Here is a 144,179-nt window from a genome sequence, read left to right as displayed (position 1 = left end):
CGTATTCCGCTTGACGCTGTTGATCGACGTTGACTTGCTCGCCCTGAGGTTGGAGAGGATTCGCAAGCAATAAGCAACAACCCTTCGCAACTTGCCGTACGAGGAATAACGTGCGAAAAGTATGTTGCTAAAGTCACACGTCGTAGAGGTGATGACTATTTTGGACACCGCTAACCGCTCCTCGATGTCCGTCTCGTTCTCTTTTGCGAGTACTGGTTCCACCGGCCACTCTTCCTGTCCGTAGGACAACCAACGTGGCCCCTGCCACCATCGCTCGCACTGCCGTAACTCTTCGGGCCTCAACCCGCGCGATATATCATCCGCCGGGTTATCGCTACCAGGAACATGACGCCAGCATGAAATTCGGGTCTCCTCTTGTATTTGCGCCACCCTGTTGGCGACGAACGGCTTCCATCGACGAGGTGATGATTTGAGCCAATGCATGACGGTCATGGAATCTGTCCAACAGATAACCGTCGACGATGAAACGTTGAGTGCTCGAATCACCTTCTGGAACAGGTGTACTGCTAGCCGTGCTGCACACAGTTCTAATCTGGCGATGGAATGTGTGTTTGAGAGGGACACCACCTTGGACTTAGCCGCTAGCAATCTAACCGTAGAGCCCCGTGTCGAATCCGAGCGTACGTAACAACATGCTCCATAGGCTCCTTGAGATGCATCCGCGAAGAGATGCAGCTGCAGCCTTTCCGGATTGCTATGTGCCACCAATCGAGGTACTCGCAGTTCGCGTAACACATAGAGCGTTGAGTGGAACCTCCTCCACTCTTCCTGAATCTCCGCTGGTAGCGGACGATTCCAGTCCAGCGTCTTCCCCTCGTGCTTCAATCCCCATAGGCGTTGCAGGAACATCTTGGCGAGTATCACCGTTGGTCCCAACAGACCAAGAGGATCGAAGATTCTGGCCGTGTATGATAACACCAGGCATCGTGTCAGCTCTTCTGCAGGGGTTGGCAAATCCACCCGAAACCGAAACATATCGTTGGATGGTTCCCAAACCAAGCCCAGTGTTGAGACTGCTTGGTCTTCTTGCCAGTCTAGAACTGATTTGATGGCCAAATCGGCGCTTGGAACACCATCAAGCGCAGCCGGTATGTTCGACGCCCATTTCTTTAGTGAGAAGCCCGCTGATTCCAACATCGATGATATCTGTTTACGTGTCTCGATGGCTTCTGAAACACTTGCTGCACCAGTCAGCAAGTCATCCACATAAAAATCATGCAGAACCGGGTCTACGGCTTTGGGGTACTCCTGTTTGTTGTCATGCGCGATTTGTTGCAACGTACGAGTGGCCAAGAACGGAGCTGATGCGGTACCGTAGGTCACCGTTTGTAGCTCATACGTTGCTATTGGTTCGGTTGAACGTTCCCGATATCGAATGCGTAGCAGTTTTCGATCTTTATCATAATGCAGGATCTGCCTGTACATCTTCTCCACGTCTGCCACTAATGCGACAGAATGCTTCCTGAATCGCAAGATGATTGTGAGCAGATCATCTTGTACCGTTGGGCCAATGAGTAAAGTGTCGTTCAAGGAGTAGCCCGATGTTGTTTTGCAGGATGCATCGAAAACAACACGAACCTTGGTTGAAGAACTCGACTCCTTAATCACGGCATGATGAGGGATGTAGCAGTGCGGCTCACTATCGTCGACAGGTTCGGTGAGTTTCACCATGTGTCCCAACTGCTCGTATTCTACCATGAACCTTTTATACTCCTTTTCCATTACAGGATTGGCCTTTAGCCGCCGTTCAACTCCCAACAAACGCCGATCTGCTATATCCCTTGACAAACCCAGGACTTTCTCCGGTTTGGCGTTTCGCGGCAACGACACGACATAGCGACCTTGAGCATTTCGCGTAGTCGTGGAAGCATAATACTTCTCACACAGGTCTTCTTCCAAAGACAACGCAGGGCCTTCTAAAATGCTCTCAGCCTCCCAGAACCGTTGTAGCGAAGCTGCAATGTCACCTTCATTGGTTGCCAGGTGACACAACCGCAAATTGGGCCCAGAACAACGGGAAGTATTCCCAGAGATCGCCCATCCAAACGGTGTCTCCAACAACCATGGTTTTCCTTCGCCCAGTGACCGCTTCCTTCCAGTGTGTAGTTCCCAAAATGTATCTCCGCCAATAACCACATCTACCTTTCCGGGGACGTGGAAAGTAGGATCAGCCAACTTTATATTCGGGAGGAACCACGACTCTACGTTTATCGGTGTGGTTGGAAGATCTGCCGACGGAGTCTTTAGTACAAGGAATTCCATTGTTGTAGAGAAGTCAGCCCCTTTCGATTGAACGGCCGCTGTAATGGAACCCTTGACGTGCTGCATCTGTTGCCCTATACCAGATATGGCAACGTCTACCTTTGACAATGGTGTTAGCAATCGCTGCGCCATGGTTTCGGAAACGAAATTGCACATCGATCCCGAATCGAGAAGTGCCCGCGCATCATACGTGTTGCCGTGATCATCCACGAGCTGGAGAAGGACCGTTTCCAGAAGAACCATTTCCTCATCGGATTGCGCAGCCATGGTCACCGCTGAATTCACATGTAGTAGTGAATGGTGTCGTGCCTTGCACGTAGTGCACCGGTACGACGAGCGGCAATCCCTCACTTGGTGATGACGATTCAGGCAATTCCAACACAGCCGTTCTCGTGTTGCGATTTCCCGCCGTTGGGGTACGTCCTTATTTGCGAATTCCGGACAAACCCGCAAATGGTGAGCCTCCGTGCAACCAAAAATGCACGGTGGTTGTGGTGGCTGTGGCGCTGACATATGCGGTATTGCTCTTCCTGCCGTCGCTGTGTTACCCACCAACCTTGGTCTATGTTCGAATATTTTTTTGCTACCGGCCACCATTCTCGTATTTAGTTCAGTATGGGAAAACTCACGCGTTGACTTAAGGATTCGGACACGACTATGAAGGAAATCTACTAACTCCTTGTACTTATCTTTCGTGTGCTGTGCTGAATGGTTTTCCCAAGCCAAGATGGTCGCCGTGTCCAGTTTCATCAGCAAGAGGTTGGCGAGCGGCGTATCCCAGTACTCAACGGGCTCGTCGAGTTTCTTCAGCCCGTTCACGTGCCGCGTGAATTCATCCACGAGCTGCGCCAATTCATCCACCCTTTCACGGCTCACTGTCGGTAGGTGATGAATCTTCCGGTAGTACTCGCGAACAAGCGTACGCGGGTTGTCGTATCGCTTCAGCAAGGCAGTCCACGTCACGTCGTAATTATCTGCTGTTAAGGTGGTATGCTCGAAGAGCAATCCAGCATCACCCTTTAACGACGACAGCAGATATTGCAGCTTCATGATGTTAGGAATGTCCGCGGAAGAATCAATCATAGCTACAAATCGGTCCCGGAAAGTAAGCCACTTGGTAGAATCACCATCAAACGTAGGTAATTCGATTTTCGGCAGACGCACATTCACAGCACTCGATCGTCCCGTAGTATTCATCGTTGAATTCGCGATCAACACCGAATCACTCACACCCGGGTTCGAGGGTTGCCTTCGTAGAAGGAAACCCTTCACGCGTCGGTAACGCGTGTCCATTTCGCAACGTTCCGCCACATACGTTTCCGCCCCATCCTCATCTAGCTCCGAAACTTTCGCGCTTGCCTGGAGAAAATCTTCGTAATACCTTTCCAGCTGGTCTAGACACACTGATACTTCACTCACTCTATCATCGGTATATTCACTGGTGAACTGTTCCACGGTTTTAATTAGCTCGGCAGCTTGGCGTTTTTTCAGTAGAAACGTTTTTAATTGTTTCGCCATTTTCTCTTTGAATTTTTGGCGCGTAGGATAATCTCACTGTAACTTGGATGCAACTTGTACGCAAAACCAAATTTCGAATGGCGCAAATTTGAAAACGCAATGGGTGTCGTTGCAGTTATGGGTGCCAAATTTGAAATGGCGTGGGTGGCGTCGGTTTTCTTACGCGTTCCGATCGAACTGCACACTCGCTTTTCTGTTCCTTGTTCGTGACACGATGTAATCTTCACGAACACTTCACAAACGTCTCCTTTGCCCGTGATAGCGGGGCAACCAAAGGTTATGATAAACACAACGGGTTTAAACGGAGAAATATCACACTTTGAATCACCACTGTACATAAACGGTACGTAGTGCCGTTTATTCCCAAATCTGTGAACACGTAGTGTCCTGCTGCAAGTTTCACTGCACGTAATGCTTCCTTTCACCGATCCGGTTCGAAGGACCAAATGTATAAATTACACCGGTCGTGAAGGGAGGAAACTTGTGATATTTGGGAATTTCTAAAACTGGAGCGGATAATTGAATATGTGTTATGCGTTTGGAAGTTGCTTTTGTAATGTTTATTCAACCGTCAGATTTGTACATAATTCAATTACTCTAGTTCACTTTTCTTACATTGGCGTCTGGTTTATACTCTCTGCTCGTAGTGTTGTCAAGTGTTGTTTATTTTTCATGCAATAACAATTCAAAATATTTTCATGCAAATTAATTAATTATACTAATTATCCAAATTCAACACTTGTTGTAACATTACGTGTGTTCTACTTGACTCCTTTATTGCGACTGACCTTACAAGTATACTTGATTACAACCTATAAAGTATCACAGTAGGCATGAAATCACATGCCAGGACAAACTCTTTCCCATTGCTATAGCAATGGATGATGGATCCACGATAGTTAAGATCCACGACGTATCAGTGTACGCTACTAACACTGACATTGCCGAGTATATGGGCAATTTTGGCGATGTCGTTTCCAAAACGGATGGTGTATGGAACAACGCCTTTCCATGTGCTGGTCTGACAAATGGTTTTCGGTATGTGCGTATGGTGATTCAAAAACAAATACCTTCATACATACACAAAAATGGAGAGACGACACTATCAATGCAAAGAGTGCAGCAACCAATCTGCCGTAAATGCGACAACTCTGTCCAGCACGGCATGACCTGCGTTCAGAACAGAATGCTAACGCTACAAAAAGTAAGTGTCAGTGAGCGGATGAAATCATACGCAAATATCACTACTTTAGGAAGCAGGAAGAGTAAGGTGGAATGAACAAATGCCCACACAGAGACGAGGAGATACCACAGCATCAGCAACGAACCATCACGAGGCAATACAACAACCAAGCTCTTCCAAACTGAGCAGCATCTCGAAACAAGAGGAGTACAATACGAAGACACCATCGATACATTCTAATGGAACAACGCAACGAAACGCAGAAGTTTCGACTTCACCCACACGACGGAGAAATACGGCACAGACAAGCGGAAGACCATCTCAGTCACTTTCAGCCCAGCGACAGGCTGAGAAGAAACTGACTGATTTTGTTACAATTACAACGAAGAAAGGAAGAACGCTCTATACATACCCTCAGGTGTCAGACAAAGAGCACTATAAAGGCAGGAGAGAGAGCTGGTTACGTACAGCATCACCAAGATCATCTCATCGGAGATTTGCTCATAAAGGGAGAACGCTACTAAAATAACGGTAAACGACTGATAACGTGCAACCACATTAAGGACGATTGTGTGAGTATAGTGACAAAAAAAAGGGAGAAAGAAGGTTAGTGTGACAAATATAAGAGAGAAAGCTTGTAACAACCTGAATTGTGTAACTTAAGTGAATTCTACGTTGCTAAGTAAACCCACGACGCAGTTGTGATTGCAAATCATAAATGTCATTCCACGCAAATTGTTTGAGTGTGCGCATTGCAACACTCAATATTAACAATATAATCAACAAAACAAAGTGAGACTTACTACAAAATACTATACGGCTTCTTGATATTGACATCATTTGTCTACAAAAAATTAAAAACCAAGATTTCTAACTTAATGGCTTTGACCCCTACACAAATGTAGACTACCGACAGAGAAGCACCACCATCGACATTTAAAAAGGAATTAAACACTCGCATGTTGAAAAAAGTTTAGGTGGAAGATGTCATGATTAATGACGAAGTCAAATTAGTTAATCTATATGCCCCTTTTGGGACACAAAACAGGCAACATCGTGTCAACTGCTATAAGTATACACTAGCATACTATCTGAGGCATAGTCCAGAATACTTGATAATAGCAAAAGATTTCAACTGTGCTATTAATCCTAACAAAGCTACAGGTTCCTCTAGTATAAGCTTCTGTCTAAGACAATCGATAAAACACTTAAATTTTGAAGATATTACATAATCACATAGACTACACACACATAACTAGTAACACTGCCTCTCGTATAGACTAGTGATGGGAAAAGTACGGAAAAATAATTAACGGACCGGTACGGCAAAAGATGAATAAGTAGAATCTCCACTCATCCGTAGATCCGTGTTGTTGATAATACAGTGCAAGACGTCATACTTAAATTGTAAATAAGTAAATAGAAAAAAGCAAGTAATTTACTTCTTTATTGCATGCATTTTGCCAGGAACAAGTAACGATCCTCGTTTCGTTACGAGGACATGTATTCGTTGCTCTCTCTGTTACCCTTGTGCGAGGCATATGTGTCAAATACGTCTTCTCTATTGTTCTCACTCGTTTTGCCAGGCACAAGTAACGATCCGCGTTTCGTTACCAAGACATGTAATCGTTGCTCTCTCTGTTATTCGTGTGCGAGCCATATGTGTGTAATATGGCTTCTCCGTTGCTCTCATGCGTTTTGCCAGGTACAAGTTACGGTCAACGTTTTCGTTACCGGGACAAGTAACTGGTAGTCGCCAGTGAAATTTTGTTTTCAAAACATCAAGTTGACTTTATTAAAAGAAAACAAGAAAATGAAAAAATTAAGATTTGTTCAAAAATTCTAACAAATTTCCAAACTCTCTCCAGGAATAGGCATCAATTTGTACTGTTGTATCCAGATTTTTTTCGATTTTGGACCGGGTCAGGTGCGTTACATTATTGTATTTGTTCCGAACCACCAGGTCAAATGGTACTTTCCTTTCACTAGTCTAAACTAAAATGTAAAACCCTTTAATTCATGAAAACAAACGAAATGAAATACAAATCTGAGAAGGAGTACATAAAATAATCAATGTTGAAGCCAGGCTACACGATGCGAAATTTCATAAAGATTTCACTTAAAAGGGGGGGATTGGCGAAATTTTTACGTCAAAAACATTTCGGTTCATATAGCCGCGTTTAGGGCAACAAAGCGCACACCTACCCAAGGGGAAATTTTCGAGGATAAATATCCCCCTCTCTTTCTATTTATACACCTCATCCGTTCGCACTCATGGATGATTTGTCACACACTCGAGTTTGGTTCTTGATGACCTAAATGTTTACATTTTGCTCTCCTTTTAATATTATATCCATCTCGCTTACGCCTATAGATTCACCTTGTTTGGGTGAATATGTGTATGAGCATGTGTGCACTCGTACAGGGTTGGTCTCGTTACTATACGATACAAACGGTATATATTATACCGTCATTATTGTTTTTACAGTTCGTTTGAGTATTTTCATTCAATCCCAAAGTGTTTTTAGTTCTTCGATCTCTTTCACATGGTTTTCGATATGATTTTATTGTCAAGACGGTAGATTTTGTCAAAAAAATGTATATAACAAATTGAAACACTTTGTACAAAATATGCCGTTCGCATCGCAAAGTGAATAGGCGAGCCCTGTATCTTTGATCGCTGATTATTGGTCTGGCTGCTCATGGAGAAGGGGTAAGAGTTCATGCGTGATTTGATTAGAAGAGAGGGAGAGGTTGACAAAGCCGATCGTCTTCGTTCTATCTTCTCCGCCAATAAATGTTGCTGAAAATTTTATTAGGTTTCAAGTCGTGCGATTTGTTTTGAGCAATTTGTGCAGGCAATGATTTCGTCAATAAGAAAGGATGCTGCGGATCTTTCGATCGTCATAGGGATCGGCTCAGGATATGCCTTCAAATACCGTTACTACATTAACCTTCACGACGACCATGTTCCGGACAAAAATGGGGACGACACTGGAGCATTTCTTTGCCTGGCTCAGCAGCGCAATATGTACGTGATGCATTTCGCTCGTTCATGTTTTTATTAGTAAGTAAAAACTGTAATTCTATAAACTATATAATTCCCTCTTCTGTATTAACATGTAAAGTAACCATTTTATATTTACATCTTGTATTTCTAGCACCTAACACTATCGCACTGAGCGGCCAGGATGGGCCTCCGGCTCGAAGGGAACAATCGAGACCAACAAGAGATCGACTACACTGTGTGAACCATCCTGTCCAGTGCAACCAGGCAACACAACATTTCTCTTCAGCAACAGCACCATCATAATCCGTGCTAGAAGCAATTCCAACTTGTTGTCGGGAGACTAAAAGATGCAAAATTGATCTTAAATAAAAGCAAACCAATTTGTGTAGAATGATGATTGATCAAACTTACTGTTAATGGAAGGCACTTTATACACAGCAGGACGGTAGGAAGAACTGAACGGAAAAAGAACACCCAATGCTGATTGCTGGCAAGCCGCCGGTAACGTAATGACCAATTTGGAACCCGTGATCGAGCAGAGTCAGTGTTCAAGGCCAAGCACGATCCCGGAATACGATATGCATTCTCCGATATCCATCGCCAGGTTCTCCTACGAGGTACAGCGTGGGCTCACCCGCTAACTGTAAATGCACAATCCGTTGATATCCTCCTCACCGCATAGTTGTCGTGAACCTTTTCCCGCTCCGTCTTCCGTGCCAACACCTCCCAACGTTCACCATGGCGCTGCAGAACTAAAAGGCAAAAACTATAAGCCATATATCTGGGATAAAAGCATTTAATTATATTAACCTGATTACATGCACTCATCGAATTTGTAGAGCAAACAGATTTTTGAATCTGAAAAATAAGAAAATTTCAACCAATACAAGCTATTCCAGCGTCTAGTACGACTGTAGCACTGCTTCTTTTTTTCTTCTTAACTACACCATGATCTGCTACGCGCAAGCGTACCACGCTCCAATTTATATTACGTGTACTTCATTCCTGCTCTGAGCAAGTCAGGTGGATCCTCCAACCTTGCAGCGAAAGTACTGTTGTTACACACAAACATTCCACCACACAACGCGAAGAGTCTACGGACATGTAGAGAAGCAAAGCAAAATCAAGAGAGAAAAGAGCAAACACAAGAATAGAGGAACTCCCGTATTAGAGGAATACGTTCCTTTCGAATTTGATTGTAGATCAATTGTACACCAACAAATGTACAACAATAATTTTGTTAGGTATAGTAAACCGTAATCTATTTAACAAAAGTTACAACTATCCTACCAAAAAATCTAACTAAATTTACAAACAAACTAATACTAACTAAACTAATTACGCTAATGTAAACTTACTAACTAACTAACTAACTAACTAAAAAACCTAAACTTACACTATAATATGCTAAAGAAAAAAACTACTCCCGGTTAGCACGTTTGGCCAAAACTAAATCTTCTGCATCAAGCATGGATCGCTGAATCCTCGACGTTACAAAATCTTGTTCTTCGGGTCAAAAACGGTGGGGAACTTCAGCGACCCAGCGGCCAAACGTGTTCTCCCGGGAGTGTGCATTCTCCCTTGTGGCCTCCATCAGCTGCTTGAGAGCCTCGCTCAACTCACTGCCCCCGCCATGGTTTCTTCGACGACGACGCCGTTGTGGAGCATTGGTCGCGACGAGGGAACCTTGGGAAGGGAGCAACGAATCGGTGTGTAAATGAGAGGTAGGAGAAGAAAAGGGTGGGGTGTTAGGAAGAACGGCAGGACTGGGACGATGAGACGAGGGCTGTGTGCACCGAAGGTTTGAAGGGCCGGGACGAGGAGAAGAAGGCTGTATAGTTTGGAGGCCGGAAGGGCCGGCACGGGACGAAGAAGGTTGGGCAGAGGTTCTAGAACTGTAGGAATGGTCAATTATGGAAATCGGGTTTGGTGGTGTTGTAGATATCGGATGGGTAAAGGATTGGACGGTGGATGGCGCGGTCGAGACGAAAGAGTGCTGAGCGAGGCCCTCATCATGATCGTCAAGCTGAAATTATAAAAAAAGAAAACAGATTAATAATTTTTTTTTTTAATCATGAAGAACGGCCTGGCCGTATTTCTATATTTCATTTTAATGCACTTGAAATTAATTATTCTTTTCATTTTCAGTTACCATCCACTAAATAACAATGGCTGGAAGTATCAAAAAGGTTTGAGCAGCGTTGGAACTTTCCCCATGCCATTGCAGCGATAGACGGGAAACATATTAACACTCGCGCTCCTGCACACAGTGGATCCGATTACTAGAACTACAAAAACTTTTATAGTATTGTGCTTCTGGTAATGGTAGATGCAGATTACAATGTTATGTTTGCTGATGCGGGAGGCAAGGGTGGGACTTCGGATGGAGGAATATTTAGAAACTGTATATTGTTCCAAAAGCTTGAAAACAAGTTATTAAATATTCCAGATCCCAAGCCATTGCGATTACCATATAAAATTCCTGTACCATATTTTATATTAGGAGACAAGGCTTTTGCTTTTACAGATTACTGCATCCGTCACTTTGGCGGGCTCCACTCACCTGGGAGCTACCAGCGCATTTTCAATTATAGACATTCGCGTGCTCGAATGCCCGTTGAAAATGCGCTAGGAATACTTGCAAGTCGGTTTCAAGTATTGAAAGGACAAATACTTCTTTCTCCGGATGTGGCAAAACATATTGTTCTAACGACTATCTATTTACACAACTTTTTACGAAAAAATGCTTCAAGAACTACATACTCTTCACCATCCTCATTCGATAGAGTCATTGGCGAGAACGTGGTCCCTGGGGATTGGAGAGCCAATGATAATTTGGTAAATCTTCAATTTGTTTCGTCACGGACAGCTGATCGATTGATGAATGTTCGAACGCATATGGCTCTCGATTTAAAAAATAATTACCATCATTATGCTGCTTAGTGCACTTTGAATTTTGTACTTCGTCAGCACATGCGGTGCTGACCATACGGCGTCAAGTCTTAAGATAATGAGTCCTATTAAAATGTGTTGTTGTGATATTATCGTTCATTCTATTCACAATAAAAAAATGTAAATATTGCTTTTTGTAAATTTTAGTGGCATAGAAAAAATCTTAAATGTTTAAGTGTTTTAAAATAAAAAAACAACACTGCACTACACGGTAAGTTGAGAGACATTGCGTATACCGCTAAATGAACTCACACCTGCACGCCTGAACAGATACGGTCATTTAGTGTAACAGATCGACAGGTTTCCGTTGGCTCGATCTTAGTTGATGTCGGACACCTCTTCAGCAGACCGTTGTCCTGGCCAGAGAGGCCAAGTTGCATGTAATAAGTAAGCATAACGTGATAAGTAAAATATACCAAACAACGCTACTTACTATGACATACAGGTATTTAAAAAATGATGTCACAAGATAAACAACATTGCAGACAGCGGCAGCGTATGATAGAAACCGCATCAGTTGATCCTACATTGCTATCACTACTATCAATTAGCCTACTATGCAATACGGTCATACCGTTTTATAAAGAATTTCAAACTTACTAATCTACTGATTGCATTACATCCTACGTTGTCCATGTCTGTAATGTTGCTAGCCTTTGAAAATTACATGAAATGTAAATAAAGATTATACTAACCGTATCGGCATGGTCGTTGTCCTCCATGGCATTCGCCATGAACATCATCGCCTCGTAGGCGAACCACCTCGGACGGAAAACTTCATCGTATGTTAAAAGAAGTAGAAAGATTAATTTAAGTTACTTAACTAATTAATTTATAACAACTTACCTGTTCCAGCATGCATGCTCTGCCGCACTTTCGACCGATATGATCGAAAGCTACATAGCATGTTGGTCCATAGGCGCTTAGCTTCAACGATTGTGGTTCCAACCTCCGTTGCGACGCAAGACCAAGCGTCGTTCTGCAAGTTGCGATTTTTGTAATTTCGCGAACTTTTTGTGTATATTATCGGCTGCCGTTCCACGGCATTTGCCAAACGCAGGCAGAGCTCCGTATTCTACAATTAAAAAACAATAATAGCAGTCACTAATTGCAGTTCAACAGCGGCTCCATTGAAGAACTGTATATTATCCTCGCACAACATAGGACGCCAACATGCACCATGCACTGGCAGCTGCCAGTGCAGCTGCAGCGATGCAATTCCACCATCCTCCATTCGCCATGGGAACTTCTAGCGTCGCTACATTAGTGGCACCTCAGGAGACCGCTACAATTTGTTGCTTGGAAGAACCGGCTTCCGTTTTCATCAAGTGATAATGATTCGTACTCACCTTCTGCGCGTACGCACGTTGCGGCTTTGCATTGTCCATGTTCAAATTTATTCTAAAAACAAAAGACAAGAAAGTTATTTTCGAAGTAGCATGTAAAATTTAAGATTTTTTATACCATACCGTAGCTTTGCCGGCTTTGTCGCGGTTTGTTTTGTTTTGGTTTATTCCTTCTTCTTTTTTTTCAATATCAATTTTGATGATCTCGGCGAAGTGTCAAAAAGATTTCGCATGGAGCGAAGTGTCAAAAAGATTTCGCATGAAACGTTTTTGACGTATAGATTTCGCATAACCCCCCCTTTTTAGCGAAATCTTTTTGGCATCTCGCATCGTGTAGCCTGGCTTTTGGAAATTATTATCTTTAATGAAATTGCGGCATCTTGTTTTCTTAAAAACTTTTAAATTTAACCGACTCTTGGCATGTTTAAGTTTTAATTTAAAAAGCATTGCTTCTTCTCCTTCCGTAGCCACATTAAATGCTGTGTTGCCAATTTTCTTAAAAAGCTTTAGCACATTTACATGTACTTGAAATGGAATTTTCTGCTTTTCGTTCAATTGTAGCAATATTGTTTACAAATCATTTGATAAAATACATTGTAACAAGTGGTTTGAGATTATGATATTCTTATGCTTCCTCCTTTGCTGGATATCAATGGAAGGTAACAAGTATTCATCGAATTACTGTTCCGTTACCGTCCGAGAACGTCGTGCATGTTTTAGGCCCGATTGTTCACCCCTAGTGCGACTGAAAATTAGTACGAAGCCCCTGTAAGCCAAAATGAATGGTAGGGTTAGCGGAGAGGGGGTTTTAATCAAATAATAACAATATTTTATTCGACTTTCTTCAACCAATTTTGACCACACTGAAAGCACATTGTGAAGCTTTCGCAACGTGTAATGCGGATTGCATACCTTTAGGCGTATATCCTATAGTGCCTAACAAATTTTGTCAGGGGGGGGGGCCTTCTCGAGTCTTTTACCCAATGTTTATATGAAACTTGTTATGACCATACAAAAATTCCACTGTGCAATAAAAATGACAGGCCACAGTGCTGCACACAAAAGATTCTAGGGGGGGCCTTCTCGAGTCTTTTACCCTTCTTTTTCCTCCTTTCCTGAATATCTATGCCCGGTAAAAAGTATTCGTCGAATTAATGTTCCGTTACCGTTCGAGAACGCTGTCCAAGTTATAGGCCCGATTGTTCACCCCTAGTGCGACCGAAAACTAGTACGAAGCCCTTGTAAGCCAAAATGAATGGTCTGGTTAGGGGATGGGGGGTTTTTATCGAATAATAACAATATTTTATTCGACTTTCGTCAACCAATTTTGACAACACTAACGCACATTGAAAGCACACTGTGCTATAGTGCCACATCCTATAGTGCCTAACAAATTTTGTCAGGGGGGGCCTTCTCGAGTCTTTTACCCAATGTTTTTATGAAACTTGTTATGACCATACAACAATCCCACTATGCAATAAAAATGACAGGCCACAGTGCTGCACACAAAAGATTCTAGGCGGGGCCTTCTCGAGTCTTTTACCGATATTTGTTCGTCTTATACCGTTTGAACTTCCTCCTGCAGCTAGCTCTTCGTCATTCTGTTTTTGCAAAGGTGATCTGCTTGCTGTGGCATCGAGATCGAACGATACAAATACGAATTATATTTAACTCGTTTAGTAAAATGGTCAATCATTTTTAAAAGATTGACGGTATTTAAAGGCACTGGGCAAAACATAATTAAGAAGCACTCGGTGTTATTTTCTTTGTATGGGTCAAAAATTTGTTTTTTTGATTTGATTCCGCTGGACAGGGAACCAATATCAACAATATCAACACTCTCGGTGTTTTCATTATAATTGAAAATCGATCAAATATCTGTTCCAAACAAATAAAATGTACATTTGAAATAAAGAAATGAATTTACAACATGTAACAAACAAGCTTAGAAAGTCCTTGAACTCGCTGACTATGTAGTGTAAAGGGAGGGATTTTGTCTTTTCGTATGCTCCTTGCAGCCTGTGTTGTTTGCCTTCATCGGTTTTGGTACATAATAGGTATTAAAAATTCTACAAAGCACCTTTTTTACCTTTTTCTGTATCGTGGATATGGAAACGCAGTCCCAGGGTTTTTTTGGGATCTCTGTTAAACCTATACCGCTATAATGAGCTGACATTCTGGACAACTTCTAACGAAACCCTCTACTTCACGATCCAGACCGGGCCAGCACAGGCCTTGTCTTAAAAAATTCTTTTCGACATCCCTGAATGGCTACGATGCGATACATTCAACGCCCTAAGCGCATGATGGTGGGGAGCACTATTTTTTCCTGCTTCATCATCGCTCCTTCTTGAATATTCACCTGCATAAATATTTACTTGCACCAATACAGCTTCTAGGCCTCATGGTGACGCATCGGTATACAGGACAGTTTTGTAATTTTCCTCAAAATATCCTCTTTTAACGAGATCATTTTCAGCGCTAACTTAAGCTCGTCAAATGCATTTTGCTGTGCTTCCTCCCATTTGAATTTGTTTTAACCCGAAATCACATCTCTTAGCACTTAAGTTTCATGCGAAAACCCCTTCAAGAATGGGCTAATAAAAGTAACTATTCCTAAAAAACTCCGCACATCTGAAACGTTCTTTGGCCTCTTAAATTTCAAAATGTCAGATATCTTCTGCCCTGCGGGAAGTATTCCCTTGCCGTCAATTGTGAATCCTAAAAACTCTACCTTCTGCTGATAATACAATGATTGCTTTATATTGATTGTTAAATCGTTCAATTTCTAAACATCTTTCACCTCTTTCACAATGTTCCTTAATTCTTCTAATAACCGCGCGTAAACAAGAACATCATCCATGTATACGATACTGATCTTGCAGTTGCAAAACAATTTTTCCATAACACTTTGAAATAACTCAGGTGCACACGACAAGCCAAAAGGCAATCTTGTGAAACGCATCAATCCGTTTACGACTATAAAGGTATTATGCGGTATCTTTATTGATATCTTTTCAAGAGATGACATTGGATACGTTTCGCGAACAGTTGCGGATCTAACGGTGGACCGAGAAGGCGGCCGCGTAGGGCCCCGCCGTATAGGGGCCCCGAAAAATTGGCAATCATCCGATTTGCCTTAGGACCCGTATCGAGACTCGCCTTTGAAGCGACTGTTCAGTAAGTTTTAGTATCTAGTTTAGTTTTGTTGTTTAGTTGCAAGTAGTCTTTATAGCTTAATAGCAACGTATTTCATAAAAACATTAATTAAGCTTTTTATCATGCCTGCTCCGTGTGCTGTTTCATTGTGCCGTAATAAACGACAAAATGCAAACAATCAATTGGAAATTTCCTTTCATATTTTTCCAAAATATAAACTTATCAGTAAAGCATGGGCTCAATTTCGTAACGGAGAGGAAAATTGGGAACCTTCGAAAAATGATGTAATGTTCAACACACTTTCAAAGAAATGATTTTCAAAAGCCAAATATAACATTTGCTGGTAATAAAGTGTTTGGAAGAAAACTTCTTCCCAATGGTAAGCTGTTCTTGAATTGTATTTTAATGAATGTGTAACTGATACATTAAAATATTTTTGAATTTCAGCTATTCCAACAATATTTTTTGCCTTCTGAAATTGAGGTTCAATGGGAGGAAGATTTTGAAAATATTTTTGCCTTTATCTGCAACCCATTTATGCTATGCAACAATGCGTCCGTATATATACCGCAATCCAAAAACACAAACCTGAGCAATGAAACTTGCAAATTACGAGAGGCTAATAACAGATTAAAGGTTACTTTAAGTCATGTTTTGTCTGAAAATTGCAAATTAAAGCAAAAAATTCAGAAGGTGGAAAAGGAACTTAAATCCATTAAAAATCTTTCATACGACCAAGTGAATCTACATCTCATCAAATGAATCTACAAACAAAAATCTTTCATACGACCAAATGAAAAACATTGTAAATCTACACTTTCTTCCGATCAAATAGATTTGATTATGGAAGAGAAAAAAAGTCAGATGGACGAAAGAAGAAGTTAGCAGAGCTCTAACACTGAGATATTTTGGCAAAAAGCGTATAATTACATGGCACCATCAATTTCAACCCTTCAAAAATATTCAAGAACAGTTAACTTGCATGAAGGTATCTTGGAAGATGTTTGTACGCTCGTAGAACAGTAGGGATGATGAGTGCATCTTGAGCTTTGATGAAATGAAAGTACAACATGTTATGGAATACGATCCTTCGTTAGATGAAATTGTTGGGCCTCACAGCTACTTACAGGTAGTAATGGCTAGAGGCTTATTCAAAAACTGGAAACAGCCTATTTGTATTGGTTTTAATAAAAAAATGACCAAAGAAATAATGACAAATATAATTAAGAAACTACATGAAAAGGGTATAAACGTTGCGGGTATTGTTAGTGACAATTGCTCTAGCAATATCAGTTGTTGGAGGGTGTTGAGCTCGGTGTACAAGATTATATGAAACCATTCTTCGAGCATCCCGTAACAAAGAAAAACATTTATGTATTTCCAGACGCACCACATTTGCTAAAGTTGTTGAGAAATTGGCTTATTGATCATGGATTTCACCACAAAGACAAAGTTTTCTCAGCAAAGCCATTGCTAGAGCTAATAGAAGGCAGAATAGCAGCAGAAATGACTGCTTTATTCAAAGCTTTCCAAGGGACACTTGATTTTATTAAGTCAAGAACGGCAAAATGTATGACGAGCAGCAGAGCAACTGTCTCGTACTGCAGCTCTTTCACTGCGGCGATACTTGCCATACGAAAAAGAATTATCAAATATTATAGAAGTGGTAGATTTGTGGTTTAGCATCTCAAGCTCATACCGCCCTACTGCTAAACTGCACTATAAAATATCATTTATCGGGAATGAAGACCAAATTAAAGCACTAGACGAAATATACAGTTTTATTTCAAACATGTTAGTCGTAGGAAAAAAAATTCAAGTTTTTCAGAAAAGTATTTTGATGCAGATTACATCGCTGAAATTGCTGTTTGACGATAAGAAAGCAAAGCACAACATAATCTACATATCTACGCATAAAGTACAGCTATAAAAGTAATTTGTATTTATTTTATTTAACCTAATGACATCATTTTTTTTTATTTCAGCTCAATCAAGATTTACTGGAAAAAAATTTCTCACAACTAAGGCAAAAAGGAGGTACGTATGACCACCCATCCCGATTGCATACTATGTTTAGAATTCGTTTAATGATTCTCGGTAAATCACCCAATATTCTTCATACAGTAACTGCCACATCAGACAGCAAAAACCATATTGCCTCTGATGTATACATTACATCAACAGACTGTATTGTGAATGAAAATTCAAACTGTCTGGAGAAGTTAATTTCGGCTTCAATTTTTGAAGAAGCTGATATAGTTCCTGATGTAGCAGAAATTATCGTAGAAAACGATTGTCTCTCGCGTGATTTAAATGAACAGGAAAAAGGTGAATTAGAACACATACTCGGATACATTGCGCGTAAATTTAAAGATAAATATCCTCACCTACAGCTAGGAGATGATACTTGCAATGCCAAAGAAGACCATACGTGTTCACGGCCTCAATCTTTCGTTGATCATGTATCTGCAGGTGGATTATACCAATCATCTGATGGATTTCTTGCAGTAGGCTACAAAACGGAGCAAATTTTTCAAAATTTACACAGGGATGGAAAAATAATTCAAACCACACGAATTGTGGAAATCCTCGCAAATCATTTGCAGACTCATTTCCCTGAATTTTCTTAGGATATTATCAAAAATTTCGCTAAGCAAAGAATATTGGTGAGAATGAGGTATCTGAATATGAATCGTCTGGAAACGCAAAGATTGCATCCAAAAAGAAAAACCACAGACCATAGAAGGTATGCAAAAAAAACCAAACTGTTAGCTAATAATATTATGCAGTCTGCCTCCAGCTTCCGTAGCGATTGGACGTGTTTTGTTCCGAAGCGTCCTACAGATCATTTGCGTACGGCAGATAGTTGGCATTGTTCTCGTGTGCGATTGCGTAATCAACGTGATTACCCGTATCGCACTAATCGGTGTCTTCTCGGGCATTCGCTCGGAGTTTGTGTGATCGATCGAGTGGCGCTTAGCCTTGATCAACGTGTGTTTTTAGTGTTGAGTGTGTGTGTATCTGTCGATCGTTGCGATAAGCAAGCGTATAAACGCCGCATCGTCGCTTCGATCGTAAACAGTCTAGTGTGTGTGTATACCTGTGCGCGCGAACCTTGTTGTATCGTGTGTAGCGGTAAGTGTTGTCTTCCCCCACTCTCGCTGTTGTCTCCGGTCACTACATGGGGACTGATTTATCGGACTCGGAAAGGGAGATAGTGCCGCATGTAAAGCGCAAACCGGGTCGCCCTAAGGCCACTCCGGCCACAAAGAAAGTTGCCTTTGACGAAAGACCTTCGACCTCGAAGACCACGAGTAGTGCCTCTAATAAGAAAAAAATAGAAGGCCTCCGGATATCCATCGACCGGCCATACGTGCCAAGGGTGGCTACCTGCTCGAAGAGCAGCCGGATTGGACACGCCGATCCGTTCTGCACTCGTAAGACTTGCTGCAGAAAATGCAGAGGGGCGCATACTACCGAGGAGTGCAAAGCCCCATCCCAAAAATGCTCGCATTGACGGGAGGAGTGGCATAAGGTTGCATTGAGCCCTGTGTACCGGAAACTGCAAAGGGAGCAGACCAAAACGGTAGCCGAGCGGGCACGCGGCTCATACAGCGATGCTCTCAAGGGAGCAAACGCATCAAACCCCTTTGCAGTGCTGCATAACACAGCTGCAAATGGCGAGGCCAATCCGACTGCACTCGAACAGGTGCCATTGAGATCGGTAAAAGTAATGAGAGTGCCTTACAAAAAGGTACAAAGGAAGGTACCAAAGTAAAAAACCAAACCTTTGGCACCACAGCGCCACGCGAAAGTTTCTCCACCTGTCCCGAAACGCGACGCTGATCCCAAAACTCCCGCCCCACCAGGAAGCAGCTGTGTGCCCCACCACAGCAGCCCAAGAAAAAGCGATCACCTCGGGCCGAAGCTCCTTTGGAAAACCTAACTTTTCCGACTGAGCTCAAGGGCTTTCCGAGGATCCCTACACCGTCCCTTTCCGAGATCCTAGAATCCCTCCTCTTGACCCTTAACCTCCCGCAGCATCTGCACATGATCGCAACTTGGGCCCTTCCTTTCCTGAAGGGGATGATCAAACAGTGGCTGGCTCAATGGCCATGCTTAAGTATGATGGTCCGTCCGGATGATTAATGGCTCCTACGACTACTATCATACAGTGGAGCTGAAGGAGTTTACTTGGCAAGCTAAACTCCTTTAAAGCATTAGTGGGCGAACACAACTGTGATGTGTTTGCCCTCTGTGAAACTTGGCTATCGGATGCCATTAAACTAACCTTCCCGGGATATAACATAATCCGTGAAGATCGCGTTACTAGGGGTGGGGGGGGGGGGGTACTGATTGGTGTTCGAAAGGGTCACACTTTCACCAGAATACCTACCCCTAGACAAGAAATGATAGAAACTGTCGCAGTTAAGGCAAAACTGGGCGTTCTTCACGTGAAAATTGCATCTATTTATATCCCCCCGATAGCCAATAATGAAAAGGAAACACTTGAAAAGTTCAAAGAGGATCTTGGAAATCTAGCAGCGGTCTTGCCTGGACCGCTTTTGCCTGGACCGGGTGCGATAAGGATGAAATTCGCACTCCTATCATCCGAGATTTCTGCGACAGATTTGGTTTTTCCATTCTCATCTCAGGACAGGCAACTAGGATGCAGACACCTCAAAGTAGGGCGAGTGCACTGGACCTGTCTCTATGTCCATTAGCAATGGCCCTGGATTTAGTTGGAAGGTGATCCAGGACCCTATCGGCAGTGACCACTTGTCGATAGAAATTTCCTACATCAAGGGAGGATGCCCAGTAGATGGAATCCCCGTTAAATGTGACTTAACGAGGAACATCGACTGGACGAGATACGGCGAATTAATAGCCGCTTCGCTTTCTCTTGACTTGGCAGATTTGTCTCCTGTCAAGGAGTACGAAAAACTTGTTTCATTGATAAACAAGTGCGCCCTTGAAGCCCAAACAAGGCGCTCCCACCAAGCAAGGACATTTAAAAAACCTCCCACTCCTTGGTGGGACAAGGATTGCCAAGCGGCTTTTACCAAGAAGCGTGAGGCATTTAAAGCCTTCCGGGACACGGGCTCGAGGTCCTTATATGAAAAATATAAAGGACTAGAGAGAACGTGCAAAAACCTGTTGAAGGCGAAGAAAAAGGGTTATTGGCGTAGATACGTCAATAATCTAGACCCCGCCACTTCACTGAATTCGCTTTGGAGAATGGCTAGAAGGATGCGAAACAGCAACAACATCAATGAGAGCGAAAGCTTTTCTGGCGAGTGGCTGTATGAATTTGCCCACAAGCTTTGTCCCGATTTCGTTCCTGCGCAAAGCTTTACACAACATGCGCCTGGTAGTGACCCTAGGATGGATTCACCGTTCACAATGGTAGAGCTGTCACTTGCTCTCCTATCAAGCAAAAATTCCTCCCCAGGTCTGGATCAGATTGGTAGCAAATTGCTTCAAAATCTGCCCGACATAGGGAGAAAACGTCTGTTAAGCATCTTCAACAATATGTTGGAGGTCAACAGCGTCCCGCAAGAGTGGAGAGAAGTGAAAGTTGTCACTATCTTGAAGCCTAGCAAACCGCCATCAAGATACGACTCTTATCGGCCAATATCGTTACTGTCGTGTCTGAGGAAACTCCTTGAAAGGATGATTCTTTTCCGGTTAGAAGAATGGTTGGAATCAAACAACCTTCTCTCAAATACCCAGTTTGGTTTTCGTAAAGCCAGGGGTACTAATGACTGCTTAGCCCTTCTGGTAACAGAAATAGAGCTTGCTCGTGCGCGCAAGCAGAACATGGGATCTATTTTCCTGGATATACAGGGGGCATTTGACTCAGTATCACCATACAAGCTGAGTCAAAAACTAGAAAATGTGGGGCTGGGTCCAAAGTTGAATAACTTTCTGTTCAACCTTTTGTCGGAGAAAGCTATGTATTTCAACAATGGTCATGTTCAGCTAAAGCGGACCAGTTTCCATGGACTAGCACAAGGGTCCTGCTTGAGCCCCCTGCTATATAACTTCTATGTCAGTGAAATAGATTCTTGTCTAGCTCCGAACTGCAGCATTAGACAATTGGCTGACGACGGCGTCATATCTTTTGCAAGCAGGGACGCCGCCGAAATACAACTGGTTTTACAAACCACTTTGGACAATCTTGCCGAGTGGTCTGAAAACCTTGGTATCAAGTTTTCTGCAACGAAAACTGAGATGGTAGTCTTTTCTCCTTTCAGCGACACGACAAAAAACAGGGAGAAAAGACTATTTGACCCGAAAATTTATGTCTTTTTGTACGGTGAAAATATATCAACTACCGACAATTTTCGATACCTTGGAGTTTGGTTCAACTCAAGGCTAAACTGGAGTACACACATCACCCATCTGGTGCAAAAATGCAGTAAAAGAATCAGCTTTCTAAGGACAGTCACAGGATTCTGGTGGGGCGCACATCCATCAGACGTCCTGCGACTGTATAAGACAACGGTATTATCCGTGTTGGAATATAGCAGCATATGTTTCCATTGGGCATCCAACACGCATATCCTCAAACTAGAGAGGCTACAGTATCTGTTCGAATTACGAAAATGTTTATAGGGTAGAAATGAATTATGATGAATTTGTAAATGAACTCTAATTAATGCATAAGAATAAAGGACAATTGAATTCACACTCGCAAAGAAACCAGACGTGTTACATCTATCGCTCTACAATCACGATATCACATCCAGTAAATTCTCTACAGTATCGTTGTCTTAGATTCCCACTAGGGAGCATGAAACACACAACATGTCCCTAGAAGTGATGACCGGAGTGATGCCGCTAAAACTTCGTTTTGAAATGCTGTCGCTTCGCCGTCTAGTCCGTTCTTCAGTATCAAATCCCTTGATCGAAGAAAATTTTAAAGCACTTCTAGAGACAGGTTCTAAGAGCAAGATCTTGAAAATCTACGAAGATTTTGTTGCCCTACAAGTGCATCCTAGCGCTCCACAGGCATTAAACCATGCTGCCCTTCCTGAGACCTACAGTTCCCTTTTAACAACAGATTCCTCGTTGCACGAGGAAATTAAGACCATACCGAATGATCTTCGCCCGATGGTAGTTCCGGGCATTTTCAGGGATAATTTTGGCCATTTAGACCAAATATGCCAGTATTACACTGATGGATCATCCTCTAAGGAGGGCACGGGCTTCGGCGTTTTTAGTGAGTCCACCGAAGCATTTTTCAAATTGCGGGAGCCGTGTAGTGTCTACACCGCAGAACTAACCGCAATCTTGTACACACTATTGATGATAGCAGCGAGACCTTCGGATGAGTACTTCATCTTCACAGATAGCCTAAGCGCTATTGAAGCACTAAGAACACCCGAAGGCTGTTAAGAGTCAGGATTTCCTTACCATGAAAATCATAGAATTGCTTGGCTCAATGTTCGACAAGGCGTTCAGGATTTCGTTAATTTGGGTACCTTCTCATTGTGGAATTCCCGGCAACGAGAAGGCAGACTCACTGGCCAAAATAGATGCCCAACAAGGCGCCTTTTACGACCGTCTGATCTCGGCCCGAGAGTTTCTTCGCCTACCACAGCAACTTGGCTAAAGTCTGAATAGATGCCCCCCCACTCACGGCACTCACTTTTCGCTACTGAGTTACCTTGAATTTAAGTAAAAGTTAAGCAAAAATGTGAGAAATCGCTGTAATAATTATTTATAATAATTAAAAATAATAAATAAATGATGTATAAATACTTAGAGTAAAAAGTCCAAAAAATGTACCCTTTTGGGTAACTCAGTTGCAAAAAAGAGTGTCCGTGAGTGGGGGGGCATCTATTCAGACTTTAGCCAGCAACTTTTCCTGTCTCTCTGGCAGAGCATGTGGGAGGCGGACGAACTCAGGCGATTCCTTTTCTTGTTCTCTCCGCAAGTGTCCCTGCGGCCTTGGTTCGGTGGGCTCTCTGTAGACCGGGCATTCATACGCATGATGTCTTGACTTATGTCGAATCATTTCAAGTTGAATGCTCATCTGCAGCGTATAACTCTGGCTCAGACGAAGGTGTGTGGCTGCGGTGACGGATTTCACGATGTGGATCATCTTCTGTGGTTCTGCATGAAGTTTGAAACCGCAAGACCCTCCTTGCTGGGCGCAGTCGAGAGCATCGGCAGACGACCGGGTGCAGAAATAAGAGAAATTTTGGCGACTAGGGACCTCGCTTACATGAGGCTCATCTTCCGATTCGCCAGAGAAAACGGACTTATCCTTTGATCCCGCATCCTCATTATCCTTTCAATCCTAAAACATTCCTCTACATTCCTTTTTTGTTATTTGTTGTGTGGTATTTGTCTTAAGTGTTTTATGTTGTGCAACGGGTGATCCGTTGACGAAGCAACAGTATCCGGGGCCGAAGTCGACACTGTCGTAAGAAGAGAAGCAGACTTTTCAGTAACAGTGTTCCTCATTTCTCAGCCTTGATGGGGCGGGCCCGGCCTGGCTGGCGTTGGGTTCGGGAGTGGTCGGCGGGTCCAACCCCGTGATTAGCAGAGACCCTGCTGTTGTGGAATGGAACTCGTCGATAGCTTCTGAGTTCGATGCTGGCTAGGTCGAGCTTGGGCAGTTTGAGGAACACTGTTTACAGGCAAATGTCTGCTCGCTGTCAAAATTGTTGTTTATTTTTCTGTTTTGTTTCAGTCTACATCCACTACACGGAAGGATGGAGTTCCGTGTTAACACAACTTTTGCAGCAACACAGTCATAGACAGCAATAGACCCGGATCAACAATAGAACTGGACAAACACTCCGAAATATTCACACATCCACAACCGAGCACGTCCGGCATAAGGCGAAATATCAGGGAAGAAATGCCTTGGTAATTTTTTTGTGTTTTTTGGACATTTGAACTTCGTCAGCACATGCGGTGCTGACAATACGGCTTCAAGCAGTCATAATTAAAAATAAATAAATAAATAAATAAATAAATACTACGAGCTCTAAGAACGGGAAAACCCATCTAGGCAAAATTAAGATTTGGCGTAGATCAAGAGCAATTTAGTTTGCAAAAAGGTTGCTTGATGCGTGGTAGCCGAGTAAAAAATACCTCCTACGTTGAGAATGAAATTCCTTCGTGAACTTCACTCAACACATTTTGGCAAATCACGAATTAAATCTCTTGCTCGCAGCTACTGCTGGCGGGAAGGCATAGACAGGGATATTGAAAACCTGATAAATGATTGTATTTCCTTTCAGTCAGCAAAAGCAAATCCACCCAAGATTTCATTTTATTGTTGGGAACAACCAACAGAACCTTTCCAAAGAATTCATGTGCATTATTCTGGTCCATTCATGGGGTTTTACTACCTCATCTTAGCTGATGCGTATTCCAAATGGCCTTCAGTGTAAGTAGTGAAGAGCATGACAACTGAGATAACAATTCGTTTATGCAGAGTTTTTCAGTGCATATGGACTTCCTTCTGTATTGGTGAGTGACAATGGTCCTCAATTTACTTCAGTGGACTTTGCACAATTTGCACAATAAGCACAATATGCTAAATAATCTAAATGCTACTATAAACCAGCACAGCACCACCATCTGGTTATCTGCATCAAGTGGACAACGCGGAAGCTCGGGCTTGTTCTTCTGATCATGACCTTACAAGCGAGCGAACAACAAAATGTTGATCAATGAAAATTACCTCACGACTTATTATTATACGCATGTGTATACCGCTTATTACAGCACGAAACGAGCAGACACGTGTTTTTATTTATTTATTGATTGTTACGGTTTGACGCCGTTTTGTCAGACGCGTGTTTTTGTGAGCAAATATATTTTCAACTGTGATATCCGAACTGATATCTTTTCCTGCACTAAGGTTCTGCTCTCAACACTTATTAGCTGGGGAAGAAGGGAACATACGTGTGTTTCACTTTGGTCCACAGAAGCTGAGCTCGTGTCATTGTCCGTATGCTGCCAAGAGCTACTGAGGATAAAACAGCTGATGTTGTCTTAAGCGAGGATGATACAAATCGAACCGACGTGTGGGAAGATAACTAGTCGTGCATCAAAATAGCGGAATCAGACTGTATCGACCGTTCCAAACACATCGATTTACTAAAGGCAGCGCTACATAACTTACATACATAGTGATTGAGAAAATATGCAACACTCCTTGAATTTGTTCTCTGAATAGTGTACGTCTAATTTGTTACTAAAGGCAGCGCTACATAACTTACATACATAGTGATTGTGAAAATATGCAACACTCCTTGAATTTGTTCTCTACATGGTGTACGTCTTATTTGTTACTAAAGGCAGCGCTACATAACTTACATACATAGTGATAGAGAAAATATGCAACACTCCTTGAATTCGTTCTCTGAATGGTGTACGTCTAATTTGTTAACGTTATGTTTCGATAAATGCTGTTTTTATAAGTTTTAATCGCAAAAAGAACCCAATAATTGATAAGTGAAACGGAAAACTGAACGGAAAACTGAAATCCGAGACATTGCAACTATTCTTGACTTTAAAGGAACATTTACTAAGCACTACAAATCTGTGATAGACAAGTCCAAACAAATGTAACGATTTATAACAAGAAATTCGAAAGAGTTCAATAACCCTGTTGCAAACGTGTGTAACGCCAATGTGCGCTTGCTGTATTTGAGGCACGCCTGTATTTGAGCTTCATCGTATCGATAAAACGATAAGAAGTAAATGATCGGGTCGTATAAATAGAGACGAGCGCATCGCTCCAGCTCTCTTTTCCTAATACTGGCGAATAAAGGACTCGTTCGTCAATGTTATCGTAAGGCAACTAAAAACTCGTGTTTTTCACAATTATTATTCGCCAAGCAGCATTCGCAATATTCTTTAACGAACGTTGTTGCGAACGTGGCAAAATAAAAGAGAACTATAATAAATGGACATGCAAGATTTACAGAAGCAATCCTAAATCAACTAAATATCTTTCATTTAGGATAAATTCTCACAGGCAAATATTATCTTAGAAAAAAAACCTTACTTTCCACCGAGAAAAAGATGAAACTATGATAATTTCTAAGGGTATGCACAGCTGCATTCGTCATGAATGTAAGAATGACGAAAATAGGTCGTAAACAAATGGGTAGAAACCAGGAAACGACAAGGCGCGCAAAGAAACAACGTCTCATGTGCATGGTCATAAAACGATAGGTTCGGATCAAGTGCTTCACACGATCGACACGCCAATGCGAAAAACCAATTCTTCGTTGGGCTTCATAGCCTGGGATGAAGGCAACATTAGAATGCGTTTCATTATTGATAAACATGCTCCAAAAAAGGGATCAACGCAAGATAAAACAAAGCGCGATTGCACTATCCGTAGTGCAGTAAATGAAGGACCACCCGAAAGACAGGAAAATATACAAACGCACTTGAGCTACAGATTTAGCCTATCAAATATGCATAGGACGATGCGCATTTCCCAGGGCCATAAAAAAGGATCGTCCACGTGATCTTATGGTCCGGAAACATAAACAGATAAGCGAACGTCGCTTCAATGTTCGGGATACGCCCGACACAGTAGGTTTATGTTACTAGCCGTATGCGGTTCTATATGTTTCGAAGCTTTCCTTTTGATTCTAACAACCGAACTATAGGGATTGTTTAAAGTATATAAGCCATGATTTTTGGGCATAAAATCGACGTGTAATTCAGACCTGAAAGAAAAAGCTTGTACGTTTCATAAATAGGGGTTCTTTTACAGATCCGGGAAAGTTTCATCTTTGACTTTCCTAAGGATGTTGGTCCCGCACTCCTGTGGTGTTCCCCTTCTCCGTCGGAAGAATTAGGCGAAACTAGCCAGCTTCGGTCCACGGTTAAATACTTCTCCTGCTCTTCCAGGAAAAAAGGATAACCCGCTTGACCGCTAAAACTGGTCCTTCTCGTTGTCCAACACTGCGTTAGTTGATGCGCGAGTCCGACGTAAAAAACTTCTCCTGGTTATCCCGGAAAAGGTTAACATTCCGACTCTAGCAGCTCTAACAAAGTAAAAGGAATCTGCGTGGAGGTTTCCGAATCGACCATTCCTTCGCGTAGTCGGTTCAACAATGGTTCGTTATCGAACCAACAACGACGCTAAACCTACCGCTACGGAAAATTACAGGGTGCTCAAAAACCACCCCCGTCAACACCCTTCATGCAAAAGCGGATGAATGGCCGTTCCATATCAGATCCACATTCCTCTTACAAAAAACAATTATGAAAATCAATTGCCCACTATCTATTTAAAACAAGTGTCCAGATGAAATCGAACACATCACACAACATTCCGGCTCGATAAAACACCTATTTAGCAGACGCAACGATACTTAATAGATTTTAAATGTGAATACAACCACGCAAAAGCAGTCTGAAATAAAGTCCTTTACAATACTATGCCTATCATAAAAACTAGAGGAGATTTGAATATGGGGTGATCTGGTGGCCGACCCGACAGCGGCGTTGGTCTTCACCCGGCAGGACCGGGCTTCAAATCCAATCCGGACCGCCTCCCCGTACGCAGGGCTGACAACCTTGCTTCGGGTAAAATTAAGTCACAGAACGCCACCCGAGACCTTTCGAGGTTATAGTGCCACCGAACATGAAGAAGAAGAGATTAAGTTGATATTCTAGTAACTTGTAGAAAATAACAAAAAACAAATTTCGAAGAAGAGTTATAATCTCACACACTTTTATACAAGTTGTTTTGGTACATGCAAAATTGCTCCACATAACATTATTATACCAACAGTTAGGGAAAATATTTTTCTCTCTTGTAATGGCCTTAAAAGTCGTGCAAAAATACAGCATAAGTATTTTATGAATGTTGTGAAAATGTTCACGAAAGGGGGTGGTTGTGATATATTTTGAGGATTGAAGTGAGACTGTGTGCACTCGTATCGCTGGTCGGTTTGCAACTGTGTATTCGTTTGTCCATAATGATTTACATGTAATTCGAGTAGTTCGTGTAAGTGTATAACAGTCGAGTAGTCCTAATCTTAATCCTTAATTGTCTACTGTTTAATTCGTGAAATTTAAATGCATGCTCGAAAATTGTAATATTAAATCCTGTAGTTCAAATGCAGGCAAGATTATATAATTATTCTAATTCCCACATTCCCGGCCACCAAAGAAGGAACTTCTTTAAATTTCATGCAAATGTGAATTCAAAACTAATCGTGTACTCCTGACGCAATGCTTATCTCCTATCTGCCTGTTATCATGTGTGTGTGTGTATATGTGGGTGCGTGTGGGCGTGTGTTTGTTTATCTTGATCCGTGATTGACACTTGTGAATGTAAACAATGTAGCGTGGTTTACAAGTGCGCATTAATCAGTGCATGTGGTTTCCGTGGTTTCAAGATGACTTAGCGGGTCTGGATTTGGTAGAACAGCTAGACGATTAGCTGCGCGGACGATATGCTTCCCTGAAGCAGTGCGCAGTGTAACAACGCGAACTACCCCGTCCTTTCCTGGATGTACTGCAACGATGCGCCCCATGGGCCAAGAGGTAGGATGAACATTGTCTTCCTTAATAATCACCAATTGATTTTGTTGTAGGACGGCTGCTTTACCGGAACAATATTTGGCCCGGGCTTGTAACTGTTGCAGATACTCCGGATACCATCGGGCCCAAATCGATTGGAGATGTTTTTGTACCAATTGGTATTCCTTCAGGTGATTGCTCGGCGTATTGGTGTAATCGATGTCTGGTACCGCTTGCATATTGCCACCGACAAGGAAGTGGCCCGGTGTCAGTGGTTCTAAATCACACGGCTCATCGGATAAAGGTGTTATTGGCCGTGAATTTAAACATTGCTCTACCTGGGCAAGCAAGGTAAGCATGTTCTCCTGCGTGATGCTTGTAGTGCCGATGGTTCTAATGATGTGTTTTTTAGCTGCTTTCACCGCTGCCTCCCATAAACCTCCAAAATGCGGCGCTCTCGGTGGGATGAATTTCCACTTCATCTGATTCGTCGCGCACCAATCAAATATTGCAGCTCGATCGTGTTCGTCGCATTTAAGCATCTTGTAGATGCGATTCAGCTCGTGCGCGGCTCCCTTGAATGTGGTTGCATTGTCGGAGTGAAGTTCCCTGATTTGACCGCGGCGTGCAACCAAACGACGAAGTGCATTTATGAATGCTGTTGAGGTTAAATCGCCAACCAGTTCGATGTGTACCGCTCGTGTTGAAAAACATACAAAAATAGCGATGTATGCTTTGATCGGACTTCTGTTGCGGATGGTTGGTTTTAGGTAGATTGGCCCGCAGTAATCCACTCCGCATACCGAGAATGGCCTTGTTGGTGTGACGCGTGATGTTGGCAGATCGGCGATAGTTTGTTTGATGAGTGTTGGTTTTACCTTAAAACACGCGTGGCAAGTGTGGTACACGGATTTGCACAAATTGCGACCACCAATAATCCAAAATCTTTGGCGCAGAGTAGATAGCAGCAATTGTGGTGCAGCATGCAACTTTTGCAAGTGAATCGAAACAGCTAGTAGTGCGGCAAGTGGGTGCTTTGAAGATAAGATGACCGGGTGTTTTTCTGCTTCTGTTAGTTGTGCGTTAGTGAGCCGGCCACCGATGCGCAGGATCCCGTCGATGTCGATGAAGGGTGAGATCCACTTCAGTTTGGAGTTCTTTGGAATCTCTTTGCCCTTCTGTAGGGCTTGTATCTCCTCGAAGAAAGTGTCTCGTTGTGATAGGTAACACAGTTTGAGTTCTGCCGCCTTGAGTTCGTCCGTAGTGAGAGGTGGTATGTGTTTTGAATGTGCCGTATTTCCCTTGTGAAGCTTCGCGTTATGAATAAAGCGCAAGCCGTATGCAACAACCCTTTGCAGTGTGTGGTAAGCCGAAATTCGGGAAAACAACCTGTTCCGAAATTCGCAGATTGTAGATGTTGTTGCAACCCGTGGTGAAGTTAACCTCTCCTCCTCTGCGCTCTCAGCCTCGTTTGGTGGTGAAGTGTTTTGTGGCCAATCTTCAGCGTTGCGTGCTAACCAATGTGGCCCGTGCCACCAGCGTTCACATGCCAATAGTTTCTCTGGTGTTAAGCCACGCGAGATGTCGTCTGCTGGATTGTCGGTGCCTGGAACATGCTTCCAGCACTGTATGCCGGAAGTTTGCTGGATTTTAGCCACCCTGTTGGCTACGAACGGCTTCCAGCGATTTGGTACGGAGTTCAACCAGTGAAGTACAGTCATTGAGTCGGTCCAACAGATTGTAGTAGCAGAAACCTTCAGTGAATTAATCACCTTCTCGTGTAGGAGTGTGGCCAATCGCGCTGCACATAATTCCAACCTAGCTATAGAGTGTGAGTTAGATAATGCGACGACTTTCGACTTGGCTGTTAGCAGCTGTACGGTGACTCCTTCCAAGCCTTCAGCGCGGATGTAACAACAAGCGCCGTATGCTAGTTGTGATGCGTCAGCAAAGATGTGTATTTGCAGACTTGTGGCCGTGCGTTGAGCTATGTACCGTGGTATTCTCAGGTTGCGCAGTGAGGATAAGGTAGAGTGGAAGTTCAACCATTCTTGCTGTAGGTGCGATGGTAGCTCGCTGTCCCAATCCCACGATCTTCCGTTCTGCTTTAGAGCCCACAGTTGCTGCATGAACATTTTGGCGATGATGATCGTTGGACCCAGCAACCCGAGGGGATCGAATATTTTAGCTATGTATGACAAAACTAGCCTTTTTGTCATGCGGGATGGTGTAGGTGGTATATCGATCCGAAAACGTAGAGTGTCAGCAGCTGGTTCCCACATGATACCTAACGTGGAAACCTGCTTCGAATCCTTCCATTCATGCGTTAGTTGAACTGCTACATCTTCAGACGGCACGGTTTGCAATGCTTCGGTGCGGTTTGAAGCCCATTTCTTCAGTGTGAAACCAGCTGAATTTAACATGCCTGATATCTGCTTCTGCATTTCAATCGCTTCATAGATATCATCGGTACCCGTTAACAAATCATCAACGTAGAAGTCGTTTAGGACAGCGTTCACTGCCAGCGGGTACTCTTCCTTGTTGTCAATAGCAGCTTGTTTCAAGGTCCTTGTAGCTAGAAAAGGAGCTGATGCTGTGCCGTACGTAACCGTCTGTAGTTCAAAGGTTGAGATGGGTTCAGCAGGATCTTCTCTGTACCGGATGCGCAGATATCTACAATCATCGGGACTGTGTAAAATTTGCCGATACATCTTCTCTACGTCGGCAGACAATGCGATGGCACGAGAACGGAACCGAAGGATGATCGATAGGAGATCTTCTTGAACGACTGGTCCCACCATGAGTTTGTCGTTCAACGAGTAACCACTCGACGTTTTGCACGATGCATCGAACACGACGCGAACCTTCGTGGTTGTGCTCGACTCTTTAACAACGGCATGGTGTGGAAGGTAATAGTGATCTATCGAATCATCTGCAGGACTGGTAAGTCGTTTCATATGCCCCAACTGTTCGTATTCTCTCATGAATTTGGCATACTCCTTTTTCATTGTAGGATTACTGTTCAACCGCCGTTCCATACTACGCAATCTACGATCAGCTATTTGTTTCGACTCTCCTAAAACGACATTAGGATTGGGGTTAAAAGGCAAACGAACGACATACCTTCCACTTGTAGTGCGAACAGTTGTTGCAGCGAAATGCTTTTCGCAAGCATTCTCCTCGACCGATAGCACAGGATCCTCGGCTATGGTTTCGCTCTCCCAGAATCGATGCAGGATCTCCTCCAATGTGGCATCGTGTGCAGAAAGATGACACAGCCGCGGACCGGCTGATATATGATGAGAGATGCCGCTGACAACCCAACCGAAACGGGTTTCAATCAGCCACGGCTTGCCTCTGCCAATAGAGCGCTTGCGACCGGTGTGCAGCTCCCAGAACGTATCGCCTCCGATGACGATATCGACTTGCCCCGGATGATTAAAGGTGCTGTCCGCCAATGCCACATCCGGCATTTCCCATGAAGAGATGTCCGTTGGTGAAGTAGGAATGTTTGTACATGGCGTGTCCAGAACCAGGAACGCCATTTCCGTTGAGAAGGGTTGTGTCTTGGAGTGAACGGTGGCGACGATCGAACCCTTGACCAGCTGTACCGAATTGCCGATGCCCGAAACAGCGACGTTGACCCTTTTGCGACTGGTCAACAGCCTTCGAGCTAGGTCTTCCGCGATGAAATTCGATGTGGAACCCGAATCCAATAAAGCCCTTGCTTCGTGGATGTTGCCGTAGTCATCCTTGATTTGGATGTTTGCCGTTGCAAGGAACACATTGTCGTCATCCGTTTGAGCAGACATTGTAACCGTTGTGGGAGGAGTGTAGCGTGGAGTGTGATGCAATAAGCTGTGATGACGCTCCCGACATATGCGACACGAAAATTCCGATTTACACTCCCTCACCTGATGATTGCTGCTCAAACAATTCCAGCACAGTCGATTCGTTGCAACAATGTCTCGTCGTTGCTGAACTTCTTTACCTGTGAACACTGGGCAGTTGCGCAAAGTGTGACCTTCGGAACACTCCAGTGGACACTTTGGCGGTTGGATGAGGGCAGACGAAGGAACAGGAGCCGGGCGAGAAGTAGCTGCATACGCGATGAACCGTCGTTGCACTGGCTGCCGACTGTTGCCGGCCACCTTGGTACCACCAGCGCTTTGATCCATCACGAAAGTGTTGGTCGATTTCAAGATTTGGATCCGATCTTGAACAAACTCGATCACATCCTTGTATTTGTCCCGCGTGAAGTGTACCGAATGCTTTTCCCAAGCCAACAGCGTTTCCCGATCTAACTTCATAAGCAGCATATTCGACAGCGGTGTATCCCACGAATCTACCGGTTCCTTTAACTTCACTAATCCGTTCACGAAGCGCGTGAATTCATCCACCAAGTGGGAAAGCTTATCCACGCACACCGAATGCACTCCGGGGAGATAGTGCATTTTCCGATAATACTCACGGATTAGTAGACGCGAGTTGTCGTACCGTTTAAGCAGAGCAGCCCATGTGATTGCGTAATTGTCTTCCGTTAGAGGTGTGTGCTCGAAGGGTAGTGCAGCCTCTCCTTTTAGCGATGAAAGTAAGTACTGCAGTTTTGCGATGGACGGAAGCTCAGGCGAAGCGTCGATCATAGCAAGGAAGCGATCGCGGAACGACAGCCATTTCGTATGATCTCCATCGAACGTTGGAAGCTCGATTTTGGGTAAGCGTAGGTTTGGTGCGTGCGGTCGACCAAAAGCGAGTGTCGACGAAGCCAAACCTGTCGTATCGTTGACCGCTCCTTCTTCCTTGGGTTGATTTGCACGTAAAAATGATTTCAGCTTCCTGCAACGTTCCTCGAAGTGGATTCTCTCCATAATGCACGCTTCGATTGTTGCATCACTTTCGTCGAGTTCCTCCAGTTTAGAAATAGCGGCGAAGAACCCTGCCTGATGCGATTCCAAATTCTCTAACACCTCCGGAATCTGTTGGGCGTCGTTGGGTTGGAAATCCGTCTGGAACCGCTCCATGGATTTAATGCTTTCCACAGCAATCCTTTTCTTCAACTGCACTGCCTTGATTTTCTTATCCATTGCTTCTCGAAAATATCACACGAAATATCACACGACGGTAACGAACAACTCGTTGGCGCGAAATTCGAAATGGTGGAGTGTAACCGACCGTTGCCCTTGACGCGGGGCCGAATGCGATGGCGAATTTGTCACGTAATGACTTGCACAATTTCCGTATACCGAGTTCCACTCTTGGTTGCAGAATGAAACTTCCTCTCCGTATATCACGATCCGGTTCGAAGGACCAACAATGTGAAAATGTTCACGAAAGGGGGTGGTTGTGATATATTTTGAGGATTGAAGTGAGACTGTGTGCACTCGTATCGCTGGTCGGTTTGCAACTGTGTATTCGTTTGTCCATAATGATTTACATGTAATTCGAGTAGTTCGTGTAAGTGTATAACAGTCGAGTAGTCCTAATCTTAATCCTTAATTGTCTACTGTTTAATTCGTGAAATTTAAATGCATGCTCGAAAATTGTAATATTTTGAGGATTGAAGTGAGACTGTGTGCACTCGTATCGCTGGTCGGGAGCGTCATCACAGCTTATTGCATCACACTCCACGCTACACTCCTCCCACAACGGTTACAATGTCTGCTCAAACGGATGACGACAATGTGTTCCTTGCAACGGCAAACATCCAAATCAAGGATGACTACGGCAACATCCACGAAGCAAGGGCTTTATTGGATTCGGGTTCCACATCGAATTTCATCGCGGAAGACCTAGCTCGAAGGCTGTTGACCAGTCGCAAAAGGGTCAACGTCGCTGTTTCGGGCATCGGCAATTCGGTACAGCTGGTCAAGGGTTCGATCGTCGCCACCGTTCACTCCAAGACACAACCCTTCTCAACGGAAATGGCGTTCCTGGTTCTGGACACGCCATGTACAAACATTCCTACTTCACCAACGGACATCTCTTCATGGGAAATGCCGGATGTGGCATTGGCGGACAGCACCTTTAATCATCCGGGGCAAGTCGATATCGTCATCGGAGGCGATACGTTCTGGGAGCTGCACACCGGTCGCAAGCGCTCTATTGGCAGAGGCAAGCCGTGGCTGATTGAAACCCGTTTCGGTTGGGTTGTCAGCGGCATCTCTCATCATATATCAGCCGGTCCGCGGCTGTGTCATCTTTCTGCACACGATGCCACATTGGAGGAGATCCTGCATCGATTCTGGGAGAGCGAAACCATAGCCGAGGATCCTGTGCTATCGGTCGAGGAGAATGCTTGCGAAAAGCATTTCGCTGCAACAACTGTTCGCACTACAAGTGGAAGGTATGTCGTTCGTTTGCCTTTTAACCCCAATCCTAATGTCGTTTTAGGAGAGTCGAAACAAATAGCTGATCGTAGATTGCGTAGTATGGAACGGCGGTTGAACAGTAATCCTACAATGAAAAAGGAGTATGCCAAATTCATGAGAGAATACGAACAGTTGGGGCATATGAAACGACTTACCAGTCCTGCAGATGATTCGATAGATCACTATTACCTTCCACACCATGCCGTTGTTAAAGAGTCGAGCACAACCACGAAGGTTCGCGTCGTGTTCGATGCATCGTGCAAAACGTCGAGTGGTTACTCGTTGAACGACAAACTCATGGTGGGACCAGTCGTTCAAGAAGATCTCCTATCGATCATCCTTCGGTTCCGTTCTCGTGCCATCGCATTGTCTGCCGACGTAGAGAAGATGTATCGGCAAATTTTACACAGTCCCGATGATTGTAGATATCTGCGCATCCGGTACAGAGAAGATCCTGCTGAACCCATCTCAACCTTTGAACTACAGACGGTTACGTACGGCACAGCATCAGCTCCTTTTCTAGCTACAAGGACCTTGAAACAAGCTGCTATTGACAACAAGGAAGAGTACCCGCTGGCAGTGAACGCTGTCCTAAACGACTTCTACGTTGATGATTTGTTAACGGGTACCGATGATATCTATGAAGCGATTGAAATGCAGAAGCAGATATCAGGCATGTTAAATTCAGCTGGTTTCACACTGAAGAAATGGGCTTCAAACCGCACCGAAGCATTGCAAACCGTGCCGTCTGAAGATGTAGCAGTTCAACTAACGCATGAATGGAAGGATTCGAAGCAGGTTTCCACGTTAGGTATCATGTGGGAACCAGCTGCTGACACTCTACGTTTTCGGATCGATATACCACCTACACCATCCCGCATGACAAAAAGGCTAGTTTTGTCATACATAGCTAAAATATTCGATCCCCTCGGGTTGCTGGGTCCAACGATCATCATCGCCAAAATGTTCATGCAGCAACTGTGGGCTCTAAAGCAGAACGGAAGATCGTGGGATTGGGACAGCGAGCTACCATCGCACCTACAGCAAGAATGGTTGAACTTCCACTCTAACCTCTCCTCCTCTGCGCTCTCAGCCTCGTTTGGTGGTGAAGTGTTTTGTGGCCAATCTTCAGCGTTGCGTGCTAACCAATGTGGCCCGTGCCACCAGCGTTCACATGCCAATAGTTTCTCTGGTGTTAAGCCACGCGAGATGTCGTCTGCTGGATTGTCGGTGCCTGGAACATGCTTCCAGCACTGTATGCCGGAAGTTTGCTGGATTTTAGCCACCCTGTTGGCTACGAACGGCTTCCAGCGATTTGGTACGGAGTTCAACCAGTGAAGTACAGTCATTGAGTCGGTCCAACAGATTGTAGTAGCAGAAACCTTCAGTGAATTAATCACCTTCTCGTGTAGGAGTGTGGCCAATCGCGCTGCACATAATTCCAACCTAGCTATAGAGTGTGAGTTAGATAATGCGACGACTTTCGACTTGGCTGTTAGCAGCTGTACGGTGACTCCTTCCAAGCCTTCAGCGCGGATGTAACAACAAGCGCCGTATGCTAGTTGTGATGCGTCAGCAAAGATGTGTATTTGCAGACTTGTGGCCGTGCGTTGAGCTATGTACCGTGGTATTCTCAGGTTGCGCAGTGATTGGCATAACATTTAAATTTATTTTTGAATTAATTCAGTTTAATAAACGTTTAGTTTTTATTATTTTTAATCTTTTTGATATCGCATGTATTCATTCCAGTTTTTATGACTTACGGCATTTTTAATAACCTTTTAAATGAAGTATTTGTATTGAAAAAGAGACACCAATTGGCAATTATTTAAAGGCAAATAAATAATAAAAATATAAATGAAGGTTGGCAAATATCGAACTAACATTGCTTTTCATGGCTGCAGAAACTCGGAAACCTTATATAAAAATAAGACATTATATTTTTCAAAAAAGTGAAATGTAGGGGGAGGTTTATTGGAAAAATATAACAAAACTAATCCAAATGCCCAAGTCGGCTAGTCACTTGTCGTGAAAAACGACTACAGAAGCGTTTGTGCAATCTCTTGCCAACAAATCGCACAATCTGGTGTATGATACTAATTTTACAAATACTGCAAGTCTCACATACCCATCTGATGTTTATTTTTACTAACACTAAATATTTTTGCTGGGTTAATACCAGCAAAGTTTTTATAATAATAAAAATATTTCTATTAAAGTACGGCATCAGTCCGTAATACTTTATAAATAAAAAAAAAGAATATTGCTATTCACCGATTACACTAAGTCCTTCTGATAGCGTTGCAAGGGTGAAATGTTCAACAATTTACTTTACGTTTATGTAACTGTTTATCAAGAAGAGCTCTTAGCCGAATATGACAGTGCTATGAGTTTTGCTATATTTTTCCCAATTCTTTGTAATATTTTACCTTTCCCAACAACAGACTACTTTATTTTTACTGTAGGATAACGAGTTTCTGTACTCACATAAACCTAACCATATCCGATATTTTCCCATACTACGCTTTGCGTATCTATTGCTTGCACTGCTTGCAGGAATTGCTACTTCAATACAAATGCATTATTTGAAAACAAACCTTTAAAACTGCTTTAAGTTATAACAAATTGGAATGTAAGTTACGGCACGCGGCAGTTACCCGAAACCAGCAAGGGCACTTCACGACAAAACCACCCCGACCCGAACCGAGAACGAGCATCGATAAGAACCGCGCAATCAGCAGAATCAACGATCGACGAGTTTGGCGAAATCAACGACAACAGCGATCGTCACAAATCAGTTCTTCATACGCGTCCGACCAATATAGTCGTAACTAATAAAATCACCCCTTTTTTGAAAATTGTACTCGAGCGGGATTTTCGTAACTTGTATAATTGCGTTACCTAAAATATTAAAAACTCTAATATAAAAAAATAGTATCTCTGCCGCAAAATCTGCATAATGAGGGACCAAAAAATTTAAACAAAGTTATTCTAAATATATTTACATTTATAAAAAATATCTTAAGCTGATTGTGCTTTTGTACAATTTTTAAAGCGATTGCAATAGCAGAGAAACATATTTTCCGTAGGTGCTCGTATAGTTATGTAATATGGAGGAATTTTTCATATGCCAAAATAAATTGTATAAATTGTGTAAATTTTTGTTTCTTCAAAATATGTGCTTTTTTATTCTCTCAAACTTACTAGAACATCAATTTAAACTATATCTTTTATTTTATTTTATTAATTAATGATGACGGACCGATGCCGTATTGTTACTACCGCATGTGGTGAAAGTGAATTAAACTCGCAAAAAAACAAACAATTAAACAAAATTAACAAATTTAACTAGGCATTTCCTCATAGTTTTTGCCATATCCCGGGCATGCTCGGTTAACTATCTCTTTTAGTTTTTGTTTTATTCAAAAACAACACAGTCTTCTTGTGTCTGCCGAGCAAGGAACAAGTGAGTGCTTCTGCCTGTCCCGAGAGACACTCGGCACAATACCAGAGTGTATTGGTGTTAGTGAGATCAGCAATCCTGGAAAGTGCTGGACCCTACGGATCATACGGATAAAGTGAAAAGGCAACCTTATCCAATTGCGGCCTGGCGGACAGTTAGTCCGTGTGCAGGTCGATAACAATGAAGAAACGCTAAAGAGCTGCGTGTCCGAAAGCAAATCTCGACGAAGAATGCAACACCAATATCGTTCGCAAGCGTGTCGCATCACGCAATCTAGCCGCAACGCTGGGTTCCTTAAACAAAGGTGACATCGAGGTCACTCCTGCTGCTGATCCTGAAACTGATAAGAGCACCACCATGGACGGTGAACTCACTACTGCGGAGAGCACTTTCTCTCGCAATGAAAAAGTCCCACCGATAATGGTGCGTAACCTAAACGAAGATCAATACAGCTTTCTCTGTTTAGTTTAGTTTCTCTGCAGATAATTGCTGCATAATATTCTGCAAAACGCGGAAAGATCACGAAGCTGCTAAATCTTTTTTAGACAAGAATAACTCAAAAACGCATACAACTAAAGAGCGATTTCTTCCAGCTCCACTACCAGCTCAATCTCACTACATTGGATGCAGAACAACCAGCGCCTAACTATAACACCACAACAACAACAAACTCCATGCCAACACAGTTGCATGTGTCAGGGTAGCCCCAGTAGCATCGTTGCGCTACAGCAGCAGCAAAGTCACCAGCATCAATACTTGCAACTGCAAAATCCCAAACAACAGTCGAAGCACAAGCAACAGCTACCATTCCCAGCACAGCCGCACTAAATCACAATCTACGTCCCGACACCATCGTAGGCATCCCAAAACAGTTGACCGATACTGTAACCCATGGCAGTGTACCACAAAAGCCAAAGCCTCATCGACAACCTGCCCAAGACAAGCTCAACAAACTGCGTGCCGACCTCAGTGCAGAAGCTGAGGATGATGAGAAAGAGCTGTTTAAAGTGGTGGTTCAGCTCTGGCTGGAATATAGCGTGTTGAAAAACACTGCTCCAAAGACCAGATTCTCACAAGGATGGTCGATTTCATCTCTGGGGCCCTAAAATTATTTAATGTGGTACTTGGAATGCCCGTTCCATCGCCCACAAACGGTTGGAATTTATTGATTTCCTCAAAAACGAGGATATCTCATTGCTTGCCTTAACGGAAACACACTTAAAACCAACACAATCCTTCTATCTTCCGGAGCATGCTGTTGTACGTGTAGATCGGCAGAGCCTAGGAGGCGGTGTAGCGATAGCAGAGCATCGGTCTCTTAAATTCCGTGTACTTCCTCTCCCAGAGACCAAACTGGTTGAGTCTGTTGGAATAGAAGTCTCCACTACACAAGGAACGTTCCGCTTCTATTCAGCCTATTGTGCGAAGCAAGCTAGAGGAAGCGACGGTTCAATTCAGATCCTGAAAAATGATCTACAAAAGCTTACACGAAATACACATCAATACATCATCGCCGGTGATTTGAACGCCAGACACCGCCAATGGGGCAATACTATCGCCAACAGAAACGGAACAATTTTGTGTGATGACCTTCAGGCAGGATTTTACCAGTAGAATTCCCACCGCAGCCGAGATACTACAAAAATGGAAGTTTCTCTACCCTTAATTTGTTCCTGACCAACATGGTCCCACAGCGATCACAGTACTTTCTTCAGATCACCTGACTGTATTGATGAAAATCGATGGTTCGGGGACCGAGCCCAGGAAGGAACGCCTAAACTATCGTTCAGCGGATTGGACGAGATTTCAACGCATCACCGAAGCTACAATCAACGCCGAAATTCCGCTTAACACAATCAACGACATTGACGCAGCCATCACCATGCTCGAAGCCTGTCTAAACAACGCGTTAAGTTCGTGCGTTCCTCGCGTTGAAATAAGTAAAAAACTCATCCAGCTTGACCGTGAAACAAAAGGTCTAATCGCGCAAAAGAACATTACCAAAGGACAGGGATAGGGCCTTCTGTTCCGCTTTCCGTCAAGCGGCTAAACTTATCGAATATAGGCTTAGGTTACATAATAACCAACGATTCTCCGAGATGGTAAAGAATCTTCCCAAAAATTCCCAGTCCCAGCTTCTTCTGGCGTGTAGCTAAAATCCTGCGCACTAAGCCCAAACCCATTCCTCCTCTGAAAGGTAACCCCATTATTTGCTTTACACCACAAGAAAAAGAATCCTTATTAGCCAATGTTTTTGCTAGCTCGCATAACATCAGCGACACAATGACCAGTCCAGTCCGCATGAAAACATTGTGCAAAATAGTATCGGTGAAATCGATTCCCTCTCTGACCCTGCTTTAGTCATAAACAGGACCTCACGAAGTGAAATTCATAATCAAATACAGCGTTTCCTTCAAGGCACCGGGCCGGATGGCTTTTTGAACATCTGCCAAAAACATCTTGGATTCAATTCTTTGACCCTACTGACCAACATCTTCAAAAGGTGCCTTGAGTTAGGATATTTCCCAGCTCGCTGGAAACATTCAAAGGTTATTCCTATCAGGAAACCTGGGAAGGATCCCTGCATGGCTTGCAGTCATAGGCCTATCTCCTTACTGTGCGTTCGCACCAAAATCCTGGAGCGCATTATTCATGCAAGAATGGAAAACCATTGCTCTGAGAATAACACCCTAACTGAAGTTCAGTTTGGTTTCAGGAAAGCTCACTCTACGTCTCATCAACTGCAACGTATGATTAACATCATAAACCAGGGCAAAATCTGTGGCTGGTCCACTGCCTTAACACTTTTAGACATTACAAAAGCCTTTGATAACGTATGGCACCATGAGCCTCTGCACAAATTGAAAGTACAAGGTTTTCCAAAGTACATTTTAAAAATCATTCAAAGCTACCTTTGTGACCGTACATCAGCAGTTCATTTGGGCTCAATCCGATCAGAGCCCTACAGTAACAGTGCAGGTGTTCTTCAGGGGAGCGTCTTAGGACCTCTTCTATACAATTGCTACACTACTGATGTTCCATCCCTAAATCAACGTGCGCAACTTTCTCTTTACGCAGACGATACTGCAATATTGCATAGCTCTCCGGTCTATGCAAAGCTCCATTCTGGACTGCAAAAAAGCGTTGATAAATATTTAAAATATTTAAACGACTGGAAGATACTGGTGAACAGCAGTAAAACGCAGGCCATTGTTCTACCTTACCGAAAGCGTACTATGGCGACAATCCAACGGAGAGTAAATAAAACAGCAATCCACGACAATCCAGTCCCCTGGACCACTACTATGCGGTATCTCGGCAATACACTAGATAGCCACCTTATATTCAAAGCTCATATTGAAATCCTTTAATCTAAAACATGCGGTCTTCTAGTCAGTCTATATCCTATAGTCAAAAGACGGTCCACTCTTACAATAGAAAGCAAATTTATACTGTACATACAAGTTATACTACCTGCAATTCTAAATGGATCACACATCTGGGGGTCATGCTCCAGCAGGAGTATGCTTGCTGTACACCGAATACAAAACAATTTTTGAAAATAATTCTCAATCACCCGTCAAGGATTGACGGGGATCAGATCCAACAAAATCTGGATAACCTTAAACATAAATGTCTTTCATCCAATTGTAGGATGATTCAGACGTTGTTCCTTGATGATAAGACAAGAGATTTGAAAATGTACATATTGTAAATAATGCCTAGTTTAAAATAAGATAATTTAGGTTAGTTAGTTAGATACGTTAGGTACTGTAGAGAATAGAATACAAATACGCAGCCAAGACGGGTGACTTCAAAGTCCGTATGAAAGTAGAAAGCCCAATCCCTTCCACGGCCTACCTGGGAGGCGAACACAAAGTTTTGATAACTTATCAAACTCAAGCCCATTTGTGCCGATTTTGCAACTGCAAGATACATCCAGGCGTGTCATGTGCTCAAAATAGGTTAAGTTATGCGGATGCAACAAAGGCTGCAATAAGCACAGCCAACACAAGCAAATGTAATCCGAGCAAAACCTCCACACTCATGACTACGCCTAAACCCGCGGTTACAAATACATCGCCGACACCATGCACATCAAAATCTCTAGCTATACGCATAGAGAAGTTACAAACCGAAATTACGGATGAAACGAGCGTAGTGATGACTGACCTTTCGCCAATCTCTCCCGTACTTACACCAATAAACAGACCCAAACTAGTGCGTCCTTTCCCCGTTGAAACAGAAGATGAACAAAAAGAAACGATCAAGCGAGGAAGGGGGCGACCAGCGAAACCTAAACCCAGCCGTGACAATAGTAGTGAGAACCTGTAATAACAGTGACCAACAAGTTTGAACGACGTATTAAAAAAAAAAGGAATAAGAAAAGATAAAATTCAAAAAAAAAATTTTTTTAAAATGACGCTAATCAGTTTAAAAATTTTACCAAAACCACCAGTTTACCAGTGTGACCAAAAACAAAGAAGAAATATTACGGCTTATGTCTGCAATGGACATTACTGTCGGATGTTTTATGGAGACGTGGCTCAACGACACAAATACGCAAAAAGCCAAAATACACAATTATAATCTAATACACACAAACAGAAAAGACGGGTACGGTGGAACTGCAATTTACGTAAAAAAAGGTATCCCATATAAAGTGTTAGAAGAATATGAAGAAAACGAATATATTCAAATTACTGAAATTCAGCTACTCCAACTAAACTTAAATGTAGTTAGTGTGTATGCGGCCCCATCCACACCGATAAGTGTATACAAAAACGTCGTAACAAAAATACTAACAGCAAACGCACATCAAAACAAAACTGTAATAACAGCTGACATAAATTGTCACCACACTATATGGGGTAACACATACAATGATAGCAAGGGCAATTTTCTAGTGGATGTATTAGAGGAGACAAATCTGTGCTTGCTCCACGAGAGTGAGTTCACATATATTCCCACAGAGGCAAAAAAACAAAACACGGCAATTGATCTTACCATGGTATCGGAAGATATCATGGTTAAGAGCAACCGAGAGGTATTAGACCACCACATGGGAGCCACAAATCATAGAACCATCATAACAAATATACAGATAAAAGATCGAGCGAGGCAAAAAACATACGTAAACAAAAAACAACTGATGTGTGACATCAACCAGATTGTACCAGACAGGACCGAAAATCTAAACACGCTTATTAAAGTAATTCAAAAGAAAATACGGAAGCACAGTCATGTACAAAAGAAAAAACCAAAAATATGGTGGAACTCTGAAACTGAAAAGGCCTGGAAAGAAAAAAAAACCGCACGCGTAAAATATTTACCAGAAACAAAACTGTAGAAAACAAAATCAATTACAACAAAGCTAATGCAATGTTCAGGTATAAAAAAAGAATATTTAGAAGAGCACAATTGGAAGCGAAACTAGACAAACTTGACATGAACACCAATAGTAAAGAAATGTGGGAGCTTTTGGGTAACTTGGAAGGAAAAACCACATTTCCGTTAGAACAAAATAGAATTCATCAAAGTAAATCAGCGGCAAGAGAGTTCATGAGAGCAAATTTTAAGAAAAATCAAAAAGGTAACAAAAAAATATACAATGAAGAAACACCACCAACACTAATCAGCTTTGAAGAGTGGATTGATATATTGCGAAGAAAAAAGAACACAGCACCAGGCAATGACAAAATATCTTATGAAATACTAAAAGGCCTCAATACTGTTGCGACGAATAAGTTTATAGACGAAATCAATGAAATGTGGAAGGTAGGAAGGTTAAAAAAACGGTACAAGCATATAAAAATAATAGCGATCCCGAAACCACACAAAGATCTAAATGTAATCAACAATTACAGACCAATAGCCATGATACCAACAATAACAAAAATTGCAAACACGGCAGTATTACGCAAACTAGACAAACAAATCGCTCAAAATAACATAATCCCGGATGCTTCGTTCGGCTTTAGGAAAAAACGAACCACGAATCAATGCATTAGTCTCCTATTGAACCAAATTTCTCATAACAAAAGAAAAAAGAAATTTACGGCAGTCGTTTTTGTGGATCTAACAAATGCATACAACAACGTCAAGACGGACATACTGATAGAAATTTTAAAGGAAACCCATATCTCTACTGATATAACAAGATGGGTTGCAAGCTTCCTGAACAATCGAACATTAGAGATAGAAGCTGAAGGAGACATGATTCGGAAGTTGGTATCAGATGGGCTCCCGCAAGGAGATGTTCTATCTCCTACTCTGTTTAACATATACACACGATCATTTCACAACAACAAAAACAAGAATGACATAGAAATCATACAATACGCGGACGATTTTGCAATCATACAATCAGGCAATTCACCAGAAGAATTAGAACATAAACTACAAGAGGCACTGAACTCATTTGTTGAGACAGCAAAAAAATTACACATTACATTGCACATTAACACACAAAAAACCAAAATTTGGCTCACAGAATCTGAAACAAAAGACATACAGATTGGAATAGAGGAAAAAATTATTGAAAGGGTAGAGACATACAAATATTTAGGCATATGGATGGACAGTAGGCTAACATTCCGTAAAGAAATAGAAGTACAAAAAGACAAAGCCCGCACCAAATTTAATGTAATGAAACACATTTGCAACTTCAAAAATAATCTTAACCCAAAGAAAACGATCGCGGTACATAGAACAATAGTAAAAAGAACACTCGAGTATGGAGCATCCATTCTAGGAAATGGTAAAAAACAACATTTGAACACAATGAACCCAATAGTCGCACAATCTATCAGAAAGGTATCAGGTTGCACAAAAACTACCCCGATCAACACACTTTACGCCATAAATGCAGAAATACCCCTAGGCTACAGAACTAAATACCTAGCTACGAAAGAGCTCTTTAAAACAATCCTATATTCACCCATACATAAAAAACAATTTGAGAGGAATCGCACCAGAAAAAAACGGAAGAAAAACTACCTAGAAATATTATACACGGTGTTGCGTACGCAGATGGATGTCGCACGACATGGCTCTCCGGGTTGCTCGCGTCGCGCGACAACATGCGGAGGTGTGCGTGTCAGGTGCGTAAGAGAGGTCAACGCGGGTCACAGCGAACAGCTGACGTGTCCTGCGTCGCTCGGAGACAGTGTGTCGATAGCGAGCAACGGGTTAACAGCCAAAGTCGGGCAAGCGGGTTTTAACGTGTAATAAATGTTCGTTTAAGTTTTAAAGTGTATTTCATGTTGTGTCGTATCAGTGTTCAAGCCGTTTATCCGAAACGCACCCAAGGACGTAACAACTGGCGACGAGGAAACGGAACGTCCAAACCCAGCAACACGCATCAATTCGAGCCACCATCGCATTTCATCGAAGCGAAGCGACGCCGCGTCCCAAGCAGAATCCGCCATTGAGAACGCCAAACCGAAATGGAACCGAACCATATGGATTTCACCGTAGAAGAAGATCCCAGGCGTCTTTCTAATCCAAGGCAAGCACCGCCAAGTGTAGCAAATAATTACAACGGTGCTCCTATTTTTCAGCCAGTTAATGCCGCCCCCGACTCGAACGACAACGCTGCGCTATTACATATGATGCAGCTGATGCAGCAACAGATGGCCCAGCAACAGGAGCTAGTGATGCAGCTCATGAGGCGAAATGCACCACCGAGCCACAATGCCGAAGCACCGGCGGAATCAACTCAAAACTTCATAGCAAGGTCAGTAACAGAATATGTGTACGAACCAGATGAGCACAAAACGTTCGCCGCTTGGTATGCTAGATACGAGGAGCTTTTTGTTAAAGATGCAGCGCACGTTGACGACGCAGCGAAAGTCAGAATGCTTTTGCGGAAGTTGGGCACAGCAGAGCATGAGCGGTATTCGAATTTTGTGCTCCCGCAGCATCCTCGCGATTTTTCTTTCAAAGACACAGTGAGTAAACTAAAGACGCTTTTTGGCCCAAAAGAGACGGTTCTGAGCAAGCGATACAAATGTTTAAGGATTGAAAAAGCTCGTACGGAAGATATAATGGCTTACGCGTGTCGAGTGAATCGTGCTTGTGAAGATTTTGAGCTGAAGGCGTTGTCGGAGAACCAGCTAAAAGCATTAGTTTTCGTGTGTGGTCTTAAAAGTGAGCGTGACATTGAATTTCGTACCAGGCTGCTAAACAGAATCGAGAAAAACAGCGAAATCACATTGGAACAGTTGGCGTCGGAATGCCAGATGATTATTAACGTGCACGCCGACAGCACAATGATAGCAGATGAGAACAAAAGAGTAGCAGCGTTAACAAAATGGCCGTCAAAACGAAATATGCCGCCGAAAGAGCATGGCGCACCACGCTTTCAAAATGGCTCAGGTCCATCTGGTGATAAGCCCAAAAACCCATGCTGGCTTTGCGGTACGCAGCATTGGGTACGCGAGTGTGTATATAAAACTCACAAATGCAGGCAATGCGGCAGAATAGGACATAAGGATGGTTTTTGCCGTAACAGAGGGTACCAGCAAAAGAATAATTACAGAAGATCAGCCGTAAAAGTGGTTCGAGTGAATGCATGCGTTGTGACAAGTAGAAGGAAATACGTCACAGTTTCAGTGAACGGAAAGCCAGTGCGTTTACAGTTGGATACAGCATCAGACATCACCGTCATAGGCCAGCATACGTGGCAGCAGCTAGGAAAGCCACCGCTCAGGCATCCAACAGTGAAAGCGCTTACAGCATCAGGCTCACAGTTCCAACTGATAGGAGAATTTTCTGCACCTCTCGTGATCCGGAACGTGAAACGAATGGCGACTGTTCGTGTGGCAATGGTGGATGTGCAGCTGTTGGGGACAGATGTGATTGATCTTTTTGAGCTAGAGTCTGTTCCAATGAGCGTTTTCTGTAACAACGTAGTCACAACAGCAGCAAGAGCGTCGTCATCGGTTTTTGAAAGAATGTATCCGGAAGTTTTTGGCGAATCGGGGTTGTGTACGAAAGCACAGGTGCCGTTACGGTTAAAGGAAGGAGTTCGGCCCGTATTCCGCCCGAAGAGACCAGTAGCCTATGCGATGAGAGAGATAGTAGAAAAGGAACTGGATAGGCTGGAAGCAAATGGAGTAATTACGCCGGTTAACTATGCTGACTGGGCAGCGCCCGTTGTGATCGTAAGAAAAGCAAATGGAAAGATTCGAATATGCGGAGATTATTCTACTGGATTAAATCAGGCTTTGCAACCGCATGAATACCCACTACCCATCCCGGAAGATATTTTTACCAAGTTGGCACATAGCAAGATTTTTACAACGATTGACCTCACGGATGCTTTTACTCAGGTGCAGGTAGAAGAAAAGTTTAGGCCATTGCTTACCATAAACACTCATCGAGGCCTTTATCAGTACAATCGACTCCCGCCTGGAATTAAAATAGCACCTGCAGTATTCCAGCAACTGATTGATACCATGTTAGCGGGCATGAGCAAAGTATGTGGCTATATGGATGATTTAATCATCGGTGGTCTGACACAAGAAGAGCACGACGCAAATGTTAGAGAGGTTTTAAGTCGCATTAGAGAGTACGGATTCACGATACGAGCAGACAAATGCATTTTTGGCATGAAGCAGATCCGGTATCTTGGGCACATTATTGATGGAAACGGCATACGCCCAGACCCAAAGAAGATCGAGGCAATTGTTAACATGTCACCACCTGTAAACACGTCAGAAGTACGTTCATTTGTAGGAGCTATCAACTACTACAGCAAGTTTGTGCCGAGAATGAGAGATCTCAGATACCCATTGGATAGCCTCCTCAAGCACGGCGAGCAGTTTCGTTGGACGAAACAATGTGCAGAAAGTTTTCAAAAATTCAAGGAGATACTCTCATCAGACCTTTTGCTCACCCATTATGACCCGAAAGCAGACATCATCGTCTCAGCTGATGCATCATCAGTGGGTTTAGGAGCCACAATAAGCCACAAATTCCGCGACGGTACAGTAAAAGTGGTTCAGCACGCATCAAGAGCGCTCACCGAGACAGAGATGAACTACAGCCAGATAGACCGCGAAGGTCTTGCAATCATTTTCGCGGTAACAAAATTTCATAAAATGTTGTATGGCCGGCATTTTAAGTTGCAGACTGATCATCGACCACTCTTGCAGATTTTTGGATCGAAAAAGGGTATACCCATTTATACTGCAAACAGATTACAACGTTTTGCCCTTATTCTGCAACTTTATGATTTTGATATCGAATACATCCGCACCGATAATTTTGGAAATGCTGATCTACTGTCTAGGCTCATCAGAACGCGATCTCAGCCGGAAGAAGAATACGTCGTAGCGACCATTGAGTTGGAAAAGGATGTACGATCGGTCGCTGTAAATTCATTACGCTCGCTTCCGCTAAACTTCCAGGACGTCGTATCACACACCCAAGCAGACAGCGTATTGCGTAGTGTTTATCGCTACATTCAACGAGGGTGGCCGCAGCTTTCAGTTCTGGGACAGGAGTTGGCTCGTTACTACCACAGGAGAGAGTCGTTGTCAACGGTAGACGGAAGTATTTTGTTTGGAGAAAGACTAGTCATACCGAGAAGGCTGCGGGAGAGATGTTTGGAGCAGTTCCATCGCGGGCATCCAGGTGTGCAACGGATGAAGGCACTTGCCCGCAGTTACGTGTATTGGCCGTCCATGGATCAGGAGATAGCTGAATGCGTTGGTGCCTGTTCAGCATGCGCAGCAGCAGCCAAGTCGCCGCCACATGAGAACCCAGTGCCATGGGTCAAGTCAACTTTGCCGTGGGAGAGAGTACACATCGACTATGCGGGTCCTATCGACGGGGACTATTTCCTAATAGTAGTCGACGCTTGTACTAAATGGCCGGAGATCATAAGAACAACAAGTATCACGACGTCGACAACGGTTGCTATCCTGCGTGGTCTATTCGCTAGATTCGGAATGCCGACCACCTTGGTCACGGATAACGGAACTCAATTCACCAGCGAAGCATTCCAAGAGTTCTGCAAGGCGAACGGGGTGGATCACAAAAGGACAGCTGCTTTTCATCCTCAGTCAAATGGGCAGGCTGAGCGATTTGTCGACACATTTAAAAGAGCTCTGGTGAAAATAAAGCAGGGAGGAACCACATTGCAGGAAGCCATAGACATATTTCTCCTTACATACAGGACGACTCCAAACGCGCAGCTAGAAGACAGGAAAACACCGGCAGAAAAGATGTTCGGAAGAGTCCTGCGAACAAGCTTCGAACTGCTGCGCCCTCCGACGAAGATGCCTCAACAGTCTGCTGAACGCGCAAGAAGTTTTGAACCGAACGACATGGTGTACGCAAAGGTGTATAGGCGTAATACGTGGATCTGGGTTCCGGCAGTTGTTGTTAAAAGATGTGGGAGTGTAATGTATCTAGTCAAAAGCGATAACCAACGAGTTTTTAGAAGCCATGTTAATCAGTTGCGTCGAAGGGTTATCGCTCGTGATCGTGGGTTGGTGGACAGCGATCATCGCTTACCATTGGATGTCCTGCTGGATTCCTGGAGTTTATCGTCATCGTCATCACCATCTGTGTCATCGTCTTCGTCATCGTCATCACCATCTGTGTCATCGTCTTCGTCATCGTCATCATCGTCTACGTCATTGTCATCGTCTTCGTCATCACCGTCATCATTGTCATCGTCTTCGTTATCACCATCATCGTCTTCGACATCACCATCATCGTCTGCGTCATCGTCTTCGTCATCGCCATCATCATCATCGTCTTCGTCTTCGTCATCACCATCATCATCTGCGACTTGGATATCGGCTAACTCATCGTCATCACAAACAGTGCCGTTACAAACTGCGTCGAAGATTCCATTACAACAGCAAACGATATCCTCGCCGCCTCCTGCTGAATGTCAACGAAGCGGTGATCATCAGGAAGCAGAGCCGGTACCTCCACCTCGCCGCTCTTCGAGGATTAGAAGAGTTCCGCGATGGTTCAACGGGTATCAGCTATCTTGAAGGGGGCGATGTTGCGTACGCTGATGGATGTCGCACTACATGGCTCTCCGGGTTGCTCGCGTCGCGCGACAACATGCGGAGGTGTGCGTGTCAGGTGCGTAAGAGAGGTCAACGCGGGTCACAGCGAACAGCTGACGTGTCCTGCGTCGCTCGGAGACAGTGTGTCGATAGCGAGCAACGGGTTAACAGCCAAAGTCGGGCAAGCGGGTTTTAACGTGTAATAAATGTTCGTTTAAGTTTTAAAGTGTATTTCATGTTGTGTCGTATCAGTGTTCAAGCCGTTTATCCGAAACGCACCCAAGGACGTAACACACGGAAAACAAAGAGACCATAAAACAAATGGCTGATATAACCTTAAACAAAGTACAGGAGGAGATAAAAATACGCACTAAACTCGATCAGAGGCTGTCAAAAAAGAATCCTCACGACCAAAAAATCATGAAAGTAGAATATATAAACGAAATCGAGCAGGCCCAAAAAACAAACACAATAATCTTCACAGACGGTAGTAGATCGGTAGAAGGAGCAGGCATAGGAATTTTCATCACATCTCTCGACAAGACTCACACCTACAAATATCGTTTAGAAAATTTAACTTCAACAACATCTATCGAATTATCAGCAATAGAAAAAGCCCTTAAAATAGCTCACGACACAAAAATAAAAAATCCAATACTATATACAGACAGTCAGGCAGCATGCCAAATTATCACAAGAGCACAAAAAGACTCACACATAGAAAAACCACTGCACAACATATTAAAGTACTGTAAGCAAACTAAAGCAGAAATCAGATGGATCCCTGGACATGTGGGTATCCCAGGTAACGAAAAAGCCGATGAACTAGCCAAAGAAGGCATTAAATCAGAAACTCGCATAAAAAATAAGTTTAAGATTAGAAGATACCTTAATAGTAGCAAAAAACAAAATGCTAGAAGACACAAAAAAGTGGTACAAAGAACAATGCGAAGAAAAAGGTAAAAAATTCAAACAATATCAACAAGAATTTACAAGTAAACCGTGGCATCATTAAATCGACTTAACTGCAAACGAAATAAGGAGGGGCAATAGAATCTTAACAGGCCATGATTTAGCAAAATATTGGTTACATGTAATGAAACTATCTGATAACCCAAACTGCAATGTGTGTAATGTACCAGAAACAGCTACACATTTAATATTCGAATGTCAAAGATTCGACCCACCGCTAGGTTCAACTACTGAAGATTTTATGGCACACTGGAATGATAGGGATGGAACGATGATCAAACAAATAGCGAAGTACGTAAAGCAAAACAAGATCGAATTCTAGAGAAACAACAACAAAAAACAAAACGCAAACCCAAATTCCGAATTAATCGTAATATTAATACGTCGATATGACTCAGGGAAGTCAAAGACAAACAAGAGAGAGGCAAACCTCTGATTATGTAGAGATGGTTCTGCCACTAAACATAGGAGGATATGTATTCCTCTCTCATATAGCGAAGAAGAAGAAGAAGAAGAAGAATAGAACAAACTGTAGAGATTAGAAGTGTAGTTTAATAAAAAAAAATGTAGAGAATAGAATAATTAGGAGTAGATTAAAAATATATAAAGAAGGACCAACCTAAAAGGGCAAATAAGAGTAGGGATAAAATAAAGGCAAATAAAAAGCCTACTAGAAGTACGGACGTTCTTGTTTCAAGAGAGTTAGGAGAATCTCGGCGAAACAGGAGAGAACAGAGAAAGAACGCAGACAAGAGAAAACAGAGAAAGAACGCAGACAAGAGAGAAAAGAAAGCAAAAAGTTGGCAGTTTTTGGACAGACGTTGAAGAGAACGGTGCTTCGAACGTAAATGCGAGCAAAACAAACACAAATAAATATATATATTTAAAAAAGTGCTAAAATGTTTCAGATGAATAAAAGCGTAATTGCAGGCGGCAATCACGACAGGTACGTAAGATAGATTAAGTAGATTCAAATAATGTATGGGATGATTCCTATCATGAAGGCAGCTTAAGTGACCTTCCTCTACCAGCTGGTCTTCATAAAAATATGACTTATTTTCTTCAAATTAATTAAATTCAGTAGAAAAATACAGCGTAAACACTAAATAGAAGGATACCCGTCAGGATGTTCATAGCGACCTATTAATGTAAATATTATTGTAAAATAAGACCAATTCTGTTCTTATTTTATTCAAAAACAACAGGTGCTCGTATAGTACAGTAAATGACTGTATATCAGGGTCGAGAGAAACGACAAAAAACCAAACGTGCTTTCCAAAAACTAACAGTTAGTCTTTGTGGGCAGTGCTTGTCTTGAGGAAAATGTCGGGAAGTGACAAAACCTTCAAGATGGATTTTTCGGAAATACCACGAAAACCAACAAGAGCAGAAATTTAAAGGTCCTTACGGGTGCTTCCAAATTGCTTTTGACGACGGAAAAGCTTTAGATGGTCCAAATGTTGAACCTCTCTTCTAGTGGAACTGAACGATGGCAAGCACATTTTTAAATGTTGTTGAGATATCAATTCAACCCTGTGTACTATAATCCATTACTATAAATCTGTATGTATACACCCGTCCTGTAAATACCTTGAGCTAGAATAAAAGTTCAGTTGAGTTCTGCCAGCCACCGAAGCTAGACGCTGTTTCTGCACTCTGCTCAATAGGTTATGGGCCCAGACCCGAAGAAATCAGTACTGCGAATATAGAAAACCGGCTTCTATTGTGAAGTGTTTGCTTAACGGTAGTGCAGTGAAAACTGGTTTTGAAATGGAGGAAGAAAAAGTGATGTTGTTGCCGATGATGGACGGCACTAACTTTGCCTCCTGGAAATATCAAATGATGATTCTGCTTGAGGAAAGAGGACTTATGGACTGCCTTACAAAGGAAAGAAAAGAAGGAGAACAGCTTAGCAAGAGTGATAAGAAATGCAAGCTTTTGTTGATTTCTCGTATTGCGGACTCTCAATTAGAATATGTGCATGACAAACTAACTCCAAAGGAAATGTGGGACACACTTTTGAACATATACGAGAGAAAAAGCTTATCCTCGAAAAGAAAAAGCTCCTAGCTTTGAAACACGAAAGTGGTCCTCTACGAGAGCATTTTCTGGTATTTGATAGTTTAATGCGCGATTACCGGGCGACCGGAGGTAGAATGGATAATGACGATGTGATCTTTCATCTCCTTCTTACGTTGAACTCGTCTTATGCTACGCTCGTTACGGCGCTGGAAACAATGCCGGAGAGTAGTTTGACTATAGAATTCGTAAAAAGTCGACTTTTGGACGAAGAAGTGAAACAGCAAAACAATTCGGTGAACATTTCAAAATCGGAACCAGCTGCTTTTTCCAGTGCAAAAGGATGGCAGCGTAAACCTCAACAGCAAAGAGTGGTAAAATGTTACGCGTGTAAGAAGGACGGACATAAGGCGAATATGTGCCCAGAAAGGAACAAAATGAAAAAGAAGTTTCCTAAGAAGTCCAACGCTTATCTTGGTGATGATGACAATACGCGTGGAGCATGCTTTCTAAACAATGAAAGGTTTCCCTTGAATGCTGGTGGAACGTGGGTAGTTGACTCTGGTTCTTCGGAACACATATCGAATAATAAAAACGTGTTCAGTGTGTTGAGGGAATTGAACAAGCATGTTCAAATTTCCGTCGCCAAAGAGAACCAATTTATTGCCGCTTATTATGAAGGGGATATAGTGTTTGAAAGTGTGGGTAATGACAAAATTCCAGTTACACTTAAGAACGTTTTGTATGTACCGGAAGCTCCTACAAATTTGTTATCCATACGGAAGATAACAAATGCTGGATTTGAAGTGGTATTCGATAACGAGTGTGTTAAAATATTGAATAAACGTGGAAAACAGATAGTGAAAGGTGAATTGTGCGGGAAATTGTATTGGTTGAATTTCAACGATGCGAACACACATGAGGCGTATTATTCTTGCGGACAGATTCCACGAAACCTGGAACTATGGCATTATCGGTATGGCCATCTGAGTGCTAAAAATTTGGAAAAACTATTGAAAAGCAATATGGTTCGCGGTTTGGACGTGTCGGATAAAAGAAGCCTCGGGAATGATAATATTGTGTGTGAAGCCTGTAACAAAGGAAAGCCAACTCGAAAGTCTTTCAATTCGCGAGAAGAAAAACGATCAAGTCGTGTGGTCGAGTTAATACATTCTGACGTATGTGGTCCAATCAGCCCAGAGGACAATAGCGGTGCGAACTATTTTGTAACCTTTATCGATGATTGGAGCCGTTTCACGATGGTTTTTCTTATGGAAAGGAAAAGTTAAATGAATAAATATTTTCAAGAATACGAAGCCATGGTAAGTGCGAAGTTCGGTAAAAGAATATCAAGAATCCGATGCGACAACGGCGGAGAATATAGAGACAAAGATTTCTTGATTTTTTGTTCAGCGAAAGGAATCCAAGTCGAATGGACGGTACCGTACACACCGGAACAAAATGGCGTGAGTGAGCGTATGAATCGAACACTAGTAGAAAAGGCTCGTTCCATGTTGCATAATAGTGGTATCGGTAAAAAGTTTTGGGGACCCGCAGTACAGTCAGCAGCATATCTGACTAATCGCAGCCCTTCCAGTGCGAGTAACAATGAGAAGACGCCGTACGAAATATGGGAAGGAGCCAAACCTGACGTCCGTAACTTGCGTGTATTTGGCTCCACGGTACACGTGCATATTCCGAAGGAGTGTCGCAGAAAACTGGACGAAAAATCCTGGAAAGGAGTTTTCGTCGGTTACAGTCACTGTGGCTACCGTATATGGAACCCGATGCTTAGAAAAATAGTCGTGGCACGAGACGTCATTTTTGATGAACATCCGAGAACAACAGAATCAAAGGTGACATCAAACTCAGTAAATAAATTACCAGTTGATATTTTTCAGAACATTTCTGACAACGAAGAGGATGACCATGATGAACGTAATGACGAATCAGATGTAACATCTGAAACTGGTAATGCAGACGAGAGTTTTCGGTCGTGCAACGAAGAAGAAGCGAATGATTTATCGGGCGGACGAGTGGAAACTGAGACAACGGTGCGTCGATCTAATCGGGAACGGAAGCCACCTGGCTTGGCTTGGGGATGGCTTGAAAAATACGATGTAGATTATGTGGGTTATGCATTAAGCGCAATAACGTTCGTTGATGATTTTCCGCGATCCCTAAAAGAAGCTAAAAACAGGACGAATTGGGATAAATGGAAAGTAGCGATCCAAGACGAAATGAACTCGCTTGAAACGAACAACACGTGGTCGTTGGTAGAATTACTAAAAGGTAGAAAACCGATTTCATGTAAATGGGTTTTCAAAATCAAAAGAGAAAATGAGCTAGTTTGATATAAAGCACGTTTAGTGGCTCGAGGTTTTTCTCAGAGACAGGGTTTTGATTATTCGGATACCTATTCCCCAGTCGCAAAGCTAGATACAATCAGAACGGTATTTGCAATAGCAAATTATAACAAATGGCATATCCATCAAATGGATGTATGTACAGCGTTTCTGAATGGCGAAATAAACGAGGAAATTTACATGGAACAACCAGAAGGTTTTGATTTGGGAAGAGATCTTGTCTGTCGTTTAAACAAATCTTTATACGGACTAAAACAGGCTTCTAGAGCTTGGAATAGAAAATTCAATGAATTTGTTCAAAGTTTAAATTTCTTGCCTAGTGACAACGATCCTTGCCTGTATACAAGAGGAAATGATACAAAAAGAATATTCATAATCTTGTATGTTGATGATTTACTCATTGTTGGAGAAAATCTAGAATCAATCAAAGCCGTAAAGAATATTTTTTCTGAAAGATTCAAAATGACCGATAGCGGAGAAGTTAAAAATTTCCTAGGAATGGATATAAAGCGATGCAAGGAAAAGAGACTGCTATATATCAATCAGGAAAATTTTCTTAGAAATTTGCTATTGAGGTTCAATATGAGTGAATGCAAACCTGTAGCGACTCCGATCGATTGTCAGTTGAATTTAGAAAAGGGCATAGAAAACAAGCGAATCGATAAACCTTATCGGGAATTAATGGGTTGTCTTATGTATGTTGGATTGACGTCACGTCCCGATCTTTGCGCGGCTACAATTTACTTTAGTCAGTTCCAAAGCTGTCCAAATGAAGAACATTGGGTGCATCTGAAAAGAGTGTTACGATACATTAAGGGAACACTGAATTTGAAATTGACGTACGATGGAAACAATGAAAACGAAATTTTAAGAGCATTCGCTGATGCAGACTGGGCTAGTAATAAGATTGACAGGAAATCGCTATCAGGATACATATTCAAAGTATTTGGAGCAACTGTTAGTTGGCTAACAAGAAAGCAATCAACCATAGCATTATCTTCTACAGAAGCTGAATTGATTTCCCTCACGAATGCTGTATGTCACGGAACATGGTTAGAACGAGTGCTTGAGGATTTAGGATATGAAATTGGTGATCCAGTTCCTTACTATGAGGATAATCAATCTACAATACGCATAGCCGAAGATGAGCGTAATTTAGGACGGTTGAAGCATGTGAATGTAAAACATTTCTTTGTAAGAGATAAGATAAAAAGTGGAAGGATTATTTTAAAGTACATAGCATCAACCGAACAACAGGCTGACATAATGACGAAAGGATTACCTAAACACAGTTTCATAAAACAAAGGATGAACTTAGGATTATTAGAAATGTTGAATCGAGGGGGAGTGTTGTGATGTCAATTCAACCCTGTGTACTATAATCCATTGCTATAAATCTGTATGTATACACCCGTCCTGTAAATACCTTGAGCTAGAATAAAAGTTCAGTTGAGTTCTGCCAGCCACCGAAGCTAGACGCTGTTTCTGCACTCTGCTCAATAAATGTAACGGTAGCGAAACCGTAATCCCACGCACACACGTACGTCGCGTAAGAACACTAGGACAACACCGCAGCTAAGTGTCGTAACCATAACCGAAGTATCATGCGGAACAAACTCCGGACAGTCCGTTTGTGATTCCGAATCACATAAGTCACTCGAACTCGTTTACGCGCGCGGATAGTACGGTCGTGGTCCATAATAAGCGATCGCTAGGAGTGAATTCTCGTACCGTAAGACGCTAAGTGTCATTTGTGAGCGATTCTAAATCGCGAGAGCCTAGCGTCGGAACGGGAAGCGAACACATCACCATTGAAGATACGCGACGCAGACAATTTCCAGGTAGACCAGGCTGGAACAGGTAGATCTGCCTACTGCAGATCCCAGCAGTATGGGTAGAAATCCACGCCAAGCGCCGCAATCGTTCGCGGCACACACCACCGACCCGGGATCAAATGGGGTCAACCCCGGCCCCAGCAACCACGGTTAGCGCGACTCGCGAAGACGACGTAAGAACGGGACACTCTTCCACACTCGCGACACCGATTACGCTGACGAATGCCGCACCACTCAACTTCACATCCACCATACCAAATCTACCGATAACATCACACATTGAGAGACGCCAACCGACGCCATCGACTAGTGTCACTACGCCATCACAGCGAAATCCACAGCCATGGCTCGATGGTCGACAAACGTCGCTTGATCCGTTTCAGATGAGCTGGGAGGAAGTAGCAGTGATGGATTCCGATATCCTGCACCGAGAAAACGATCTCCAGATACAGATAGTAAAACTAAAGTCGGAGAGGCTTCAAGGAAGTGTTTTGCAGTTGAACGCGTAGCGAGTTTATAGCGATGCCTTCGATCGTGCCGAGAGTCAACGTGGGCACACAAGGACGACGTCAAACCCAGCAGATTTGCCTCAGCAATGTCTGATGGATTCAACACGCATCCTCAGCTCTCAGCCCACACATCGAACGCTTCCGACGTGGAAGCAGAGTCAAATATACTGCCTGCGTTAAGACGGAGGCAGATGTAGATCGCGAAAACAGTGGGGTGTAGACGGTTGCAGATCTATACACCATCAACTGTTACACGATAAGGGACGAAACCGAACCAGTACTACGGCCTCGCCTGCGCCAATACCCACTGACGACGCGTGTACACCAGCAAGGAAGGTTATTGTATACACCCATTCGTCCACTAGCGGAGGAGTCTTATTGCAATACGTACCTGTGGTTGTATTTGGCGACAATAAGGCCGTGGAGACGTACGCGTTTTTTTATATTGGTTCAACGGGAACGTCCATTGAAGAGAGTTTGATCGGGGAACTAGGTCTTAAAGCGACACCGCATCCGTTGTGCATCAGAGGGACCGGTGAGACTGAAAAGGATGAAAGTCGTTCAGTAAAGGTAGCATTACAAATAGCCAGCGTCGACAACACGATGAGGAAATTTACGCTTACAAAGGTACACACTCTGCAATGCCTCTCGTTACCTTCACAATCGTTCTCAGTAGATGCTACGTCTAGAAAGTATCTGGAAGGTCTAAAGTTGCGATCTTATTCCGACGTGATACCGCGAATTCTCATCGGCATTGATAATTGTCAGCTAATGCGTCCATTTGCGTTCGTGGAGGGAAAGAAACAGGAGCCAGCCGCCATCAAAACCCGCTTAGGTTGGATCGCCTTCGGACCGTATCCCCGTGGATCCTTGCGGCAAGACGCAAATACTTAGGGCAATTCCCACATATTCTCACATGAACCAGACAATCTACAAAAAAAGGTATTTCACAACCAATTCGCTAGGTGAGGCCAAAACGCCAGGAAACATACCCTCAAAAACGATGAACGAGAATTACCGGAAGAGGTTCGAATAATCGAAGCGAAAGGTGGCTTCGAAATCCGTAATCGGATGGATACGTTGCAACAGGGGACCCGAACGGACAAGCGTGCGATTTTGTCCACGGGCGCCTCGACTGGGGGTTTCTAGGAATGTCGTGGCGCGTTAGTGATCGCGGTGCAAAGTTCATCGGTGCGACCGATGTCGTCAACTCCCAGCCACTGACGAAGGCACCCATCAAAACCTGCCCTTACGCCGAACCATTTCTATGGAATTCCGAACGAAGATCATCCGATGGAAGCGTTCGACGGCAGAGACGTGATGCTGAAAATGAAATCGAAGGCTTTACAGGTGCTAACAGAAAACTTCCGGGTAAAGTGGGTTGCGGATTATATACTCACCTTAACGCGATGAGACAAGTGCAGCAGACTAGACAGGCGAAAACACAAACGGGGTGGGCTTATTAGTGCGGCTAACCACATAACATAGATGTTACACTTACTTACACCATTGGTTGAGGAGGAAAATTTTCATAGGGAAAACCAACCAAAGCACTAAGATAGCAGAACCGGGCAATCACGATGAAAACACGCGAAAACAGCCGGATGTATACACATTCACACAATGTATGCATACGCTGGGGGGAAGAATGTCAAATTAATTTGACCCAACCGGCTTCGTAGTACCGCGCGTTTCCAGTAGGCTGCGTCACTAGCGCCAAAATAAAAAATAAGGGAAAAAGGGGCCGAAGCGAGGATTAACAAAACATCCCGGGAACAACCACAAGCGGTAATTAAGAAAAAAAAAGCAGAGAAACGCATTTGGATTTGATTTGGAAAAGGCATTTGAAAGATTTAATCGTAAATACCTTTACAAAATCATGAACGCTATAGGATTTCGAGAATTATCATTGAACTTAAAACTTAAACATCGAACTTAAAAATACATACCCCCGCGCCACAAATTATGCTTAAACGACTGGAAAACAGAATGTCCATATAGTTTCGGAGCTTCATTGGTTTGATCACTAGATGGCGTCCTCTCGTTATCCCTGAGTCAAAGAGTCCATATAAAAATTCAAGTTTCTGAGCTTCAGAGGTTTCCTCTCTACATCGCGTCCTTTCGATATCCCAGAGACATAATTTCGATGCAAAAAAAAAAAAATGAAAGTTTCAGTGCTTCAGTGATGCGCTCAGTAGATGGCGCTTTTTCACTATCGAAAAGTTATATGATCGAGATTGTTTCTCCTATCCTCCGCACACAGGCATATTTGCAAGAAGCAAACCTCTTGGCGTGAATGCTTTTTTTTTTCGTTCATATTGAGGTATGCGAATGTGGGCATGCACGATCATGCACGCGCTCGCTCTTTGTTGTGCGTGCTTGCGTAATGGGTGACTGCGCGCGTCGATCCTTCGCACATGTGTGTGCGTGCGAGTGTGTGCGCGAGTTTGAGCCTTTGCGTGTTTCTGCATGTATGTTTTTTGGTGTGTCCTTGAAACATGTTTCCGATCGCACACGCATGAAAAAAAGAACTTTTTCGCAATTCCCATAACAACGGAGGTTTTGAGAAAGAGATCTACATTATGCATAAATCTCTTTTAACAACGGTAGGAAGAGATTTCTGAACACTATCACGTTTTGTTTCGCACTATTTGTTACGCCCGTATCATTCGACGTATCGCACGGCATCACAGATCTAGTTGTAACGCTTCGAGTTAGCGAACGGGTGTTTCTCGAACAAATCTACAACTTAATCCATAGAACATAAAAGTATCTCTCCCCTTCCACTCATTTCAAAGGTTCTTGAGCAAAGTCCAAAGTTAAGAGAAATAGAAAAGAGCAGAAAGCAAGGGGTATCGAAAGCGTAAAAAACGGTGAAAGCATTGTTGCGTAGCTTTTTCGCTTCTATGACGAGCTTGTAAGCTCTTATCTTTTTCACAAACCTGAAAGCTCAGTCTTATATCCCCTGCTAAATGTGGTCATTTTACTTCCCGTTTAGACTCAAGCTTTAGTCTAAATGACCCCGTTCAGAAGTCGTTCAAGCAATTTGTGGCGCTTGGGACGAACAAATTTCGGCAGGCGGGGGCCTTCTCAAGTCTATTTCCTTAACGGTTCGAAATTTATTACCGCTCATTCCTCTTAACCCTCCCTTCGGCCCCTTTTTTTTCCTTATTTAAATATTTTTGCGCTAGTGGCGCAGCCTACTGGAAACGCGCGGTACTACGAAGCCGGTTGGGTCAAATTAATTTGACATTCTTCCCCCCAGCGCATGAATACATTGTGTGAATGTGTATACATCCGGCTGTTTTCGCGTGTTTTCATCGTGATTGCCCGGTTCTGCTATCTTAGTGCTTTGGTTGGTTTTCCCTATGAAAATTTTCCTCCTCAACCAATGGTGTAAGTAAGTGTAACATCTATGTTATGTGGTTAGCCGCACTAATAAGCCCACCCCGTTTGTGTTTTCGCCTGTCTAGTCTGCTGCACTTGTCTCATCGCGTTAAGGTGAGTATATAATCCGCAACCCACTTTACCCGGAAGTTTTCTGTTAGCACCTGTAAAGCCTTCGATTTCATTGTCAGCATCACGTCTCTGCCGTCGAACGCTTCCATCGGATGATCTTCGTTCGGAATTCCATAGAAATGGTTCGGCGTAAGGGCAGGTTTTGATGGGTGCCTTCGTCAGTGGCTGGGAGTTGACGACATCGGTCGCACCGATGAACTTTGCACCGCGATCACTAACGCGCCACGACATTCCTAGAAACCCCCAGTCGAGGCGCCCGTGGACAAAATCGCACGCTTGTCCGTTCGGGTCCCCTGTTGCAACGTATCCATCCGATTACGGATTTCGAAGCCACCTTTCGCTTCGATGATTCGAACCTCTTCCGGTAATTCTCGTTCATCGTTTTTTGAGGGTATGTTTCCTGGCGTTTTGGCCTCACCTAGCGAATTGGTTGTGAAATACCTTTTTTTGTAGATTGTCTGGTTCATGTGAGAATATGTGGGAATTGCCCTAAGTATTTGCGTCTTGCCGCAAGGATCCACGGGGATACGGTCCGAAGGCGATCCAACCTAAGCGGGTTTTGATGGCGGCTGGCTCCTGTTTCTTTCCCTCCACGAACGCAAATGGACGCATTAGCTGACAATTATCGATGCCGATGAGAATTCGCGGTATCACGTCGGAATAAGATCGCAACTTTAGACCTTCCAGATACTTTCTAGACGTAGCATCTGCTGAGAACGATTGTGAAGGTAACGAGAGGCATTGCGGAGTGTGTATCTTTGTAAGCGTAAATTTCCTCATCGTGTTGTCGACGCTGGCTATTTGTAATGCTACCTTTACTGAACGACTTTCATCCTTTTCAGTCTCACCGGTCCCTCTGATGCACAACGGATGCGGTGTCGCTTTAAGACCCAGTTCCCCGATCAAACTCTCTTCAATGGACGTTCCCGTTGAACCAATATAAGAAACGCGTACGTCTCCACGGCCTTATTGTCGCCAAATACAACCACAGGTACGTATTGCAATAAGACTCCTCCGCTAGTGGACGAATGGGTGTATACAATAACCTTCCTTGCTGGTGTACACGCGTCGTCAGTGGGTATTGGCGCAGGCGAGGCCGGAGTACTGGTTCGGTTATCGTGTAACAGTTGATGGTGTATAGATCTGCAACCGTCTACACCCCACTGTTTTCGCGATCTACATCTGCCTCCGTCTTAACGCAGGCAGTATATTTGTCTCTGCTTCCACGTCGGAAGCGTTCGATGTGTGGGCTGAGAGCTGAGGATGCGTGTTGAATCCATCAGACATTGCTGAGGCAAATCTGCTGGGTTTGACGTCGTCCTTGTGTGCCCACGTTGACTCTCGGCACGATCGAAGGCATCGCTATAAACTCGCTACGCGTTCAACTGCAAAACACTTCCTTGAAGCCTCTCCGACTTTAGTTTTACTATCTGTATCTGGAGATCGTTTTCTCGGTGCAGGATATCGGAATCCATCATTGCTACTTCCTCCCAGCTCATCTGAAACGGATCAAGCGACGTTTGTCGACCATCGAGCCATGGCTGTGGATTTCGCTGTGATGGCGTAGTGACACTAGTCGATGGCGTCGGTTGGCGTCTGTCAATGTGTGATGTTATCGGTAGATTTGGTATGGTGGATGTGAAGTTGATTGGTGCGGCATTCGTCAGCGTAATCGGTGTCGCGAGTGTGGAAGAGTGTCCCGTTCTTACGTCGTCTTCGCGAGTCGCGCTAACCGTGGTTGCTGGGGCCGGGGTTGACCCCATTTGACCCCGGGTCGGTGGTGTGTGTCGCGAACGATTGCGGCGCTTGGCGTGGATTTCTACCCATACTGCTGGGATCTGCAGTAGGCAGATCTACCTGTTCCAGCCTGGTCCACCTGGAAATTGACTGCGTCGCGTATCTTCAATGGTGATGTGTTCGCTTCCCGTTCCGACGCTAGGCCTTCGCGATTTAGAATCGCTCACAAATGACACTTAGCATCTTACGGTACGAGAATTCACTCCTAGCGATCGCTTATTATGGACCACGACCGTACTATCCGCGCGCGTAAACGAATTCGAGTGACATATGTGATTCGGAATCACAAACGGACTGTCCGGAATTTGTTCCGCATGATACTTCGGTTATGGTTACGACACTTAGCTGCGGTGTTGTCCTAGTGTTCTTACGCGACGTACGTGTGTGCGTGGGATTACGTTTTCGCTACCGTTACATTTATTGAGCAGAGTGCAGAAACAGCGTCTAGCTTCGGTGGCTGGCAGAACTCAACTGAACTTTTATTCTAGCTCAAGGTATTTACAGGACGGGTGTATACATACAGATTTATAGCAATGGATTATAGTACACAGGGTTGAATTGATATCTCAACACTCCCCCTCAATTCAACATTTCTAATAATCCTAAGTTCATCCTTTGTTTTATGAAACTGTGTTTAGGTAATCCTTTCGTCATTATGTCAGCCTGTTGTTCGGTTGATGCTATGTACTTTAAAATAATCCTTCCACTTTTTATCTTATCTCTTACAAAGAAATGTTTTACATTCACATGCTTCAACCGTCCTAAATTACGCTCATCTTCGGCTATGCGTATTGTAGATTGATTATCCTCATAGTAAGGAACTGGATCACCAATTTTATATCCTAAATCCCCAAGCAATCGTTCTAACCATGTTCCGTGACATACAGCATTCGTGAGGGAAATCAATTCAGCTTCTGTAGAAGATAATGCTATGGTTGATTGCTTTCTTGTTAGCCAACTAACAGTTGCTCCAAATACTTTGAATATGTATCCTGATAGCGATTTCCTGTCAATCTTATTACTAGCCCAGTCTGCATCAGCGAATGCTCTTAAAATTTCGTTTTCATTGTTTCCATCGTACGTCAATTTCAAATTCAGTGTTCCTTTAATGTATAACACTCTTTTCAGATGCACCCAATGTTCTTCATTTGGACAGCTTTGGAACTGACTAAAGTAAATTGTAGCCGCGCAAAGATCGGGACGTGACGTCAATGCAACATACATAAGACAACCCATTAATTCCCGATAAGGTTTATCGATTCGCTTGTTTTCTATGCCCTTTTCTAAATTCAACTGACAATCGATCGGAGTCGCTACAGGTTTGCATTCACTCATATTGAACCTCAATAGCAAATTTCTAAGAAAATTTTCCTGATTGATATATAGCAGTCTCTTTTCCTTGCATCGCTTTATATCCATTCCTAGGAAATTTTTAACTTCTCCGCTATCGGTCATTTTGAATCTTTCAGAAAAAATATTCTTTACGGCTTTGATTGATTCTAGATTTTCTCCAACAATGAGTAAATCATCAACATACAAGATTATGAATATTCTTTTTGTATCATTTCCTCTTGTATACAGGCAAGGATCGTTGTCACTAGGCAAGAAATTTAAACTTTGAACAAATTCATTGAATTTTCTATTCCAAGCTCTAGAAGCCTGTTTTAGTCCGTATAAAGATTTGTTTAAACGACAGACAAGATCTCTTCCCAAATCAAAACCTTCTGGTTGTTCCATGTAAATTTCCTCGTTTATTTCGCCATTCAGAAACGCTGTACATACATCCATTTGATGGATATGCCATTTGTTATAATTTGCTATTGCAAATACCGTTCTGATTGTATCTAGCTTTGCGACTGGGGAATAGGTATCCGAATAATCAAAACCCTGTCTCTGAGAAAAACCTCGAGCCACTAAACGTGCTTTATATCGAACTAGCTCATTTTCTCTTTTGAATTTGAAAACCCATTTACATGAAATCGGTTTTCTACCTTTTGGTAATTCTACCAACGACCACGTGTTGTTCGTTTCAAGCGAGTTCATTTCGTCTTGGATCGCTACTTTCCATTTATCCCAATCAGTCCTGTTTTTAGCTTCTTTTAGAGATCGCGGAAAATCAGATCGACGCACCGTTGTCTCAGTTTCCACTCGTCCGCCCGATAAATCATTCGCTTCTTCTTCGTTGCACGACCGAAAACTCTCGTCTGCATTACCAGTTTCAGATGTTACACCTGATTCGTCATTACGTTCATCACGGTCATCCTCTTCGTTGTCAGAAATGTTCTGAAAAATTTCAACTGGTAATCTATTTACTGAGTTTGATGTCACCTTTGATTCTGTTGTTCTCGGATGTTCATCAAAAATGACGTCTCGTGCCACGACTATTTTTCTAAGCATCGGGTTCCATATACGGTAGCCACAGTGACTGTAGCCGACGAAAACTCCTTTCCAGGATTTTTCGTCCAGTTTTCTGCGACACTCCTTCGGAATATGCACGTGTACCGTGGAGCCAAATACACGCAAGTTACGGACGTCAGGTTTGGCTCCTTCCCATATTTCGTACGGCGTCTTCTCATTGTTACTCGCACTGGAAGGGCTGCGATTAGTCAGATATGCTACTGACTGTACTGCGGGTCCCCTAAACTTTTTACCGATACCACTATTATGCAACATGGAACGAGCCTTTTCTACTAGTGTTCGATTCATACGCTCACTCACGCCATTTTGTTCCGGTGTGTACGGTACCGTCCATTCGACTTGGATTCCTTTCGCTGAACAAAAAATCAAGAAATCTTTGTCTCTATATTCTCCGCCGTTGTCGCATCGGATTCTTGATATTCTTTTACCGAACTTCGCACTTACCATGGCTTCGTATTCTTGAAAATATTTATTCATTTAACTTTTCCTTTCCATAAGAAAAACCATCGTGAAACGGCTCCAATCATCGATAAAGGTTACAAAATAGTTCGCACCGCTATTGTCCTCTGGGCTGATTGGACCACATACGCCAGAATGTATTAACTCGACCACACGACTTGATCGTTTTTCTTCTCGCGAATTGAAAGACTTTCGAGTTTGCTTTCCTTTGTTACAGGCTTCACACACAATATTATCATTCCCGAGGCTTCTTTTATCCGACACTTCCAAACCGCGAACCATATTGCTTTTCAATAGTTTTTCCAAATTTTTAGCACTCAGATGGCCATACCGATAATGCCATAGTTCCAGGTTTCGTGGAATCTGTCCGCAAGAATAATACGCCTCATGTGTGTTCGCATCGTTGAAATTCAACCAATACAATTTCCCGCACAATTCACCTTTCACTATCTGTTTTCCACGTTTATTCAATATTTTAACACACTCGTTATCGAATACCACTTCAAATCCAGCATTTGTTATCTTCCGTATGGATAACAAATTTGTAGGAGCTTCCGGTACATACAAAACGTTCTTAAGTGTAACTGGAATTTTGTCATTACCCACACTTTCAAACACTATATCCCCTTCATAATAAGCGGTAATAAATTGGTTCTCTTTGGCGACGGAAATTTGAACATGCTTGTTCAATTCCCTCAACACACTGAACACGTTTTTATTATTCGATATGTGTTCCGAAGAACCAGAGTCAACTACCCACGTTCCACCAGCATTCAAGGGAAACCTTTCATTGTTTAGAAAGCATGCACCACGCGTATTGTCATCATCACCAAGATAAGCGTTGGACTTCTTAGGAAACTTCTTTTTCATTTTGTTCCTTTCTGGGCACATATTCGCCTTATGTCCGTCCTTCTTACACGCGTAACATTTTACCACTCTTTGCTGTTGAGGTTTACGCTGCCATCCTTTTGCACTGGAAAAAGCAGCTGGTTCCGATTTTGAAATGTTCACCGAATTGTTTTGCTGTTTCACTTCTTCGTCCAAAAGTCGACTTTTTACGAATTCTATAGTCAAACTACTCTCCGACATTGTTACCAGCGCCGTAACGAGCGTAGCATAAGACAAGTTCAACGTAAGAAGGAGATGAAAGATCACATCGTCATTATCCATTCTACCTCCGGTCGCCCGGTAATCGCGCATTAAACTATCAAATACCAGAAAATGCTCTCGTAGAGGACCACTTTCGTGTTTCAAAGCTAGGAGCTTTTTCTTTTCGAGGATAAGCTTTTTCTCTCGTATATGTTCAAAAGTGTGTCCCACATTTCCTTTGGAGTTAGTTTGTCACGCACATATTCTAATTGAGAGTCCGCAATACGAGAAATCAACAAAAGCTTGCATTTCTTATCACTCTTGCTAAGCTGTTCTCCTTCTTTTCTTTCCTTTGTAAGGCAGTCCATAAGTCCTCTTTCCTCAAGCAGAATCATCATTTGATATTTCCAGGAGGCAAAGTTAGTGCCGTCCATCATCGGCAACAACATCACTTTTTCTTCCTCCATTTCAAAACCAGTTTTCACTGCACTACCGTTAAGCAAACACTTCACAATAGAAGCCGGTTTTCTATATTCGCAGTACTGATTTCTTCGGGTCTGGGCCCATAACCTATTGAGCAGAGTGCAGAAACAGCGTCTAGCTTCGGTGGCTGGCAGAACTCAACTGAACTTTTATTCTAGCTCAAGGTATTTACAGGACGGGTGTATACATACAGATTTATAGTAATGGATTATAGTACACAGGGTTGAATTGATATCTCAACAACATTTAAAAATGTGCTTGCCATCGTTCAGTTCCACTAGAAGAGAGGTTCAACATTTGGACCATCTAAAGCTTTTCCGTCGTCAAAAGCAATTTGGAAGCACCCGTAAGGACCTTTAAATTTCTGCTCTTGTTGGTTTTCGTGGTATTTCCGAAAAATCCATCTTGAAGGTTTTGTCACTTCCCGACATTTTCCTCAAGACAAGCACTGCCCACAAAGACTAACTGTTAGTTTTTGGAAAGCACGTTTGGTTTTTTGTCGTTTCTCTCGACCCTGATATACAGTCATTTACTGTACTATACGAGCACCTGTTGTTTTTGAATAAAATAAGAACAGAATTGGTCTTATTTTACAATAATATTTACATTAATAGGTCGCTATGAACATCCTGACGGGTATCCTTCTATTTAGTGTTTACGCTGTATTTTTCTACTGAATTTAATTAATTTGAAGAAAATAAGTCATATTTTTATGAAGACCAGCTGGTAGAGGAAGGTCACTTAAGCTGCCTTCATGATAGGAATCATCCCATACATTATTTGAATCTACTTAATCTATCTTACGTACCTGTCGTGATTGCCGCCTGCAATTACGCTTTTATTCATCTGAAACATTTTAGCACTTTTTTAAATATATATATTTATTTGTGTTTGTTTTGCTCGCATTTACGTTCGAAGCACCGTTCTCTTCAACGTCTGTCCAAAAACTGCCAACTTTTTGCTTTCTTTTCTCTCTTGTCTGCGTTCTTTCTCTGTTTTCTCTTGTCTGCGTTCTTTCTCTGTTCTCTCCTGTTTCGCCGAGATTCTCCTAACTCTCTTGAAACAAGAACGTCCGTACTTCTAGTAGGCTTTTTATTTGCCTTTATTTTATCCCTACTCTTATTTGCCCTTTTAGGTTGGTAACGTCCTTCTTTATATATTTTTAATCTACTCCTAATTATTCTATTCTCTACATTTTTTTTTTTATTAAACTACACTTCTAATCTCTACAGTTTGTTCTATTCTTCTTCTTCTTCTTCTTCGCTATATGAGAGAGGAATACATATCCTCCTATGTTTAGTGGCAGAACCATCTCTACATAATCAGAGGTTTGCCTCTCTCTTGTTTGTCTTTGACTTCCCTGAGTCATATCGACGTATTAATATTACGATTAATTCGGAATTTGGGTTTGCGTTTTGTTTTTTGTTGTTGTTTCTCTAGAATTCGATCTTGTTTTGCTTTACGTACTTCGCTATTTGTTTGATCATCGTTCCATCCCTATCATTCCAGTGTGCCATAAAATCTTCAGTAGTTGAACCTAGCGGTGGGTCGAATCTTTGACATTCGAATATTAAATGTGTAGCTGTTTCTGGTACATTACACACATTGCAGTTTGGGTTATCAGATAGTTTCATTACATGTAACCAATATTTTGCTAAATCATGGCCTGTTAAGATTCTATTGCCCCTCCTTATTTCGTTTGCAGTTAAGTCGATTTAATGATGCCACGGTTTACTTGTAAATTCTTGTTGATATTGTTTGAATTTTTTACCTTTTTCTTCGCATTGTTCTTTGTACCACTTTTTTGTGTCTTCTAGCATTTTGTTTTTTGCTACTATTAAGGTATCTTCTAATCTTAAACTTATTTTTTATGCGAGTTTCTGATTTAATGCCTTCTTTGGCTAGTTCATCGGCTTTTTCGTTACCTGGGATACCCACATGTCCAGGGATCCATCTGATTTCTGCTTTAGTTTGCTTACAGTACTTTAATATGTTGTGCAGTGGTTTTTCTATGTGTGAGTCTTTTTGTGCTCTTGTGATAATTTGGCATGCTGCCTGACTGTCTGTATATAGTATTGGATTTTTTATTTTTGTGTCGTGAGCTATTTTAAGGGCTTTTTCTATTGCTGATAATTCGATAGATGTTGTTGAAGTTAAATTTTCTAAACGATATTTGTAGGTGTGAGTCTTGTCGAGAGATGTGATGAAAATTCCTATGCCTGCTCCTTCTACCGATCTACTACCGTCTGTGAAGATTATTGTGTTTGTTTTTTGGGCCTGCTCGATTTCGTTTATATATTCTACTTTCATGATTTTTTGATCGTGAGGATTCTTTTTTGACAGCCTCTGATCGAGTTTAGTGCGTATTTTTATCTCCTCCTGTACTTTGTTTAAGGTTATATCAGCCATTTGTTTTATGGTCTCTTTGTTTTCCGTGTATAATATTTCTAGGTAGTTTTTCTTCCGTTTTTTTCTGGTGCGATTCCTCTCAAATTGTTTTTTATGTATGGGTGAATATAGGATTGTTTTAAAGAGCTCTTTCGTAGCTAGGTATTTAGTTCTGTAGCCTAGGGGTATTTCTGCATTTATGGCGTAAAGTGTGTTGATCGGGGTAGTTTTTGTGCAACCTGATACCTTTCTGATAGATTGTGCGACTATTGGGTTCATTGTGTTCAAATGTTGTTTTTTACCATTTCCTAGAATGGATGCTCCATACTCGAGTGTTCTTTTTACTATTGTTCTATGTACCGCGATCGTTTTCTTTGGGTTAAGATTATTTTTGAAGTTGCAAATGTGTTTCATTACATTAAATTTGGTGCGGGCTTTGTCTTTTTGTACTTCTATTTCTTTACGGAATGTTAGCCTACTGTCCATCCATATGCCTAAATATTTGTATGTCTCTACCCTTTCAATAATTTTTTCCTCTATTCCAATCTGTATGTCTTTTGTTTCAGATTCTGTGAGCCAAATTTTGGTTTTTTGTGTGTTAATGTGCAATGTAATGTGTAATTTTTTTGCTGTCTCAACAAATGAGTTCAGTGCCTCTTGTAGTTTATGTTCTAATTCTTCTGGTGAATTGCCTGATTGTATGATTGCAAAATCGTCCGCGTATTGTATGATTTCTATGTCATTCTTGTTTTTGTTGTTGTGAAATGATCGTGTGTATATGTTAAACAGAGTAGGGGATAGAACATCTCCTTGCGGGAGCCCATCTGATACCAACTTCCGAATCATGTCTCCTTCAGCTTCTATCTCTAATGTTCGATTGTTCAGGAAGCTTGCAACCCATCTTGTTATATCAGTAGAGATATGGGTTTCCTTTAAAATTTCTATCAGTATGTCCGTCTTGACGTTGTTGTATGCATTTGTTAGATCCACAAAAACGACTGCCGTAAATTTCTTTTTTCTTTTGTTATGAGAAATTTGGTTCAATAGGAGACTAATGCATTGATTCGTGGTTCGTTTTTTTCCTAAAGCCGAACGAAGCATCCGGGATTATGTTATTTTGAGCGATTTGTTTGTCTAGTTTGCGTAATACTGCCGTGTTTGCAATTTTTGTTATTGTTGGTATCATGGCTATTGGTCTGTAATTGTTGATTACATTTAGATCTTTGTGTGGTTTCGGGATCGCTATTATTTTTATATGCTTGTACCGTTTTTTTAACCTTCCTACCTTCCACATTTCATTGATTTCGTCTATAAACTTATTCGTCGCAACAGTATTGAGGCCTTTTAGTATTTCATAAGATATTTTGTCATTGCCTGGTGCTGTGTTCTTTTTTCTTCGCAATATATCAATCCACTCTTCAAAGCTGATTAGTGTTGGTGGTGTTTCTTCATTGTATATTTTTTTGTTACCTTTTTGATTTTTCTTAAAATTTGCTCTCATGAACTCTCTTGCCGCTGATTTACTTTGATGAATTCTATTTTGTTCTAACGGAAATGTGGTTTTTCCTTCCAAGTTACCCAAAAGCTCCCACATTTCTTTACTATTGGTGTTCATGTCAAGTTTGTCTAGTTTCGCTTCAAATTGTGTTCTTCTAAATATTCTTTTTTTATACCTGAACATTGCATTAGCTTTGTTGTAATTGATTTTGTTTTCTACAGTTTTGTTTCTGGTAAATATTTTACGCGTGCGGTTTTTTTTTCTTTCCAGGCCTTTTCAGTTTCAGAGTTCCACCATATTTTTGGTTTTTTCTTTTGTACATGACTGTGCTTCCGTATTTTCTTTTGAATTACTTTAATAAGCGTGTTTAGATTTTCGGTCCTGTCTGGTACAATCTGGTTGATGTCACACATCAGTTGTTTTTTGTTTACGTATGTTTTTTGCCTCGCTCGATCTTTTATCTGTATATTTGTTATGATGGTTCTATGATTTGTGGCTCCCATGTGGTGGTCTAATACCTCTCGGTTGCTCTTAACCATGATATCTTCCGATACCATGGTAAGATCAATTGCCGTGTTTTGTTTTTTTGCCTCTGTGGGAATATATGTGAACTCACTCTCGTGGAGCAAGCACAGATTTGTCTCCTCTAATACATCCACTAGAAAATTGCCCTTGCTATCATTGTATGTGTTACCCCATATAGTGTGGTGACAATTTATGTCAGCTGTTATTACAGTTTTGTTTTGATGTGCGTTTGCTGTTAGTATTTTTGTTACGACGTTTTTGTATACACTTATCGGTGTGGATGGGGCCGCATACACACTAACTACATTTAAGTTTAGTTGGAGTAGCTGAATTTCAGTAATTTGAATATATTCGTTTTCTTCATATTCTTCTAACACTTTATATGGGATACCTTTTTTTACGTAAATTGCAGTTCCACCGTACCCGTCTTTTCTGTTTGTGTGTATTAGATTATAATTGTGTATTTTGGCTTTTTGCGTATTTGTGTCGTTGAGCCACGTCTCCATAAAACATCCGACAGTAATGTCCATTGCAGACATAAGCCGTAATGATTCTTCTTTGTTTTTGGTCACACTGGTAAACTGGTGGTTTTGGTAAAATTTTTAAACTGATTAGCGTCATTTAAAAAAATTTTTTTTTTTGAATTTTATCTTTTCTTATTCCTTTTTTTTTTTAATACGTCGTTCAAACTTGTTGGTCACTGTTATTACAGGTTCTCACTACTATTGTCACGGCTGGGTTTAGGTTTCGCTGGTCGCCCCCTTCCTCGCTTGATCGTTTCTTTTTGTTCATCTTCTGTTTCAACGGGGAAAGGACGCACTAGTTTGGGTCTGTTTATTGGTGTAAGTACGGGAGAGATTGGCGAAAGGTCAGTCATCACTACACTCGTTTCATCCGTAATTTCGGTTTGTAACTTCTCTATGCGTATAGCTAGAGATTTTGATGTGCATGGTGTCGGCGATGTATTTGTAACCGCGGGTTTAGGCGTAGTCATGAGTGTGGAGGTTTTGCTCGGATTACATTTGCTTGTGTTGGCTGTGCTTATTGCAGCCTTTGTTGCATCCGCATAACTTAACCTATTTTGAGCACATGACACGCCTGGATGTATCTTGCAGTTGCAAAATCGGCACAAATGGGCTTGAGTTTGATAAGTTATCAAAACTTTGTGTTCGCCTCCCAGGTAGGCCGTGGAAGGGATTGGGCTTTCTACTTTCATACGGACTTTGAAGTCACCCGTCTTGGCTGCGTATTTGTATTCTATTCTCTACAGTACCTAACGTATCTAACTAACTAACCTAAATTATCTTATTTTAAACTAGGCATTATTTACAATATGTACATTTTCAAATCTCTTGTCTTATCATCAAGGAACAACGTCTGAATCATCCTACAATTGGATGAAAGACATTTATGTTTAAGGTTATCCAGATTTTGTTGGATCTGATCCCCGTCAATCCTTGACGGGTGATTGAGAATTATTTTCAAAAATTGTTTTGTATTCGGTGTACAGCAAGCATACTCCTGCTGGAGCATGACCCCCAGATGTGTGATCCATTTAGAATTTCAGGTAGTATAACTTGTATGTACAGTATAAATTTGCTTTCTATTGTAAGAGTGGACCGTCTTTTGACTATAGGATATAGACTGACTAGAAGACCGCATGTTTTAGATTAAAGGATTTCAATATGAGCTTTGAATATAAGGTGGCTATCTAGTGTATTGCCGAGATACCGCATAGTAGTGGTCCAGGGGACTGGATTGTCGTGGATTGCTGTTTTATTTACTCTCCGTTGGATTGTCGCCATAGTACGCTTTCGGTAAGGTAGAACAATGGCCTGCGTTTTACTGCTGTTCACCAGTATCTTCCAGTCGTTTAAATATTTTAAATATTTATCAACGCTTTTTTGCAGTCCAGAATGGAGCTTTGCATAGACCGGAGAGCTATGCAATATTGCAGTATCGTCTGCGTAAAGAGAAAGTTGCGCACGTTGATTTAGGGATGGAACATCAGTAGTGTAGCAATTGTATAGAAGAGGTCCTAAGACGCTCCCCTGAAGAACACCTGCACTGTTACTGTAGGGCTCTGATCGGATTGAGCCCAAATGAACTGCTGATGTACGGTCACAAAGGTAGCTTTGAATGATTTTTAAAATGTACTTTGGAAAACCTTGTACTTTCAATTTGTGCAGAGGCTCATGGTGCCATACGTTATCAAAGGCTTTTGTAATGTCTAAAAGTGTTAAGGCAGTGGACCAGCCACAGATTTTGCCCTGGTTTATGATGTTAATCATACGTTGCAGTTGATGAGACGTAGAGTGAGCTTTCCTGAAACCAAACTGAACTTCAGTTAGGGTGTTATTCTCAGAGCAATGGTTTTCCATTCTTGCATGAATAATGCGCTCCAGGATTTTGGTGCGAACGCACAGTAAGGAGATAGGCCTATGACTGCAAGCCATGCAGGGATCCTTCCCAGGTTTCCTGATAGGAATAACCTTTGAATGTTTCCAGCGAGCTGGGAAATATCCTAACTCAAGGCACCTATTGAAGATGTTGGTCAGTAGGGTCAAAGAATTGAATCCAAGATGTTTTAGGCAGATGTTCAAAAAGCCATCCGGCCCGGTGCCTTGAAGGAAACGCTGTATTTGATTATGAATTTCACTTTGTGAGGTCCTGTTTATGACTAAAGCAGGGTCAGAGTGAGAATCGATTTCACCGATACTATTTTGCACAATGTTTTCATGCGGACTGGTCATTGTGTCGCTGATGTTATGCGAGCTAGCAAAAACATTGGCTAATAAGGATTCTTTTTCTTGTGGTGTAAAGCAAATAATGGGGTTACCTTTCAGAGAAGGAATGGGTTTGGGCTTAGTGCGCAGGATTTTAACTACACGCCAGAAGAAGGGCTGGGAATTTTTGGGAAGATTCTTTACCATCTCGGAGAATCGTTGGTTATTATGTAACCAAAGCCTATATTCGATAAGTTTAGCCGCTTGACGGAAAGCGGAAAAGAAGGCCCTATCCCTGTTCTTTGGTAATGTTCTTTTGGGCGATTAGACCTTTTGTTTCACGGTCAAGCTGGATGAGTTTTTTACTTATTTCAACGCGAGGAACGCACGAACTTAACGCGTTGTTTAGACAGGCTTCGAGCATGGTGATGGCTGCGTCAATGTCGTTGATTGTTGTTGCGAACGCGACAAAATAAAATTGATCTAAAATGACTGGCATGCAAGAGTTAGAGGAACAATTATAAATGACTAAATATCTTTCGTTTAGGATAAATTCTCACCGGAAAATATTATCTTAGGAAAACAACCTTAAGTCACAGAGAGGCCTCATACCGTGAGGAAAACGAAAGTATGGTGCGTTATTGGAAATATCAGAAAGGGGACAATATCCAGACATATGAAAACTATAAATAAACTCAAGCCGTGTAATAAAAATGAAAGTGAAGAGCATGGGCTGAACGAGGTAAACATTAGAACAAGGCATACATTGTCATTGCGCGATTAAGAAAAAAAAACGACCAACGTAAAGATCAAGGCATGGTCGTAGGGCAGTGAAGGAAAGACCAATTGACGAATAGAACAGACGACGCGCAGGCAATAAGCAATACGAAAATAGGCATACGCATTTGAACCACAGATGCACGATGCATTACCCATGATCATAAAACGATAGGGTAACAATTGCCAGATATTGTAACATTACAGACCTCCTACACTAGCCGACGCCTGGCAGGGGTCAACGCATCAGCATACCGAATTAGGAAAAAGGAGATCGATGTAATGCTGTTTCATGTTCTTTTTCCCACGGAATTTTAGTATATAAGACAGGTTTTTTGAGAATAAAAATTGACTTGTAATCCAGACCTCAACGAAGAAACTTGTGTTTCATTGTTTGGGTATCCATACAGAATCGGGAAAGTTTCACCTTTGCCTTCCCTCCGGAAATTGGTTACGCACTTTGGTGTCTCCCCACTCCGTCGGAAGAATTAGGCGAAATTAAGCCAAGCAAGAACCACGGTTAGAAACTTCTCCTGGTTATCCAGGAAAAAAGGCTAATCGTCTGATCGAGCTACGGCATTCCCGTTGTCCACGCCGAGTTAGTGTAGTGCGAGTCCGCCGCTAAAAACTTCTCCTGGTTTTCCAGGAAAAAAGGTTAGCCGCCTGATTCAAGCAACTCTGACAAGGCCAGGAATCTGCGCGGAGATCTCCGAATCGATCACTCCTTCGCGTGGTCGGTTCAACAACGGTTCGTTATCGAACTAACAAATGGTGGCTCCAGAGAGGAGTTGTTAATATCCGCGCGCGTTAACAACTCATTCGAGCGAACTTACGTTCGTGGTGTGCTGTCGCCAAAAGAACAGCCTCTAACTGAACCCGCACCAAGCAGTGTTTCAAAAAGGTTCAGATTCAAATTCTGCGCTCGTGAAAAATAAAGTGAATTGCAGCGAGTGAAACGGTTTACAATTAAAACACGTAAGAACTACAGTGCTATAAGTTAACCGTTCGAGTACCGTTGCGATCATATCAATGTGCACAAGTGCAGAACAAAATCGGAGAGCATCAGTGATTGCCAGTGCGTGATTTAAGCTATATATAAGCAATAAACACGGCTCCGAACTAACCCATACCAAAGGGTAATAAAGTTCTTCCAAAAAGGTAGAACTAAAAGGAGTACGTTATTTTACTATCCGAGAACAATAGTATTACAATACGGCTCCGGAGTGAACGAAAAAAGTTCACATTCGAAACAAACTCGAAAGTAACTTTAAATGTTTAGCGAAGACGTCTATGCTTACGAAAGAAATCGTGTTTAACAATCAGTACGTGGACAACCCCGGAATAATAAGTTAACCGAGTGAATGACGTTTCGATCGTTTTAAAGTGCTCGCGTTTAAATAATTGAGGACATAAAATTACCAGTGCATAAAGGAAGCTTATCAGCAATAGGCACGTGGGAAAGAGTTCTCGTAAGGCGTATCTTAACGGAGTAAGTCAGTTGACTATTGGTGCAGATGGTTTTTTAGTACGACTCCGGAGTGAATTATCAGCGAGATCGAGACCACATTAAACTACCGGGCACTTCAAGGAAAGGTAACACCGAAAACGGTAAATCGAACTTTCTTATCTATAGCTCAGAGTAGGAATTTTAAAGATCCGCCGAAATGCCTTATAAATTTACCACGAACACTTCCGGCAGTTGCCGATTGTGCGTGGCGGAAGACACTTCCGAAGAAAGCATGATTTCATGCTATGAATGTGATAGGTGGTTTCATTTAACATGTGCCAAACTAACACGTAAACCAAAGCCGGAAGAATGCTGGCTTTGCGTAAAATGTCAAAAGATAGCATATGAACTTAATAGATTGCCCAATGAATCCGCTAGTAAGGATACAGAGGCTATGTTCACACGACTATTGATTGGTCAACAAGAACAATCAAAGGAGCAATTACAAGAATTTTTAAAAGCAGTAACAACTATTGCGGGCGACAAACAAGGATCGCCGCACATAGAAACGCTATTGAAAAGACAATCGCTTATGCAGTTGCCGAGATTTGGAGGGGATCCTGTAGAATGGCCAAATTTTAAGCAAACATTTGATGATACTTATGAGGAGGGAAGATTCTCTAATTTAGAGAATTTAAACCGCCTTAAACAGGCCTTATATGGACCAGCCCTCAAAAGCGTTCAACAATTAATGCTGGATTCTTCAAACGTGCCAGAAATAATGACACGCTTAAAGAACTCCTTCGGGAGAACAGATTTAGTGTATCTAGAGCTACGTAATAATCTGTATAAAATCCGAGGAGATTCCAAAACCATTGTAGTGGAAATGGTAAACGCTTTAGAAAACCTCATTCAAACAGTAAACTTGATGAGGGAACCGGACTACCTGAAAGATCATACGCTGGTGTTGGAGTTGACTGCTAGGCTACCACACCAAATTCAGGAAAAAAGAGCCCAGTACATGGCTGAAGCGGAATCACCGTTAAGGGTTCAAACTCTAGATAACCTATGCGATTGGCTGAGACCTTTCGCTAAAACGGCAAACATGTTAAAAACAATATCCGCACACACTCAACGTGGAGGCGTTCATCTCCACGAACAAAAAATCCCATACAAAGGTTTTCAAGAACCAATCAAAAAGGGTAAGGATTTCGAACAGAATTCGATAGAAGCAAGCAAATGCTTAATATGCAATAAGCTACATAAAACGATCAAATGTTATGCATTGGTCAATGAGGTGCCATCTGAGCGAATAAAAATTGCTCAAAATAAAGTTTTATGTTTAGGTTGCTTGAAATCTAACAATCATACAATACATGATTGTAGATCCGCGCAAATATGCGGGATAAATGGATGCACCGATAGGCATCATAAAATGCTTCATGTACCTCAAAATTTTGAAATCGCAGGAGTAAACAATCATCAAGAACTAGAAGCAACATCATCAACGCACTTCCAAGTGTTGCCAGTTGAATTGATAAACGGCAATCACAAAATAAAAACCTATGCGCTATTAGACCCAGGTTCATCCTCAACCCTATTAGAAGAAAAAGTTGCGCGTCAACTTAACCTAAATGGGGAAGTAAAACCGCTCCAATTACTATGGACACAAGGCAAACAAACTGAACACGTTAAAAGCCAAAACGTGGAATTAAGAATCAAGGGTCCAACTAAAAAAGGTTTTCAACTAAATAATGTGAGAACGGTTAAAGATTTGAAATTACCTGTTCAATCTTTAGATTATGATGATCTAAGCAAAAAATATCCTCACCTTGCTAATCTTCCTGTTTCAGGATTTCAAAACATTCAACCCACTATAATGATTAGCTTGAAAAACAATCATTTATTGATGGGGTTTAAACATAAATATGGTAAACCCACAGAACCAATAGCAATGAGGACAAGATTAGGTTGGCTAATTTTCGGAAAAACAACCGAAAGCCAAGAAGAGGAATATTCCATGATAGTACAACAGAAAGAAAGTTTTCGTAAACCAATATCCAACAAATTTTCAGTAGAAAAATGTGGATTAAAACCAGGTGTTCAAATTTCTCTTTCTACGCATATTGCAAAGTCAAGCTTGAAACAATCAGCAAAACGACGGAAAATAAAATCTGAAAAAATAATTTGCAGAGATATCAATGGTCATGTGTCAAAAAGAGATAAATCCGGAGAGATTCGTCAAAAGGGCTGCAAATTAATAAATGAAAATTCAGTTCTTCAGGCATCAACTACAAAAAAGAAAAGAAATAGGATTTCTACCTGCAACGCAAACTCCAACATTTTTATGGAAGTACAGATGAAAAAAGATCGAAAAGGATCTACACCTGTAAACACTTTACACGGGAAATACCGCCGTCCAGTCAATGAACTGGCGGATTTGAATGTTTACGGCAAACAAAAGTTTGAATCACCGTTAAACAAGAAACAAAGGCTACCCAATAAAGAACGAATTGAAAGTAGTTTCATAGGAATTCATGAAGAAAATATGATTGAAGAGGTAATTGATAAGGAATTACCAACAATAAAGATGAAAAGTAAGAAAATAATTTCTGATGCATGGAACTACAAGGTTTTGACACCCAGCTCAAGGAAAGCTACTGCAATCACACAAACGATTAGGCCTATAGGAAAAGGGTTTATTGGTTTAATCAAAGGCCTCAGGGTATTGTTCCACAATTTATCGACCTTTATATTAATCATGTTATTTCTCTTTTCAGCTAAAGTTTTGGGTAATACAACAAGGGGATTGATTACATATTTGATTGCAACCAACAAACTATTCTCAACAGAAAAAAGCCTCTTGCATGCCACAAATGATATAAGGAGACAAGAAAATCTATCAAATCCAATCGACACAAATGAAGCGTTCAAGTATTTTAACTTTCAAAAATTCAAAGTAAAAAACGATCGTCAAATGGACATTGCGATAAAAAATACACATTAGTTTTCTTAAAGATTAGAAGTGAAGAGATTAGCTCAAACGTAAGAAAAATCAACTATGACTCTCTATATCAAAAGTCTTGTAATTGCAACGCACCCGCGCAAGAGCAACGCATTTCATCAGTAACATCTGAGTTCAACCAGAATCAGAGAAGTCTTCAGAGCGTCATTCTTCATCCGGCAGAAACAGTTGTTCTGCTATCAACAATTAGATGACAACGGTCAACGTCGAAGGGAACTACGAAGCGGTAATATGCGGTTGGCTAGTGCTTAGATACGAAATTGGCTATCTCAACAAAAAAGTGGAACTTCAAAAGGTGTGCAAATTCACAACTATTATCTACGAAGAAAGCTAGCTAATGTTCAACTATCAAACGTTCAAGGTCGAACAAATGCTGTATGTCTTGCTAACGCCATCGAGAGACTACTGTTTGGTCATATAGGCCGAGTCTGATGGAAAGCGAAATCAAGATGCTGAGATCTCCAGAAGATGAAAAACCTGCTACACAAAGTGATGAGAGAATCACTTCTTCTGTGCAACTAAATCAGAGCTGAACAACACCCAAGTCTACAATAGTTTCCGCATAACGCCTTACTGCGGTCTAAACTATAATCTTGGTCGACCAGCTGATTACAATGCATCTTCAACTATCGATATCTAAATCTTAAAATCCAGCATCAAAATGACGACTATTCTTCACATCGTAGCCACTTGAGAAATCGCCCAACTGAAGCCATCGTGTTTTAAGACGACGACGTGTGAAATCAACGAGCAACTACAACATCTCTTATCCTGTAGAGATTCTTGAAAATCGTGTTAATCAAAGTCGTATCTGAGTTTCAACGCCCAACGCGCAGCCCTACGAGCAGTCCAATGTGCAAACAACAGTGAATTATGCCTCACAACTATCATCTCCTTCGTCATCGCCGCGACAACCTACGAGCACCAACGCATCCTCACCGGCTAGACAACTGTAAATCGTTTCTACAATCGACTGCAAGCATCGATGAACTGTCAACGGCAGAATGCGTGCAATTACAATCAGGTGTCGTATAATGAGAGTGCGAAATAATTCAATTGATTAAAATATTAGGAAAATTAACTCAAAGGGAGAATTTGAATTTTATCTCGGCAGTAATACGTCGCGATTATTTGGTAAAACTTGTAGTTTTACGAGGGCCGGAATGTTGCGAACGCGACAAAATAAAATTGATCTAAAATGACTGGCATGCAAGAGTTAGAGGAACAATTATAAATGACTAAATATCTTTCGTTTAGGATAAATTCTCACCGGAAAATATTATCTTAGGAAAACAACCTTAAGTCACAGAGAGGCCTCATACCGTGAGGAAAACGAAAGTATGGTGCGTTATTGGAAATATCAGAAAGGGGACAATATCCAGACATATGAAAACTATAAATAAACTCAAGCCGTGTAATAAAAATGAAAGTGAAGAGCATGGGCTGAACGAGGTAAACATTAGAACAAGGCATACATTGTCATTGCGCGATTAAGAAAAAAAAAACGACCAACGTAAAGATCAAGGCATGGTCGTAGGGCAGTGAAGGAAAGACCAATTGACGAATAGAACAGACGACGCGCAGGCAATAAGCAATACGAAAATAGGCATACGCATTTGAACCACAGATGCACGATGCATTACCCATGATCATAAAACGATAGGGTAACAATTGCCAGATATTGTAACATTACAGACCTCCTACACTAGCCGACGCCTGGCAGGGGTCAACGCATCAGCATACCGAATTAGGAAAAAGGAGATCGATGTAATGCTGTTTCATGTTCTTTTTCCCACGGAATTTTAGTATATAAGACAGGTTTTTTGAGAATAAAAATTGACTTGTAATCCAGACCTCAACGAAGAAACTTGTGTTTCATTGTTTGGGTATCCATACAGAATCGGGAAAGTTTCACCTTTGCCTTCCCTCCGGAAATTGGTTACGCACTTTGGTGTCTCCCCACTCCGTCGGAAGAATTAGGCGAAATTAAGCCAAGCAAGAACCACGGTTAGAAACTTCTCCTGGTTATCCAGGAAAAAAGGCTAATCGTCTGATCGAGCTACGGCATTCCCGTTGTCCACGCCGAGTTAGTGTAGTGCGAGTCCGCCGCTAAAAACTTCTCCTGGTTTTCCAGGAAAAAAGGTTAGCCGCCTGATTCAAGCAACTCTGACAAGGCCAGGAATCTGCGCGGAGATCTCCGAATCGATCACTCCTTCGCGTGGTCGGTTCAACAACGGTTCGTTATCGAACTAACAATTGTGTTAAGCGGAATTTCGGCGTTGATAGTAGTTTCGGTGATGCGTTGAAATCTCGTCCAATCCGCTGAACGATAGTTTAGGCGTTCCTTCCTGGGCTCGGTCCCCGAACCATCGATTTTCATCAATACAGGCAGGTGATCTGAAGAAAGTGCTGTGATCGCTGTGGGACCATGTTGGTCAGGAACAAATTAAGGGTAGAGAAACTTCCATTTTTGTAGTATCTCGGCTGCGGTGGGAATTCTACTGTGTAAAATCCTGCCTGAAGGTCATCACACAAAATTGTTCCGTTTCTGTTGGCGATAGTATTGCCCCATTGGCGGTGTCTGGCGTTCAAATCACCGGCGATGATGTATTGATGTGTATTTCGTGTAAGCTTTTGTAGATCATTTTTCAGGATCTGAATTGAACCGTCGCTTCCTCTAGCTTGCTTCGCACAATAGGCTGAATAGAAGCGGAACGTTCCTTGTGTAGTGGAGACTTCTATTCCAACAGACTCAACCAGTTTGGTCTCTGGGAGAGGAAGTACACGGAATTTAAGAGACCGATGCTCTGCTATCGCTACACCGCCTCCTAGGCTCTGCCGATCTACACGTACAACAGCATGCTCCGGAAGATAGAAGGATTGTGTTGGTTTTAAGTGTGTTTCCGTTAAGGCAAGCAATGAGATATCCTCGTTTTTGAGGAAATCAATAAGTTCCAACCGTTTATGGGCGATGGAACGGGCATTCCAAGTACCACATTAAATAATTTTAGGGCCCCAGAGATGAAATCGACCATCCTTGTGAGAATCTGGTCTTTGGAGCAGTGTTTTTCAACACGCTGTATTCCAGCCAGAGCTGAACCACCACTTTAAACAGCTCTTTCTCATCATCCTTAGCTTCTGCACTGAGGTCGGCACGCAGTTTGTTGAGCTTGTCTTGGGCAGGTTGTCGATGAGGCTTTGGCTTTTGTGGTACACTGCCATGGGTTACAGTATCGGTCAACTGTTTTGGGATGCCTACGATGGTGTCGGGACGTAGATTGTGATTTAGTGCGGCTGTGCTGGGAATGGTAGCTGTTGCTTGTGCTTCGACTGTTGTTTGGGATTTTGCAGTTGCAAGTATTGATGCTGGTGACTTTGCTGCTGCTGTAGCGCAACGATGCTACTGGGGCTACCCTGACACATGCAACTGTGTTGGCATGGAGTTTGTTGTTGTTGTGGTGTTATAGTTAGGCGCTGGTTGTTCTGCATCCAATGTAGTGAGATTGAGCTGGTAGTGGAGCTGGAAGAAATCGCTCTTTAGTTGTATGCGTTTTTGAGTTATTCTTGTCTAAAAAAGATTTAGCAGCTTCGTGATCTTTCCGCGTTTTGCAGAATATTATGCAGCAATTATCTGCAGAGAAACTAAACTAAACAGAGAAAGCTGTATTGATCTTCGTTTAGGTTACGCACCATTATCGGTGGGACTTTTTCATTGCGAGAGAAAGTGCTCTCCGCAGTAGTGAGTTCACCGTCCATGGTGGTGCTCTTATCAGTTTCAGGATCAGCAGCAGGAGTGACCTCGATGTCACCTTTGTTTAAGGAACCCAGCGTTGCGGCTAGATTGCGTGATGCGACACGCTTGCGAACGATATTGGTGTTGCATTCTTCGTCGAGATTTGCTTTCGGACACGCAGCTCTTTAGCGTTTCTTCATTGTTATCGACCTGCACACGGACTAACTGTCCGCCAGGCCGCAATTGGATAAGGTTGCCTTTTCACTTTATCCGTATGATCCGTAGGGTCCAGCACTTTCCAGGATTGCTGATCTCACTAACACCAATACACTCTGGTATTGTGCCGAGTGTCTCTCGGGACAGGCAGAAGCACTCACTTGTTCCTTGCTCGGCAGACACAAGAAGACTGTGTTGTTTTTGAATAAAATAAGAACTAAAAGAGATAGTTAACCGAGCATGCCCGGGATATGGCAAAAACTATGAGCAAATGCCTAGCTAATTTTGTTAATTTTGTTTAATTGTTTTTTTTTTTGCGAGTTTGATTCATTTTCACCCCATGCGGTAGTGACAATACGGCATCGGTCCGTCATCATTAATTAATAAAATAAAATAAAAGATATAGTTTAAATTGATGTTCTAGTAAGTTTCAGAGAATAAAAAAGCACATATTTTGAAGAAACAAAAAATTACACAATTTATACAATTTATTTTGGCATATGAAAAATTCCTCCATATTACATAACTATACGAGCACCTACGGAAAATGTTTCTCTGCTATTGCAATCGCTTTAAAAATTGTACAAAAGCACAATCAGCTTAAGATATTTTTTATAAATGTAAATATATTTAGAATAACTTAGTTTTAATTTTTTGGTCGCTCATTATGCAGATTTTGCGGCAGAGATACTATTTTTTTATATTAGAGTTTTTAATATTTTAGGTAACGCAATTATACAAGTTACGAAAATCCCGCTCGAGTACAATTTTCAAAAAAGGGGTGATTTTATTAGTTACGACTATATTGGTCGGACGCGTATGAAGAACTGATTCGTGACGATCGCTGTTGTCGTTGATTTCGCCAAACTCGTCGATCGTTGATTCTGCTGATTGCGCGGTTCCTATCGATGCTCGTTCTCGGTTTGGGTCGGGGTGGTTTTGTCGTGAAGTGCCCTTGCTGGTTTCGGGTAACTGCCGCGTGCCGTAACTTACATTCCAATTTGTTATAACTTAAAGCAGTTTTAAAGGTTTGTTTTCAAATAATGCATTTGTATTGAAGTAGCAATTCCTGCAAGCAGTGCAAGCAATAGATACGCAAAGCGTAGTATGGGAAAATATCGGATATGGTTAGGTTTATGTGAGTACAGAAACTCGTTATCCTACAGTAAAAATAAAGTAGTCTGTTGTTGGGAAAGGTAAAATATTACAAAGAATTGGAAAAATATAGCAAAACTCATAGCACTGTCATATTCGGCTAAGAGCTCTTCTTGATAAACAGCTACATAAACGTAAAGTAAATTGTTGAACATATCACCCTTGCAACGCTATCAGAAGGACTTAGTGTAATCGGTGAATAGCAATATTTTTATTGTGATAAAAACTTTGCTGGGTTAATAGTGTTAGTAAAAATAATCATTAGATGGGTATGTGATACTAGCAGTATTTGTAAAAATTGTATCATACACCAGCTTGTGCGATTTGTTGGCAAGAGATTGCACAAACGCTTCTGTAGTCGTTTTTCACGACGAGTGGCTAGCCGACTTGGGCATTTGGATTAGTTTTGTTATATTTTTTCCAATAAACCTTTCCCTACATTTCACTTTTCTGAAAAATAAATTGTCTTATTTTAACACAAGGTTTCCGAGTTTCTGCAGCCATGAAAAGCAGTGTTTGCTCGATATTTGCCAACCTTTATTCATATTTTTATTATTTATTTGCCTTTAAATAATTGCCAATTGGTGTCCCTTTTTCAATACAAATACTTCATTTAAAAGGTTCTTAAAAATGCCGTAAGTCATAAAAACTGGAATGAATGTATGCGATATCAAAAAGACTAAACATAATAAAAACTAAACGTTTATTAAACTAAATGAATTTAGAAATATATTTAAATTCATAAAATACTTATGGTGTATTTTTGCTCGACTTTTAAGGCCATTACAATAGAGAAAAATATTTTCCCTAACTGTTGGTATAATAATGTTATGTGGAGCAATTTTGCATGTACCAAAACAACTTGTATAAAAGTGTGTGAGATTATAACTCTTCTTCGAAATTTGTTTTTTGTTATTTTCTACAAGTTACTAGAACATCAACTTAATCTCTTCTTCTTCATATTCAGTGGCACTATAACCTCAAAAGGTCTCGGGTGGCGTTCTGTGACTTAATTTTACCCGAAGCAAGGTTGTCAGCCCTGCGTACGGGGAGGCGGTCCGGATTGGATTTGAAGCCCGGTCCTGCCGGGTGAAGCCCAACGCCGCTGTCGGGTCGGCCACCAGATCACCCCATATTCAAATCTCCTCTAGTTTTTATGATAGGCATAGTATTGTAAAGGACTTTATTTCAGACTGCTTTTGCGTGGTTGTAATCACATTTAAAATCTATTAAGTATCGTTGCGTCTGCTAAATAGGTGTTTTATCGAGCCGGAATGTTGTGTGATGTGTTCGATTTCATCTGGACACTTGTTTTAAATAGATAGTGGGCAATTGATTTTCATAATTTTTATGTTGATGATATCGGGGGAGACAATGATGCCGGTACGCGGACGATTGCGGTTTACAACAAATTAAAACTTATTTATTACATTACACTTATTACACTTATTACACACGCACACACACACACACGCTAAAACTTCGCTCGTCTAACGCGTCCTGTCTCGGCAGCGGCTGGATCAAGAAAGAGGCCGATCGGTCCCGAAGCCCGAACACGAAGGATGAACCGCATGGCACGTCGATCGCTGTCATCCGTTGACAGGACCGAGTAACGGCGTTACGGTCCGGGCCTCCGCTGCTTGGTCGAGTATACACTCAACACCTCCCCCTTTTAATTCAGCCGATACGCGCTGAACCTACGAGGCAGTCTTCTAGTCCTAGAAGATCGTCGTGGTAGCTGTGTCTGCTGGGTGTTGCTGCTGCCACTAGACGAAGCCGCTCGTTGTACCTCCGGTTGCACGGATGATGCTGGCGATGATGCCGGTGCTCGCTGAACCCCTGTCAGCGCCGGTGCTGCTGAAGATGAGGCTGGCTCCGTTGGCAGCGAAGCGGACGGCGACTGCTGACGAGACGTCAAACTCATCTCATCTAAAAGTAAACTAAGGGGAAATTGGTGCTGATCCATCTCGTTCCGTTCTGATGAGCTAGCGACACGGCGGCGGAGCTGATTCACATGACGCCGAAGTCTTCTCTGGTCGTGCGACACAACCTCGTACATGACGTTGCCAATTCTGCGAGCAATCCTCCCTGCTATCCAATTCCAAGAGTTTGCCCGATACACCTTGGCATACACTAAATCACCAGGCTGGTATTCACGAAAGTCATCCTTCGCTGTAGACTCCGATGCTGCAGGAGGGCGCAATAGATGATGAATTGTCCTGGTCGTTCTTCCAAACATCACTTCGGCTGGTGTGCGCTGGTCCAAAGCAGGATTTGGTGTTGAGCGATACGTGAGAAGAAACAAGTCCAGGGCCTCTTCAAGGGACACGTTCCTCGCCCGTATTTTCTTCAGTGATCGCTTGAAGGTATCCACAAATCGCTCTGCCTGGCCGTTGGACTGTGGATGAAAAGGCGGTGTGCGAACATGGTCGATGCCGTTACACTCACAGAACTCCTTGAAGGCCTCGCTGGAGAACTGGGTACCGTTGTCGCTGACCAATGTAACTGGCGGTCCAAATCTGGCAAATATTCCTCGCAAAATAGATATTGTAGCGAATGAGGTAATACTTGCAGTTTTAATGATTTCCGGCCACTTGGAGTAGGCATCTACCGCAATCAGGAAATAGGCTCCCTCCACAGGTCCAGCGTAATCGATGTGTACGCGGTGCCAAGGCCCAGGTGGCTTCGGCCAACATGATGGTATCTGGGATGGTGGTGATTTCGCCGCAGCCTGGCATGCTTCGCATGAAGCAACTCGATCGGCGATGTCGCTGTCCAATGATGGCCAATACACGAAACTGCGTGCAATCGCCTTCATTCGCTGGATGCCCGGATGCCCTTGATGAAGCTGTCTAAGGCATCTCTGCTGCAAAGCTGCGGGAATCACAATCCTCTCTCCGAAGAGGATACAGTCGCCAACGGTCGTCAGTGCTTCCCTTCTGTTGTGGAATTGGGCCAATTCCGCACCATAACTGACCTTGCCTGGCCAACCCGATTGGACGTAGCGGTACACTTCGCGCAGTAGAGGGTCCTTTTTCGTAACTGCTGCAACTTCTGATCATGTACTCCTGCTCCGGTTTCGCGTGCTTGCTGATGAGCCGCGACAGCAGGTCTGCATTGCCGAATTTATCCGTGGGTATGTACTCGATTTCGAAGTCGTATAGCTGCAGCGCTAGAGCGAACCGCTGCAGCCGGTTGGCAGTATACACAGGAATTCCCTTTTTTGATCCAAAGATGCGCAGCAATGGCTTGTGGTCGGTTTGGAGGCGGAAATGCCTGCCATAAAGCATCTTGTGGAATCGGGTTACTGCAAAGATGATAGCCAGTCCTTCGCGGTCAATCTGGCTGTACCCCTCTTCTGCTTTCGTTAGAGCCCGTGACGCGTGCTGCACCACCTTTATTGATCCATCCGGAAACTTGTGGCTAATGGTGGCTCCGAGCCCAACCGATGAGGCGTCTGCGGCTACTATGATTTCAGCCGTAGGGTCATAATGTGTCAGAAGCAGATCAGACTTTAATATTTCCTTGAACTTTCTGAAGGCCTCTCCGCACTGCTTCGTCCATACAAACTGATTGCCATCTTTCAACAAGTTATCCAGGGGGTATCTCAAATTCCGCATGTTAGGCACAAATTTTCCGTAGTAATTAATGGCACCCAAAAACGAGCGGACTTCATTCACATTTGATGGAGCTGGTAGGTTTACAATAGCATCAATTTTCTTTGGATTTGGTCTAAGGCCAGTACGATCAATTATGTGCCCGAGGTACTCTATCTGATGCGTCTTAAAAGCACACTTCTCAGCTTTGATAGTAAACCCAAATTCTTTAATACGCTGAAGCACCTTGTTGAGATTTTCATCGTGCTCTTCTTCAGTTCTTCCCCCGACAACAACGTCGTCCAGATAGCCAGAAGTGTAACACAATCCGGCGAGCATCGCATCCATTATCTGCTGGAACGCGGCTGACGCAACCTTTAATCCAGGAGGCAGACGATTGTAAAGGTAAAGACCTCGATGCGTGTTGATCGTTAAAAGGGGCCTGTAACGCTCTTCAATCTCAACTTGCAAAAATGCGTCTGACAAATCCACTTTGCTAAAAAATTTGCAATGGGCCAATCTTGCAAAAATATCATCGGGGAGCGGTAACGGATATTCATGCGGACGCAACGCATCGTTCAACCCCGTCGAATAATCGCCGCAGATTCGAATAGCTCCACTGCTTTTGCGTACGACGACTATTGGTGTCGCCCATTCCGAGTAATCAACAGGTGTGATCACATTCATCTGGACCAGGCGATCGAGCTCTTCCTCTACTGTAGCCTGCATTGCGTATGCAACCGGTCGCTTCGGGCGGAACACTGGACGGCAATTATCCTTAAGCTGCAGCTTGATCTGCGCTTTCGTGCAAAGCCCTGTGCCACGAAAAACTTCCGGAAAACGGCTCTGCAATTCCTTGGGAATCTGTGCGGTCGTCGAAACTTTGGCGCAAAACACATCCATTGGAACGGAGCTAAGAGCAAAAAGGTCAATCAAGTCTGCTCCCAGTAACAATAAATCGACTTGAGCCACACGGATGATCGCCGGCTTGGTAGCATTACAAATGGCAACCTCTGCTCTAAACTCGCCAAGTAGCTCCAGCCTCTCATTAGAGGCAGTCTTTGCGCAAACGGTAGGCTGCACCAATGACGGCTTCCCTACTTTCTCCCACGCTGAACGACCTATGACCGATATATCTGAACCCGTATCTAGCTGCAACCGGATGCCAACTCCATTGATGGAAACTTCCACAAACTTGCGACTAGCCCGTACGCTGCACACCGTGACGGTTTTAGCAAATCGCGTTGGGCGATAAAACTTTCGGCCAGCCCGATGCTTCTGCTTGCGGCAGCGTTCCTCCAGATGACCAACTTCACCGCATTCACGACACTTATGGTTAGTATGCGGACAATCCTTCACCCAATGCAAAGCTCCACAGAACCAACAAGGGTTACTTGGTTTTCCCGACCGGTCATCACGATGTATGGGACGCGAGCGCAATCCTTTGCCGCGAAACCCATGATGGCTACGGCGCGCGCCATTTTGAATTGCCAACACTCGCTCCTCTTTTTCTCCAATGATCATCGCATTTTGCTTCTTTAATGCCACCAGACGACTACACTCCGCCGATAATTGCTCGAGGGTGATTTCAGCATGTTCCTCGATACGCGAGAGCAGCTTTACCCGAAAATCTCTATCCGTGTCTTCTTTCAGCCCACATACAAAAATCAGACACTTGAGCTGTTCTTCACCCATGCGGTTCAGCTCAAAATCAACACATGCCCGATTGACTCGACATGCGTAGGCCAAAAAATCCTCAGCTTTCGTTTTGACGATTTGCATGCATTTGTAGCGTTTAGTTAAAAGGGATTCTGCCTTGCCGAAAATGGCCTTCAATTTTTCAACGGTAGCCTCAAATGTTAAATCGCGGGGATTACGGGGTAAAATGTAATTCACGTACCTCTCATGCTCCATTGATCCTAGCTTCCGCATAAGCATTCGTACCTTGGCCGCATCGTCAATCCTGGCTGCATCACTGACGAACAGATCCTCGTAGCGCGAGTACCACGCCTCGAACGTTAGACCGGCTTCAGCCTCGAAGCGGAATTCGGTGATGTTTCTCGCCAGCGAGTCCAGGATTTGCTCCGGATTGGCTGGAGCTGACCGATGCTGCTGCTGCGGTTGCGACGCGATTTCCGATACTAGTGGTTGCTGCTGTGATGCACTTGGCGGATGCACTTCTGGTAGCTGCTGCTGCGATGCGTTTGTGGGCAGTGATGCTGGCGGCTGTTGCTCAATTTTTGTCATTAATTGGCGTAGAAGCTGCATTATTTGATACATTGTTGGCTCACCGTTTTGTGACACGCCTGGTAGCGATGGCGGGTGCTGCATCGAAGCGGCTGGAGCGAGCGATGGCGGATGAAGGCTTGTGGGCGCTGATGATAGCGATGGCGAAAAATGTGCCGAGGACGCTTGAGATCCCTGCTGCTCGACCGCTGGAGCGTTTGGCGGGAGCGGTTGGCCGTATCCGGGTTGTAGTAACGCAGTACCCGGGGTTTCGAACTGCTGCGAGAGACGGCGCTGCTCTTCCTCCATCGATGAGTCCGTACGACGGCGTTTGCGTGAGGAAGGAATTGTTGCTCTGCGTGTGTATCACTTTTTTTTACCAAATTTCCTCGTCGCCACTTTTATGTTGGTGATATCGGGGGAGACAATGATGCCGGTACGCGGACGATTGCGGTTTACAACAAATTAAAACTTATTTATTACATTACACTTATTACACTTATTACACACGCACACACACACACACGCTAAAACTTCGCTCGTCTAACGCGTCCTGTCTCGGCAGCGGCTGGATCAAGAAAGAGGCCGATCGGTCCCGAAGCCCGAACACGAAGGATGAACCGCATGGCACGTCGATCGCTGTCATCCGTTGACAGGACCGAGTAACGGCGTTACGGTCCGGGCCTCCGCTGCTTGGTCGAGTATACACTCAACAATAATTGTTTTTTGTAAGAGGAATGTGGATCTGATATGGAACGGCCATTCTTCCGCTTTAGCATGAAGGGTGTTGACGGGGGTGGTTTTTGAGCACCCTATAATTTTCGGTAGCGGTAGGTTTAGCGTCGTTGTTGGTTCGATAACGAACCATTGTTGAACCGACTACGCGAAGGAATGGTCAATTCGGAAACCTCCACGCAGATTCCTTTTACTTTGTTAGAGCTGCTAGAGTCGGAATGTTAACCTTTTTCCTGGATAACCAGGAGAAGTTTTTTACGTCGGACTCGCGCATCAACTAACGCAGTGTTGGACAACGGGAAGGACCAGTTTTAGCGGTCAAGCGGGTTATCCTTTTTTCCTGGATGATCAGGAGAAGTATTTAACCGTGGACCGAAGCTGGCTAGTTTCGCCTAATTCTTCCGACGGAGAAGGGGAACACCACTGGAGTGCGGGACCAACATCCTTAGGAAAGTCAAAGATGAAATGTTCCCGGATCTGTAAAAGAACCCCTACTTATGAAACGTACAAGCTTCTCCGTTCAGGTCTGAATTACACGTCGATTTTATGCCCAAAAATCCTGGCTTATATACTTAAAACAATCCCTATAGTTCGGTTGTTAGAAAAAAAAGGAAAGCTTCGAAACAGATAGAACCGCTTTCGGCTAGTAACATAAACCTACTGTGTCGGGCGTATCCCGAACATTGAAGCGACGTTCGCTTATCTGTTTATGTTTCCGGACCATACCCGGCTAGCACGATTGAGGGCCAGGGGTATGTAGAAATCGAGCGAAATGGGGAAAAAATCCTGAAGCAAAAATCCGTCATAAAAGCCAACACTTAGTCGCGTTTTATGACGATTTTCAAATTTCGACAGCTTTTCGCCCATTTCTTCCATTTCGCCCCTTGGCTGTTTCGTCGCGATTTCTTTCAGTGTGTGCGTGTCATCTAGCATGAATGTGGCATTGTGCGTGTGATTGTTACCCTTTATTGAAAGTTACAGCTGAAAACATAAACATAAACACTCAGCGTGCTGCATTCAAATTCAATACAGCAGTTTCACCTGGAAAATAAATAAATAAAAGTAAGTAAGATTAAGTGCATGACAATGAATCAAATTATTATCATACTTACATAAAAAATAATAAAACGATTGATTATTTCAGCCAAAATGTAATGTCGGAACCACCAAAGAAAGGGCGCCTTTTTGCACTGCAACAACTGCCTTCGGCTGTATTATGCTCCACAGGCGCGATCGTCCGTGTTTTTGGACCGCGAACGTCATCAAGACCGACGCCGGAACCGTCTCTTGCCCCCGATGCTGGTTCCATGGATATCGCTACGCGACCGGCAGGATCGGTGGAACAAAAGCGAGGATCGCAGCCGTCCACTTGTGCGACGCCGGTACCGGCATTTGTTCCCGCTGCAGGTTCCATGCGTGTCATTCCGCGGCCGGCAGGATCATCAGCGACGTCGGAATCTTCTACTGCTCTCACTGCTGGTTCCGTGGATATCGCTACGCATCCGGCAGGATCGATGGAACAAAAGCGAGGATCGCAGCCCTCAACGAAAGCGATACGTGGGATGATTATTGTGCCTGCTAGTTCCGTGCGTGTTGTTCCACTAGCGACAATGTCGTTAAAGCGTTCGCATGGCTCGTAGCTGACCACAAGTGCGACGCCGGTACCATCGGTCATTCCCGCTGCTGGATCCGTGGATGGCATTCCGTGATCGTTAGGATCGTTTGACGAACCAATGCGAGGATCGCAGCCGACTACAAGTGCGACGCCGAAATCGTCTGTTGCTTCAGCTGCTGGCTCATGCGCTCATGACGTTGCACGACCGGCAAAAACGACTGTCGTGCATCAAGGATCCCGTCAGCCGTCACCAAGCATGACACCGGAACCGTGTGTTTCATCACCGGGATCAACATTTCACGAAGAGCAGTCGTCAGCAAGCAGCATTCATCCGTCCACCGTATCTATTCATGTAAATAAGAACACAGAGTTAGTTCAAGCAAAAACAACTTGTCCTGGGCACGATTTTTGTTCACAATGTTTATTATTAAAACTGGATGCCCGAACTGCCCAAACGGCTGCGGTAGTGAATGAAATTTCGGCCACAATACACCCGATGAAAGGCGTGCGACGCAATGCTCAAACCATCCCGATGCAATATATAAGCAACGAAGAGTCACTGGACAGGTTTGAAGAGCATCTTACAGATGAAAATTTGTTTTACACCTTAAATGGGTTAAACAAGGTGTAATATTAGCGCAAATGAAATAACAGTAGGCGTTGCTATGAACACAGTAGTTTGGAAAACAATACGTTACCTTTTTCTGCCCGGTAATGTGCAATCCGAATGAAATATGATGATCACAAAACAGTAATACTCTTAGCGTTGTTTACACACATGGGAAGATGCTGGAGTATCAGCCACACACACAGCTTTTTTGAAGCAATTTTTGTTATTCCACGGCACTGCAAATATCGGTAATAAGTAAGATGTGTTCAAAATAAAGAATATTTAGATTATTTCACGATTTTTTGCACATAACCAAGCGGATTGCGCATATTTACTTTTCTGAACTCTTCTTCTTCTTCATCTTCTTATTTCAGTGTGTGGTTTGTATCCTCCTATGGGACGTCTATCCCATTATCAGAGGCGTACCACCTCTTGTGTGGTAGACTGTTGTGGTAGACCTCCTCGAGGACTGTTGCGTCCATTTCTCTTGAGTTTCAATTGTCATTTGTTGTTTTTCCTTTTTTTTCTATTGGTTGTCACAGTGTTTATGTTGTGAGTTTTGTTTCTGTATTGTGTGTGTTTTGTTCAAAGGTACGGTTGGTATGATTTTTCCTTTTGTTTTTTTTTTTGTTTTTTTTGTCGATCTGTGCATTTTTTTTATGAGTGTTGTTTTTTTTTCTCTTTTTCTTAATTTCATTTTTTTTTTATTTGTGGGTTTGTATTACTATCCTGACTTCTATCTTTTTTTTTATTATTATGTTTGTGCTGTTTTGTATGGTTAGAATGTGGGTTATCCTGATTTGTATTCTATTGTGCTTTGTGTAGATATTCTCTCCTATGTAGTATCTAGGCGTATGTTTGTTCGTCAAAGAAACGTCAGATTGTAGTATTGTACCTTGTTTTAATTCTGATTTTAGTATAGTCTCTCTTTTGTCCTTAAATTATAGTAGAGAGTCTTTACTTATGTTAGTGTTTGTGTTTTCGTGGTACTGAATATCTTTGTTGTCATGTTGAGAGTTTTCCTGTCCTCTTCCCGACGGGAAGTTTAAGGAGCTCCTATGTGTCCTATTTTTGCGTATTGATATAGCGCGTGAGTATCTATGTTATTGTTTTTCCGGGTTGTGTTATTTGTTTTTTTTTCTTGTATTTCTATTTTGTATTTTTTCAGGTGTTCAATTATTTTTTTTATAGTGTTTCCGGAGGGTGCTTGCCAATTTTTAATTAGGTTTTCTTTGGTTATGTCATTAGTTCTATTGAAATTCGGGCATATGAAGATCTTGTGCCAACCAGTGTTGGGTACATTGCAGGTGTCGCAGGTTCCGTTTTCGACTATTTTCATTATGTGTAGCAAATGTTCTGATAAATCATGTCCTGAGATGATTCTGTTTGCTATGTTTGTTTCCTTGGCTGTTAGGTTAGTGTGTTTGTACCAAGTTTCAAATTTGAATTCTTTTTGAAATTCTGCAATTTTTTTTTCCTCTGGTGGTTATGCTTGTCCTGTACCACTCGCATGTTTGATCTTTCATTTCCTGTTCGAATATTTTAATAATATCTATGTGTCTGTATTTGTTTCCTATTTGATTTTGGGATATTGTGCCTCTTTTCGCGAGATCGTCTGCAATATCGTTTCCCCTTATATCAATTTGTGACGGTATCCATGTAATGTTCGTTTTTGTTTTTATACCTAGTCTTATTATTTCGTATATGATTTTTTCAATGAATAACTGTGATTGAGCTTTCTCTATTATTTTGCATGCGGTGAGGTTGTCTGTGAATATGATAGGTTGGTGTAATTTCATTTCGTCTGCCTTTTTCAGGGCTTCGTGTAAAGCTATGATTTCAGTTGTTGTTATGGATGCGTAATTTTTTATATTGTATTCGTAGTATGAGTGAGTATTTTTTGATTTAATATAAATTCCTATACCGGCTTTGTCATAATTAACTTCCATCTGTGTATATGGTGGGTCTATTTTGGTCCCATTGTTTGATTTTTTCTATTGTTATTTGTTTCATAGTTTCTTTGTTTGTATTAGTTTTTTTTTTTAATTTCATTGGTTAGGGATGTATCTATTGGTATTTTTACTTTAATGTTGTTGTGTCTGGCTAACCATAGATTTTTGTATATTCTTAAGTCTTTTTCGAACAAAATTTCCTGATATGATTTTTTTCTTTGTTTGTAGTTAGTTTTATAATGTTTCATTAATTGATTTCTTATTGGTCTAGAGAATACTATGTCTTTTGTGAGTTCTTTTCTTGTAGTAAAATAGTTCCTTATTTTGAACGGTACTTCCGATGCCAGGGCGTGTAGTGTATTTAGTGGTGTGGGTTTTGTGCAACCTGTTGCTTTCCTTAAGGCTTGGTTTATAATTGTGGTTAAAGAGTTTTGGTTTCTTTTGTTACTGTTGTTTGTGAAAGATGTTCCCAATTCTAGTATGTTTCTTATGTTAGCTCTGTATATGGTTAATGCTTTGTGTGGGTATTTGTTGTTTTTTTTGTGGCATAATATTTTGATTATGTTTAGTCTAATGCTTGCTTTGTTTTTCAGGTGTTCTATGTGGTGTTTGAATGTTAATTTTCTGTCTATGATAGTTCCTAGGTATTTATATTTTGTTACTTCTTCAATCGGGTTATTTCCTATGATTAGAATGATCTTGTTTACGTCTATTCCGAAAGTCATGAATTTTGTTTTCCCTGTATTGATTGATAGGTTAAGCTTTTTTATTTCTTCTGTGAATAAGTTTAAGGCAGTTTGTAGGTTTATTTCTAGTTCTTGTTGTGTTTTTACGTTTCCTAGGATAGCGAAGTCATCGGCGTATTGTATTAGTGTTGTGTTATTGTTGTGAATTTTTTTGTGGAGGTCTTTTGTGTAGAAATTGAAAAGTGTAGGAGACATTACATCTCCTTGTGGTAATCCGTCTGTTACTAGTTTTGTTATTTTTCTATTGTCCGATTCTATTTCTATTGTTCAGTTTGTCAGAAAGGCTTTTATCCATTTGGTTATTTGTTGAGGTATTTGTGTTGTTATCATTTTTTCTAGTAATATTTTTGTTTTTACGTTATTGTAGGCTTTTTCTAGGTCTATGAATATTGTTCCTGTTTTGGTGCTCATTCTGTTGTTGTGGTATATTCGATTAGTTATGTAGTTGATTGCTTGGTTAATGTTTCTTTTGTTTCTAAAACCAAAGGATAATTCCGGGAGTATATTGTTGTTTTCTATGAATTTGTTCATTTTCAGGATTACAGCAGAATTCAAGATTTTTGTGTATGTAGGTATTAAGGATATTGGGCGGTAGTTTTCTATGGTGTTGTTGTCTTTGTTAGGTTTACATATGGCTATGATCTTTAAGTGTTTTAGATGTTTTTTAATGATCTGGTCCTGGGGCTGTATTTTGTTTTTTTTTTTTTTTATAGGATGTGTTCCCATAGGTTTTCGTTAATCAGTTCTGTGTGGTTTTGTGATTCTAGGTTGATGTTGATATTGATTCTTGCGTTTTTGTTGTCTATGAAATTAAGTTTCAGGAATTCTTTGGCCTTGCTTATTTCATTATGAATTATGTTTGATTCTTTGTTGTTGTTGTTTGTGTAATGGTTGTTATTAATTTTTCCTACTAGATTCCATAGCTCTTTGGCGTCAGTTTTTTCATTAATTCCTTCTATGGTGGTTTTCCAGTTGGTTTCCTTTTGTTTTTTAATTTTTTGTTTCAGGATTGCTGTTTGTTTTCTTACTTCTATGGCGTTTTCTATGGTTCTGTTTTGGTTAAAGGTTTTTCTTGCTTTGTTTCTATTATTTAGCGCGTTTTTCGTTTCGTCATTCCACCAGGATTTGAGTTTATGAGTGGAGTTATATTTATTATTTGCTATTATCTTTTTTATTTTGTTGGAAAGCTGTTTTATTGTATGGATTTGTTGGCTATCTATTGTTTGTATATCCTCAATTATGTTTTGTTTGTTGAAGACTGTTCGGTTTTGTCTTGTTTGGGTTTTGTCTAGTATTATTTCTATTATTTTGTGACTGCTTCCTCCTATGTGTTGGTTTCTTAAGTTTTGTTTTATGTGATTATATATATCGTTTGTTGTGATGATTAAATCTATTGAGGTTTGTCCTTTGTTTGTGTCTGTTGGTGTTTGTGTGTATGTATCGTTTGGTATTACAATAAAGTTCGAGTTTTGAAATTCTTCTATGATCGTTTCCCCTTTTCTGTCTGTTATGTCGTCTCCCTAATATGTGTGGTGGGAGTTGAAATCCTCTGTGATAATTGTTTTGTGTTGTGTTCTGGTGTGGTGTGTTATTTTGTTAAGTGTGTTTTTTATTTGTGTTGTGTTTGCTTGAGGAGCTATATAGATGTTGATAATTGTGAGGTTTTCATTTGTCAATTTTATGGTGGTTGTTTGTATGTTTTCTGTAATGTCTTCGATTTTTTGAATTATATATTTTATTTGTTTTTTTTTTAGTATGATGCAGCTTCCTCCATAACCATCTGATCTTTCATTTCTGATTATGTAAAAACCTGGGATTTTCAGTTTTTGGTCAGGTTTAAGCCATGTTTCTTGGAGGCAGGCTATTTGGAAGTCTTCGTTTCGTAAAAGATGGTTTAATTCCTCCTTGTTTTTCTTTAAACTTTGAATGTTTGTTTGAATGATTTTTATTTTGTTCATTATGATGTTTTTTTTTATGTATTTGTGTGTGTGGTGTATGTGTGGTGTTTGTGTATTTAGGTGAATAAAAAAATTTAGCACTTAAATAAATATATAATTAAATAAATAAGTGAATAATAGAAGATGTATAAATTAATTAACGATTGAAAAAACTAAGTTTAATCAATTAATTACTTAAGGCTTGCTAGTAGGATATGTTTGTATGAAATTTGTCTAATGTGGGGTTTTGGTTTGTTTTTTTTTTTGTTTTCTTTTTTTTATATAAGTTGTTTTTTTTTCTTTTTTTTCTATTATTGGGATATTTCCAGATTATATCTTTTGTCTTCTGGGCTATGAAAAATGTCTGGGTCGCTTATCGTTATTTCTGTGTCGCTGGAATACATTTTATCCATTGAGGTTAGGGGTTCAGTGTATTTACTTTCTGTTTTGTTTGTGTTGTTTGCAATCTTTGTGTTTTTTTGTTTTAGTTGTGTTTGTTTGATTTCTGAGTTGTTATTCTTATTTTCTGTCGTTGTGTTCTTCGGTTTTGGTATGTGTTTCTTGTATTGTTGTTATTTTGTGAGTTGTCTTTTGTTACACTGGCGTATTGTCTGTTCGTATATTTTCTTGGTATCATTGGTGTGGTTTCTCGTCTAATTTGTCTTGCCTCTCGCATTGTGATTATGTTAATTGTTTTATTTTTTTAAATTTCATATTCGTCGATGAACATAGGGCATTTCTTATCTAAGGCCGAGTGTTCTTCTCCACATTGTGAGCATTTGACCGTGTTATGGCATTCCTCGTGGTATGATTCTCCACATTTAGCACATATTTTTTCGCGGTTGCATCTCTTTTTTGTATGTCCGAATTTCATGCAGTTCATACAACGCATTGGCACTGGGATATATTGCTCGACTCTTTCGCGGTAGTAACCAATATCAATAGCTCTAGGGAGGTTTGTTGTTTTGAAGGTCACAATCGCTGTTCTGGTGTTTACTATTTCCCCGTTAAAATTTTTTCGCTTCATTATAGTTACTTCAGTAACCTTTTGGTCCTTTAAACCTTCTAATATCTCTGCTTCTGATAGGTGTTTAAAAGCATCGCATCTAATTATGCCTTTTGATGAGTTAAGGGTTTCGTGTTCGTATATTTTTACACTTATTTGATTTTCACCATGATTCAAGTTGATCCTATGTAGTTTTTGTGCTTCTGAACTGCTTTTAACTTTCATTAGGATCCTTCCGTCTCTAAGGAGAGTCGTTTGTAAAGGTTTGCCGCCAATTGCCATTTCCGATGCTTTCGCAAACAGGAAAGGATTGTAGGTAGCAAGCGTTTTCCCTTGTGTTGTGCTTTCCACTATCATATATGTTTCTTCGTTTCCTGCTATATCATTGAGATTTAGCCTTGTTTTTTTTTCGTTTTTTTGAGTTTGTTGTCCTGTCTTCGTCTAATATATTGTAATATGAGCCGAAGCTCCTAGCTCCGCCGGGGGATTCCCCCCCTCCCCCCCCCCCCCCCCCCCCATTCTGAGGTGTCCTTGGTTTCGGCTTTTTTCACTCTTTTTTTTTCTTACCTCAATAAAGTTCTGGTCGTTTGTTTCGTCCGTCTATGTCCTGTCCTTTTGGTCGGTTATCCTGTCCTTTTGGTCGGTAGTCACTTTAAATTATTCGTTGGTAATGATTTGGGGGTTTGGCGTCCTTTCTGTTAGGAAGATGGCCGTAGAATGGAAGATATACATAGTGTTGCATCCTGATGAGAACGTAGCCTAACCGTGCGCTCTATGCCGTCTGGGAACTGACAGCATCCGATGTGTAGCGGATATGGCTGTCTCGCTCTAGCGACGATCGGGGATGCGCTTTAAGAGCGTGGAAGTTTCGCGAGTAAGGATCAGGCGGATCCTTACTCACTCTCTGCTCATCACGGTTCCGGGATAGACGTGTCTCGCGCGCGGCCTCATATTTTACGTTTGTTTTTAATGTTCGTTTTATTGTGTTTTATGTACAATAAAAATAAATACCAGTGCACAAACACAAAACATAGGTTGTTAAATATTACATAATTATAGCACGATTCTACATGTACCTAATTCTGCCTTTCCATCTACAGGAGCAGTGCCGTGAAACATTGAGAACGGATGCGCCTAACACATCGCTCGTTTTTATGGACAATCAAATCATATTTCAGGAGAATATGCATTTGAGTTATCATCAACAAAGAAAGAATTGAAATATTAAAATAGACTGTAAATTGTAGCTAATCCTACCACATCAATTAAACTATATAATTCACATTATTTACAGAATACGGAATGGACGGGATGGACGCTTAAGGCAACCAGAAACATTTGTATGTATAAGCAAATGGATGGATTTGTAACTTAGAAGTGAGTATGTAACTACAGCAAATCCCCGCAGTACGCCATACTCGATATACGTGATTTCGCAGTACGCGCTCTTTGAGAAAATGACATTTCTTTGCGTTTACCGTAGCTGTTTGAATTCTAGTTGAACAACTTTCCTCAATAGAGTTTTCAATTCGCAATGTTAAACCGGTGGACGATGAGCAAGCGGGATTATTTCGATTCGCGGAAGAAACGTTCGATTGTATTTCGAACCAGCTGATATTGCTGCTGTACGACATTAGCCTGTTGGATATTTTGCACATTTTTTGCACAAAAATGGCACCACAAGTAAAAAGTAACGGAAAGAAGTGTGCTATAACAATAGCAGAAAAGCTGAACATCATCAAACAGTTCGAAAGTGAAAAAACTGTAGCAGCAATAGCCCGCGATATAAATCAACAACAACAACGCGTGCTGTGCGGTCTATCGTGAAACAAAAGCATATTCTTCTTCATAATTCTGGAAAGGAGCTGCAATGGGAAGCTCCGAGATAAGCTCACTGAACATACTTGAAATAAAATTATGAACTACATTTGTTTAGAGTTATTAGTTTACGCATTTTAGATAAGTTTTAATATAATTCTTAAGTAAACTGAAATGAACGCCTAATGGGATTATTTTTTAACAGGTTCAAATTTTACTTCTTTATTTATAATTATTTTTCAGCTCCTTAATTTGATATATGAACAAAATGTCAAAGGAAATTCGATATACGCGAAAATTCGAGATACGCGCGAGAGTTCGGTCCCAAACATTAGCGTACTACGGGGATTTGCTGTATTTATTAACGGGATGGTGACATTTAGTTGGACCAACAAACACGTAATTTAGAAATAATCCTGATGTTTTGAATTTATTATGAACGGATATTGTGCACGGCTTACTATTTAAACAAAAACTTAAAAATGACTTAATCTAATAATAAACATCAAATTAACATCAACAAAATTAAATCTTAACTCTTATCTTACTAAACCACTACGGGATCTACGCTCATGGCAACTAGACTTATTTACAAACTTATTTCTATTAACATTATCACTATGATTTTATTTTAACTTTATCCACAACTTTCGCTCTGTGTCTGTACAGTTACCAACTAATTCCTTAATAACTAACAAAATATTCTTTAATTGGCAAAACGGTTTTTTCCGTTTTCCCCCTTCCTGTCCAAGAAAACTTTAATAAAAGATTAGGGTCTAAATTCAAATTTAACGTATCACTAGCACGCTGTTTTTCATTGGTGTCTGTTGCTACATTCAGTTTTGCCCACTTTATGAATTCTTCTCTTTCTTTTATATCTTCCAGCTTAGCTATCAGGAAAAGAAGTTCCTCTACACTTTCTACAGAGCGGAATCGTCCCGGTTGGTTGGGCTGGCTACTGTTAGCTAGTGGTTGCTTCCTGCCGATCAATACTTCCACCAATCCGGCTATGTACTCTACCCTGCCAATGAGCTGCCGAATTTCCTGGGCCGAATTATGTCCTGCCGGACCTGGACGTTCGCTAGCATTCGGCGCATGGATTGGAATTCCTGCGCCGAACCCGTCGCGGATGATGATGACGGCACATTGTTGTTGCTGTCGGAATTTTGCTTTGAATCCATCTAAAATTGAAAATAGCGTTGTTGGGGACATTTTAACTTTCCACTGTGTTGTTTAAAACAGTTTTTCTTACCTTTTTGCAGAAAATTATCTAAACACTTTTTTGTGTTTGTGCACTGGTACTTATTTTTTTATTTCACTTAAAACACAATTAAAACGAACATTAAAACAAACGTAAAATACGAGGCCGCGCGCGAGCCACGTCTGTCCCGGAACCGTGATGAGCAGAGAGTCCCTCAGGATCCGCATGATCCTTACTCACGAACTTCTACGCTCTTAAAGCGCATCCCCGATCGTTGCTAGAGCAAGACAGCCATATCCGCTACACATCGGATGCTGTCAGTTCCCAGACGGCATAGAGCGCACGGTTAGGCTACGTTCTAATCAGGATGCAACATCTCCCCCGGCTAATTGAGTTGATAGGCTCCAAGCCGACGCGGAAGTCTTCTAACTCGAGAAGACCTGCGTGGCAAATCTAACGGCCGCTGAGAGGTCCTACCTTTGTAACGGTTGGAAAGCTCGGGAGGATGTAACGATTGGGATGTCGTCACAGGGACATCCGTCAGGGCGCTCGGTGCTAGTGATGTTAATGCGAACGATGACGGTGGTGGCGCGGACGATTCGCACCTGCTTGTCTCCGACGCCGGCTGGATCGGTTCATGTCGGGAAAACGAAGGCCATTCTGCTAGCAGCACGTCGAGCGGAATCTGATGCTTCTGGGTTGCACTGCTAGCGACACGTCGCCTTATTTGGTTTGTGTGGCGCCGAAGTAAACGTCCGCTGTCCGCAATGACATCATACATAACTCTTCCACAGCTTCGCACGATCTTTCCAGGTATCCACTTCCAAGAGTTTCGGTGGAACGATTTTGTTGAAACGAGCTCGCCTGGTTGAAATCTCCGCACTGAAATAGAGGAGGGAGCAGATAATGAGTGTGACGAAGGGGGCCGCAACAGCTCCAGTGCTGTTCTGATGGGGCGGCCGAACATTTCCTCAGCAGGAGTTTTCTGCTGGCTCAACTGCGCGTTTGGTGTCGATCTGTATGCCATGAGGAAAAGTTCCAGCGCTTCGTCCAGGGATGTCTCGTCGCTCTGGATCTTCCGCAGCGCTCGTTTGAGCGTATCGACAAAACGCTCCGCCTGACCATTCGATTGTGGGTGGAATGGCGCCGTAGTGACGTGGTCGTTCCCGTTGCTGTTGCAAAACTCCTCAAACAGGCTGCTTGTAAATTGGGGCCCGTTGTCACTAACCAGCGTTTCCGGCATACCGAAGCGAGCGAAAATGTTCCGTAGCATGGAAATAGTGGCGGATGTTGTTGTGCTCGATGTTTTGTAGATCTCAGGCCACTTGGAGAAGGCGTCAACAACGACTAAAAAGTAAAAACCTTCCCATGGCCCAGCGTAGTCCACGTGTACTCTACGCCAGGTGCCCGTTGGTGTTGGCCATGCCGCTGGTGTCGCTCGAGGGGGTGCTTTTGCGGCTGCCGAACAAGATCCGCACGAGGCCACGTAGCTCATAATATCGTCGTCGATCATCGGCCAATACAGAAAACTTCGCGCGATGGCTTTCATTCTCTGCATCCCCGGATGTCCTTTGTGCAGCTGAACTAAACAACGGGAACGCAGCTTCTCCGGGATGACCACTCTCTCCCCGAAAAGTACACAACCCTCAACGGTTGAGAGGGATTCCTTACGATTTTGGTACCGTGCCAATTCTGCTCCGAAAGAATCGTCATGAGGCCATCCGTCTTGCACGTACTTGTGCACTTTCCGGAGCAATGGGTCAGCCTGTGTAGCTACCTGAACGTCCCTGAAACATAGGGGAAATGAACTGAGCGCGTTAACGGCAACTGACCTTAAGTCCTCCTCTAATTCCACGCTTGCGATCACGTATTCGGCTTCAGGTTTCGTGTGGTGTTGTATTAGCCGGGATAACACATCAGCGTTTCCAAATGAGCCTGTTGGAATGTACTCGATGTCCATGTCGTACAGCTGAAGCGTAAGTGCAAACCTTTGGAGCCTGTTTGCCGTGTACGTTGGAATCCCCTTTTTGCTGCCAAATATGCGTACTAGTGGTCGGTGGTCGGTCTGAAGCGTGAAATGACGACCGAATATCATGCGATGAAATTTGGTTACAGCGAAAATTATAGCCAGTCCCTCTCGATCGATTTGGCTATAACCAGCTTCCGCTTTACTGAGCGCTCTGGATGCATTCTGTACCACTTTTAAGGATCCGTCTGGGTACTTGTGAGATAGAGTTGCCCCTAATCCAACCGAAGATGCATCGGCGGAAACAACTATGTCACGCTTCGGGTCGTAGTGAGTTAGCAAGAGTTCCGATGATAAAAGCGCTTTGAATTGGTCGAACACCTTCTGGCAGTCTGATGTCCACTGAAACGAGCTTACGTCTAGTAGCAACCTATCCAAAGGATAGCGTAAGTTGCGCATGTTTGGGATAAATTTGGCATAAAAATTTATCGCACCGATGAATGACCGAACACCTGTGACGTCTTTCGGAGGAGGTAGCTGTTTTATGGCGTCGATCTTGGCTGGGTCGGGTCGCAGGCCTCGGCTGTCGATGATGTGCCCAAGGTAACGGATTTCCGGCTTGTTGAATGCGCACTTTTCTTTTCGAATGGTAAACCCGTAATCCATTATGCGCTTCAGGGTTTCTTCAAGGGCGGAATCGTGCTCTTCCTGCGTTCTTCCTCCGACGATTACATCATCCATATATGCGGACACTCCATTTACACCGGCAAGCATTTTGTCCATTATTTGTTGGAAAGCACCAGGCGCCACTTTGATGCCTGGAGGGAGCCTGTTATAATGATACAGGCCTCGGTGCGTTTTGATGGTAAGCAGGGGTCGGCTCTTCTCTTCTATTTCCACCTGCAAAAATGCGTCGGATAGATCAATTTGTGTAAAGATAATGCATCGGGCTAGCTTTGAAAAAATGTCCTGTGGTAACGGAAGCGGATACTCATGAGGGTGTAGCACTGCATTCAATCCAGTCGAATAGTCTCCGCATAATCGTAGTTTACGTAGTTTGCTTTCCGAACCACAACGACTGGTGCAGCCCAATCCGAATAGTCACAAGGTGTGATGATCCCCAGATTTTCAAGCCGATCTAGCTCCTTGTTTACGGCATCTTCCATCGCGTATGCGACCGGACGTTTCGGACGAAATACTGGTTGGCTATCCTGTCGCAGCTGTAGATGAATTTGCGCTTTGGTGCACAGGCCTGTTCCGTGAAAAACTGTCGGAAATTTTTCCTCCCATGATCGTGGTTCCGCTGTTCTGATGTGATTACAAAAATTATCCATTGGGATCGTAGCCACACCGAAAAGATGAATAAGGTCAGCCCCGAGCAACGACAGATCGGCTTTTGACACACGGATTGTTGCTCGCTTGATCATGTTATTTATTTCCACGTTGGCTTCGAACTCACCTTCAAGGCCGAATACATCTCCAGAAGCTGCTTTTGCTCTTACCTTCGGAGGGTTAAGGTGAGGCTTACCCAGTTGCTTCCATAGACGATAGCTGATGACCGAAATGTCCGATCCGGTGTCGAGTTGTAGTCGAGCTGGTTTTTCTCCGATCAGTACGTTGACGTACTTGCCGTTATATTAAAACACTTGAAGCGCTTGCTTAACACCGACTCCATTTTGCCGAAAAGAACGCTTAACTTGTCCACCATTTCGTTAAAGGTGAAATCTCTGGGTGCACGCGGCAATATGAAGTTGCTAAAACGGGCGTGTTCGGCGGTCCCAAGTTTGCGTCCTAGGAGTCGAACCTTGGCGGCGTCATCCAAGCGGGAAGCATCTTCTCTGAACAGGTCTACATACCGTGTGTACCATGATGCAAAAGTTATTCCCGCCTCTGGATCGTACCGGAACTCACTAATATTCCCCGCTAGGGCTTCCAATATCAGCTCCGGGTTGCTCGGCTTTGACACAGGTTGCTGGTCCGGGATGTGTGGCTGCAGTTGCTGTTGCTGTTGTTGCACGAGCTGTGATAATAACTGCTGTTGCTGTGCCATTTGCTGCTGCTGTTGAACGAGTTGCTGTTGCAAAAGTTGCAGCGTTTGTTGCAGCGGCGTTGGATCCGATGACACGTGCTGCGCTGGCTGGAGGTTGATGAACCCGGCATTAAGGATTCCATTTTGCGAGAGACGACGCTGCTCCTCGGTGATAGGCTTCTCTTCTGGGCTGGACATTCTGCGGCGTTTCTCTGCTTGACGTCGATCGTTTCCACTAATTCTCGTCGCCACTTTTGTGTTTGTGCACTGGTACTTATTTTTTTATTTCACTTAAAACACAATTAAAACGAACATTAAAACAAACGTAAAATACGAGGCCGCGCGCAAGCCACGTCTGTCCCGGAACCGTGATGAGCAGAGAGTCCCTCAGGATCCGCATGATCCTTACTCACGAACTTCTACGCTCTTAAAGCGCATCCCCGATCATTGCTAGAGCGAGACAGCCATATCCGCTACACATCGGATGCTGTCAGTTCCCAGACGGCATAGAGCGCACGGTTAGGCTACGTTCTAATCAGGATGCAACACACTTGTCACAAGACTATCCTGAACCCGAACCAAAGCAAAATGAAACGCTCATCATTCTTCGAATTTGAATTTTGACAAAAGAATAAATGTATGTGAAAGCAAAACAATATCACAACACATTCGTAACGCGTATCGAGAGTGTTCACTAACACATACACATTATACGGTCTCACCAATACACTCCTACCTTTGGGCCAGAAACGCTCACGCACACCACCCCATAAGCCCGAATCCGAACGTCCTCTGAATGTCCTCAGCCCATGTAAAAAAGTTCTCAATTTTGTATGGCCGGTGGACTTGTAGCACAAAATTAGGACGTTGCATGCGGATTCGAGCAGTTGCATGACGAGTGGGCATAATGCGTATCGAGAGTGTTCACTAACACATACACTTAATACGGTCTCACCTATCCACCAATTTGAGCCACAACCCTCTCGAGCACATTACTCCAAAAGCCCGTAACCGAACGTCCTCATTTTGTCCTCAGCCCATGTCAAAACTTCCTCAATTTTGTATGGCCGGCGATCTTGTAACACAAAATTAGGACATTGCATGCGGATTCGAGCAGTTGCATGACGAGTGGGCATAATGCGTATCGAGAGTGTTCACTAACACATACACTTAATACGGTCTCACCTATCCACCAATTTGAGCCACAACCCTCTCACGCACATTACTCCAAAAGCCCGTAACCGAACGTCCTCATTTTGTCCTCAGCCCATGTCAAAACTTCCTCAATTTTGTATGGCCGGCGATCTTGTAACACAAAATTAGGACGTTGCATGCGGATTCGTGCAGTTCCATTACGAGGAGGCTGCTCCCCACCGATGAAGCCCAACTTTCTACCTTAGCCAAAGTGGTCGTCAACTCCTGGCCTCTTACGAAGGCACCCATCGATCACGAATCGGAACCTACCCTAACGACGAACCATTTCTTTAGAATTCCGAACGAAAATCATCCGATGGAAACAGTCGACGTTAGAAACTTAATCCTGGAATTCAGGTGCTTTTTTCGCAGGCGTCATATGCGCAAGCAGAAAAGTTCCGGGAAAAGTGGGATGAGGATTATGTACTCACCTTATCACGACGAGACAAGTGCAGTTGACTAAACAGGCGACAACAAAAACGAGGTGGGCTTATTAGTGCGACTAACCACTTAACTTAGATGTTACACTTACACCAATGGTTAAGGAGGAAATTATTGATAGGGAAAACCAACCAAAGCACTAAGTAAAAGCAGGCGATCACAACGAAAACACACGACAACAGCCGGATGTATACACAATCACAAAATGTATTCGTGCGCTGGGGGGAGAATGTCAAATTAATATGACCCAACCGGCTTCATAGTACCGAGCGTTTCCGATAGGCACCGCCACTAGCACCACAATATATAAATAAGGGAAAAAGAGGCCGAAGGGAGGAGTAAGTGGTAATAAATTTCGAACCGTTAAGAAAATAGATTCGAGAAACCACAAAATTTGTTCGTCACTATACGTTTTATGCCTAACAGTATGAAAACCACAGAACACGTTGCGAAAGCTTCACAATGTGTTATCAGTGTGGTCAAAAATGGTTGAATAAAGTCGAATGAAATATTGCTTATTATTCGATTAAATCCCCCTCCCTCTATCCTGACCATTTAAATTGGATTACAGGAGCTACGTAATAATTTTTGGTCACGCTAATCAGGCTTACAACATACATGGAGCTCCCTGACTGTAACGGAACATTAGTTCGATGGATACTTGTTAACGGGCATATATATTCAAAAAAGGAGGAAAAATAAGAATAATAACATTTCTAATCACTTCTGACAATGTATATTATCATGCTCTACTCGCTGTCCAGTAACAGTATTAGGGAACAATGCCCAATGTTTACATCAAACGAGTTATGACCATACAAAAATCCCTCTGTGCAATATGAATGACAAGCCACAGAGCTTTACACAAAAGATTCTAGAGGGGGGCCTTCTCGAGTCTTTTACCAACAGTTCTTGACCTCACTGACAGCACACTGAGAAGCTTTTGCAACGTGTACTTCGGTTTGCATACTGTTAGGCACATAACGTATGATGACGAACAAATTTCGGTAGGAGGTGGGGGGCCTTCTCAAGTCTTTTTCTTTAACGGTTCGAAATTTATTACCGCTTACTCTTCTTACTCCTCGCTGCGGCCCCTTTTTCCCTTATTTATATATTTTGGCACTAGTGGCGGTGCCTATCGGAAACGCTCGGTACTCTGAAGCCGGTTGGGTCAAATTAATTTGACATTCTCCCCCTCAGCGCAAGCGCACATTTTATGAATGTGGCTCTGTTTACATCCGGCTGTTGTCGCGTGTTTTCGTTGTGATCGGCTGTTTCTACTATCTCAGTGCTATGGTTGGTTTTCCCTATCAAGGTTTTTTTCCTTAACCATTGGTGTAAGTAACTGTAACATCTAAGTTAAGTGGTAAGCCGCACCCCGTTTGTGTTGTCGCCTGTCTAGCCTGGTGCTAATGGTTTCACGCGCTTAAACCACTTGTCTCATCGCAATACGGTGAGTATATAATCCGCAACTCACTTTACCCGTAACTTTTCTGTTAGCACTTGTGACGCTTTCGAAAAAAGCACCTGGTTTTCAAGACTACCTCTCTATCGTCGAACTCTTCCATCGGATGATTTTGGTTTGGAATTTCAAAGAAATGGTTCGTCGTTAGGGCAGGTTTTGATGGGTGCCTTCGTCAATGGCTGGAGGTTGACGACATCGGTCGCGCCGATGAAGTTTGTAGCGCGATCACTAACTCGCCACGACATTCCTAGAAACTCCCCAGTCAAGGCGCCCGTGCACAAAATCGCACGCTTGTCCGTTCGAGTCCCCTGTTGCAACGTATCCATCCGATTACGGATTTCGAAGCCACCTTACGCTTCGATGATTCGAACCTCTTACGGTAATGCTCGTTCATCGATTTTTGAAGGTATCTTTCGTGGCGTTTGGGCCTCACCTAGATATTGGTTCACGTGTGAATATGTGGAAATAGCCGTAAACGTTTGCGTCTTGCCGCAAGGATCCACTGGAATACGGTCCGAAGCCGATCCAACCTAAGCGGGTTTTGATGGGGGCTAGCTCCTGTTTCCTTCCCTCGACGTATGCAAATGGACCCATTAGCTGTCAATTATCGATGCCGATGAGAATTCGCGGTGTCACGTCGGAATAAGATCGCAACTTCAGACCTTCCAGATGCTTATACTTTCTAGACGTAGCATCTACTGAGAACGATTGTGAAGGTAACGAGGGGTGTTGCAGAGTGTGTACCTTTGTAAGCGTAAATTTTCTCATCGTGTTGTCGACGCTGGCTATTTGTTGTGCTACCTTTACTGAACGACTTTCATCCTTTTCAGTCTCACCGGTCCCTCTGATGCACAACGGATGCGGTGTCGCTTTAAGATCCAGTTCCCCAATCAAACTCTCTTCAATAGACGTTCCCGTTGAACCACTATAAAAAACGCGCACGTCTTCACGGCCTTATTGTCGCCAAATACAACCACAGGTACGTATTTTAGTAAGACTCCTCCGCTAGTGAACGAATGGGTGTTTACAATTACCTTCTTTGCTGGTGTACCCGCGGCGCCAGCGGGTATTGGCGCAGTCGAGGCCGGAGTACTGGTTCGGTTTCATCCCGTATCGTGTAGCAGTTGATGGTGTATAGATCTGCAACCGCCTACACCCCACTGTTTTCGCGATCTACTTCTGCCTCCGTCTTAACGCAGGCAGTATGTTTGACTCTGCTTCCACGTCGGAAGCGTTCGATGTGTGGGCTGAGAGCCAGGATTGGTGTTGAACCCATCAGACATTGCTGAGGCAAATCTGCTGGGTTTGTCGTCGTCCTTGTGTGCCCACGTTGACTCTCGGCACGATCGAAGGCATCGCTATAAACTCGCTACGGGTTCAACTCAACGGTTTCAATTTGTTGCTGCAAAATACTCACTTGAAGCCTCTCTGACTGTAGTTTCACTATCTGTATTTGGAGATCGTTTTCTCGGCGCAGGATATCGGAATCCATCACTTCTACTTCCTCCCAGCTCATCCGAAACGGATCAAGCGACTCTTGTCGGCCATCGAGCCATGGTTGTGGATTTCGCTGCGATGGCGTAGTGACACTAGTCGATGGCATCGGTTGGCATCTCTCAAAGTGTGATGTTATCGGTAGATGGTGGATGTGAAGTTGAGTGGTGCGGCAATCGTCAGCGTAATCGGTGTCGCGAGTGTGGAATAGTGTGCCGTTCTTACGTCGTCTTCGTGAGTCGCGCTAACCGTGGTTTCTGGTGCGCGTCGTTGATCGGAGTTGATCCCACTTGACCCCGGGTCAGTGGTGTGTGCCGCGAACGATTGCGGCGCTTGGCGTGGATTTCTACCCACACTGCTGGGATCTGCAGTACGCAGATCTACCGGTTGAGCTGGTGCTGGAAGTTGTCCGCGTCGCGTATCTTCTAAGGTGATGTGTTCTGTTGTTATGCGTGTAGCGAATAAAACGCGTCCAGTCTCGATGAGAGCAGTAACAGAAGAGAGTCTATATCCTCAAATTGTAATTCGTATCCTATCGTACAATTCGTTTATCTTCGTGCTTTGCTATAAAACAAGTGTTAAATCCTTAATTCATTTCTTGACTTGCGTTGGCTATTCTCAATACTCCTCCTCAACGCAAGTTTCTCACTCAGCATATTGTTATTTTGATACTAACGCAGACAATCCTATCATGTTTGTAAGTTTTTGCATTCTAATCCTAGCCAATGGTTTATTTAATAAATCCGCGATCATTTCTTCCGATGTGCAATACATGCACCTAATTTCTCCTTTCTTAATTTGATCGTTTTTGAAATGATAACGAGTAGCAATATGCTTTGTTCTATTACTCAACCTTACACCCGCTAGCAATTTTAAACAGCTCTGGTTATCTTCGTTAATTACAACTGACTGTTCATCATTTAAATCCTTCAGAAGTAGTTTCAACCATATTGCTTCTTGTATGCCTTCTGATAATGCTACAAATTCTGCCTCAGCTGTTGATAACGTCACGCATGATTGTTTTCGACAAGCCCAACTGACCGTTCCTCCATTTACTGTGAAAACATATCCACTGTTGGATTTTCTATCTATTCTGTTCTAGGCCCAATCTGAGTCACAATATCCAATAATTCCACTATTGCTTCCTTTTTCACTCAATCGCAAACGATAGGCCAATGTTCCCCTTAAGTATCTGACTACTCGCTTTTGTTCACACCAATCACTCTGTGTGGGTCTAGTTATTTTTTGACTCAGTATAGATACTGTCACAGATATATCAGGTCTAGTATTTATCGCAATATATAACAATTTGCCTATCAGCTTCTGATACTCCTTACTGTCCGTAAGCTCCTTTGACTCTTCTTCTTCTCTCTTTATGTAACCTGGATCGATCGGAATGCTAGAGGATTTTGCATTGGATAAGCCACGCAATAACTTCTTTAATATAAGTGTGTTGATTAATGAAATAATCTCCTCGCTCATCCTTTTCAACTTCAAATGATTTCTGCAACCCAGCAAATAATGATTCGATCATTTCAATATTCTCTCCGGCGACTATCAAATCGTCTACGTATACTAAGACATAGCACCAATCTTTTGAACATCGTTTATTATACAAACAAGCATCTGCTAAACAACTTGTGTATCCCTGACGCTTTAGTTCCTCATCGAGTTTACGGTTCCACGATCTTGCAGCTTGCTTTAATCCGTACAATCCCCTTTCAACTTACAGACTTTGTTTTCTTCTACTTTCACACCATGTAGATATAGATAGATTCATATAGATTTCCTCGTCTAGATTACCGTACAGAAACGCGGTTTTTACATCGAACTGCTTAACCACCATTCCTCTCTTTGCCGCAAGCCCCATCAGTACACGGAAAGTTGTCTGTTTCACTACTGGAGCAAACACCTCATCATAATCAGTGCCAAACTGCTGACTGTATCCTTGCGCAACAACACGAGCTTTGTATCGCAACAAATTTCCGTCCGCATCTTTTTTCGTCTTGAAGATCCATTTGCTGCCTATCGCCTTTCGCCCGTGAGGTAGGTCTACCAACGACCATGTATCATTTGCTTCGATCGACTTCAGCTCCTCATCCATCGCATGCTTCCAGTCTTCTGCATTTTCTGACGACATTGCTTCGGTATAGTTCTTCGGATCGTCCCCAGAATTTTGGTGCAAGAAATCTGTCAGCGCCCCGTCAGATTCGCTTCCTGGTGTCGTATACTCCGAATCACTGGAAACATTCTATGGTTCATTTTCCAATCTGGATGATGGAACAAACTTGCGATTAATTACATAATTATTGTACCTGCTTGGAAGCTTAAGCTTCCTTTCGCTGCGCCGTAGTGTATAGTTACTCTGATCACACACACTCGGGATATCTTCCGCTGTACAATGTGATGCGTCTTCTGGTGGTGAAAGATCAATCGGATTATTACATGCGTTATTTGGCTCCTCTTGTCCTTCAGTAAAAACGATTTCAAGGAACTCAACTGGTTTTGTTGCTTTCTTTCCGAACCCTTCACATTGGCCTTCTTCAACGACAATAACATAACGACTTATTATTACTTCGTTGGTAACAGTGTTGAATACTCTAAATCCTTTCGTGTTCTGGGCATATCCGAGAAAAATGCATCGATGAGATTTCGGATCGAGGTTTGTTCGTTTTTTCTTTGGCTTATGAACCATCACCAAATATCTTGAGCCAAATATCCTAAGATGTCCCAAAAATGGTCTTTTACCAGACCATGCTTCTTCTGGAGTGATATTTTTCAGTGCTCTTGTGCTCCGATTAATCAAATAAACAGCAGTGTTAACTGCTTCCGCCCAAAATCTCTTCGGTAACTTTGCATCGTTAAGCATGCTTTTCACCTTTTCAACGATGGTCCGGTTCATCCGCTCGGCGATTCCATTTTGTTCTGGAGTATATGTTTATTTCGTTTGATGACATATTCCATCACATTCAAAACTCGCTTTCATACTAGCGTTTACATACTCACGGCCGTTGTCACTCCTGAGTATTTTTATCTTTAGACCAGTTTGGCGCTGTACCATCGCTTTAAACTTCTCGTATATTTCCTTTGCTTCTTCTTTAGACTTGAGCATGTACACAAATACTTTACGTGTTGCATCGTCTATAAAAGTCATGAAGTATCTGGAACCACCAATTGACACAGCTTCAAATGGACCGCATAGATCTAAGTGAATCAACTCTAATCTCGTTTTGGCCCTTTCCTTAATTGTAGGAAACGAATTTCGTGCATGTTTGCCTTCGATGCAAGCTACACAGGTATACATTTGACTATGCTTAATTTGAATTCCATCTGCCATGCCTTTCAACCTCTGAATGCTTTGGAAATTCAAATGTCCCAATCGTCTGTGCTTATATTTTGTTGCTTATAAAGGTTTTGGATTTTTTATCATTTAAACGGTATAATCCATTTTCAGCAACACCCGATGCGAAAACTTCTCTATTTTCGTCAAGCACGTCACATTTACGATCTGTAAACATAACCTTAAAGCCATTTTCGCAAATCTTACTTATGGACAGTAAATTTGTCGCTATGTCTGGCACTTCTAAGACGTTCAGTAGGTCAACAGGTCCTTCTTGGCAATTTAAATTAACCGTGCCCTTCGCAGTAGCTTTCATGCTGGATTTGTTCGCCGTGCAAATCTCATGGTTTATGGTTTGCTTCTCCAAGAATTCAACACTCGACTTTGCCATGTGGGAACTTGCGTCTGAGTCGAAATAACATGAACTTTCATGCACATCACCCATAGCGAATACAGAAATCATCGCACGTCCTTTACGGGTTTTCCTGTGCTTCTGTTTTTCAGGACAATTAATCACAAAATGACCTAGCTTTTGGCACTTGCAACAGGTAACTTCTGCTGTGCTTTTCCTTGATGCAGCTCCTTTTCTACGCAGGTTAGGGTTACCTCTATTAAAGCAAGCTTCTTCAACATTGTTGCTCGTGGTTTTCACTTCTTGCAAGATTTTCATTTTTATCGCATCTGCCTTAATGGCCATACCGGATGCTTTCAATCCCATTACCATAGGTGCATAGTACTTGAGTAATCCCATCAGCAGGATTGACGAAACCCAAATATCACGTACTTCAAAGCTAATTTCCTTAAGCTTATGACACGTGGACATAATTGCATCAACATATGCTTCGGTCGAAGAAAACTGGTCTAATTTGAACGAAACAAGCTCTTGCAATAAAGAGATACGTCTAAACACTTCATCATCGGTAAACGCAGCTTTAAGCTTTTCCCAAACTTCCTTAGCTGTAGTGGCCATCACAAGGCTGTAGTTGTGCTTTTCTAAGCTGAGCAAGATGGTGGACAATGCCCGCATGTCCAAATCTTTCTCTGCCGGTTTATCGGTTGTAGCCGTCACAGCGTCCCAACATCGATCTCCCCGCATGACAGAGAGTAACTCATTTTGATGCCTCTCGCTACCCCTGACCCACACTTTCGAGCGATCGCGCAACTTACTCGCACTCCGCAATCCCACTTCATGCCTGAACGCTTCCACCAGTAGTGTGTTTGCCGAATATTCTTTCTGAGCATAAGCTACCCTCACACTCCACCTCGATACTTCCTTCCCTCTCCATTCCGGAACGCTCGTTCCGTTAAGGTGTTCGAAAAATTTCGCCTTGCGCTCGGCTCACACTCTCGCACTCTCACATAGTCCACTACTCATTCAGTTGGCATTTCATTGTGACCACTGCACTCATCGTTTTGGATACGTTCTAGCGGTACAAAATATGAGAACCCCTCTCAAATCACTCAATTTTGAAGCTCTTCTCCCTACCTCTATGATACAAACTACCTCAGCGGTCCATAAACTGTAATGTCGTACGACTATTTGTTTTCTCACCGCCTGTCTTGATTGTTTTTTTCTCAAGTTCACTGTTTATTCGCAAGTATTCTTCTAGTGCTTCACTGTCGATTCTTCTTTGCATAATAATTTGGTTTCAGTGTTGTGACAGTTCGATAAAAACAACTTCCAGAGAGGTAAGATTGGCTATTTTACAGTATTTAGTTCTTTTTTATTGAATATTAAACTATTTCAGATTAAATCATCATGTCTAAGCGTTCAAAGCAAACAGGGAATTTCTACCAAAAGCGAAATCGATTGCTGGAGGAAGCCGGAAGAAGTGTTGATGAATTAAACATCACGCTAGAAACTGTTTCGACTTCTGTTTGGCCGGATTTGGGAGTGGGTAAGTAAAAAATACTTAGAAATGCTTCTTGTACATAGTTAACAGATAAACTTAATGTAAGCTTTCAATTTTCATTATCATTTGCAAACTATCTTAATTTTCAGAAGTCTCACAACAGGATCTTGAGTCGCTTTTTACAAGATATAGTTCTGTACATCAAAGTCCAGCAACACCTTCAGATACTACTGACCAGAACAATGAAGGAATCGAGGAGATGGATGATCCGGCTGAAGAAATTGTTGATGCCAAGGACCCGTACTCATTTATGCAAAATTTGAGTTTGAAAGATGCGCTTGTGCATCTAGTGATACAGGGTCGTGCTTCCCGTTTCCTAATTGAAGGTTTTCTTGCCATCTTAAGGAAATATTTCAAAGCCAAAGTTCCTAAAACAAAACGAACGCTTCTTAAAACACCAACGCAGATTGGATCTGCTATTAAACCGATACAAGGTGGCCAATTATGGTATCATGGCATCGAAAATGTTCTTGAAAAATACTTTGAGTAGGTTTTTTTAAATTTGTTAATTATTCTTACAATTTATCTTGAATTTAATAGCCAGAAAAAGATTCATATAATTAATACTATACAAAAACGGAGTAAGATAATTTGGAATTTGAAAACTTAGAATATATTTCTGTTCTCAGAAACGTTGTTCCAGAAGTAGACGCATTTACGGTGGATGTCTCTATTGATGGACTTCCACTCTTTAAAAGTTCCCGGAAGCAGCTTTGGCCAATTCAAATAAGAATTGTTGAACTTTTAAAGCAGCCAGCAATGATTGTTGGAACGTTTGGAGGATCGAAAAAACCGGGTAGCTTGGAGGAATTTTTAAGACCTCTAGTTGAGGAAATAAATGATAAATCATAAATATGATAAATGATAAATCACTATAATTTGCAAGAAGCTGTGAAAATAAATTTCTAACGTGCACAACATTTACTAACATAGCTGTGCATGTTAACTGATTCCATTAAAATTTGATTTTTCAGTTGAAAATTCCTTACAAATTAAATTCAGACTATTGAATCAACAACGATGACGTTTAGGTTTCTATCAACCCTGTCATACGTTGATCAACCTTGGTTAATTGTTTCATTGAGTTTGACAGCAGCGGACAGCACCGGAACTTCTGGCAGAATAAATTGGTGTAAAAAGATGTTTTTTGGTTGCAAAAATACCGTTAATGGTAAGTATTTCAATAATATTCTGCTTCTCGTATCTCCTTCAACAGGAAAGACAACTTTCAACATGGTTCCGAGCTGGAAAACTGGCTGCAAACAACGGCAGCAGTACCGCAGTATCGCAGTGAGGTGAGGAGCATTTTGTTCTAACGGATTCCCACAGATTTTCAACGTAATTTCGATCTTATTTCTAGCTTCCAGCCATCCCATCAACATGCCAACGTTATTCCTAGGATCCTTAATTTGCTTCCCGGCTTCTCTCATTGCTCCCAGAACAGCACGGAACGGCTCCACGGCTCGGAACTGCCCCATGGCACGGAAGTTATATCGAAATTGAATTCCCGCCGAATCATAGTTAAATGTGTTATTTTGGGCCAATTATATTGTGTTGAATGTGTAAAGTGAATAAATAAGTTGTTTTAATCAAATATGATTCTTTAAATTCTTCAAAACATAAAATAATAGCAATATGAATAACAGCAATGAAAGAAACAGGGGAAAGGCACTCACAGCACTCAAAATCACTCACGGTCACTCAAAAAGATGTTGCACGTTTGCTTAACGAGCATCTTCCTTTAAGCAATGGTTAAGCAATGGTTAAGCAAAGATGATACGCGATTTCGTGTCGCGGGGGTTCTTCGTATTTTCATCCAACTTTAGCTGCATGTGGTTTAATGTGATCAGAATTCGATCCAACTTTTCTTCGACAGACGCTGATTGATTAGCGGCTGGTTGTTCGCTACCCTGGTAAACATACTGAATAAAACATTCGATTGCATCGCAAATTGCTCCTTGCAACTAGGTTTCTAAGAATTGTTCTTTTATATCCATAACAGCTGTGCTTGGAGCGGGGAGTATCCAATACAGCGAAAGGAAAGAAAAAGAGAGCATGAGAATATGGTGAGAACGAGTGCCGAGTACGCTCACCGCTCACGCCCGGTCACTCAAGAAGGCTGAAACTTAAATGATTTCAGCCTCGAGTTTCAGCTTGCATGTTGCGCGACATCCTGTCAAGCGCCCGCATGACAGAGAGTAACTCATTTTGATGCCTCTCGCTACCCCTGACCCACACTTTCGAGCGATCGCGCAACTTACTCGCACTCCGCAATCCCACTTCATGCCTGAACGCTTCCACCAGTAGTGTGTTTGCCGAATATTCTTCAAGAGCATAAGCTACCCTCACACTCCACCTCGATACTACCTTCCCTCTCTATTCCGGAACGCTCGTTCCGTTGAGGTGTTCGAAAAATTTCGCCTTGCGCTCGGCTCACACTCTCGCACTCTCACATAGTCCACCACTCTACGCTACTCCTGAATGCTCTCTCGTTCTATGTGTTGGAAATTCACACTTGTGGTAGAAGGTTTACCAGACAGATCACAGGTAGATAAACAGTTTTCAACTTGGCTTGGCTTGGTGCGCATGAAAGTGGATTATAAAGCTTAAAATTTTATATTTTAAATACAAATATCATTCTTTTATAGTGTTTTTGGTGAAATAAACTTTACCGTGTGGCTATTGAACGAGTTTAAGTGCATTCGCATGCGCAAAAGTGTTTGATCGTACTAGTGCAGTGAACCAAATAGTCGGTAGGTACCCAACCTAATGAAATTGTGTATAGTTTTTCACGTTCGTTTTTCATAACTTTTATACCTTTTCTAATTTCAGTACAAATTTCACTGCTAGTTAAACGCAATAAATATTTATTTTTGATCGACCAGCTGCTGTAAACATTCTGAATAAAACGTTCGATTGCATCGTAAATTGCTCCTTGCAACTAGGTTTCTAAGAATTGTTCTTTTATATCCATAACAGCTGTGCTTGGAGCGGGGAGCATCCAATACAGCAAAAGGAAAGAAAAAGAGAGCATGAGAACGAGTGCCGAGTACGCTCGCCGCTCACGCCCGGTCACTCAAGAAGGCTGAAACTCGAATGACTTTCAGCCCGAGTTTCAGCTTGCATGTTGCGCGACATCCTGTCAAGCGGGCGGGCGGGTGGCCCGCTTTCGGACACGCAGCTAAAGAGATTTGCTTTCGGACACGCAGCTCTTTAGCGTTTCTTCATTGTTATCGACCTGCACACGGACTAACTGTCCGCCAGGCCGCAATTGGATGAGGTTGCCTTTTCACTTTATCCGTATGATCCGTAGGGTCCAGCACTTTCCAGGATTGCTGATCTCACTAACACCAATACACTCTGGTATTGTGCCGAGTGTCTCTCGGGACAGGCAGATGCACGCACTTGTTACTTGCTCGGCAGACACAAGAAGACTGTGTTGTTTTTGAATAAAACAAAAACTAAAAGAGATAGTTAACCGAGCATGCCCGGGATATGGCAAAAACTATGAGGAAATGCCTAGTTAAATTTGTTAATTTTGTTTAATTGTTTTTTTTTGCGAGTTTAATTCACTTTCACCACATGCGGTAGTGACAATACGGCATCGGTCCGTCATCATTAATTAATAAAATAAAATAAAAGATATAGTTTAAATTGATGTTCTAGTAAGTTGCAGAGAATAAAAAAGCACATATTTTAAAGAATCAAATATTTACACAATTTATACAAGTTGGCATACCAACAATTCCTCTATATTACATAACTATACGAGCACCTACGGAGAATATGTTTCTCTGTTATTGCAATCGCTTTAAAAATTGTACAAAAGCACAATCAGCTTAAGATATTTTTTAATATTTAGAATAAGATAAGATAAAGATAAATGTAAAAATATTTAAGAATAACTTTATTTTAAGTTTTTGGTTCACCATTATGCAGATTTTGCGGCAGAGATACTACTTTTTAATATTTGAGTTTTTAGTATTTTAGGTATCGCAATTATATAAGTTACGAAAATCCCCCTCGAGTACAGTTTTTGAAAAAGGGGTGATTTTATTAGTTACGACTATATTGGTCGGACGCGTTGGAAGAACTGATTTGTGACGATCGCTGTTGTCGTTGATTTCGCCAAACTCGTCGTTCGTTGATTCTGCTGATTGCGCGGTTCCCATCGCTGCGCGTTCTCGGTTTGGGTCGGTGAGGTGTTGTCGTGAAGTGCTTTTGCTGGTTTCGGGTAACTGCCACGTGCCGTAACTTACATTCCAATTTGTTATAAAGTAGCAATTCCTGCAAGCAGTGCTAGAAATAGATACGCAAAGCGAAATATGGAAAAATATCAGTTAAGGTTAGGTATATGCGAGTACAGAAACTCGTAAATATACAGTAAAAATAAGGTAGCCTGTTGTTTTTTTTTTTTTTTATTCATAAAGAACGGCCTGGCCGTATTGCTAGGTAGCCTGTTGTTGGGAAAGGTAAAATATTACAAAATATTGGAAAAAATATAGCAAAACTCATAGCACTGTCATATTCGGCTAAGAGCTCTTCTTGATAAATAGCTACAGAAGCGTAAAGTAAATTGTTGAACATATTACCCCTTACATCGCTATCAGAAGGACTGAGTGTAATCGGTGAATAGCAATATTCTTATTGTGATAAAAACTTTGCTGGGTTAATATTGTTAGTAAAAATAAACATTAGATGGGTATGTGAGACTAGCAGTATTTGTAAAATTAGTATCATACTCCAGCTAGTGCGATTTGTTTGAATGCGATTGCACCAACGCTTCTATAGCCCTTTTTTCACGACGAGTGCCTAGCCGACTTGGGCATTTGGATTAATTTTGCTATATTTTTCCAATAAACCTCCCCCTACATTTCACCTTTCTGAAAAATAAATGGTCTTTTTTTTACACAAGGTTTCCGAGTTTCTGCAGCCATGAAAAGCAATGTTTGATCGATATTTGCCAACTTTTATTCATATTTTTATTATTTATTTGCCTTTAAATAATTGCTCAATTGTGTCGCTTTTTCAATACAAATACATCATTTAAAAGGTTATTAAAATGCCGTAAGTCATAAAAACTGGAATGAATACATGCGATATCAAAAAGACTAAAAATATTTGAAACTAAACGTTTATTAAACTAAATGAATTTAAAAATATATTTACATTCATAAAATACTTATGGTGTATTTTTGCACGACTTTTAAGGCCATTACAATAGCAGAGTAAAATATTTTCCGTAACTGTTCGTATAATAATGCTATGTGGACCAATTTTGCATGTGCCAAATCAACTTGTATAAAAGTGTGTGAGATTATAACTCTTCTTCAAAATTTGTTTAATGTTATTGTCTACAAGTTACTAGAACATCAATTTAATCTCTTCTTCTTCATTTTCGGTGGCACTATAACCTCGAAAGGTCTCGGGTGTTCCATTTCTGGCTTTCTGTGACTTAATTTTACCCGTAGCAAGGTAGTCAGCCCTTCGTACGGGGAGGCGGTCCGGTTGGCATTTGAAGCCCGGTCCTGCCGGGTGAAGACCAACACCGCTGTCAGTTCGGCCATCAGATCGCTCCATATTCTAATCTCTTCTAGTTTATTTTTTATTAAAAAAAAAACATGTGTTTGCATAGTTTCGTAAATGACATTATCTCAGACTCTTTTGCGTGGTTGTATTCACATTTAAAATCCATTACATATCGTTGCGTCTGCTAAATAGGTGTTTAGTTGAGCCGGAATGTTACGTGATGTGTTCGATTGCATCGGGGCACGGGTATTAATTAGATAGTGGGCAATTGCTTTTCATTATTGTTTTTTGTAAGAGGAATGTGGATCTGATGTGGAACGGCCATTCATCCGCTTTAGCATGAAGGGTGTTGAGAGGGGTGGTTTTCGACCAATCTGTAATTTTCCGTAGCGGTAGGTTTAGCGTCGTTGTTAGCTCGATAACGAACCGTTGTTGAACCGACCACGCGAAGGAATGGTTGATTTGAAACCTCCGCACGGTTTCCTTTAACTTTGTTAGATCTGCAGGGATAACCAAGAGAAGTTTTTGACGACGGACTCGCGCATCAGTTAACACAGTATTTGGACAACGGGAAGGACCAGTTTTCGCGGTCAAGCGGGTTAACCTTTTAATCTTGTTGACCAGAAGAAGTATTTAACCGTGGACCGAGGCTGGCTAGTTTCGCCTTATTCTTCCGACGGAGAAGGGGAACACCTAAAAAGTGCGGGACCAACATCCGTAGAGAAGACAACAGTGAAGCGTTACCGGATCTGTAAAAGAAACTGTACTAATGAAACGCACAAGCTTCTCCGTTCAGGTCTGAATTACAAGTCAAATTTATTCTCAAACATCCTGTCTTATGTAGTAAACTGTTCCAGTTTTCGGCAGTCTTCCTAATTTCGGCAGGTCGGCAAAAATAGCAAAATTATGGGAACAATCGCAAAAGAAATGATCTTTCAACTACTTTTTAAGGAATACATCTTTGTTAATTCTTTAAATACGAAGTTTTGACGCATTTAGATTGATATTTACCGAAATATCGAATTATTTGTGCCGAGCTCAAAACATTTCGTCAGATTGGCTTTGTGCCGATAGTTCGGAAGTTCTGAGATTTAGCAAACTAGAGCTTAAAAAATTGGGGTTTCAATTTTTCTGAAAAATAAAATTAGTTTAAAATTTATTCAATGCGCATTTAGAATTCAAGAATCCAATTAATGATTATTTTTTCTCTTTAAAGGCTGCCGAAAATAGGTACATGGTAAATGTCGATTTTTGACAGATCAATCCAGTGCAATTTCAGAGCGATTTTCGAGAGACGTCAAAATCTGGCAGTTTGATATACTAAATGGGTAACATAAAATTAATTATTTACTACTTTCAAGAATTTAAGCAGAGTAGGAGTAGAAAATTGCTTAAAACATTTTTCTTTAACTAATTACACCTTTTCGAATGTTTCAAATCGTCTATTCGTGATGGCGAAAATAGGAACACAGCCTGCCCAAAATAGGACCATTCTGCCCAAAATAGGAGCAAAACCAAAGTTTGCATTTTTACGAAAATTTCTACAAAACTGGGTTTAATCAATAAATCATGAGTGCTGAAACATTCTTTGATAGTTTTACAACCGTAATAATACCACCAACAATCAAAATTATTAAGTTTAATAATTGTATTTGTATTTATTTTCTGGTCAGCTGCACTAACGTGCCGAAAACTGATACAGTTACCCAACTAAAATTCTGCTGGAAAAGGTACATGAAATAGCATTTATACGATCTTTTCATCCTTGTCCGGGTATGTTAGAACGCTCGTTTTATAATCCGGATTGTTTTGTAATTTTCCACCTGCACTCGTCTAAATCTGTTCTAAAGATGAGATAGGTAGCAATTCTGGCACTGAGGGCTGAGAGATGCAGGCAGGATTTACATTGCTTCCAGCAGTCACCATCATTAGCTCCGTGCGAAGCAGAAAACTTCCTTAGACAGCTTTGTGATGGTTCGTTGGTTGGCCGCTATTGCAGCTCTATCAGCAGCTGCATTTGATGCCTGCAATGCGCATACTTTTTCCAATTCCTCCAATCTTTGGAAAACCGTCATACTCTGAACATCTGACGCTGTTGGAGGAATGTTTTCAACTAAAACACGGCGCACATTTGGAGGCACATTTCTTTCGTTCCACGACGATGGAATGGTGATCGCATGATCTTCAACTTGTGCTGCTTGCTCTTCAGCAGAAACTGTCAAATTTATCTCGAACACCCTGTACGTGATCGTTCATGTTTATTCTGAAATAAAAACCCTTATCTTGACATAACCACATAGCAGTGATTCAATGGAGGAACGAATAAGTGATACGTACCTAGATGCCGACGGATTGTAGTTCAAAGCTTCCTGGTAAGTATGTACATACATGATAATATGACAAATTTGATAACTTCAAAAAAGTTCTTCCCTTCACAGGTTAGTCTTCAAAACAATCGGATATGTGCACATGTGCAAAAGCAGAACACAATACAAAGAGCTTGCAACGCAAGCGAGAGAAGGAGAGAGAGCCTCCGTACATAAATGTAAACAAATGTTTTTTTTTTGTGTCGCCCCGCTGGGGTGGAACTCCCCCAGTGAGAAATCTCTAAACGTCAAAAAAGTTTGAACCATAGTTCTACTAAGGTGCAAACTTGTTCGGATGCCGAGGAATGATGCACAATAACCTCACAAATAGGTACTTTTGGTTACCTGGGTTCCGTTGTAGGAGGCTTGATTTTTTAATGATCGTTACGTTTATAGCATTTTCTTCTTTTTTGGTATGTGTTGGGCTCTAGTGGTAACCCTCCTCGGTACATGTTCTCGTAACCCACACATTGCATCATTAAGTGCACACATTTCTAAATGTCTGACGTATTTTAACATGTGTGTTGGTTAGTATGCCCTGTCAACATGTAGAAATATCAAACAATTTCACAAATCTTTTTTAATGCAACAATTATTATCGGGTGTGGCAGATCAAAAATTGTCCGGTCTATTAGTTGATCCTTTGACTACTGTTGTTTTTCTTTACTGACCCTTCGTGAACCATGTCCTATGTCATAACCTAGTTTCGGCAGACTATGTTTACCTTTCTCTCTCTCTCTCTCTCTCTCTCTCTCTCTCTCTCTCTCTCTTTCTCTTTGTCTTTCGATCTCTCTCTCTTTCTCTTTGTCTTTCGATCTCTCTCTCTTTCTCTTTGTCTTTCGATCTCTCTCTCTCTCTTTGTCTTTCGATCTCTCTCTGCTATCTTTTGCTTTCTGTCTCATAGTTCATCCAAGCGCCACCTGGTGCATGACATTAAAATGACCTGGATTGTCGCGAATCATCATGGAATACACAATCATAAACAACCGTGACGTGAACCGCATGGCAAACGTGCCGACATATGTATATTAGTTATTTTTTGTATAAACTCTCTGTATTCATTTGTTAGTATAGGGATTTTACTTAAACTGCATGGTTATTCATGAACAAAATATATTTTTGTTGAAGTGTGTTAGTTTTTCTGTCCTCTTCCTACACGAAGGTTTAGGTTCTCTTGTTTTCAATTGTCGATTTTTAGGAGTTGGATGGCTATTTATGTTAGAGAAGATTCATTGTTTTAGATCTGTTTGTTTCCTCATTTTACCAGATGGTGTTTGACTGTTTTCTATTAGATTTTTTTGGTGATGTCATGATGTCTACTGAAATTTTGACAAACGAACATTTTGTACCACCCGGTATTAGTAGGAGTATTGCAAGTGTCACAGGTTCCGCTTTCAGATATTTTCATGTAACCAATATTCCGATAGGTCATGTCCTGATAGTATTCTTTTTGTATCATATGTCAAATTAGAAAACTGTCTGGAACTTTGCAATTTTTTTTCCTCTATTGGTTATTATTTATTTGATTGATTGTTCACCCGTTGGGTGTAAATAGTTACCTTATGTCTAAACCTAACCTAACTCAACTAATTCTGGGGAAGGGAGAGGAAGGTGCTTGATTAGCAATAAGTAAAAAGGAGCGGAAGGAGGCTAGGGAGGAGAGGAAGTTAAAGAGATGGAACAGGCTGTTGAAGCGACGAAGACAGACAAGAAAAGGGTCGTTGTGTAGTGTATCTGCTACATCTGCTAACAGCATGTTAGATCATCCCGTACCTGCCTCACAAACCAAGAAAAGGGCAAGAACCATAAAAGAAACAGAAATTAGCATAAACTACCGTATGCCGAAGCGACAATCCAAACATGCCCCGCTTGACAGGATGTCGCGCAACATGCAAGCTGAAACTCGGGCTGAAAGTCATTTGAGTTTCAGCCTTCTTGAGTGACCGGGCGTGAGCGTCGAGCGTACTCGGCACTCGTTCTCATGCTCTCTTTTTCTTTCCTTTTGCTGTATTGGATGCTCCCCGCTCCAAGCACAGCTGTTATGGATATAAAAGAACAATTCTTAGAAACCTAGTTGCAAGGAGCAATTTACGATGCAATCGAACGTTTTATTCAGAATGTTTACAGCAGCTGGTCGATCAAAACAAAATATTGATTGCGTTTAACTAGCAGTGAAATTTGTACTGAAATTAGAAAAGGTATAAAAGTTATGAAAAACGAACGTGAAAAACTATACACAATTTCATTAGGTTGGGTACCTACCGACTATTTGGTTCACTGCACTAGTACGATCAAACACTTTTGCGCATGCGAATACACTTAAACTCGTTCAATAGCCACACGCTAAAGTTTATTTCACCAAAAACACTATAAAAGAATGATATTTGTATTTAAAATATAAAATTTTAAGCTTTATAATCCACTTTCATGCGCACCAAGCCAAGCCAAGTTGAAAACTGTTAATCTACCTGTGATCTGTCTGGTAAACCTTCTACCACAAGTGTGAATTTCCAACACATAGAACGAGAGAGCATTCAGGAGTAGCGTAGAGTGGTGGACTATGTGAGAGTGCGAGAGTGTGAGCCGAGCGCAAGGCGAAATTTTTCTAACACCTCAACGGAACGAGCGTTCCGGAATGGAAAGGGAAGGTAGTATCAAGGTGGAGTGTGAGGGTAGCTTATGCTCAGAAAGAATATTCGGCAAACACACTACTGGTGGAAGCGTTCAGGCATGAAGTGGGATTGCGGAGTGCGAGTAAGTTGCGCGATCGCTCGAAGTGTGGGTCAGGGGTAGCGAGAGGCATCAAAATGAGTTACCCTCTGTCATGCGGGAAACAAGCATAACGAAACATTTATTGTTGTCACTAGGGCCATACGCAAAACTGCTACGGAAGAACCGCACTCTGTAAATAAGAAAAACACATTGTAAACCCAACACCCGGAACAACTCAGCAGCCACACGGTTGCCAAACATATGATGGACAAATGTTGGCTGACCATCAAAGAAAGCTTCAAATAAATAGAACCGCTCGAGAAGCAAAGGCAGACAGTGCCGAGTTACAGACGAAGCATGTTGCTGATGCAACTCGAGACTCCGACGTCAGTAAAAGTAACCAACGTCTAGAGTCTCATTTCAACCCGTCGTTGTTCAATCACTGAAGGGAAGCTCGATCCGACACCAGTTGTCTAAGTTCACCTCCGCTCGATGTGTCATCGCGTAAAAGTCCGAGTTAGCACTTTCCAATGAGTGCCGCGCACCAAATCGTACCGCGCACCAAATCGTACCGCGACCGTCAGCCATAGAATCGAACGTGTGCCGAAGCGTCATCCGAACGAACCGCATTGTTTACCACAGTTGGCTTGTGGCGACCTCTATAGGAGGAATATTAATATCGACCACTGTCCAGCGTTGCGGAATGTCATCAGTTGAATTGCTGAACTGTCATTATTGACAGCAGTTGTTCCGCTCACCAAGAGAAGTAGAGAGTCTCGTTTTGCCGGCTGAACACGCGACAGTGATACCGAGTGCGCTCTCGACTTAAAAAAACCGATTAAAAGATTAACCGATCAAAGTTAAATAAAATTGCCTGCCCCACGTTCCCGGAGAAGCTAAAACTGGTGACCCCGACGTGATCGGTTAATTGTTGTCGTTTTCCGAACAATTTTTGCGTCATTTGTGTTATCTGTGCAACGCCATTGTTCTCGCGCACCCGACGCTGTCGACACACGTCGTTCCCCGTCTCTTACCGCGTGTCGTCATCCGCGAGTAAAAAAGTCGGTTCGTTACGTGTGCGAAAAAAGGTGCACTATCGCGTGTTCCGGATTGTCCCCGACGCAGTGTTCATCGTTTCGGACCCTGGCAGACCCCGCTACCTTTCAGCCAGTCGTCCTTACCAACGAACCAACGCCATTAAGTGGCCCGCGTCTCGGATCCGCCATTTTGTAAATAGTGTCGTGTCGTGCTTTCCACGTGTCGCGTTGACCATTGCATTAGTGTTGCCTGATTGGACAACACCACCATCTCGGCTATGTACGGAACGACGGTGCAACACAGCCCCGATAAGCGGCATGATACTCCAGCGGATGCCGTCCAGAACCTTCCGGATACCGTCCCCGCTACGGGCTCAAATGTGGTCGACGTTCCAACACCGAAACGCAGAACCACCTCGCTCCAACTCGAATCAGCCATGGACCACCCGGTGGAAGCATTTAACACGGTGCGTATTAATCCACCAGAGATGGACCTTAACGACCTACCATCGTTCTTTTGGTCTCTCGAGCATTGGTTCGCAGCGCAGGGGATAACCGCAAAGATGGACAGTAAGCGGTACCACATGGTTATGGCGCAGATTCCTGTTCGTGTGCTGTCCGAGTTGCGACCGCTGTTGGAAAATGTGCCTTCGACAGACCGGTACACGTTTGCTAAACAGACCATCTTGACTCATTTTGAGGAGTCTCAACGCAGCCGCCTTCACCGTCTGATATCCGGCATGGAGTTGGGCGATCGCAAACCGTCCCAGCTGCTAGCAGAAATGCGACGGGCAGCCAACGGTGCCATGACAGAATCGATGCTCATCGATCTTTGGGTTGGCAGACTACCGCAACATGCTCAATCGGCCGTAATTGCTACACGAGGGACAACCACGGACAAGACTCGTGTGGCGGATGCCGTCATGGATTGCATCGCTCATCAGAATCAACACAGTACGTTCCAACGATTGGCGGAAGTTCAGGGTACGCGGGGTTTCGAGGAACGTATTTCCCGCGAGGTGGCCGAACTCAACCGAAAGCTGAGTGAGTTCATGCTGGAATCACGACGTCGTAATCGTACCCCGAACCATCGTGAGCGATCCCCGTACAGTTTTCGTCACGCACACCATCGGCAAGTGCTTCTAACACATCGAACGGCGAATGCTACTACCATCGCCGTTTCGGCGCAGCCGCTCGTTCCTGCCGACCACCGTGTTCCTTCCGCGCACCTGTCTCCACTAGCCAGACGGGGCAGCCGTCATCGTGCTGAGACAACGAAGGAGAGATCGGCCTGCAGTGTGACGCTGTCAACCCTGCAAGCAACCGGCTTGTCGTTACGGACCGAAAAAGCAACATACGTTTTTTGATCGACACCGGTGCCGATGTCTCCGTAATCCCGAAATCCAGCGATTGCCAAGCCTCACCTGATTCTTCCGTACGTTTGTTCGCAGCCAACGGTACACCAATAATGGTGTATGGGGAATCTCTTCGTACACTTGACCTGAGTTTGCGCCGTTCTTTCCTCTGGAATTTCATCGTCGCGGACGTAAATTCAGCGATCATTGGAGCGGATTTCCTGCATCACTACCATCTACTGGTGGACATTCGTAAGGGCTGTTTGGTGGACGCGGAGACTGGCCTCCGAGTTTCAGGGCTACCCGACACTACGCGCCAAGACACCATCAAGCTGTGCGACGCAACATCACCGATGTTTCAACTACTTCGCGAGTTTCCGGACCTGACTACGAGACGACCACTGGACACTACTACGCAGTCAGAAGTTTTGCACCGCATAGAGACCACCGGACCGCCTACGTTCGCTCGCGCTCGTCGTCTTGCACCAGACAAGTATGCGGCCGCACGGGCCGAGATCGAATCACTGATGCGTCTGGGTGTGTGTAGGCCATCGAAAAGCAGTTGGGCAAGTCCACTGCATATGGTGAAGAAAGCAGATGGTACCTGGCGTCCATGCGGCGACTATCGTGCGCTGAATGCGAAAACGATCCCGGACCGGTACCCGTTGCCATATCTGCAAGACTTCACAGTGATGCTGAGTGGAAAGACTGTTTTCTCCAAGGTGGACCTGCACAAGGCGTACCATCAGATACCCGTCCATCCGGATGACGTGCCCAAGACTGCCATCACTACACCTTTCGGCTTGTTCGAATTCGTTACCATGCCGTTCGGTTTGCGCAACGCTGCTCAGACCTTCCAAAGGCTAATACATGATGTGCTACGAGGGTTGGACTTCGCGTTCCCGTACATCGATGACATCATTGTTGCTTCAACGTTACCGGAGGAGCACAAGATGCATCTTCGGCAGCTGTTTGGTCGCTTGGTGGAGCATCGCCTAACTGTTAACGTAGCGAAATGCGAGTTCGGGAAGTCGGAGATTTCGTTCCTGGGACACCAAGTATCTGCAGCAGGAATCCGTCCACTGGAGGAGAAAGTCCGAGTCATTGCAGAGTTCCCGCGACCGGAGACGATCATGGACCTGAAGAAGTTTCTGGCCATGATCAACTTCTACCGACGTTTTCTCCCCCACGCTCTGCAGGCGCAAGGACCGCTACTGGATATGATACCCGGCAACAAGCGGCGAGACAAAATCTCTTTGTCATGGACACCATCAACCGAAGCCGCCTTCGAGCAATGTAAGCAACAGCTGGCTCAGGCCACCTTGCTTGCACATCCGATGCAGTCCGCAGAATTGTCGCTATGGTGCGACGCTTCCAACGTCGCAGCTGGAGCCGCCTTGCATCAGATCGTCGATGGGCAGATGCAACCACTGGGGTTCTTCTGCAAGAAATTCGACAAGGCGCAACAGCGGTACTCTACGTACGATCGCGAGTTAGCTGCAATATATCTCGCCGTCCGACACTTCCGACATTTTCTGGAGGGACGTGAATTCCACATCTACACGGACCATAAACCGCTGGTTTATGCGTTCCGACAGTCCTTGGAGAAGGCATCACCGAGACAGGCTCGACACCTCGATTATATCGGACAGTTCTCCACAGACATCCGCCACGTGGAAGGGAAAGATAACATCACCGCCGACCTGCTTTCCCGAATCGAGACCATCCAGCCAGCTACACCGACCATCAACTACGACGAATTGGCCGAGGATCAAACCCGCGACACTGAGCTCGCCGACATACTCAATGGAAAGACCCGGTCAGATCTCATACTCCAGCGCATCCAGATTCCCGGCAGCACGAAGGCACTATACTGCGATTATCCAACGGGAATCATCCGCCCGTACGTTACGAAGCCATTCCGACTACAAGTCCTGCGATCGGTACACGAGATGAGTCACCCCGGCGCGAAAACTACCACCAGACTGATGACGGAGAGATTCGTCTGGTTAAATATCCGCCGAGACTGCCGAAAGTTCGTGCGTAACTGCATCGCTTGCCAGGCGACGAAGGTGCATAGGCATATGCAAAGCCCGCTTGTACGCTATCCAACAACCGATACTCGCTTCGCGCACATCAACCTGGACATCGTGGGCCCGTTTCCCATCAGCAACGGATATCGATACTGCCTTACGATCATCGACCGGTTCACGCGCTGGCCTGAAGCCATACCGTTAACAGACATAGCTGCACCAACGGTGGCATCAGCACTGCTACACGGATGGATAGCCCGATTTGGCGTGCCTGCTTTCATCACCACCGATCAGGGTCGGCAGTTCGAGTCAGCGCTGTTTCGTGAACTTTGCCAGGCGATGGGTACCAAACATCTGCGTACCACGGCGTACCATCCGCAGGCCAATGGTCTGGTCGAGCGCTGGCATCGTACGCTCAAAGCAGCCATCTGCTGTAAAGACGCCGCGCGCTGGACCGACCACCTGCCCATCATCCTACTAGGACTACGCACCGCGTACAAGGCTGACATTAAAGCTTCACCAGCAGAACTCGTCTACGGCAGCACGCTAAAGATCCCAGCAGAGTTCTTTCACAGCAGCCCGCAGACGATTCCACCGGATACTACCGAGTTCACGCAACAGCTGAGGAAGGTGATGGACAACATGCGACCGACACAAACCGCTTGGCACGACAAGAGAGCTACCTTCGTACATTCCGATCTACGAACCTGTACTCACGTCTTCGTCCGGAATGATACTGTTCGACCTGCTCTCACTCCACCGTACCAAGGGCCTTACGAAGTCTTGCGTCGTTCCGAGAAATGGTTCGAGGTCCTGGTCAACGGTAAATCGACAAACGTCTCCATCGACCGTCTAAAACCGTGTTATACGCTGCGAGATCCGGTTTCGACAACACCGCCTATGCCGCCATCGCTCGCATCACCGCCGTCAGCATATATGTCGCCGCCGACATCGTCTACAACATCACAAACAACCTCGCACGGTACGACACCTCCTGTCGCCACCAAAGACTACTCGACCGGTGTTACCCGTTCGCAACGTCGTGTGACCATTCCCTTGCGTTACCGCTAACACCGATCTGAAGGGGAGTACTGTGGCGACCTCTATCGGAGGAATATTAATATCGACCACTGTCCAGCGTTGCGGAATGTCATCAGCTGATTTGCTGAACTGTCATTATTGACAGCAGTTGTTCCGCTCACCAAGACCAGTAGAGAGTCTCGTTTTGCCGGCTGAACACGCGACAGTGATACCGAGTGCGCTCTCGACTTAAAAAAACCGATTAAAAGATTAACCGAACAAAGTTAAATAAAATTGCTTGCCCCACGTTCCCGGAGAAGCTAAAGGCTCTATAACCAGAGTGTCTTGGAAGATCTGCAAGGAACGTGCGTAAACAAAGGCTACGAGAAGGAAGATAAATTGGGACACGGGAAGGGAGTTCATTAGTGACACCAAGAAGCAGTCCGACAATGAACATAGCCTGGGCTCGAAGACGTCTCGTCTCCAACGATTCCAAGCCAAGTATTTGACACCGGACGTTGTAAGGTGGTAGTGCAACTCGATTGAGACCCAGAAAACGTCGGAGAAATATCCTCGTGAAGCATTCGTGCACCTATTCCAATTTTGATATACAGACTATAGCGGCAGGATTCCAGACAATCTATATGCAAATTCTACAAAAGGGAAACGCTGCGTTACTTCTCCATGGTAACTGCCGTTCGTTCGGTACCGCCGTTCGTTTCCCGTACGTTCCCCGTTCGGTAGTAATCAAAGTAACCGATTTACAAGCGATGCGATGGAAGTGTGTTTGCTTGTCTAGTTGATGTGGTATACGTAGTTGTGTTTTTGTTAGTTTATAGAAAAAGTGATTTTAACGTAATTTTTATTCATTTTTTGAAGCATATATGCTTCACGATTTAGTGCATTTCCGGGAAAAATCTAATGCGATGGTTGTTCCTTTGATGTGCAATGATTGACAAACTATCCTAATGTTGTTTCTAGAACAATGAATGAGTTTGAATCGCAGTAAGAAACTCTGGAAAGTTGTTACATAACAGTAACCTACCCTCCGAAGACACATAACAGAAGACATAACAGAAGACACTCGCCGAAAGGTTTTAACGATTGAACCGCAAGCGTCAGGCCATTAGGAGACCTACCCCGAACTGGGCGGACCGGGGGTGGAAATATGGTAAATTTGGAAAGGAGCAGCAATGTCAAAGTCACAATATTTGTTTCTGTTTGTCCCTGAGTGGACACTGAGGTTCTCGATGCTATATAACGTGTGGCCAAGGGGTCCTATCTGACAAGCAACTACCAGCGAGGCCCTCACACTCCTACACCCTTAATGTGGGGCGTATAACTCAAGGCAAGGTAAGGGCTCTTATATAAGGTCACCCACTGTTCATCGGTTCTTTGTTGGTGTAGACTGGATTTTGCATAATTTATGTAGTAGGAATAACTGGTTTCTCTCACCACCGGTGAAGCCTCCTCACCGATGGGGTCTCTGGTGGAAGCCTACTACGTTAATCCTCCTGTTATTCCTGGATCATCGTCAACAGGAGGTACGAAAGCATTTTTCTTCTTACGGTTCAAAGAGATATGCATTGTGGCCAATCGCGACGCAAATTTATTTATTTAAAGTTTATACATTTATCGCTCAAGATGTTCATTAAATCACTGCCATAAAAGTTTTTGGTGGAGAAAATTGGTTGTAAAACTTGTGATGCCTACAACGTGACAGATCAGAAAATTCGTCTACAACCATCGTATGCCAAATCGTCGTTTGATGGTGGCAGTACCGAGGATCAAATCTCATCCTGACCGCCATTCCGTACGCAGGAGTTGACTTTTCTTCGTTACGGGTAAAATGATTCAACTGAGGATAGATGATTTATAGCTATAGAAGAAGAAGAAAAAAGTAAAAACAACATTTTGAACTACAGCCTACAAAAGAAGTATTTTGATTCATTTATAAACTGTGTAGCTGTATTAACTAAAATTCTTTTGTAGAATATCCAGATAAAAAATACCACATAACCCAAAGGAACATGTGATGAGGACCATAATGAATAGTATTATTTGACCATAACAGAGTTTACCATAAAGACACCTTAAAAATCACCCCCGAATTTGCGTACACCCTGGAGTATCTGTTGCGTAGCCCCGTAACCGGGCCACATTCACTAGTAATTGTAAAGAAACACGAGTTGTTTAGTAGCCTTACGACAACTTTAATGAACGTGTCCTTTATTCGCCAGTTGTAGAGGTACGGCCTTCTCCTGGGTTTCGGTTGGTATAGGAAGGGGAAGATGATAAAAACCCGGGGTGATGGTAATGGGCTAATACCGGAAAGAGGACAAAAGCGACCGTTGGACTATGCCGAACTGGTCGACTATCGGAGGGAGGGATTGGTCCGGGCTGTTGGTCACGCCGAACAAGCCACGTCCCAGGGGGGGAAGAGGGGAAGGCTAGGGAGCGGACGAAAGGAAGGCAACGGAAGGCTAGACTCACTGGAGAACACTGCAGAGTGTCGGAATGTCGCTACCCGCCAAGGACTCCTTACCGATTCTGTAGCTGAGTGGTCTAGGTAGGTTGAAATAAATCGCTCTTCAATTTCCGTTACAGCTCTAGACCTTCCTCTCTTTTATTGGTCTCCATCGGGAGGGTACAGGCAAACACACGATGTGTTTCTGTAGCGATGTACAGTAATTTTACATTTCTGGTCTTTCGTCTGTGCATCTGTTTGCATACCCCCCAATATATCCAGTTATTCAGACAACTGAATATACTGCCATCTTAAAATTGGCAAATTTTAATTACTACACTAGTTTGGGTAAGACACAAATTCCTGTCACTGGTCTCGTGATGGTGGTGCCCTTTCCCGTCGAAAGAGACACTAACCTAACTGTCCCATTCTTTACTGGATGCACTTCAACCACACGTGCTAAAGGCCATCTACCGGACGGAATATTGTCCTCCTTGATAATTACTAGAGTACCGGGCATGATCAAATCATCGGTTGATTTGAGCCATTTTGAACGCGTTTGAAACTGTTGTAAATATTCACGCCGCCATCTATCCCAAAACCGACGTGATAATTGTTTAACATGACCTCAATGGGTCAATCGATTCGATGGAAGTTGCTTTGTGTCCACGTCTGGAATCTGCAGCAGGTGTGATCCGACGAGGATATGTCCGGTGTCAGTGGCATCGCTGGGATCATCCGTAAATGGCGTGATGGGACGGGAATTCAAGCAGCATTCGATTGAAAAACTGCATACAATATCCAACTATTCGTCTCAGTTTGGAAAATGACGAGTAGAGTTAGAATATCCAATGTGGGTCAGGTACTGTAGCTGTGCATGCGATGGTGGATGATCGTTGCTCAGCTTCTACAGCATCGGTTTCCGTTGTTGATGAGGTCTGAGGCCAATTCTCTTCCGACAAGAATATCCATGGAGGTCCCTGCCACCATAACGAATTATTTAGCAACTCACGTGTTAAACAGCCTCGTGATGCCAAATCTGCTGGGTAGTCCACTCCTGGGATATGTCGCCATTTGCAACCCTCGGTCAGTTACTGGATCTGCGACACACAATTGGCGACGAACGGATTCCAACAACTTCGTGGTGATCGAAGCCAATGGATAACTGTTCTCGAGTCGGACTAAAAAATGACCGAAATGTTGCTATCTATCGCCTTCTTCACCTTCTCATATAGTTGTGCTGCTAGGTGTGCACCACACAACTCCAACCTGGCTATTGAGTGCTTGCTGTTAAGGGGTGCTACCTTGGTTTTCGATGTAAGGAGCTGCATGATCGAGATTATATCTGACGATTAGCTGCGAAAGTAGCAACATGCTCCGTAGCCCCGCTCAGAGGCATCGCAGAAAAAATGGAACTGTGTTTCGCAGTGTGAACCTGTCACTGGGACCGCGCCGCAAACTACTCGGGGAATCTTTATCTCCGTCAGGTGAACTAGCTGGGACTGAAATCGACTCCATTCCATCTATAGCTGAACTGGTAGCTCATCGTTCCACCCAAATAGTTGTGCCTTGTTGTTTTGAAGACTCCATAATCGTTGCAGGAACTGCTTGGCAAGTGCTTTAATGGGATCTACAATCCCCAATGGGTCGTAGATGCTTGCGATGCAGGAAAGCACATTCCTTTTTGTGATGCTCTCGGGCAGCTTATACTCTGCCACCTTGAATGACAGCGAGTTAGATGAGGGATCCCACACAAGAAGAAGCGTTTCATCAGGGTGTCGAGAGATGTTACTGCTGTTGCACATACGGTAGGTTGCGTTACTGTTGGAGTGAGTGCATTTCCAATGATAACCCATCCAAACTTAGTCTCTTGAAGTGTTGGACGATTATTACCGAGTGATAATCTCCGTTCTAGGCGGAAATCATAAAAGAATTCCGCTCCTAAAATTATGTCCATGGGGCGATGGAACGTTGGTTCGACAAGTGTGCATTTCAAGGGTATTTTCCAATCAGATATATCTAATTGATGAGTTGGTAAATCCGAGGCAAGTTTGGAGAGTACCAACATTTCCATGGTGAATTCGTCGCTCGAACACTTCGGTCGTATGGTTGCCCTGACGGAATGCCGCACATTGATTCCGGTACTGCCACCAACACCGGACAATGGCACGTTGACTAATTTCCGCGGCAGTCTCAAACTTTGCACTAATTCCCCAGTGATGAAACTGGACTGGGCCCCTCTATCCAGGAGCGCTCGAGCTTGGTACTCGATCCCGTTGTCGTCCACAATGTTGAATATGACCGTCGATAACAGCACCGTCCTTTTTATTCTTAACCCATCGTCGACTTCATTAGGCGCTTCGTGCGTTGAGCTAAGCTGAGTGAAAGTGGAACTGGACGGCCCAGGTTCGTGTTGGGTTTTTGAAAGCACAGCGGTTTCTATGGCGTTTAGTTCCATATGAAGCAAGGAGTGATGTCTTCGCTGGCACTGACGACACACCCATTTGGATGGGATGGGATGGGATTTGGATCTGTTCACCGAATGTTCCGTTCTGAGGCAGTTGAAACATAAACCGAGCTCCTTCACCTTAGTCCTTCTCGCGCTGACCGACAATGCTAGAATTCAGACTATGCAGTTCTGAATTTGGTAAAAGACTCCAGAAGCCCCCCCCCCCTCCCTAGAATCTTTTGTGTCCAGCACTGTGATCTGTCAATTCAATTGGACAGTGTACTTTCAGTGTGGTCAAAAATGTGTGAATGAAAAATATGTACTTGTTTACAAACAAACAAAGTGCATTCAATTACAAGCTGTTGCAATCTAAGTAGTTTCTTAATAATGTGTTAATTAATTGGTTATGCTGAGGACCTGCCGGGAGAAATGTAAATTCTCAACCAAGCGGAAACTCTAGAATTGGTGTAAATCTCGCGGTTTGATGTTGGTCTGTAGTCAATGCCATACAGTGCGGTCAGGAAAGTATTTTTTATGTTGTTTTGTGAATCGTAACCAAAGTAAGAATCCCTTACTTTCAGATACCACTTCATCCGGACTCTGAAATATTTGCGACACTTTGGAGCACTTACTGACTTACTAGTCAGGCGGTACAATCGCTTCGCCGTCTTGGCGTGCTGTAGAAAGTCTCGTGTACCGCTTACGGTCGTGCGCCGCCGTTGTGTTTGTGCCCCAACTAGCCACAATATAGTATTAAACGGATCATAGATGTGCCGAAACAGGACACTGCCGCGAACAACGACGAGCCCGACGAGCAGCTAAAAAAAGAGATAATTCAAAACCGACCTTCGCATGAATCGGAACAATGAACTGCTTGCAGATCCTAAACATTCGACACAACAAAAAGTGGATCGTTATTGGGAAAGAGTGCCATGAGTTTGTAATCTCGTCAGATGATAAAGTGTATAGATGCGGATACGGAGGCAAAGCGTTAGAAAGTTTTCCGAATCCGCTCCAACGATGTAATGTAATAACTGGATTTGCTAGAAATGCGTTCTAGCAATGCTGGAAGGAAACCACACTACCACATGACCACAGAAATAGTGAAGTGAAAAACAGAAATAGTAATTAGAAATACGATAAAATAGAAAATAGAATACTTCAGGACAGTGAATTTAATATGAGCGAGCTTAAAGTATCTAGAGGTTAATAATTATAGCTACCGTTGCTATACCGTTGCTTTGATAATGTAATCTGGTAAATGTTGTGTTGTACCTAATGTGGTATCGACATTCGCGTGTTCCTGATAACCGCTGTGACAAGACTGCCCGTATTTTATTCTTTAGATGTGTACCACTGGTACTAGCCTAACACTAATTACTAATACTAACCTAGCACTTATTACTAATACTATCCTAACACTTATTTACGAATACATCTAACTTAACCTATCTATAATACACCTTCATGCCTTACCGTGTAACCTAACCTACATACATGCCCATCCGTGTACACTACACCTAATACAAGCGTTATTGCACTTCCGAAAAAACGAATATTGTTTTTGTAACTTGTGAAAACAAAACAGCGTAAAGAAAACGAGTGAGAACCGGCTTCGACATAACTTTTAAATGACTTCGTAGAAATGTTGCATTTATGAACATCAAACCAAGCATTAACACTAATCTAATCGTAAAAGGCGGCTTTAAGATTGCTCTCAAGAAATCATTAAATTGCTCCATTAGTAATCAGAACTCGTTCTCATCAGGCACAGGTATGCATTTTCATCAGCTCTGCATTTTCTCAATGTGTGCTTATCGGTTATGATTCTACTTTTGTTCGGGTTTTTTTTATTCATAAAGAACGGCCTGGCCGTATTGCTACTTTTGTTCGGGTTCATGCGTGCACATTTTAACATTGGGGGGTTCAAGCGTGCGCTTAGATTTTCGTAGCATGTGCTCTCAATCCGGTTTCCTAAATGCGTTTTCAACAGTAGTTCCAGCTTAATTAACGTGAAGTCAAAGTGGGAAATCGAATAAGCTTGGAATGTGGGCTCAAAATATGAGTATTGAATGGAAACTCGGAGCACGTATCGAGTTTGTCGACGGGTGGAACATTCGATGCACAGGGCAGAATGGAAGACATCTGACACGTATTAAAATCAACGTCAGCTAGTCAGACGAAATGCACCAGGTTCATAAAACGGTAAAGTTTATTGCTTTCAATGTTTTAATATCTATTAACGGACATGCGTAGCCCAAGACTTCCTTGCCGGTTTATCTCTTTTATGGTTCACGCATTGGTCTTTTAAACTTAACATTTACCCTATATTTAATTCCCCATGCCTTTGCCTGTTTCTCCTCCCGCGGATATCAATCTTATTATTGCCTGTTGGTGTACCGCATCGGCAGCAGATTTCTGATTTGTTATCGGCTTCCGGATCTACTACGATCATTAGAATTTCGGTGTGTAATGCGTTGGTTGTGTGCGTCGTGCATCGTCTTTTAATCGTTTTATCGATGAAACATCGATGGTACGACCGATCATGTGAGAACGTCGGTTGCGGGTTTCTGATCGTCATCGGGTTGTAGACCTGCTGCATAGGTTGTACAATGTTGGCGGCATACTGATGTACTGGTTCGTCAATTGAACGATGCTAACGGGTTCCATCAGCTACCGTTACATGGTCGGCAGCATGGTGTGCGCGTGCCAAATTTAAGGTTGGATGGAACGAGAAACCGGCCGGACATCGGGGTTTCACCAATACTCTTCTGGATTGGTAAGGATTGCTGCAGACCGCTGCATCAGATAAAAAGGAGCATATGTAGTACAGTATAAGTTTTGTCATCATCAAAATGTGGTTAACAATGCGGTTCGTTCGGATGACGCTTCGGCACCCGTTCGATTCTATGGCTGACGGTCGCGGTACGATTTGGTGCGCGGCACTCATTGGAAAGTGCTAACTCGGACTTTTACGCGATGACACATCGAGCGGAGGTGAACTTAGACAACTGGTGTCGGATCGAGCTTCCCTTCAGTGATTGAACAACGACGGGTTGAAATGAGACTCTAGACGTTGGTTACTTTTACTGACGTCGGAGTCTCGAGTTGCATCAGCAACATGCTTCGTCTGTAACTCGGCACTGTCTGCCTTTGCTTCTCGAGCGGTTCTATTTATTTGAAGCTTTCTTTGATGGTCAGCCAACATTTGTCCATCATATGTTTGGCAAACGTGTGGCTGCTGAGTTGTTCCGGGTGTTGGGTTTACAATGTGTCTTCCTTATTTACAGAGTGCGGTTCTTCCGTATCAGTTTTGCGTATGGCCCTAGTGACAACAATAAATGTTTCGTTATGCTTGTTTATGACCTATTTACTGCATGTTTGGATTGTCGCATCGTCATGCGGAAGTTTGTGCTAATTTCTGTTTCTCTCATGGTTCTTGCCCTTTTCTTGGTTTGTGAGGCAGGTACGGGATGATCTAATATGCTGTTAGCAGATGTAGCAGATATACTACACCTCCCCCCTTTGGAAGAATAATGTAGCCTAGCAAAATTATTCTCCTAACTTGATGGCTCTGTTTTTATGTATGACTTGTTTTTCATGTTGTGTACTCTCGATTTCGATATTTGGACCAAATATGTTTGGTACTGTGTAAGGACCTTTGAAGAGTGGGTCCAATTTTCTTCTATTCTCGTTGGTTATGGTTACTTTGTCGTTCAATTGTATTTTGAGGGGATTGATTTTTGTTTGCTGTTGTAAGGTTTTATCTTTCTCTTTCTCTATGTATTGTTTCGTTCTATCATGTGCTATTTTTAATCTATATTTGAGTTCTTGTGCGTAGTCCTCATGATTGTATATTGTTGCGTTGCTCTGTATTATTTCTTTTTGTAATTTTTCATTTCTTCCGAAAATTAACTCAAATGGTGTATATCCATGCTCTAAGTTTGGTGTTGTGTTATATGCAAATGTGTAGTAATTAAGCCAATTATCCCAATCATCTTTATGTTCATTAGTGAAAATTCTGAGGTATTCGTTTAAGTGTTTGTGGTTTCTCTCTAATGCTCCTATGGTTTGTGGGTGATATGCTGTTGCAATTTTTTTCTATTTTGAGTAATTTGGAAATATTGCTAAAGATCAATCATTCAATCAATCAAAAATTTCAATCATAAAACATAATTTTTCATTTTCCACAGTTGTTTTTGCTTGCTACTTGTTGTTGGGTATGTTAAATTGAATGCTCCTGGATGCGAACTATCGGCTACCGCACAAGAACGGGTGTCCTACCGACGCGTGCTATGATCGAGATGACATTCGATCGTACTTTCTCCCTCGAAGAACATGGAAGGGACCATGTGTCCATCCTATTAATTGAATTGCATTGGAGTGTTTGGTGTGAAAACATTCCTCATTGCATTGCTTCTAATGACTCCTATTGTGATAAAATATAAATATAAACATATTCCCCCGATACTGTTGGTATATGATCATCGCAAGAGGACATCATATTCCAGCCAGCACCACGTGGAGGTAGGATTCGGAGTTCCAAAATAGCAGATTTATCACATGCTTGATAAATCCGCTGTTTGGCATTCGCTAGCCACCTTGAGAAAGGATAACTGATTAAAACTGCATTTACAGCTAAATGATAAATGAATGAAAATGACTTACTCAAACTCTTGAACATCTTTGATGGCGCGCAGATTGTTTATGAAGCTGTTGGATCCCGATCGCTTCAGCTGGTACTCCCTCAAATAGTGAATCAACGATCCTCGATGCGTGCCTTTTAACAAAAAAAAAAGACACGAGTTAAGAAACATAAAAGATTCCGTTAAGAATATAGCTACTTTTCGATCGGAGAAATGGCTTTATCCAGCGCTATAAATTCTCGATGCTCTGGGTGTGTACAAACGGGTCGTTCGGGTGTACAAAGTTTTCACAATGGTTGACCATAGCGTAAGTGTAGCCGTTGTTTTCCAACCCGTTGTAGGCTCGCCATCCGTCCGTTAGGATTGTAGACAACGGTGCCACATGCCGCATGATAATGCTGTGCAGTGTGGTAGCATCTCCTTTCTGCACCAGCTCGAGGAATATGCCGCGCGTCTCCCGACAGATACCACCGATCAGCCACATCTGATTGTTATCTGCCATCCTTCCGAGATTGTACTTCCGCTTGGTGACGACGGGCTGGTCGATCTCCACAGTAAGTCCGCTAGCACCAATCGTTGAAAGCAGTTACTCGATGTACTCGGAGCTGATGCCACGGAGCACCTCGTACACTGCCGCTTTTCCAGCACGACATTCGGCACCAGCAACTGTTCTCGTACTGTTCCGGGACCACTCGTATGTCAGCTCTAGCAACTGCGGGAGCGACAGCCTGGAGTTTTTACAAATGCTGTTGGTCCGCACATGACGCCTGTTTGTTGCTTTCCAAGTGATATACGTATCTGTAGACGATCATGTTTTCGTTCTAGCGATGCATAGCTAACAAACGTGTTAGTCTGAAATTGAACGATAGAATTCAAGCGCATCAACAGTATCCGAATTAGGGCCAACTGTTAATGGGCTGAACTTACCAAACATGAAGTCGAAGATGATCATATCGAATCTTTTGAGGGTTGGTTTTCTGTAACTAGTACCAGTTTTTTTAAATTTTTCGATCGACTGTCGTATTTCTCACACCAGTTTAATAGATTGTCATTTGCCAACGGCTTAGGGGTTACTTTAAAGTTTCTGGGATTCGATCCTGCTTATCATGCGTAAATGACAAATTATAGCAAAAATCTTCGGCATGCGCCGATTTTGAAAATGTTCTTATTTGTACAGCCATTAAGTGATGCAACCGTTTCCATCATTCGTGAAAATATTTTAACTCTTGTTTTCGGCTTGCTATTGCACTAGTTGCCCATATTGGTAATCATGGTCGTACCTTTGGAAAAAAAACAAACCGCAACAGGCTGGCACGAGACCTGTACTATGCAAGCGAATGGCTAAGGAATGCAGCAATGGACCGAGTCACTTGGAGACTGACCGGATGACCTGCCTAACTGTTATCTGTGAAAAAAAAAGGATTGTCTCTCACTGGTCATTGACGAGCGGGTGCTGATCCTAGAGGAGACTGGTCGATCTGAGTGGT

General features: G+C 42.7%; 6 protein-coding genes and 1 long non-coding RNA gene across 13 annotated transcripts; 3 read left to right on the top strand and 4 right to left on the bottom strand.

The window, feature by feature from the left end:
* Nucleotides 1-7,986: 7,986 nt before the first annotated feature.
* LOC118514881 lies at nucleotides 7,987-12,981 on the bottom strand. 4 transcript variants are annotated; one of them, XR_004906866.1, is made up of 7 exons: nucleotides 12,296-12,981; nucleotides 11,793-12,021; nucleotides 11,642-11,721; nucleotides 8,967-10,020; nucleotides 8,805-8,852; nucleotides 8,406-8,746; nucleotides 7,987-8,334 (listed from the first exon to the last, which is right to left on the bottom strand). XR_004906866.1 is itself a non-coding variant. In XM_036061800.1 (4 exons), the coding sequence occupies exons 1-4, from the start codon at nucleotides 12,332-12,334 to the stop codon at nucleotides 11,195-11,197; spliced, it is 456 nt and encodes a 151-aa protein (XP_035917693.1). In that variant the 5' UTR covers nucleotides 12,335-12,981; the 3' UTR covers nucleotides 11,074-11,194. The 4 variants fall into 4 exon arrangements, 1 of the variants encoding a protein (XP_035917693.1); XR_004906872.1 differs by having other exon boundaries at nucleotides 9,391-10,020; XR_004906860.1 differs by having other exon boundaries at nucleotides 8,805-10,020; nucleotides 12,296-12,347; nucleotides 12,416-12,981.
* A 32,686-nt stretch (nucleotides 12,982-45,667) lies between these two features.
* On the top strand, nucleotides 45,668-53,027 carry LOC118515254 (uncharacterized protein K02A2.6-like). The gene is made up of 2 exons (XM_036061942.1): nucleotides 45,668-49,248; nucleotides 53,016-53,027. The coding sequence occupies exons 1-2, from the start codon at nucleotides 46,252-46,254 to the stop codon at nucleotides 53,025-53,027; spliced, it is 3,009 nt and encodes a 1,002-aa protein (XP_035917835.1). The 5' UTR covers nucleotides 45,668-46,251.
* A 5,909-nt stretch (nucleotides 53,028-58,936) lies between these two features.
* On the top strand, nucleotides 58,937-71,241 carry LOC118515017. Of its 2 annotated transcripts, XR_004906946.1 has the most exons (6): nucleotides 58,937-61,935; nucleotides 62,013-62,040; nucleotides 62,118-62,449; nucleotides 62,512-62,786; nucleotides 62,901-63,049; nucleotides 64,984-71,241. It is a non-coding gene; the product is annotated as an uncharacterized LOC118515017 (long non-coding RNA). The 2 variants fall into 2 exon arrangements; XR_004906947.1 differs by lacking the exon at nucleotides 64,984-71,241 and having other exon boundaries at nucleotides 58,938-61,935; nucleotides 62,512-62,818; nucleotides 62,901-63,190.
* A 15,948-nt stretch (nucleotides 71,242-87,189) lies between these two features.
* On the bottom strand, nucleotides 87,190-88,647 carry LOC118514855 (uncharacterized protein K02A2.6-like). Of its 2 annotated transcripts, none has more exons than XM_036061799.1 (2): nucleotides 88,279-88,647; nucleotides 87,190-88,192 (listed from the first exon to the last, which is right to left on the bottom strand). In XM_036061799.1, the coding sequence occupies exons 1-2, from the start codon at nucleotides 88,399-88,401 to the stop codon at nucleotides 87,467-87,469; spliced, it is 849 nt and encodes a 282-aa protein (XP_035917692.1). In that variant the 5' UTR covers nucleotides 88,402-88,647; the 3' UTR covers nucleotides 87,190-87,466. The 2 variants fall into 2 exon arrangements, with proteins under 2 accessions (XP_035917692.1, XP_035917691.1); XM_036061798.1 differs by having other exon boundaries at nucleotides 88,367-88,647.
* A 476-nt stretch (nucleotides 88,648-89,123) lies between these two features.
* Nucleotides 89,124-92,108, bottom strand: LOC118514912. Of its 2 annotated transcripts, none has more exons than XM_036061801.1 (2): nucleotides 91,291-92,108; nucleotides 89,124-89,260 (listed from the first exon to the last, which is right to left on the bottom strand). In XM_036061801.1, the coding sequence occupies exons 1-2, from the start codon at nucleotides 91,923-91,925 to the stop codon at nucleotides 89,218-89,220; spliced, it is 678 nt and encodes a 225-aa protein (XP_035917694.1). In that variant the 5' UTR covers nucleotides 91,926-92,108; the 3' UTR covers nucleotides 89,124-89,217. The 2 variants fall into 2 exon arrangements, with proteins under 2 accessions (XP_035917694.1, XP_035917695.1); XM_036061802.1 differs by lacking the exon at nucleotides 89,124-89,260 and adding an exon at nucleotides 90,939-91,220.
* Nucleotides 92,109-103,536: 11,428 nt separating this feature from the next.
* On the bottom strand, nucleotides 103,537-105,196 carry LOC118515246 (uncharacterized protein K02A2.6-like). The gene is made up of 3 exons (XM_036061932.1): nucleotides 105,069-105,196; nucleotides 103,714-105,023; nucleotides 103,537-103,550 (listed from the first exon to the last, which is right to left on the bottom strand). The coding sequence occupies exons 1-3, from the start codon at nucleotides 105,194-105,196 to the stop codon at nucleotides 103,537-103,539; spliced, it is 1,452 nt and encodes a 483-aa protein (XP_035917825.1).
* Nucleotides 105,197-110,352: 5,156 nt separating this feature from the next.
* On the top strand, nucleotides 110,353-118,672 carry LOC118514939. Its single transcript, XM_036061803.1, has 6 exons — nucleotides 110,353-111,079; nucleotides 111,162-111,310; nucleotides 116,819-117,063; nucleotides 117,168-117,564; nucleotides 118,295-118,373; nucleotides 118,439-118,672. The coding sequence occupies exons 3-6, from the start codon at nucleotides 116,925-116,927 to the stop codon at nucleotides 118,475-118,477; spliced, it is 654 nt and encodes a 217-aa protein (XP_035917696.1). The 5' UTR covers nucleotides 110,353-111,079; nucleotides 111,162-111,310; nucleotides 116,819-116,924; the 3' UTR covers nucleotides 118,478-118,672.
* Nucleotides 118,673-144,179: the final 25,507 nt, after the last annotated feature.

The sequence above is a fragment of the Anopheles stephensi genome, chromosome X (assembly GCF_013141755.1).
Source record: "Anopheles stephensi strain Indian chromosome X, UCI_ANSTEP_V1.0, whole genome shotgun sequence".
In the NCBI taxonomy this organism is placed as follows: domain Eukaryota; kingdom Metazoa; phylum Arthropoda; class Insecta; order Diptera; family Culicidae; genus Anopheles; species Anopheles stephensi.
The sequence above is the reverse complement of the archived record's forward strand: the minus strand, read 5'-3'. Positions and strand labels throughout refer to the sequence as shown.

What these genes read in the sequence shown, in the direction of transcription:
- LOC118514881 (XM_036061800.1), bottom strand. Translation starts at nt 12,334, where the DNA reads ATGGACAATGCAAAGCCGCAACGTGCGTACGCGCAGAAG. An exon ending in AACGTGCGTACGCGCAGAAG is followed by an intron (nt 12,022 to 12,295) that starts GTGAGTACGAAT and finishes TTTTAATTGTAG; the next exon opens with AATACGGAGCTCTGCCTGCG. An exon ending in ACAACGACCATGCCGATACG is followed by an intron (nt 11,303 to 11,641) that starts GTTAGTATAATC and finishes CTCTCTGGCCAG; the next exon opens with GACAACGGTCTGCTGAAGAG.
- LOC118515254 (XM_036061942.1), top strand. Translation starts at nt 46,252, where the DNA reads ATGGAACCGAACCATATGGATTTCACCGTAGAAGAAGATCCCAGGCGT.
- LOC118514855 (XM_036061798.1), bottom strand. Translation starts at nt 88,612, where the DNA reads ATGAAGGCGATTGCACGCAGTTTCGTGTATTGGCCATCATTGGACAGC. An exon ending in GGCCGGAAATCATTAAAACT is followed by an intron (nt 88,193 to 88,366) that starts GCAAGTATTACC and finishes TTTCATCCACAG; the next exon opens with TCCAACGGCCAGGCAGAGCG.
- LOC118514912 (XM_036061801.1), bottom strand. Translation starts at nt 91,925, where the DNA reads ATGGAGGAAGAGCAGCGCCGTCTCTCGCAGCAGTTCGAAACCCCGGGT. An exon ending in GGATCAATGGAGCATGAGAG is followed by an intron (nt 89,261 to 91,290) that starts GTACGTGAATTA and finishes CTGAAATCATAG; the next exon opens with TAGCCGCAGACGCCTCATCG.
- LOC118515246 (XM_036061932.1), bottom strand. Translation starts at nt 105,196, where the DNA reads ATGGACATCGAGTACATTCCAACAGGCTCATTTGGAAACGCTGATGTG. An exon ending in GAATTAGAGGAGGACTTAAG is followed by an intron (nt 105,024 to 105,068) that starts GTCAGTTGCCGT and finishes CCTATGTTTCAG; the next exon opens with GGACGTTCAGGTAGCTACAC.
- LOC118514939 (XM_036061803.1), top strand. Translation starts at nt 116,925, where the DNA reads ATGTCTAAGCGTTCAAAGCAAACAGGGAATTTCTACCAAAAGCGAAAT. An exon ending in GTTCTTGAAAAATACTTTGA is followed by an intron (nt 117,565 to 118,294) that starts GTAGGTTTTTTT and finishes CTCCTTCAACAG; the next exon opens with GAAAGACAACTTTCAACATG. An exon ending in TACCGCAGTATCGCAGTGAG is followed by an intron (nt 118,374 to 118,438) that starts GTGAGGAGCATT and finishes TCTTATTTCTAG; the next exon opens with CTTCCAGCCATCCCATCAAC.